The sequence below is a fragment of the Xyrauchen texanus genome, chromosome 35 (assembly GCF_025860055.1).
Source record: "Xyrauchen texanus isolate HMW12.3.18 chromosome 35, RBS_HiC_50CHRs, whole genome shotgun sequence".
In the NCBI taxonomy this organism is placed as follows: Eukaryota; Metazoa; Chordata; class Actinopteri; order Cypriniformes; family Catostomidae; genus Xyrauchen; species Xyrauchen texanus.
This window is the reverse complement of record NC_068310.1, coordinates 3,342,115-3,482,499: the sequence shown is the minus strand read 5'-3', so window position 1 is coordinate 3,482,499 and position 140,385 is coordinate 3,342,115. Positions and strand designations below refer to the sequence as shown.

The following is a 140,385-nucleotide window of genomic DNA, read 5'->3' as shown; positions in this document are numbered from 1 at the left end:
CATCTTCTGATTGGCATCACCAGCAGGTGGGTGTGTCTTTAAGACCCTTGTCTTTAATGTGTCCAATATAATCAATGTAAAATCTTAAATTGCATAAGGCACACTCTTGCATCATTAGATGTAGACTTCCCATGCTCCCTCCTCCAGAGAAGTTGAAGCTCCGTCCCCCAGACTCTGAATTAACAAGGTTTAATACACTGATGCCTCATGGCCTTTTCCAAATGCAGTAATCACCACTTCCAGAGTATCTGCCGCTTTAGGGGGGTGTACGCTACCCCAAAATAGTAGAGCAGGTTGTGCAGCTGTAATTACCTAAAGAACTGAGATCTGGGAATCAAAAATGTTGAACCATATTTTCAAAAGATCAACACTCCACTCCTATAGGTCACAGAGTGTATTAACCTCCCTCACAGTACACTCTGACCAGCAAAAAGGGGACTTAATGAAAAAGTAATTTTGTAATTTCTTGATGGCTCTCAGTGAGGACCATGTGGAGAGACAAAATTGTGGTAGTAATTGTGGATTCTGTTCTTAATGGAATTCATTCTTCCTTTGGTGCAAGTCCCAAACCAGGCAGTGATGCAGCTGCTCAGGATGCTCTCAATAGTCCCTCTGTAGAATGTAGTGAGGATTGGGGGGGGGGGGGATTTGCTTTTCTCAGCCTTCAAAGAAAGTAGAGATGCTGCTGGGCTTTCTTGGTAATAGAGCTGGTGTTGAGGGACCAGGTGAGGTTCTCCGCCAGGTGAACACAAAGAAATTTGGTGCTCTTGACAATCTCCACAGAGAAGCCATCAATGTTCAGCGGAGAGTGGTCACTCTGTGCTCTCCTAAAGTCAACAACCATCTCTTTTGTTTTGTCCACATTCCGCTGCACCTCTTCTCTGTATGCTGACTCGTCATTCTTGCTGATGAGACCCACCATGGTCGTGTCATCGGCAAACTTGATGATGTGGTTGGAGCTGTGCATTGCTGCACAGTCATGAGTCAGCAGAGTGAACAGCAGTGGAGCACACAGCCCTGGGGGCCCCAGTGCTCAGTGTGGTGGTGGTGGAGATGCTGTTCCCGATCTGGACAGCCTGAGGTCTCCCAGTCAGGAAGTCCAGGATCCAGTTGCAGAGGGAGGTGTCCATGCCCAGTAAGTTCAGCTTTCCAATCAGGTTTTTCATCCTCACTACATTCTATAGAGGGACTATTGAGAGCATCCTGAGCAGCTGCATCACTGCCTGGTTTGGGACTTGCACCGTTTCGGACCGCAAAGCCCTGCAGAGGATAGTGAGGACAGCTGAGAAGATCATTGGGGTCTCTCTTCCCTCCATCAAAGACATTTACAAAAAACACTGTATCCGCAAAGCAACCAGCATTGTGGACGACCCCACACACCCCTCACACAAACTCTTTACCCTCCTCCCGTCTGGCAAGAGGTACCGAAGCATTCGGGCCCTCACGGCCAGACTGTGTAACAGCTTCTTCCCCAAGCCATCAGACTTCTCAATACTCAGAGACTGGTTTGACACACACGTGTCCCTGAGTTGCACTTTAATTACTGTCACTTTATAACTGTCTGCTACCTCAATAACTGCTATGTGCATAGAACATTATCTCATAGTATGTTATGTTTACATTTTTAGAAACTGTCATCTTTTTGCACTACTGAGTACTGGTCGGCCCTGCACTGTCTATTGTCCTGTTCATTGTCAGTAATTTGTTGTACTGTCCTGTACTTTTTGCACATGTTTGCACGCACTTTATATAGTATATTATATATATATATATATATATATATATATAGGTAGTTTATATAGGTATTTTATTTTGTTGTGTAGTCTCATGTGGTCCTATGTTGGTCCTTTGTTGTTTTTATGTAGCACCATGGTCCTGGAGGAACGTTGTCTCGTTTTGCTGTGTACTGTACTAACTGTATATGGTTGAAACGACAATAAAAACCACTTGACTTGACTTGACTTGAGGTGCTGAGGAATGATTGTGTTGAATGCTGAGCTGAAGTCTATGAACCGAATTCAAACGTATGAATCCTTTTTATCTAGGTGGGTGAGGGCCAGATGGAGGGTGGTGGTGATGGCGTCATCTGTTGAACTGTTGGGACGATACATAAACTGCAGTGGGTCTAGTGAGGGGGCAGCTGGGTCTTAATGTGCCTCATGACAAGCCTCTCGAAGCACTTCATGATGGGTGCGAGTGCGACGGGACCGTAGTCATTGAGGCAGGACACTGAAGACTTCTTTGGCAACGATGGTGGTGGCCTTGAAGCAGGTTGGAACGACGGCGCTGCTCAGAGAGATGTTAAAGATGTCAGTAAGAACATCTGCCAGCTGGTCTGCATATCCTCCGAGCACTCTGCCAGGAATGTTGTCTGGTCCAGCAGCCTTCTGTGGTTGACTCTACGTAGGGTTTGCCTCACATCAGCCGTGGTAAGACGGAGCACCTGGTCGTTGGGAGGAGGGGTGGTCTTCCTCACAACCACGTTGTTCTGTGCCTCAAACCGTGCGTAGAAGTCATTCAGCAGATCTGGATGAGAGGCAACTCTCACAGGCAACTGATGTTGTCCTGTAGTTAGTGATGGCCTGGATGCCCTGCCACATGCGCCACATGTCACTGCTGTCCTGGAAGTTACTGTGGATTCTCTGGGCGTGTGCACGCTTTGCCTCTCTGATGGCCCAGGACAGTTTGGCCCTCGCTGTTCTTTGGGTCACCTTGTTGCCTGCTCTGAAGATGGAGTCTCGGGTCCTCAGCAGCGCACGTCCGCAGTCATCCACGGCTTCTGCTTTGAGCGTGTGGTGATGGTCTTGGAGAAAGTGACATCATCAATTAACTTGCTGATGTAGCCGATCACTGATGCAGTGTATACCTCCAAGTTGGTCGCCACATGCTGCAGCCTCCCTGAACATGTGCCAAGATCAAGCGTGTTCGCCCCTCTCGTTGCAAAGTCCACATACTGATGAAATTTAGGGAGCACTGTCTTGAGATTTACATGATTTAAATCTCTGGCGACAATAAAGTCCGTCAGGGTTAGCGTTCTGCAGTTCGCTAATAGCCCCATACAGTTCTCAGAGCGCTTCCTTAACATTAGCGCTGGGGGGAATGTAAACTCCTGTTATGATGACAGTGGTGAATTAGGTCTGCATCTAACGGTCACAAGCTCCACCAGCGATGAGCAGTAGCTAGAGACTAGCATAGAGTTCTTGCACCATTCAGTGTTGATGTAAACACACAAGCCGCCACCACCGCAAGTCTTCCCGCACAGAGCTGCATTTCTTTTTTGTCAAGTTAGTTTTATTGGAAGACAATTATTTTTTATAAAAACAGATTCATTTACATTCTTACATATGTCTCTCTACCAATAATATAAAAAAAAATTATAATAAAAATATATAAACAAACCATCCCATACCCGACCTGTTTACACTGACCTGAAAAGGTATGATGAAAGAATGTTAAAACGTTATATTAACAAAACGATTCATTAATCCACATGGTTTCCATCCAGATAACAGCTGAAAGGGTTCCAGATTTTGTCAAACTGCTCAGATTTTCCCTTCAAACAGTATCTAATTTGTTCCAAATGTAAAGTAGAAGACATCTCTCCAAGCCATAAATTGACATTAGGAGCCTCTTTTTTCTTCCAGAACAACAGGAGTAACTTCTTGGCCATAATTAAACTAGTTGCAAGCAGTTTGTGCTGTGCTCCTGACAATGGATACATATGATCAGAAAGTCCCAGAATGATGAGTGCCGGGTCCGGCTGCATTTGCACCCTAAAGATTTCTGAAAGCATATCAAAAATTCCACTCCATTAACTCTGTATCTTGGAACAAAAAACAAAACTATGGGCTAAATCAGCATCTACTGATCTACATTTGTCACAAAGAGGCGAAACACTTTGGATAATTCTATGCAGTTTCTTTTTTGAATAATGCAGTCTGTGAATGACCTTAAACTGAATAAGGCAGTGTCTGGAGTTGATAGAATGTTCATTAATCTCTTTTAAACTCTTCTGCCAAGTTTCCTCAGAAATTTCCACTCATAGTTCTTTCTCCCAGTCCTCCTTAAGAGATCTTGTAGAGGGAGAATTAAAAGATTGCAGCAAGTTATATATAATTGATAATTACTTTTTACTTCCTTTACACTGATCAAGACATTTATCAATAATTGAGGGTGATGTGGTATCCAATGAAGATGTATGAGTATGTATATAATTCCTAATCTGCAGAAATCTAAAAAAATTACTCTGTGGGAGTTTATATTTTTGTTGCAGTTGACTAAAGGATGCCAGAACCCCATTAAAGAAAAGATCTCCTATAGTACGTATACCCAATTCTTTCCATTGCTTAAAGGTCCCATCTAATCTTGATTGTGTAAATGATGGATTCCTAGTAATAGGAGTTAGAAATGAGAGGGACTTCATCTTGAAATGTTCTTTTATCTGTTTCCAGATCCGACGTATATTCCCAATTATTATATTACTATTAAATATAAAGTGATTCAGAGTTACAGGAGAGAGAATCACTGCTCCCGGATTATAGGGATAACACTGATCCCAAATTATTTGGAGCCAATCTGGAGGAACACTATGATCATCCAACCACATTGAAATTTGTCTGATGTGAGAAGCCCAGTAATAAAGACGAAAGTCTGGGAGTGCCAGACCTCCCTCTTGTTTAGGTTTACAGAGATGTGCCTTTAACTCTGTGACTTTTGTATCCCCACAAAAATGGAAGAATAATTGAATCCAGCTGTCTAAAGAAGGATTTAGGCAGAAAGATTGGAACATTCTGGAAAAGATATAATATCTGTGGTAAAAATATCATTTTAATTGCGTTTATTCTGCCGAACAGAGAAATCGGAAGTGCTCTCCAAAATTGAATATTCGCTTGCAATTTGGAAATTAAAGGGGTAAAATTGGCCTTTAAGAGCGAAGAATATTTAATGGTAACAACAATTCCAAGTAAATTTTTCCATCGAAACTTTAAATGGAGACGATTGTATCGCAGACAAATCTTTTAGTCCAATAGGCATAAGCTCACTTTTATTTAGGTTAATTTTAAACCCCGAAAAACTCCCGAAAACATTTATAGTGTCCAACTGGCATAACTGGCAGACTCAAATGGGGTTTGGTAATATATAGCAGAATATCATCTGCATATAAAGATATTTTATTGGCTGCCTTTAAGGTGTTAAAGCCGTGAATAGAAGGGTCAGAACGAATGGATTGAGCAAGAGGTTCCACAGTCAACGCAAATAAAACAGGAGAAAGGGGGCAACCTTGCCTGGTCCCTCTTTGAAGATTAAAGGGACCAGACAAAATATTATTGGTTAATACCTGTGCTGTAGGACTTTTATACAAAATCTTAATCCAATCTATAAATGTATCACCTATATCAAATTTTTCTAACACTGCGAAAAGATAGTGCCATTCCACTCGGTCAAAGGCTTTCTCAGTATCGAGAGAGACTATCACCAGATTGTCTTGAATAGTTTTAGGGTGGTGCATTATATTAAAAAGACGCCTAGTATTTTGTGAGACATTTCTGCCTGGAATAAAACCGTTCTGATCGGGATGAATTAGACCACTGATTAATCTACCAAGTCTATTTGCGAGGGTTTTGGACAGTATTTTCTGATCGACATTAAGAAGAGAAATCGGTCTGTATCCTTCAACCTCCTCTGTATTTTTACCTTTTTTGGGAATAACAGTTATGATTGCTTCATTGAATCTCGATGGCAGTCCATTCACTGAAGCATCCTCAAATGTTCTGAGCAGGTAAGAGGAGAGGGAATCACTACATTTTTTATATAATTCAGAGGGCAAGCCATCCGGGCCTGGAGTTTTACCACTCTTTAAGGAATTTATTGTGCCTTTTAACTCTCCTAAAGATATATCCTTATTAAGGGAATCACGCTCATCCTGAGTAAGAGAGGGAAGGTTACATTTATTTAGAAACTTATCCATAGCTTGTAAGTCAATACAAGGGTCTGAGGAATATAGAATTGAATAGAATTCCTTAAAGCAGTTGTTTATATCCTTGGATGAAGTACATTGTGCTCCATGCCTTGTCTTGATCTTATGAATTGTCTTATCACTTTCTAATTTACGTAACTGCCTCGCAAGCAATTTATGTGGCTTTTCCCCGAATACAAAATATTTCTGTTTAATGAAGAGGAATGATTTACTTAATTTATCTGAAACTATTTTATTGTACTCATATCTTAACTGTAGAATTTTTTTGTAAGTTTCTAATGAGGGATTTTGTGCATTTTCCTTATCTAATTGATGAATTTGTTTCCCTAACTCTAAAAGTTTTGCTTTATACAGTTTATTTCTGGACCCCTGATATGAGATAACACATCCTCTTAAAAAGGCTTTCAGTGTTTCCCAAAGTAGTCCTGATGAAACTTCGGGGGTGTCATTTTTCTCAAAAAATATTTCCAATTGTGTAAGCATGAACTTGTAAAATTTAGGATCATTGACAAGTCGAGGATCCATTCTCCATACAAGACGTGAAGATGTTAGATTATTAAGGAGAAGTTCAAATGTGACAGGAGCATGATCTGAAATTAGTATATCATGGATCTTATTATTCAAGACATTGGAAATTAATTTAGTGGATATATGGAGACTTTTTCACCCCAACGAGAGAGATTATACCTTTCACTCACAAGTTCATAATGTATATACACGCATTGATTACTTTCTGGTAGAAAACAAATTAGAGTTATTAATAAATGCATTTAAAAAGTTCCTTGAATTAGAGTGAGGGGCTCTTTTAGAAGATGACCTGTCCAAATACATATCTAGGGCACAATTAAAGTCCCCCCCTATGATGAGATTAGTTTGAGTATTTGGGATAAGAGCCAACACTTTCTTGAAAAAATCTGGGTCATCATAATTTGGGGCATAGACATTCACTAAAGTAATAGGAAAGGAATGTATTTCACCAGACAAGATAATACACCGACCCTCTTTATCTGTTTTTAGGGTTTCAAGTTTAAATGGCACACCCTTTCGTATTAGAATAGCTACCCCACGAGCTTTAACAGAAAAATTGGACGGATATATATTTCCTATCCACCTGCATTTCAACTTATCCTTGGAATCCGGTTTTAAGTGAGTTTCCTGCAAAAATATTATATCCGCAGAGAGTGATTTCAAGTGTGGTACCTTACTTCTTTTAACAGGGTGATTTAGACCTTTCACATTCCATGAAGCAAAAACAAGCCCTTGTCTGTTACCTGATGTTACAGCATTACTCTGCATCATTAGGGACCTAATATATCGTTATCACCACACATATTAACACTTTGAAGTATCTTAAACAGGTCCCCACCCCGCCCACCCACCAACTTAAATAACAACCCCGTCATCTGACCGACAATTAGAACCAGCGGCGCGAGACCAGGTAAATTGAAAATTAACAAATTAGTATCAGAACAGCGATGAGAAAAATTAAATTTCTAGAAAACACCTAACATAAATATCTTATTCTTTGACCTTCAAACTATAAATCAACACAGCTCCACAGTAGAGAATTTCAGAAGAACATCTCAGAACATATAGAAAAATCAAAAGAAAAGAAAGGAACAGATACGTAACGGGTACGTGGTTATGAAAATTTTACACTTATCATAACAAAATAATTACACTCAGAGAGTGTTGTATTGTTGGCATTGTATTGTATATCTCAGATGCGTGACATCTTTAAAACAATCACCCGGATCCAAAGCAGTTTTCTGCGAACTTGACTGCCTTATCTGGATCCGTGAAATAATGTTCCTTGCCGTTTAATGAGATCCTTAATTTTGCTGGGTACTGTAGACCATACTTGACACCAGGTTTGTCCCTCAGCAGTTCCCTTGCTCGTTTGAACAGCGCGCGGCGTTTTACAATTGCTGGAAGGTAATCCGGGAAGCTGTTGATTCTTTGCCCCTTGAAAGTGACTTGCTGCATCTTGGCCACCTTCTGCAAATTTCTTCCATTTCGTGAGTGTAGTGTAGCCGAAGAACGAAAGCTTGCGGTGGTTCATCATCCCCGGGCCGATTTCGCAAAGCGTGATGAGCACGATCAACAAGTGGCATTTTATCTAGCGATAAAGCCTCCATCAGAAGTTGCGCGGTAAAGTCTCTTGGGTTCATTCCGGACTCGGCCCCTTCCTTGACGTGTAGTATGCGGATGTTCTGTCTTCTACTACGTCCTTCAAGGTCAGTGCATTTGTCCGAAAGCTGCTCTACCACCTGCTTTAAATGCCCCACCTCTTGTTCAAGCTTGGTTGCTGTATCCGAAGAAGTGGAAGCGTTCGTTTCCAAGCTTGCAAGTTTTGAAGCATGCTCATCCACCATGATTTTAACAGCCGAAATCGCAGAGCTGGCCTCATGTTGGATGTTGGAATGCCGTTATCTCTCCTCGTATAGAGACAGCTGTTCAATCTTGGAATCTATTATCTCCCCGATATCCGATTTGATTGAGCGTATTTCACAGCGGAGAGAAGAGATTGCACTAAGAATCGCTGCGTTACCAGCGTCCTGAGTACTTTCATCTTCTGTATCTTCTATCTTCTGTAGCAGAGTCCGGGGCGGACACGGCCTGATCCGCTACTTTACGAGGTTTGGCTGGCATATTTAACTACGAATATCCCAGATCAACAATACTGAAAAATCAATTATAATCAAAACTCTGTTCTTTTCCTAACAATAAAGATTATTAAAAGATGTTCTGACTTTAATACTATTTGGATTTAATGCGGAGCTGTCGTAGAATGCGTGCTACCCGCTCATGTTGAAACCGGAAGTCCAGAGCTGCATTTCTGTCGGCATGAAACGAGGCCAGCCCGTCTAGCTGAATGGCGGAACTCTGTCGCTGAGCCACGTCTCCGTGAAAACAAAGACGCAGCAGACTCTAAACTCACGCTGCGTAGTCTGCTGGAGTCGGATGTAGTCCAGTTTATTGTCCAGGGAGCAAACATTTGAGGGCAGGATAGACAGGAGAGCCGGCCAGCTAGGGTTTGTTTTTAGCTTAGCATGGACCTCCGCCCTCTTGCCACACTTCCGCTTCCTTGCACACCGCTTACGACGTCCTCTCCCCCAGCCACCGGCATCAGGCGACGCCTAGGACTGGAGGACTGGTCTCCGCAGCAAGCAGAGGTCGCGTAGCTTCTCCTGCAGATCATCATGCAGCTTGGTTGTTGCAACAGTCTTATATTTGAGCAGTGCTTGGTGATGGTAACATGAACACCGGTTGCTCCGAAGTCCATGTGCCGTAAAAGTCAGGCTATGTAACAAAAATAGCACCATTTTGGATCCGGAGTGGCCTCTGCGTGCTACCGCGCTGCCATCTTGGATCATTCCATCTTGTAAGACCAGGGACTTACAACGATTATTAACGTTAACATATCTTGGTAGCTAGCTAATGCTTGCATACAATATGAACTTGATATTCTAGATAACATGCAAACTTTGTTTGGTGTGAAATGGGTGAGTAGTGTGACATTTGCACCAGAGCGACATATTAAGAGTGGGTTTTAGGGCTTGCACTGTCATGATAGTGGAAAAGCGGCTACTGCTACCTCTAATGATGGTGCACGGCTCTCCTCAGAGACTGGTCTCTAGCCTCCCCTGTGCATGCACTCTTGCAGGTCCAGGAATGGAGTGGGTAGATGGGTCGCTGGACCCGCTCCAGGTTTAGATAAATCGCCAGGGAGGACCACACACATCATGGCTGACATGCCCTTGCACACCAGGAGCACAAGAAAAGAGCCGCTATGAAAAACCTGCCAGCTCTCGCACCGGGACAAAAGGACAGCAGCATGTGCGGCCGTCGGATCCTGCCCCATTATACCTGGATCTTACCCCATCTTCACTTCCCATCCTCCCTATAGTCCCATTGTATTGAGAAGATGCCAATCTCCCTATTATTTTAGACACTTAACGCCCCAGATTCGTTCTTCACTTGGAGCCAAAAAGTAGTCAAAACAGGGGAGCAACAACAATGTTCGCAAACATTCAGACACCGGCCACACTGCTATCGTTTAGGCATTTAAAAGATCATTTAAATAGGAGGACATGCTCAAGACTACTTGAAAAACATGTAAAAAAAAAATTGTTTTAATTACTCGATGATTTAAATTAAAAAAAGCTGTATATAATGTGCAATTTGTCATGTTGACGTTCTGCATTCATTGCGCTTATGTGCCAACGCTATATGTGGCCATAGTGTGTGCTTACAGATTACGTTGTTATTGTAATTTACGATGAAACTGATACTACTGCAAAGAGGGGTTGTGACAAGGTTCTTGTAATCTCTCGAGGAGGTAGCAGGGGCCAGGTGAACAGTTCTCATCATTATTTTTGATACTGTTTATTGTACAAACACTAATTCCTTTTCAGCACTGCCAATCACACACACACAAAAATCAGGCTCTCTCTCTTGCTCTCCCCCCCTTTAAATTCCTCTCTGATCTCACTGCAAACACAAAACAGCAGTTACAGGTGATTTCCCACAGGTTTCAATCCTTACTGTACTCACTCTCTCAGCCTCATTCTCCACAGACATCGCTCGGCCCCGCCCTATCACAAAAGTGTTGTATAAAAGAATGTTAATAGGGAGAATAATGCAGACAAAAGAATGATAATTATAGGCATGCCTTAATTTGGGCAGATGTGTGAATGGCTTTCGGCTGCAGATGACACTCGAGTTAATGGGCACTTAAAAGAATATTTGAGAATTCCTTACTCCATTCAATGCTAGTGAATGGTGATTAGACCTTTGTAGCTCGAAACATTACAAAGAAAAAATCTAGAAGACTTCAGTGGTTAAATGCATGTCTTCAGAAGCAATTATAATAGGTGTTGTTGAGAACAGATAAAAATGTAAGTAATTTTTTTACTATAAATCTCCACTTTCACCGTTACATCTGAAAGTCACACGTGGTGCCTTTTTAGTTTCACTTTAACTTTCAGGTGTGAGTGTAAAAAGATCTTAAATATTGTTTTGTTTTTCACCCACACCTATAATATCACTTCTGAAGATATGTATTTAAACACTGGAGTTGTATGGATTACATTTACATTTTATGCATTTGGCAGACGCTTACGACTTACAGTGCACTTATTACAGGGTCAATCCCCCCGGAACAACCTGGAGTTAAGTGCCTTGCTCAAGGGCCCAACAGTGGCATCTTGGTGGTGCTGGGGCTTGAACCCCCGACCTTCTGGTCAGTAACCCTGAGCCTCAACCACTGAGCCACCACTATTACTTGTATGGTTTCCTTTATGTGATTTTGGGAGCTACAAAATGTCTGATAACCATTAACTTGCATTGTGAGGACCTAGAGAGCTGAAATATTCTTCCAAAAAAAAATAAAAATTGTGCATTTTGAAGCTATCCACAATGAGATTTAAATAAAAATACAATTCAATACGGCTTCAAAATTAATGTTTTAGGTAATAGAACAAAACGTTAAGTAATGTTTACCACAGACCTTATTTTACTCACTCAATGTAAAACTCCCATTATAAATCCCCATAGGAAAATCCAGAGAAAACCCATGGCAAATTCTCTTACAGGTTTGTGGACTACAAACTGAACAGCTATATACATTAGAATTTGTTTATACCATATACATGTTGGATGCTTGATTCTGATTGGTTGACGGACATTCTAAGGTGTGCATTTATTTTCCAGTAAACGCACAGCTATGAAGTAGTTCCAGGTCTTGACCGCATAACGGTTCCATATCACTTCTCCAAATTATTTCATTTATTTCAAAGAGCCCTACAGGCTACCACAAAAAAAATAACCACTTAAAACAAAGACATTGTTTAAGTACATGGGATAAAAATGTCAGCGCAACCTGCGTTGCAGTAGGGCTGAAAACAGTTAAGGTTTACCTTACTTAAGGCATGGGAAGTTTCAGTTGGTACCTGCAACAGAACATCAACTAGCATGGCTGCTGAATCAGGATAGTTTGACGTTTCCTCTTTTTCTCCACCCGGTTGTAGTACAGTTCAGAGTTGGAGAAATTGCCAATTCTCTTGGACAGTCAGGTAAGCAAATAGGTAGATTTTTCAGTTGGAACTACTTTTTCATATTGTAACTAAATAAAATATATGATAACTTGAGGCGATTAAAAACACACAATATATTCTGAAATGCATAATATATGATCATGCATTTGTTTTCGTATCTCGTAACACTTCTCGCGTGTACACTGTTGAGAAACGTAATTTGGAGGCAGAGTCACCGGGATTTGTCAGTAGTGAAATGTCTTGTAATGTGTTCACCCCTGTTTCAATTTCAAAATGGTATGACTTCAGTGACAAGACAGACAGTTTTTTAATATGAACAGTACCACGACCCGATGTCTTTGAAAGTTGTGTAGTGTGTAGGAGCCATAACAGAAATGGAATAATGTCCCCCTGAATGTCCCTGAACAATAAAAAAAAAGTAACCGTCAGTATCTGGTGTGGCCATCAGCTGCATTAAATACTGCAGTGCATTTCCTCCTCATGGACAGCAAAAGATTTGCCAGTTCTTGCTGTGAGATGTTACCCCACTCTTTCACTAAGGCACTTGCAAGTTCAAGCAGATTTCTGGGGGGAATGGCCCTAGCCCTCACCCTCCGATCCAACAGGTCCCAGACATGCTTAATGGGATTGACATCCGGGCTCTTCGCTGGCCATGGCAGAACACAGACATCCTGTCTTGCAGTATGGCTGGTGGCACTGTCATGCCGGAGTGTCATGTCAGGATGAGCCTGCAAGAAGGTTACCACATGAGGGAGGAGGATGTCTTTCCTGTAACGCACAGTGTTGAGATTGCAGGCAATGACAACAAGCACAGGCCGATGATGCCGAGACACACCGCCCCAGACCGTGACTGAAACGATCCTGCTTCAGAGTACAGGCCTCGGTGTAACCGAGTCCGACCATCACCCCTGGTGAGACAAAACAGTGACTCATCAGTGAAGAGCACTTTTTGCCAGTCCTGTCTGGTCCAGTGAAGGTGGGTTCTGGGAGTCTGGGGCAAAATTACATTTGAGTGTCCAATACGTCACACATACAAATCTGAACCCTCAACCAAAATTCTTGGATCTTCACACACACCACCACCAAAAAAAACATGGGTTGTGTCCCCATCTTCAGATTGGCATCGCCAGTAGGTGGCTGTGTCTTTCAGACCAAGCCTATACAATCTAGAGGGGGTCCAATACAGTCAATGTAAAATCTTAAATTGCACACTTGCATCTATAGATGTAAACCCATACTCCCTCCTGCAATACCAAATTTAGATCTTTCTCCCATAATCTCTTGAGAGAAGCCAAAGCTCCATCCCCCAGACTCTGAATTAGCAGGGAGTAATACACTGATGACTTTTTCCAAAGGCAGTTATCACCACATCCAGTGTCCATACAGATTGCAAATGTGAGATAACTGGGTGTAACTTTGATAGAAAGGCTTTGCAATGGCGAAATAGGGTCAATAACTTCCTGTTCAATACAAAACCAGGGAGGGGCTGTCTCAGGTGGATGTGACCAATGAGCCAAATGTTTGAGACTGAATGCATAATAATAAAACAAAATCTTGGGTAGGTCTAGTCCACCTTTGTCAATCGGCCTATGCAATTTACTGAAACGTAATCTAGGATGTTTACCATTCCAAATGAAGGATTTTGATATGCTATCAAATTGCTTGAAATAAGAGAGGGGGACATCTATAGGGAGAGATTGTAGCAGGAAGTTGAATTTTGGAATACAATTAATTTTAATAACATTAACCTTCCCAATCATAGATAAATGTAATGAAGCCCACCTCCCCAAATTGCTCAAAAAACGTATTATTAAAAGGGTCAAAATTAACTTAACTAAATCACACAAATTTGCTGAGGATAAAATACCCAAATTCCCTGTTTGGGCCATTGGATGACACCTGGCTGAAAAGCTGTTATTGGGCAGTACGCTGTCAGAGCCAAAGCTTTGGATTTAGGCCAATTAACTCTGTATCCTGAGAACTTAGATAAGGAATGAATAATTTTGTGGAGGCAAGGCATAGATCTAGTGAGGTTGGAGATTAATAATAAAATACCATCTGCGAAAAGCAAAAGCTTATGAGCCATACCTCCCTCACACAATCCCTGGAAAATCATCCTTCATTCTTATCACAGCTGCTAATTTTTCCGGAGCAAGACAGAACATGAATTAGGATAGGTGACCCTATCCTTAGTAATATGATCTAAAATTAATCCATTTGTTTGTACTACCGCTACCGGGTGTCTATAAAGTAACTTAATCCAATAAAATTATTCCAGAACCTGTACATTTCCAAAATGTTTAAAAGATAATCCCATTCTTTCATATCAAATGCCTTTTCAGCTTCAAGTGAGATGGCAGCGACCGGAGTCTGATCATTCGCCACTGAACACATGATGTTGAAGAAACACCTAATGTTATCAGAAGTGCTACAGTCCCAAATTTTAACATCTAGCTGGATCAAGGAAATTGTACGGTAACTCTAACACTCACTTGGATCTTTGTCCAGAATCAGTCTGATCGGGGCATGTGTCATGGTTGGCTGAAGCTTTCCATTCTTTAACGATTCCGTATAAACTTCTTATGCTACAGAACTGGCTCCACTTTTGCTAGATCTAAAAAAATTTAGTGGCAAGACCTTAATTACCTCACCAAGCTCCTCCAAGGTTTTCTCAGAATCAAGATAATTATTTTACACAGTCGTCAGTTTAGGAAGTTCTAATGGTTCTAATTCACCACCAGCAGATTTCACAGAGGGAATGGTAGATAAAGACTCTCCATTTTATTCATCTAACTAGAAGCTTCCCTGCCTTATCCCCAAACTCAAAATATGACTGTCTTGCTCTGAATAGCCAAAACTCCACCTTCTGCAACAAAATATTATTATAGCTGTATTTCAATCGGGTCAATTCCCTGAGGCCATTAGATGATATTCAGCACTTTTAATATTCCCTTCCAGTTCCACGAGTTCTTGTGCTTTGGATTTTTTGGTGAAAGAGGCATACTGTATGATCCGGCCCCTAAGAAACAACTTAAGTCCCAAATCACACCCACAGAGGATACGGAGGACCAGTTGGTCTCCATATAGACATTGATTTCAGCCTTTATTAATTTGTTGGAATTCAGGATTTTGCAAAAGGGATGCATTAAAGCACCAAATATAAGATTTCCCTCTCTCCATATGTGGCAACACCTCTATACCAACTTCCTTGCACCTTCCCTTCAAGATCTATAAAAAAAGCTCCGACCATCAATGTTAGGTGCATAAATATTGGTCAAAGTAAGACTTTGTCCCTGAACATCAGCCAAAACAATGACTCTTCCCAATTCATCTTGAATCTGTTTTAGACATTTACTTAAGTGTAATGACTCCCTTGCTCTTAAGCCAGAACTGCAGAATACGTGCCCACCCCATATCAAATTTTTCAGCTTCCTACAGAGAAAAACATTTATTCCACAATTTGGAATGCCCAGTTCCCAATGCGCTCTAAGTCCTTGTGGTGGCGTAGTGACTCGTCTCAATCTGGGTGGCGGAGAATGAATCGCAGTTGCTTCCACGTCTGAGACGTGGCTTGATCGCGTTTCCGCGGAGACTTAGCATGTGTGGAGGATTCACGCTATCACGCACATCTCACCCATGCACCCAACCGAGAGAGAGAGAACAACATTATGGCAACCACGAGGAGGTTAACCCAAAGTGACCACTAACCCTAGCAACCAGGCCAATTGGTTGCTTAAGAAGCCTGTCAGGAGTCACTCAGCATGCCCTAGATTCCAACTTGCGATGCCAGGTGTGGTATGAATGAATGAATGTTACATTTATATAGTGCATTACACTCAATGTGCTTAATAGAGAACAGGGGACTCTCCTCAACCTCCACCAGTGTGCAGCATCCACCTGGATGATGCGACATCAGCCACAGTGCGCTCAGCACACCACAAGCTATTGGTGGAGACATGAGAGTGGAGTGATAGAGCCAATTAAATGGATGGGGATTATTAGGAAGCCATGATTGATAAGCGCCAATGGGGGGGGGGGGGTTATCCAGGACACCGGGGTTACACCCCCTACTCTTTGTGGTCATTTAAAAACACAGGACACTTCTCAGAGTCAGAACCTCGGTTTAACGTCTCATTCCCATCACTACACTGGGGCATTAGGACCTACACAGTCCGCAGGGTGAGCACCTGAACTCCCTAATGCCTCATCCAGCAGCAACCATAGCTTTCCCAGGAGGTCTCCCATCCAGGTACTGACCAGGCTCAGCTCTGCTTAGTTTCAGTAGGCAACCAGTCTTGAACTACAGGGCATACCTGTCAAGTTTTGGATTTGAAAATAAGGGAAATTTTCCAGCGCCCACCGCAAGCAGTCCCACCACCCCAACCAAGCTCCAGTATCCCTTACATTTTAAGACAGGCGTTATAGCCTAAATGAAAACACAAAAGGGTATATATGAAGAGCATTTATTTAAAGGCTTATTTGCATATTTTCTGTTCATTTAACATTGCTTGTCTTTACATTTACATTTTATTTTCATTCCACACATTCTTTTCATTTCATATTGCTTTTATTTTACAGTTTTTCTTTTCATTTCACATAACTTTTCTTTACTCTTTTAGTGAGTTATTGTACAAATTTGTTGCAGACTTTGCATTCTTTAAGACTGTTTTGGAAGGAGTGTATTTGTGGGCTGGGCCAGAGTGGTTAATTTTACATGAGAGTCTGTTGTCTTACCTCATCCTATTCTCTGTAACAATCTTTCGTACCATGCTAAACACACTTTCTGAACTTGCATTGCTATGGGGAAGGCATAGTAAAGCCTTCATAAGTTTTGGCAGCTCACTGAACCTCATGTCCTTTCCTACCAGACCCCAGAATCTGTCGATTCTGTCCTTTCCTACCAGACCCCAGAATCTGTCGATTCTGTCTTCTTGGGGGGAGTTGCTTACTATCTGTCACCTGATAGTCTGTGAATTCCCCTCTCATCTTTCAGCCCCAACTGAGGGAACAGGGCCCCTAGCCTTTCCACTGTAAAGTAAAACAAGTGTTTGAACATTGCAGATCTAAACAAGTGCCAATTATTTGTTTGGTTATCAATGGGGAACTGTCCCCAGAGGATGTTTTTATGATGCGATGTAAAGCCCTTCGAGACAAATTGTTTGTAAAAATGGGCTATACAAATAAAATTGCCTTGCCTAACATCAATAGGCTTTATGCACAGCTGCACTACCTCCTGAACTTAAGCCAGCTCCTTTATTTCCTGTCTTACATTATTGGACAAACTGATTAATCCAGGTGTGTCTGACCATTGCTAGGGTGGTTGCTAGGATAAGTAGTGGAGCTGGGCATAAAGCCTATTGGAAATGGTTTCTATTATCTACCTGTCCCTGGAGTTATGTTAAGACGAGCTGCAGGGTCCAGCACTTTCAGGTCCCTCAGGAGTGGATGGTCGAGGGGAAAAGAGGAGAACATCTTAAGAACTGCCTCATAGAAGCTTCTCACAGTTGAAAAAAATGCATCAGTGGTAATATTTTTAGGCACACTACAGCCTATACTCTCATACTGTCAAAAGATGATATCATAATATAACTACTGGATAATATACTCACTGAAAGATTTTCTTCTCGGCTGACACGGGGAGCTCAGCGCGTCTCATGAATTTCTTTGTGTCTGCTCCGAGAAAGAGATCTTCATCAGCCAACTGATGTCCATCTCCATACTCCCTGAGAGGTACACCCACGATTGCCCTGGCTGGTATGAGGTAGCCCAGGATCCTCTTCATCAGCCTGCACATCTCCTCTTCAAGTCTGTGAATTTGTACTCCCTCTGACTGCAGATAATATCAATGGTCACAACAAAATAACAGTGAAATAAGAATGCTACAATAAGCACAAACATTTAATTATATACTGTTATTCACTCATTCATTCAATATCATTGACACCCACCTGGAAGGCAATGTTAAATTCAGATAAAGGCTTAAGAGCAGCACTCAGGAACAAGAAGTAGGTCTTCACGAGTGGATCATGCAGATGGCTTGCCAGATCACGCACTTTAACACTCCTCTCCACCTCTTCATGACAGTTAAAGTAGGCCTAGAGTACATAGAGATACAGGGTGGCAATACATGGTTAAAATGGAAATACAGCATAGTAAACTGTGTAGAGATCTGCCGAGTGGGGTTACTATCCTACCTGTAGTGCATCCCACTGGTTCAGCACCCTCTGGATGCAGGTTAACAGACTCAGCCATCTGGTGCTGCAGTACCTGAGGAGCTTCAGGTGGTCTGAATCAGTGAAGTCTACAAACTCTTTGTAGACTTCACATCTTTTTGCACTGAGAGATAGAAAATTACTCTGTTAGTGGTTGGAATTGTGAGTGAGTGTGTGTGTGAGTGTGAGTGTAAAGAATATGAACTGCAGGCCTACTAGGCTACCTTGTTCATGAGTTAGCCACATGCAATGTTGTTACATTGTAACACACACACAACATTAGGCGAGAGAAATAGCAGGCCTATATGTATGCATTTACCTTTTATCAAAGTGGGTGTATATCCCCACCAGGATGTCTTCCACTGGTACCTGGGTTGCTCTGATGCCACAGCCAGTGGCCAGCTGTACCAGGTGGCAGATGCAGCCAAGGTCCTGGACGTGGGGCTGGCTGGTCTTCAGTCTGCTGATTACCGAGTTATGGCGGCCTTTCATAACACTCGCATTATCAGAGTTAAAGGCAATCAGGTTATCCCATGGGATGCCGCTTTCTATTGGAAACAGGGAAAAAATGCCACAAAACGTCTCAGACAAAATGTAAGGTTGTAATTAAATGCAATCTACTAAACATGTCAACAACACAGTGCAGTTCCCCTTACCTTAATGCTTCACTAAGCTTTTCATACAGATTTTCTGCATTTCCTACATTACATATAGGCATCTCCAGGAATCTTGTAGCGACCTGCAGAGTGGCCTCATCGTAGAGTCTAGTCAGGATGATGAATTCTTTTGTCTGTTTTTATGTTGTTTGATTCGTCGCACATCAGTGAAAAGGGCTGAGATCGGCATGTTTTGACCAACTTGTCCTCTAGTTCTGCTGCTATGGCACCTGTTGAGTGTCCAGTAATTAGCTAGTAAGTTAGCCTACAACATGCATGCCATGGGTTAATGCTCAAATGTTAGAATATTCAAACACATTTCAGACCCATTTTATACAGTTTTAGCAAACGTACAGTAGCCCAGCAGTAAGAAAGATAGGTAGCTATATGGCTAGCTAACCTACCTTTGATGATTTGAGTAGCATTAGTTTTTCCCGTTGAGTATTTTCGTACAATAGCAGAGTCCGGGAACATGTCAACTACACACTTGAAGCCGTCGTGGAAGGAGAAAGGAATGTTGTTTTTGGCACACAGCATTGCCATTTTACCTCTGCACATGTGACCTGGTCTGCCTCGGTGGCATTCCTCGTCACGAATGCTGACATCGCCTGGGCATGTTTTTGTGCCTCTAGCCCGTGCTTGTGCTTGGCGGATTTCTCGTGCTGACATACATCATTCCTTCCCCAGTGTGAGATGCTAAAGTCGCAGTTACAAAACGCGTGACTGTCCCCCACCCTGCTCCTCTTCAGAAAATTAAATTCGCTGTCCCATTGATCGCGGTATTTACATGAGGTTTGGAATGACTTCCGTCTCTGTCGTAGCGTCCATCATCAGTCTCTGTTTTTTTTCTCTTTTTATGATATAGTGAAGGCACACTATATCATATTTCTTAAGCTTTAGGAGAGAAATAACCTTAATTTTATGGGGTGCCCCGATCCATTCACATTCCACATGGAAAGAGACAATCCACTCATTAACATTTGAGTTAAGAAAAAAATAGATTGCGTAGTCAAAAACAAGATGATTATAAAAGATCGCATTCCAACATTAGTGCAACAATCAAACCTGAACATCCCCCAGAACAAAACAAACCAAATCCACCTTGGTCACTCTCCGATGACTCCAGATAATCAATCCGTTTCGCGACATCCCTCACTATTGTAACCACATCAGAGAACTTCACCTCCATGGCAGTGATCAATCGATGTTTCACAGGAAGATCCTCCAAGTCAGCAATGACCTTCATCAGCATTGCAGAAATATTCAGCATCTCTCGCACCTCCCCGACTAAGTTGATTCCCAGGCTGGCAGCCTGCTCAGGGGCATCAGCTTGGGCACGTAAGGATTATGTCAATAAAAGTATTCAAACTAGCGAAGTGCGCAGAGCTCGCAGTTCACACGTCCGATCCTCGCATGGTGCCACGTGATTCCCCTTTTGACAGAATGATAAGTTCAGCAGAATGCCAAGGATGACTGAAATAATACTGCGTGTGCGCAGACAACATTTGACTATAAAAGGTCTCCATTGCATACACACACATATACATACATATACACACACACACCCCTCTCATTTCCAGTGAATGGAAAGAGAAACTGTGTCAAGCTGACGCCATGGGACACTTATCATGGTCATGATTTCTGATGCCCTATAAAATCAAGCCAATTTATTGGCTAATAGCGCTTAAGTGACACCCAATAAGGAGCTACCTAATGGATTCCTTAAGCGCTCACAGCCATCCTATTAGATTTTCTGCAAAAAGCACAAGCCTGTGCAGTAGATAGGGAGTATTGCCAGCTATGAATAAGCGGTCCATCACATTAAACCAATCAGGTCAGAGTAAACTGGTCAATGAAAACCAAATATGATAGTTACTGGTAGACATGCCTTCCCCCTTGCTTGCAAGACTGAGACAGTTGTGCCAAAAAAGTGTGAGATCAACAAAAGGGAAGATGTACATTGTATCATTTCTTGAAAATATTTTTCACTGTAAAAGGCATATACACTTTTTCAATAGGTTATTTATTTTTTTACACATACAAAGTGGCCAGTCCATTTAGCGGTCATGACACCCTTTCTTTGCTTTAATATTGCTAATTGCAAGTTTGCAATGTTTTTGGCCATGTTTAGGCAAAGTCAAAAGTTTAAGCATTTAAAAAAAAAAAAAAAAAAAAAACAACAACAGATCAAATAAAATAATTGTGTTGATTTGTTAAATGATTTATGAAAAGCAATAAAATACTGCAAAACAATTTTCTTCCTCTTGCACCTTGACTTAAATTTTACACAACATTCTATGCACATGCAAAACATTTCAGCTTGCAAATGTATTTACACGTTCACAAATCTTACTCTTGAGCATGCATCTTTTTGCCATTAAATTCTTTACATGGAATGGTTTATCTATGATTTAATGAATAGGCTCCATTGTGTGAATATAAAGGTTTGACCTCTAAATGTGCAAAGTAAACAAAGGCTCAGAAAAGTGAAATGCTTTTGTCTGGTGTGACCTGAAAAAAAGTTCAGAAATGAACCCCATTGAACACCTTTGGGATGAACAGATATGCGGACAGTGAGCCAGACCTAAATCACCCAACATCACCTCAATGCTGGTGCATCTGAATGGGATAATCAAAGCAATGTTCCAACATCAAGTGGAAACCTGAACAAAAAGAGTGAAAGCTCTTATAGCAGCAAATGGTGCACCAATACTCCATACAAAATTTCATAAATTACATGCACAGCAAGCACAATTGGTTTGTGATGTTTGGCCAATTAATATATTCTACTTCTAATCTCCTCCTGTTTGAATATACTTGAATATTTTGTTACCGTTTTCAAAACATTTGGAGACCATTTTGGATATTCCGCGTAGGGATCTTCCTTTAAACATTTACTAAGTAATTACTTATGGCACTCCATTTAGATCCAAGTGAACAGCATTTACAAGAGATTTTCTTTTAATAAAAATGTTCAGCACATTTATTTAATAATTCAAGTTCATAATTTAAAATCTTAAAATTGACTTGCAGAACGGTGAAAACCAAAAACGTGTTTAGAACGAACATAATGCCAGATTATGAACAACCAACCCAACAATCAAAAAAACATACACAACTGATAAATATATGAATACATTAACAAAAAGAGAGATGAAAATACTGGGTGATCATATCTCCTGCGAGTCTTTGATGGGACAGGTGGACAGTACTGAGTCGCATGTCTTTATTAAGATCTTCTGGCAGCCCACACAGATGTCCTGACTGTACCAGTCTCTCATAGCAAGACTGTGCACAGACTTTGAGTTAGACCCGCAAGACACCAGAACCAGAGGAATCCTGCGGCATAAAATACATGTATTATATTGTCCAAGAGGCCATTTTACAACATGTTTAATTTGTGTCGTCTACTTACCAGGCTGAGTCCCAGGACCAGCGTTCATTCCAGAAGTTTCTCTGGCTTTGCTCACCATCTTTCATTACAATTTGCTTGAAGAAGCTCAGCGGAAGGTTTACGCAGCACTTGGAGGGCAAACGCATCTTTGTTGTAGAGATCAGAGGCAAATTAAAATCAACAAACATCATCTACGACAAGGCATAGGTTCAAGAAACTCAAAACGTACCTCTACACAACAGCCAGGACAAATAACCCTGGGGGGGGAGAAAGAAAGAGAAAAAGAAAGAGAGAGAGAGAGAGAGAGAGAGAGAAGAGCAAACAGCATAATGTTAAATGCTAGCAAGTTAAATCATTAACAGACTCAAATAAATAAATGATCTCACCTTCTACACAGAGAGCAGATGTTATGCCATGTGAAATAAAGGCTTCTCGCCGCACAACATGAACAAACCTATAAAAAAAAAAAAAAAAAGTAAAAAAAAAAATTTAGGCTACAATTTGGGCAATGTAATTCATGGATTTGAGAAATGTGCCAGTTCTCACCCGACAGTCGCTATATACATCACATGACATGTCCTTCGCATCTCCTTCGTAAGAACTGTTCTTTTTCATGACGTCAACAATCGTGGTAAGAACAGACCCTTTCTTGGTGCTCTTAACCATTGAACGGAAAAGGTTAAATCGTAGAAGATTCAGATGTAAAAGGTGCACCATGTATTTTTGGGTTTAGAATAATGTCCAAAACGACTGTCATATCGGCCATTAAAACAGAGTCTTCATCCAGTGCAAGTGTACAACATTTCAAACATTTGTCAAATCCTACACATTGTTTAGGGGTACATTTAGCAAGAGATATTACTTGGTGCAACTTTAAACTTGATCATCATGAAAACATAATTCCCCATAAAACATCTGCAGAACGTCATGACGCACCACTTTAAAGAGATCCTTGTTGCTAGCAAACGATCTGGTCCGACGCTTGCCTGTGCAGACACTGAAGTCTAAAGGGATTTTAATGAACAAAATCATTTTAAGAAATATTCATTTGGATGAATCTCACAATTTTTCAAAATCATTTCATAAAAACAGAAAATCTTTTAGGACCATTCAGACTCGTCGCATTGAGACATTAACATTTTCCCTGCAAATAATCAATGCACCTGGATGTTTTACTTGCAAAGTGAGAATCACCTTTTGAGAATAAAATAAAAAAAACTTTGAAAGTTAAAATATGAATTCATTTAATATTGCAAAAACAATTTGAATAAAAGTGGTGGTTCCATCCATTCAGAAATTGGTGCAAAATAGAAATGAAGGAAGCTGAAGCCACTAGTCATGTTTCATCCAAGTTACAAATTAAATTTATGCACAAAAGTGAAATGACAAAAAATTTTTGCTGTATAAAGTGGCATTTCCATCCAATGTTTTTGGAGAACGCAGCTGGGAACATTGGTGCAAAATAGAAATGGAAACATGACAAGTGGCTTCAGTTTCCAAAGTAACAAATTTAATTTATCTGCAATATCGAAATATGACAAAACAATTTGCGAATAAAGCGCAGTTTCAATCCAATGTGGTTAATGGAACAAAATTGGCAAAATTGTAGCAAAGTTGAAGCCACTGTGACTAACTTATTGCAATTAATTGTGGTTTAGTGCACACAGAAAAACTTTGCTAATGTTGCTTGTTTCCTCATGACTGGGAGTGAAAGCATCTACAATTATTTTGATGACCGGCTCCATGTCTGGCGTTTCAGAATAACCAGTGCTTTTCTCATTTGATTTTGAGATGAAATGTGACGCATTCTTTTCAGGTTTTGTGAGATTCACCAATTTAAAAGTAGTTAAAGCAGCAATACATACATTTCATATCTGTAGTGTCATTCATCTTGCCTGTTAAGCTGGCATCTTGCCGAGGAATTCCTGAACCTTCAGTTTCCTGCACAATGGGAAAAAGGCTTGCTTTATGAAACTATAAATTGCAAGTCTGTAATTGTATGTGTGCTGCAACAAATGTAGAGAATGCATACTTCAGAAGGCATCCTGTGCTCAACTGACTTCGGATGAAAACAATCTTCAGTTCCTTCAGTATTGGTCAAACTGTCTGCTGTGTTTTGATATCAGGATTGTTAGCGATTATTCAAGGGACACAAATTTATTTAGCAAAAGTTAAAAATTGGACCAGAGTTTTGTACAAAAAGGCTTCTGTACATTTACCGGTTGGCCCCCTGTTGTGTGACGAAAGTCGTTTGCAGTGGTTGGTCGAGCGAATCTCCTGCATTAGCAGCTCGTGCGGACAGCTCTGCTCTTTGGGCTTTAGTCCCATTTTACGCTCCGACACCTGAGGACCCAGAGGTAAAGAATTAAACTTTATATTAAAAGCAATGTTCTTTAAGATATCTGTTTGCACCATGCCCTAACAAGTGATAAGCAATCTGTTGGTCCATGTGAAAATGCGGCAGGTTAATGCAATCTCAGCCAATCAGTACATAATTAGCATTTAAATGTACTGTTATGTGTAGCAGGATTTTGGACCAATGAGATCTCAATTGGCAGGGCTACCCAGCACAACACTGCAGAAATGGAGCACAACAGTCTGGTTCAAGTATAATATATATATAAATAAAAATCCCATTCAATTTCTCCATCGGTGTACTGATTTTTAACAATAGTTTATAAACTTCTAAACTATAATGGTATCATGAGCTCAGAGGATGTCAAATCAAAAAGGTATGTGCTTCACAACAGAGCTCTGCAGCAACCACCTGCTTCCATGATGCAATCCAGTCGCTCTCCCTACATTCTTAAAATATTTCTGTATATGTACATTTATAATAAACCTAAAATATCTTTCTATATACATTTTTTTTATTCGATTACATAATTCACATTGTTTTATGCCATTTATGCCATTCATTCCCTCATTAAAGGGAAAGGTCTTTGATTTACGTCCAAATTTCAAATACAGTTTTGTTTCAGATTTATGTTTGTAGTGCGATTCACAAAGCTGGTTGGTTTGGCTTACAGCTCTTATGAAGTCCTAAATGAAATTCCAATTGAAAAAAATGGGTAAAAATATTTAACGAATAATGTGAACCAAAACAGAAGTAGAAACGGAATAGAAACCAAGCAATAGACAAACTATGTTGTCACTCGTCATAGTTTGTTGGGACAAAAAAAAACAAATGTACATGGCAAAGATCGCTTTTACAGTATGGTTTATCGTTTTACACTTTAATTGGTTAGGACACACTGTTAATTGTCTGATCTGCTCAAATTTCTCTTAGACCCAAAACATAATAGTACATAAAAATCGAGCAGCTGAAGCGTTTAAGTTAAACTGTCATCTTAAAGCAAGATACCTCAATCAACTGGTTTTAATGAAACCAACATTTAAAAAGGCAACTATAAATCACCCCCCTTGAGATTTGTTACAGCCAAAGTAATGCAACACTGCACACTTGTAATTCATTTGTTGAGTATGTGTGTAAAGCACAGTATTTTTCTGGTCTTCAAGTCAACATAAAATGGCATAAGCAACCCCTTTTACTTGTAGAATTTTAAGAAAAAAAAAAAAAAAAAAACACAGCGGGGACTTCATCCATTAGGAATAGTGTCATGAATTGAACTATGATGAACATGAGTTCCTCTCACTGGTCGTAGTTTCGGACGCGAGCGGATATATTCTAGTAGAGTCTGGTGAGGGTCTTGTGTTCTTTGCTCATTTCTAGTGGCCTGTTAACATAAGACAATGGCTGAAATTAAATTAAACTTCTGTCCAAGTATTTACAATCTTAAAATATGACCACAGATTATACTGCATTGAAATGAAAAGCACTGATATTTAAAATGAGGAAACACACAGTATAACTGAATACACACCTGAACATTACGCAATGTGTATCGCCTACACTTAATGTCCTGCAGAAGCTGGTTAAATGGAGGAGTGTCCATTGGCAGTGGACCTTTATTTGCATTTGGGCTCTTTCCTGATGGCCGCAACACTACACCCCTGCTCAACTCCTTCACTAAATCTTGCCATGGAGATACCTAGAATCTCATCAAAACAAAGCAGGTAAATCAAGTGATTTTTTTAAAGCAATTAATTTAACAATGAGCAAAAAAAAAAAAAAAAAAAAAGAAAAACCACCCTTCGTGAAAATATCAATGCAAAATAATCTTCATTACAAGTTTAACATGATTTATTCAAACTATACATTTTATTCCTTTTGAGGTGTTTTTAATAAAAATAAAATAAGCCAGTCATTTCTTTGAGACAGTGCATTCATAAAGTATTCAGCCCCTTCTTTTCACTTTTTTTGTTACAGCCTAATGAGAAATGTAATTTAATTCCCCCCCCACATCAATCGACACTCCATACCCCATAATGACAAAGCAAACCAGATTTCTATTGAAAAGAAAAAAAAAAAATTGCACATTGACATAAGTATTCACACCCTTTGCTATGACACTTGAAATTTAGATCAGGTACATGCCATTTCTCTGGATTATCTTTGAGATGTTTCTACACTTTGATTGGAGTCCACCTGTGGCAAATTCAATTTATTGTACATGACTTGGAAAGGCGCACATGCACACGTCTATATAAAAAAAAGGTCTCACAGCTAAAAATGGATTTCAGAGCAAAAACCAAGCCATGAGGTCAAAAGGAACCGCCTGCAGACTTCAGAGACAGGATTGTTTCAAGGCTACACATTTTGTTTGGGCTGCATTGAAGAGTCCCACAGTGGCTTCCATAATTCTTGAATGGAAGAACCAGGAATCAGCAATAAGGGGATAAGGGCCTTGGTAAGAGAGGTGAAAGAACCTGATGGTCATTCTGGTTGAGCTCCAGAGATCATGTGTGAAAATGGGAGAAACTTGCAGAAGGACAACCATCACTGCAACACTCCACTGATCTGGGCTTTTTGGCAGAGTGGCCAGACGGAAGCCTTTCCTCAGTGCAAGACACACGAAACATGGAATTTGCAAAAAAGCACCTGAAGGACTCCGACTGTGAGAAACAAGATTCTCTTGTCTGATGAAACGAAGATTGAACCTCAATTCCAAGAATCATGTCCGGAGGAACCCAGGCACTGCTCATCACCTATGCAATACCATCCCAACAGTAAAGCATGGTGGTTGTAGCATCATCCAGCCAACAGCCAAGACAATGCAAGAGTTGCTTAGGGACAACTCTGTGAATGTCCTCGACTGGCCCTGCCAAAGCCCGGACATGAACACAATCAAACATCTCTGGAGAGACCTGAAAATGGATGTCCACCGACAGTCCCCATCCAACCTGACAGAGCTTGAGAGGATCGGCACAAAATCCCCAAATCCAGGTGTGCAAAGCTGTTCACATCATACCCAAAAAGACTTGAGGCTGTAATCACTGCCAAAGGTGCTTCAATGAAGTATGGAGTTAAGGATCTGAATACTTGCAGTGCATCCAGAAAGTATTCACAGCACTTCACTTTTTCCACATTTTGTTGTTATAGCCTTATTCCAAAATTGATTAAATTCATTATTTTCCTCAATTCTACAAACAATACCCCATAATGACAACTTGAAAGAAGTTTGTTTGACATCTTTGCAAATTCATAAAAAATAAATAAAAAAACATGTACATAAGTATTCACAGCCTCAATATTGAGCTCAGCTGGATCCTGTTTCCACTGACCATCCTTGATGTTGCTACAACTTGATTGGAGTCCACCTGTGGTAAATTCAGTTGATTGGACATGATTTGGAAGGACCTTAGTCAGGGAGGTGACCAAGAACCCGATGGTCTCTGACAGAGCTCCAGCGTTTCTCTGAGGAGAAACTTCCAGAAGAACAATTATCTTCAGCACTCCACCAATCAGGCCTGTATGGTAGAGTGGCCAGATGGAAGCCACTCCTCAGTAAAAGGCACATGACAGCTGGTCTGATGAAACAAAGATTGAACTCTTTGGACTGAATGGCAAGTGTCATGTCTGGAGGAAACCAGGCACCGCTCATCACCTGGCAAATACCATCCTTGCAGTGAAGCATGATGGTGGCAGCATCATGCTGTGGGGATGTTTTTCAGTGGCAGGATCGAGGGAAAGATGAATGCAGCAAAGTACAGAGACATCCTTGATGAAAACCTGCTCCCGAGCGCTCTGGACCTCAGACTGGGGTGAAGGTTCATCTTCCAACAGGACAACGCCCCCAAGCACACAGCCAAGATAACAAAGGAGTGGCTACGGGACAACTCTGTGAATGTCCTCGAGTGGCCCTGCCAAAGCCCGGACATGAACACAATCAAACAGCTTGAGAGGTCCTGCAAAGAAGAACGGGAGAAACTGCCCAAAAAAAAAAGGTGTGCCAAGCTTGTAGCATCATACAAAGACTTGAGGCTGTAATTGGTGCCAAAGGTGCTTAAAAAAAAAAAAAAAAGATTTCAAACAAAACTTTTCACGTTGTCATTATGGGGTATTGGTTGTAAAATATTTAGGAAAATAATGAATTTAAACAATTTTGGAACAAGGCTGTAACATAAAATGTGGAAAAAGTGAAGCACTGTGAATACTTTCTGGATGCACTGCATGTCAGTGTGATTTCAGTTTTTACTTTAATAAATTTGCAATGATCAAAAATCTGTTTTTTGATCGGTCATTATGGGGTATGGAGTGTAGATTGATGTGAAAAATTATTTCAAGCATTTTAACATAAGGTTGCAAAATAACAAAATGTGAAATATTAAGGAGTCAGAATACTTTCTGAATGCACTGTATATTAACCAATTTTACTTTAAGTGATGCTTACCCAATTTTTTGTCACTGCTGCAACCAGTTTGGTCTCCGATTCCAATATGAGTTTCTGCAGACTCTGAGATATTTTCATATACAGTTGATATAAAAAGTCACACCCTTATGAACTTGCAGGTTTTTAAAATGTAAAAAGACAGAAATAACAATGTAAATCTCAGTCTTTTTCCAATGTGATCTTCAGAGAAATGAAAATCCAGAGGTTTTTTTTTGCGCATAAGATTGCATAAGTCTCCACACCCTTTTATCATGGGGTCTCTAGCTATTTCACAGTTAACCAAATCACATTCTAAATCATGCCTGTAGGTAAATAGCATACACCTGCCATCAATGAAAGTGATTGATTCAACCCAGATTAATGTCAGCTGTTGCGATAAGATTTGATTGAATGCTTGGGGATGCATCCTACTGGGAGAGCCATGGTCCACAAAAAGTTGCCAAAGAAACAGAGCTAATTGTTGAAAAGTACCAATCGAAGTCCCTGGATGTACATTCTGCACATGTCTAGGCTATGGGGTGGCAAAACAGAAACCTCTTACAGAAAGGAACATCCAAGCCTGTCTATATTATGCCAAATGTTTCATTCAGTCACCCCAAACCATGTGGGAAAATGTGCTATACTTGTCAGCCTAAATTGTAAAAGATATGTTTGTTGCAAAACCAATAAAGCTCATCATCCAAGGAACACCATACCCACTTTGAAGCATGGTGGTAGCAATCACACTACCATGAGAACCTAGCGCATTGAGATTCCAAATTACAGATGTAAAGTCTGACATTTTTGCGATTACTTCAGTCTTTCGATTTGAAAAAAATAAATAAAAATGCAAATACTACAGAGCCCCTTAAAAAGGACAGGGAGTGCTTTTTTTGAAATGGTTTCACCACAAATACCAGGCTAAACAGGGTACTTGTAGAAAAACCATGGTAACCACGAGTCCCTTTCAAGTCGGTCACTTCAACTCAGTGTCCATATCTGACACTATGGGGAGCTCCTCGTAGGAATGACAATCACTGAACACTCTTAAAAGAATCAGGCCAATCTCATTGGCAGATTGTGCTTGGTGCTCCACCCCTTACGTGCAAGTCATCGCTGGCATATAAACCAGGGTCATGAGATCTCGTCTCCGAACCAAATACAGCATGCCTAGTCTTTTGTACTTGTACAATTCCCTCCATTTCTAAAACTCCCTGCCAGAAACATGGTTTCCTTTTATTTTCATTGAAAAATGCACACAATAGAACAAGAGTTGTTGCTTAACAGTTTTCCAAATGGAGTTTTGCTGGTGTTTTCCACCATGCAAGTGATATATCCCTCTGATATTGCCTCACTACGGATTTATCGCTGTTAAGGAACCGAAAGATGTACTCACCTCTCTGAGTTGCGGGGAGGAGAGCCAAGTGAGAACAGCCTCTGAAGCCAAAATGCAGGTTCTGGCCCAGGGTGGTCAAGAAACTACAGATCGAATGGCCCACTTTTGATGAGCAGAGCATTCTTAACTCAACGTGCGGTTCATATGGAGCAGGTGCAACTGTGTCCTGCCGTCTGGTGCCATTCTTTCCCAAGCTGCATGACCAGCTGCTCAAGACATGGCATGCTCCCTACTCCGTGAGAATGCATGTCTCTGGTGCAGCGGCCTTTACGACAGTTGACCACACCATGCTTGAGACTTTCGAAGAGACAGTTGTGGCCCACTTGTGCCCCTCCTCTTCTACACTGGAATGAAAATCTAAGCAGTTATGCTACAGCCTTATTCCAAAATTGATTAAATTAATAAATTTTCCTCAATTCTACAAACAATACCCCATAACGACAACATGAAATAAGTTTGTTTGAAATCTTTGCAAATTTATTAAAAATCACATGTACATAAGTATTCACAGCCTTGGCTCCAATTACAGCCTCAAGTGTTTGAGTATGATGCTACAAGCTAGACACACCTATTTTTGGGCAGTTTCTCCCATTCTTCTTTGCAAGACCTCTCAAGCTCCATCAGGTTGGATGGGGAGCGTCGGTGCACAGCCATTTTCAGATCTCTCCAGAGATGTTCAATGGGGTTCAAGTCTGGGCTCTGGCTGGGCCACTAAAGGACATTCATAGAGTGGTCCCGTAGCCACTCCTTTGTTATCTTGGCTGTGTGCTTGGGGTCGTTCTCCTGTTGGAAGATGAACCTTTGCCCCAGTCTGAGGTCCAGAGCGCTCTGGAGCAGGTTTTCATCAAGGATGTCTCTGTACATTGCTGCACTCATCTTTTCCTCGATCCTGACTAGTCTCACAGTTCCTCCTGAAAAACATACCCACAGCATGATGCTGCCACCACCATGCTTCACTGTAGGGATGGTATTGGCAAAGTGAGGAGCAGTGCCTGGTTTCCTCTAGACATGACGCTTGCCATTCAGGCCGAAGGGTTCAATATTATTTTTTTTCCATCAGACCAGAGAATTTAGTTTCTCATCGTCCGAGAGTCCTTCAGGTGCCTTTTGGCAAACTCCAGGCAGGGCAGTCATGTGCCTTTTACTGAGGAGTGGCTTACGTCTGGCCACTCTACCATATAGGCCTGATTGTTGGAGTGCTGCAGAGATGGTTGTTCTTCTGGAAGGTTCTCCTCGCTCCACAGAGAAACGCTGAAGCTCAGTCAGAGTGACCATCGGGTTCTTGGTCACCTCCCTGACTAAGGCCCTTCACCCCCGATCAATCAGTTTGGCCGGGCGGCCAGCTTTAGAAAGAGTCCTGGTGGTTCCCAACTTCTATTTATATATGGAGGCCTCTGTACTCATTGAGACCTTCAATGCTGCAGACATTTTTCTGTACCCTTCCCCAGATCTGTGCCTCGATACAATCCAATCTCGGAGGTCTACAGACAATTCCTTTGATGTCATGGCTTGATTTGTGCTCTGACATGCACTGTTAACTGTGGGACCTTATATAGACAGGTGTGTGTCTTTCCAAATCATGTCCAATCAACTGAATTTACCACAGGTGGACTCCAATCAAGTTGTAGAAACATCAAGGATGATCAGTGGAAACAGGATGCAGCTGAGCTCAATTTTGAGTGTCATGGCAAAGGCTGTGAATACTTTAAAAAAAAAAATAAAATGTACATTTGTAATGAATTTGCAAAGATTTCAAAACAAACTTCTTTCAAGTTGTCATTATGAATTTAATCCATTTTGGAATAAGGCCATAACATAACAAAATGTGGAAAAAGTGAAGCTTTGAGAATACTTTCCGGATGCACTGTATATGTCTGCTTTCGCGAATAAGGCTTAAGCTGCAGCTGGCCTGGCTGGTTCGGCTTTGCAAGCATGTTAGTTAATTTCCTTATTGGGGACCAAACTCTACTTGTGAGTGTTGACCGACAAACACTCACAAGCTAGTGTCCAGTGTTTGACAAGCCTCAAGCCGGGTATAGCCTTTGCAACAACTGCAATAGTTTCTGCTGGGATTGGGGTTTATGGCTGCGGTGTCCGCTCTGGGTTTGCTGTGAATGAAGCCTCTCCAATGCTAGGTCAACGAGAGTCCCTTCAAACATTAGCCTAGAGTCCAGTTTTAAAGTTGTCACTACAGATATGCCCAACACAGGCTGGGAATTGTTGTCCAGCCATCAGCTGGACAGGTACATGAACCACGTGGCATATAAATCATTGAGAACTGCTTGCAGTCCTTATAGCTTGTGGAGGTTCAGGCAGACACACAGGGCTTTCCTGTTCTGATCCTCATGGATAACACTGCACCAATGCTGAACCTGGTGTGGCAAATTCTCCTATGAAGGGAGTCTCATCTCCTCTTGATACATGTGTTGCACAGTCCTGGCCACATGAACAGCTGAGTGGATCTACTCCAGTACTCCATGACACAAGCTCTGCTGGTCCGCTTTGTGCAAGATTTGACAGGAAAAGGAAACCAGTTTCTGAAGCTGGCAGAGATGTTAGATGCTCCTTTATGGGAAATTGTACCAAGGAAGGATCTGCTCTCACAAGCTCGAGGCACAATCGGACATCCCCAGCCGGAGCTTTGGAGGCTTTGTTTGGCCCCTGAACGGGTCTCATCTGACATAGTAGGGCTGTCGCAACCAGTGCTAGACAATATACTACAGGAAGCGGTTGTATGGAGGGTTAATGAATTTATCATTTCACAATCCTGTTGGCTAGTGGAATGGTATTACTTCTACAGTCCCTTCCCTTCCTACTGGGTGAAACATTGCACAAAGCTCTACACTGCACAAACCAGGATGACCAGTGTCATTGTTTTACTATTGCCATTTTTGGTTACTTGTGCCCCTCTGCCTTCCTATTTTTAAATAAGAAAGGGATGTTCATTACATTATGCTTTTCAGTATCAGTGCAATCCGATTGAGTAATTAGTAATATGGGTTAGGGTAGGTTTACCTGTGGATTTATTTTAAGGCCTACCTTCAAATTCAGTGCCTCTCTGCTTGACATCATGTGAAAATCAAAAGAAATCAGCCTAGACCTCCACAAGTCTGGTTCATCCTTAGGAGCAATTTCCAAATGTCTGATGGTACCACGTTCATAGGTTCAAACAATAGTACGCAAGTATAAACACCATGGGACTACACAGACATCATACTGTTCCGGAAGGAGACACATTATATCTCCTAGATATGAACGTAGTTTGGTGTGAAAAGTGCAAATCATTCCCGAACAACAGCAAAGAACCTTGTGAAGATGCTGTAAGAAGCTGGTAGACAAGTATCCATATCAAAACAAGTCCTATATTGAAATAATCTGAAAGGCTGCTCAGCAAGTAAGAAGCCACTTCTCCAAAACCACCATAAAAAAGCCAGACTACAGTTTGCAAGTGCACATTGGGGGGGGAAAAATATATTTTTGAAGAAATTTCCTCTGGTCTAATGAAACAAAAATGTAACCATTTGGAAAAAGGGCGAGTGCTTTGCTGCAGCAGGGACTGGTACAATTCACAAAATAGAGGGCATCATGAAGGAAAATGATGTGGATATAACGAAGCAACATCAAGACAACAGCCAGGAAGTTAAAGCTCGGTCACAAATGGGTCTTCCAAATGGACAATGACCCCAAGCATACCTCCAAAGTTGTGGCAAAATGCCTTAAGGCCAGTCAAGGTATTGCCGTTACCTCAATCCGATAGAAAATTTGTGGGCAGAACAGAAGTGTGCAAGCAAGGAGGCCTAAACACTAGACCTGTCTGGATGAATGGACCAAAATTTCAGCAACTTATTGTTAGAACCTTGTGGAAGGCTACCCAAAATGTTTGACCCAAGTTAAACAATTTAAAGGCAATGCTACAAATAATAACAAAGTGTATGTAAAATTCTGGCCCACTGGGAATGTGATGAAAAATAAAAGCTGAAATTATATTATTCTGACATTTCACATTCTTAAAATAGTGATCCTAACTGACCTAAGACAGGGAATGTTTTCTACGATGAAATGTAAGGAATTTAAATGTATTTGGCAAAGGTGCATGTAAACTGACTTCCATCCTTTCAAGGATTTAAGGTTACAGTTGAACGAGATGCATACACTCGCCACGCTACAGATTTATCACGGTTAAGGGACCGAAAGAAGTGTTCTTTCTTCAGACGAAAATGTATGATGAATTGGCAACACGCTCCAGTATATCGCCCGCGATGATGAGCACATAAGGGGCGGAGTGCCAAATGCCATCTACCAATGAGATTGGCCTGATTCTAAAAGGGTTCAGTGATGGCAAAACTGCAAGTATTCCCTCCTTTCTGTGAATCAAGGTTACATCCCTAATTGATATGCTACTACATTACAGTATAGTAAAACCATGGACGTGTCTACAAAACAATGGTGTCACGTCAAGATTCTCGTCTTTGTTACCAATTTCAAAAAGCTTTTTTGTTGATATTATTATATTATAATAATTGAATTATTATTTGACATATTTCTATTTAAGGCCCTGTTTAAATAAATTCCCAAAATATAGGGCTCTCATTGTGGCTCTATGTTAGATGGTACACATTTTCAATGTTAGAAAATCAAATGTAGGATACATGGTATGAGGCCAATTTACAACAAGACCAAGAACGTGTATTAAGCGTTAATAGAAGTCAGATATTCTCACCTCTCTGGATTGTTGAACGATCTGCATATAATGACACAACTCAATGGTGTGCAAGAACAGAGTGGAGCACACACTCTTGTAATGCTGAGCAGCCTGGCTTGGATCATATAGGCGTTCTTTACAAACCTATAAAACAAAAACAATTGACAAGTCAGGTTCAGGCCACATGTTAATTAAAAGCAAACTCATGTTTTCATAAGTTTAATCCAAATGTACATTAACTTCTAGTGACCAACTGTTTCAGTAATTAGACAAAGAATTTTAAATAAGTGATGATTTCAGTACCTGGAGTACATCAGACAGGCTGCAGATGGATTGAAAGCAATTACCAGCAGTATGACTGAGGTTCACTTTGGTCATCTGGCACACCAGGATCTCCAACATCTCATTTAATTCACGCTCGACCTGTGTCTCCAGACCCCAGTCCAGACAGGAGTAGACAAAACGGCCCACAAACTCGACAGCCTATTGACACATTACGGTGGTTGACGCATAGCATATCCATCAACATTGGTGTTAAAATATATGGGTTAGTGCATAGTGTAGGTTTTCACTAGATCATTGCAGATTTTAAATACATGCATTTTAAATGGATTATAGAATGTCACATCACAAGACATGACATTTTCCCAAACGTATTTGATGTGAGCTACCCATTGACAGCTCTGTAGTACAGCCGTGGCCAAAAGTATTGGCAGTGACAAATTTTTCAGCTTCAGTTGTTGGTGCTGATTCAGTTTCTAGATTATTGTGCAGAGTGATCAGATGCATTTTAAATAAATTGCAAAAAGCTTTTAGACGACAAAAAAAATAAAAATAAATAAAAAGACCAGCCAACATCCTTGCACTAATCATATCAGCAGCACCTGGGAAAGTGTGAATGAGTACTAGTCAGGTGAAATCACTCTATCATTCTGATTGGATTAGAAGAGCAGACTGCTTGCTATAAAAGGAGAAGTGCTTCCAATCATGGTGTTCTTGTTAGCAATGGTTACCTCTAAAGAAAGATGTGCAGCCATCATCGCTTTGCATCAAAATTGCTGCAAAAAATATTGCACATGAAAGAACCATTTACCGGATCATCAAGAACTTCAAGGAGAGAGGTTCACCTGCAGTGAAGGCTTCAGGACATCCCAGAGTGTTCAGCAAGCACCAGGACCATCTCCTCCTGAAGAGTCAGCTACAGAATTGTGTCACCACCAGTGCAGAGCTTGCTCAATATTGGCAGCAGGTTGTGTGAGTGCATCTGCATGCACAGTGAGGCAAAGACTTTGACAATGGCCTGGTGTCAAGAAGGGCAGCAAAGAAGCCACTTCTCTCCAAGAAAAACAAGGACAGACCGAAATTCTGCAGGAAGTACAAGGATTGGACAAAAGACATATAGAAAATTGATAGTCCGGAGAAGAAAAGGTGAACACTACCATGAGTCATGTGCCAAAAGTGAAGCATCCTCAGACCATCCATGTGTGGGGTTGCTTTTCATCCAAGGGAGTGAGCTCTCAAAATTCTGCATAAAATCACTGCCATGAATAAATAATGGTATCAAAACATCCTGCAAGAGCAACTTCTCCCAATGATCCAGGAGCAATTTGGTGATGAGCCGTGCATTTTCCACCATGATGAAGCACCATGTCACAAGGCAAGAGTGATAATGAAGTGGGTCGGAGATAAATACATTTAAATTTTGGATCTGTGGCCAGGCAAATCCCCGGATCTTAAATCCCATAGAGAACCTGTAGTCAATCCTCAAAAGGTGAGTGGACAAACAGAAGCCCACAAATTGTGATCAAATCTGAGCACTAATAAGTCAATAATGGACCACCATCAGTCAGGATTGGGCCCAGAAGCTGATATCCAGCATGCCAGAGCGAATTGCAGAGGTTATGAAGAACAAGGGTCAACACTGTAAATATTGACTCTTTGCATAAATTGAGTGTTTTTGCCAATAAAAGCAGTTAAAACTTATGAAACGCTTATTTTTTCCCAGTATACCATAGAAACGTGTGAAAAAAATAAAAAAAATATATAAAAAATACAAATACTGCAGCAGCAAACTTGGCAAAACACAATTTATCACTGCCAATTCTTTTGGCCATGGCTGTATGTGCATGCATACAGTGCAAAAATATTTGCCCCATCCTGATTTCGTCTGTTTGTGTATTTTTCATACCAAATTGTATTAGATCTTCAAACGATATAACAAAAGGTAAATGGAGTAAACTAAATAGTTTACAAATACTTGTCAAACATCTATAAATCACCCATTTGAAAAACTAACAGCCCCCTACAAATTAATACTTGGTTTTGCCAGCTTTAGCGGCAACAACTGCAACCAAATGATACGAATAACTGGAGGTCAGTCTTCACAACGCTGTGGTGGAGTTTTGTCTCACTCTTCTTTGCAGAACTGCTTTAGTTCAGCCACATTGGAGGGTTTGAGCACTGCCCGTTTAAGGTCTTGCCACAGCATCTCAATCAGGTTCAAGTCAAGACTTTGTCTAGGCCACTCCAAAACTTAAATTTAGCTTCTTTTAAGCCACTTAAGGTGGACTTACTCCTATGCTTTGGATCGCTGTCTTGCTGTATAATCCAATTGCACTTAAGCTTCAACTCATGGACTGATGACCGGAATATCTCCCTCAATTATTGTAAGTCACCCTGGACCTAAAGCATCGAATCATCCCCACACCATCACACTACCACCACCACCACCACCCTTGACCATAGGTCTGTTTGATACACGATAGTTGTAGATAATCAAGATGAGGATCATCAAGGTGTGTTTTGTCAATTCAGATGAGCCTTAATGTTCTTCTATGTTAGCAATGGTTTTAGCCTCGCCACTTTTCCATGGATGGCATTTTTTGCCAGTGTCTTTCTGATAGTGGCGTGATGAACAGTGACCTTAATTGATGCAAGAGGCCTGCAGTTCCTTGGATGTTGTCCTTTGCTTTTTGTGACCTCCTGGATGAGTAGTCACTGTGCTCTTAGAAGTTTAGAAGGTCGGACACTTCTGGGAAGGTTCACTACCGTGTCAAGTTCTCCATTTGGAGATAATGGCTCAATGTGGTTCTTTGGAGACCCAGAGCCTTTGAAATGCATCAGTCTGGGAAAGGTTACAAAACTAAAAAAAAAAACACACACAACATACCCTTTTCCTTATTTCAGGAATGGCATAGTGTTCTACAGAGTGACCTTTTAGCCAACTTCATGCAGCTGAAAAAGTTCCATTTAGGTGTTGATTTGATTTAAGAGGGCTGGCAGTAATCTGGCCTGTGTGTGTCTAGTCCGGCTGAACCCCCATTATGAATGCAGTTTCATAGATTTGGGGATTTAGTAATTAAGGGTCAAATACTTTCACACAGGCCCAGTTGGTATTGGATAACTTTCACTTCAATAAATAACATTATCATTTAAAAACTGTATTTTATGTTTTCACAGATTGCCTTTGTTTTATGTTACATTTTAGAAACAATTTAGTATGAGATATATACAAAACAGAAATCAGGATGGGGCAAATCCCTTTCCACAGCACTGTATATGAATAATGCAACATTTTTGATCACGCGTAAAATGAAGTGTTAATTTTGCATGTAAAAATACATTCTAAATATAAAGCTATCCGTTGGTTAATTTCCCAGGAATACTATAAACACCATGTCTCTGTGGCACTACAAAAGTGACTGTTTTGAGACCCATCCAGCAAACACAACAATGACTCAACCAATGGTGTAATATGGGGATGAGACGACAGAAGATGGGGTGTGTATTCAGAAGGCTTTTTGAAAACAAGGTTTATTTTTACAATTCTTTTGGGTAGGGATAGTGGCATAGAAATTACACACTTGTGCTTCAAGACAATAATATCATTGCCTACCTGTTCCTCCGTCTCGATCACAAAACTTTTACCTACAAAAAAAAAAAAAAAAAAAATAAAGTGTAATATATATTATATATATAGCATCCGGAAATTATTCACAGCGCTTTCACTTGTTTCAGCCTTATTCCAAAATTGATTAAATTAATTATATTCCTCAATTGTACAAACAATACCCCAATAATCTGAAATAATTTTTTTTAAATCTTTGCAAATTTATATATACACTCACCTAAAGGATTATTAAGAACACCTGTTCAATTTCTCATTAATGCAATTATCTAATCAACCAATCACATGGCAGTTGCTTCAATGCATTTAGGGGTGTGGTCCTGGTCAAGACAATCTCCTGAACTCCAAACTGAATGTCAGAATGGGAAAGAAAGGTGATTTAAGCAATTTGGAGCGTGGCATGGTTGTTGGTGCCAGACGGGCCGGTCTGAGTATTTCACAATCTGCTCAGTTACTGGGATTTTCACGCACAACCATTTCTAGGGTTTACAAAGAATGGTGTGAAAAGGGAAAAACATCCAGTATCCAGTAAACTTTCAGCACCTTGTTGAATCAATGCCACGTAGAATTAAGGCAGTTCTGAAGGCGAAAGGGGGTCAAACACAGTATTAGTATGGTGTTCCTAATAATCCTTTAGGTGAGTGTATATATAGAAGAAAAAACATGTACAGAAGTATTCACAGCCTTTGCTCAATACTTGAAGCATCTTTAGCACCAATTACAGCCTCAAGTCTTTGATCTTACAAGCTAGGCACACCTATTTTTGGGCAGTTTCTCCCATTTTTCTTTTTTCTCAAGCTCCATCAGGTTTGATGGGAGCATCGGTGCACAGCCATTTTCAGATCTCTCCAGAGAGGTTTAATCAGGTTCAAGTCTGGGCTCTGGCTGGGCCACTCAAGGACATTCACAGAGTTGTCCTGTAGCCACTTTGTTATCTTGGCTGTGTGCTTGGGGTCGTTGTCCTGTTGGAAGATGAACCTTCACCCCAGTCTGAGGTCCAGAGCACTCTGGAGCAGGTTTTCATCAAGGATGTCTCTGTACATTGCTGCATTCAGCTTTCCCTCGATCCTAGTCTCCCAGTTCCTCCTGCTGAAAAACATCCCCACAGCATGATGCTGCTACCACCATGCTTCACTGTAGGGATGGCATTGGCCAGGTGATGAGGTTTCCTCCAGACATGACGCTTGCCATTCAGGCTAAAGAGATCAATATTGGTTTCATCAGACCAGAGAATTGTTTCTCATGGTCTGAGAGTCCTTCAGGTGCCTATTGGCAAACTCCAGGCGGCCTGTCACGTGCCTTTTACAGAGGAGTGGCTTACGTCTGGCCACTCTACCATACAGGCCTGATTGGTGGAGTTCTGCAGAGATGGTTGATCTTCTGGAAGTTTCTCCTCTCTCCACAGAGAAATGCTGGAGCTCTGTCAGAGTGACCATCGGGTTCTTGGTCACCTCCCTGACTAAGGCCCTTCTCCCCTGATCTCCCAGCTCTAGGAAGAGTCCTGGTGGTTCCAAACTTCTTCCATTTACGGATGATGAAGGCCACTGTGCTCATTGGGACCTTCAATGCTGCAGACATTTCTGTACCTCAATACAATCCTGTCTTGGAGGTCTACAGACAATTCCTTGGACTCATGGTTTGGTTTGTGCTCTGACATGCACTGTTAACTGTGGGACCTTATATAGACCGGTGTGTGCCTTTCCATATCATGTCCAATCAACTGAATTTACCACAGGTGGACTCCTATCAAGTTGTAGAAACATCAAGGATGATCAGTGGAAACAGGATGTTTCGTTTTTTTTTTTATTTTTAATAAATTTGCAAAGATTTCAAACAAACTTCTTTCACGTAGTCATTATGGGGTATTGTTAGTAGAAACATGCGTGCGATCGATATATATATATATATATATGCACTTTCATGAAGTTTATTATATTCATGATGACATGGAACATAGACACTAGTTGGCATACCAAATGTAAAATGAAGCACATTACAAAAATAAGCCTTGATTTAAAAATATTCTTTTTCAAATTATTATTGGTAATTGACTGGGCTGTCTGAGGTGATAAATATGGGAAATATTTTAAAAATCTAGCTTAGCAAGATTTTTCTGATGTCAAGTTTGTAGAAATCTTTGTGTCAATGTTGGCTTCACAAATTTGAGAAGTTTAGCTTTTTCCTACATAAATTTTTTTTTTGATTGAATGACTTTACAAATTTTATGTAGTAGATACAAGTATTTTTTTTATTTTATTTTTGCAGATCACATGAATGAGTCACGAATATCAAGTTCTCGGTGTTCCTCTACAGGTGAAACTCGAAAAATTTGAATATCGTGCAAAAGTTCATTAATTTCAGTAATTCAACTAAAAGGTGAAACTAAAAAAAAGGTGGCTGGTGTTGGTCCACTGTGCTTTATTAAGTCTAGAGTCAACGCAGCCGTCTACCAGGACATTTTAGAGCACTTCATGCTTCCTTCAGCAGACAAGCTTTATGGAGATGCTGACTTCATTTTCTAGCAGGACTTGGCACCTGCCCACACTGCCAAAAGTACCAAAACCTGGTTCAATGACCATGGTATTACTGTGCTTGATTGGCCAGCAAACTCGCCTGACCTGAACCCCATAGAGAATCTATGGGGCATTACTAGAGAAAGATGAGAGACATGAGACCAAACAATGCAGAAGAGCTGAAGGCCGCTATTGAAGCATCTTGGTCTTCCATAACACCTCAGCAGTGCCACAGGCTGATAGCATCCATGCCACGCAGCATTGAGGCAGTAATTAATGCAAAGGGGCCCAAACCAAGTACTGAGTACATATGCATGATTATACTTTCAGAGGGCCGACATTTCTGTATTTAAAATCCTTTTTTTTATTGATTTCATGTAATATTCTAATTTTCTGAGATTCTGAATTTGGGGTTTTCATATGCTGTAAGCCATAATCATCAAAATTATATCAAATAAAGGCTTGAAATATCTTACTTTGCTTGTAATGAGTCTATATAATATATTAGTTTCACCTTTTAAGTTGAATTACTGAAATTAATGAACTTTTGCACGATATTCAAATTTTTCGAGTTTCACCTGTATTTGACCTGAACAGAATGTACCATTTCATAAGTGAAAATATTTCACATTTAATGACATGACAATGTTCGATTTTTTTTTCTTCACTTCACTCAGTCATGAGGGTCTAACGGGTCTTCCGTTTGTCATGCGACAACATACATGTTGGTTACATCACAAGACTTTCATTTGGTGGACAGAAGTTTTTTTTTTTTTTTTTAAGTTACCAATTTTTAAAAACAAAATGTTTCACTGCTTATCTTTTAAGAGATGGGGTCCAACGGGGCCAAAAGCACACATTAAGGTAAATACGCGGTTTTTCTGGTCACAAAAAGTATAAAAAAACCAGAACATTTCATTTTATTGACGGATAAAAAAATAAAATAAAAATAGTGAAAAGAAATCATAGAAGGTTGTTTTGATTAAACTCAAGTTTATAAAACAGGTGGCCTTTTAACCCCCACTTAGGTTATATAGTGATATTTATGGGAAAAGTTAAAATTTACATTTGTCAGCAAATGCAAATACTTTTGAGACAGCAATATGCTTTTATGAGCAACAAAAGAAGATGGTTATTTTAAATAACCATTTCAGAAAAGGGTACACCATTTCCTGTTAATTCATTAAATCTTAAGTATTCTAACAAATGAATCTCCATTGTGATCAGATCAGTCAATGCGGACCCACTCTGAACATAAATCCATTCACACACACTTAAGAAAAACAATGTTTTACAAGGGTCTTTAGCCTCTGCAACGGGGCTTTTCACCCCAAATACTATTCTTACACTTATTGGCAGTTATTGAAAAACTCTTATCACCTTCAATAAAACTGAAAAAGTATTGTCAAAAATGATAATTTCAAGAGATAATCAAAAACCAAATAAATTTGCAACATTTAAAAAAAGTTTAGGCACCACATGCAAAGATCTTATGGATCAGAAATATTTTGTGGTGCATATATAGTGACAAACAGGCATTTAGGGAAGTACTTTGGTAGTTTTTAATGCCATTTAGTGTTTTGGGAGAACCCTGTGGAGCCTTTAGCCCCATCACATAATTATATAAAAGATTATTCTGCACTGCTCAGAATGACATTTCTTTTTTCAAGAGCTTTAATTAGACTGATATTAATTTTACGGTCACTGGATGGTTACTTAAAGGTTTTCAAACTGGGCTCTTGGGACCCCTAGGAGGTGCTAGGGTCCGCAGAGAGAGAGAGAGAAAAAGACCCAATTTAACAATATTATTCTTTCATTAAGCATTTTAAAGAGTATAAATACATTTCAATTCAATAAAAAATAAAATAATTCAGGTTTGTACATCTAATATTACTCGAACAGTTGGTATAAAAGATGTGCTCAACTTAATACAAAGTGATATTTTCAAATTGATTTAATATATTTTAATCATTTCATTTTCTTAATTCTCTTTATTAAAAAATAAGTGCCACTTATTTAATTTTACAAACCACACGTTTTTATAATATAACGCTCTCTCACGCAGTATAAAAGGGAATTTATATCTAAAATATAAAGCCCCTTATATATTTTTGAAAAGGGGCCCCTCGTAAGGGGATCATCATTTTTGGGGGTGCTTGGGATCAAAAGTTTGAAAACCCCAGTGACACCACATGACATTTTTGATTAAGTCCCAGAAAAAAATAAATATCAAAATGACTTTGAAATCAAGCATTGAAAAACGTGTTAAATAACAGATGATGGGTTTTCAATTGTTTTGTGTAAACTGAATTTTGAAATGCATTTTTGAATCATTAATAGCTCTGGGTAAAAATGTAGCATAATGTCATTGGCCAGAACTCATTTATGGTTTAGTATGTATTTTAAATACTACTATCAAATAGGAACATTCTGCATTCGATTCAAGTCAACCTCTTTCGTGTCGGGATCCACAGAAACAATTTCGTTCCCGCGGTTGAGAAAAGTAGCCTACATTTCGTGCTCATTTTTAATCCACAGCAAGCACTGCTCCATGATGAAAAGTAAAATACACATTGATCTGGAAGAGTATGCCATTAGATCCTCTGAAATGTATTGTCCCATTAAGTGCACTGTAAAATATAAAGACTTATTTTGTAATCAGGGAGAGTCACAATTATTAGTGTGGTCATGGCAGCTAATTGCTTTGAACCCAGAACATCCTTTAAAAAAAAAAAAAATCTTAAATATTTGGGTCTAAAATGTTAAATCGACATATAACGTTTTTGTAATGCGCTTTATTTACATCAAATGTGCTCCATAATATTCCTACCGAACTTTGTGTTGTTGATCATCCGGAGAGAGATGCTGCCGTCCCTGGAGAACAAAACACCATCGGCCGCAGGTATCACGACAGTTTTCCATTGTTTCTCACTGGAGTGAAGTGATAGTATAGAGCAGAGCTGATAACACAGAGCCCATGCCTGCTCCTCACTCACAGGCTGATCCTGAACCTGCAGTATTTCACTCAAAGACATCTGACCTGAGCTCATCTCCACCATCGCTTCAAAAGCACATGTGCAAATTCAGCCTTTCAAGTCTGTTTAGAGTCAAACACTAAAAGTATATCAAATCCGTCTTGTATAAAAGATTACTTCCACATTGATCAAATACAAATCCCTCCTTCTTTAGTTTTTCCCGTTCCTCTCCGTGATGACGATAATGAAGTGCACCTGAGAACTGGTTCAATTAGATGACGCTGTGTTCTCCTCCACCACTCTAGCGTTGAACAGTCCGAGCATTTTATTTGTCATTTGTGTAATGACTTTAATGGTTAAATTTACTGCTATGTTTTAGATTCATTTTGATTAGTAATATAAAATGTGCAAAATTGTGTGCTATACCCAATGGCATAGCCAAATGAATGAATGACCCACCCTGAATATGACAGATTACTCTTTGACTACAAATCTACATTTATAAAAGCAAACAAATGCATAAATTCTGATTTCTGAAAGAACTGTTTGAAAATATATATAAAAGAAAATTGGGCCCATACATTTTTTATTGAGGCCCACCCAGAATAATTTCCTGGCTACACCCTTGGCTATACCAACATCCACGTCACGATTTTATTCCCAGAATTAAGTCCTTGGCTATGTTCAGAGTACCATACATGCCTACTACTGTTTGAAATGTTTGTCCTCCCATTTTCTACAGTTTCACATACTTTTTCCAAAAAATAGTGTGCATAGTATAATAGTATGCTAGCCCAGAGCGCTAACGTTCATCACCAAAATGTACGTTTTAGATCTTTTCATCTAGAATGCATTCTAAATAAAATCTGCTAAACATCTTAAAACGACCAGATTTACAAATGTTCTAAATCATAAACATTTCAAAGACAGTTGCTGAATGTCTTACCAACATGAGAGGAAATATCTATAGACCTATTGTAGATGATCAAACAACCTAAAAAAAAAATGTACACCAAGATGTAAATGCACATTTAATACGTCTGGGTGAAATATGGGTGCTAAAATTCAGTATTCCTTTCCGGACGCCCTTTTCAGTCAAAATCTTTGCTCTTATTAGTGGATATACAAAAAGGCAAGTCAAACATACACTTGTTAAAAAAGAAAAAAAAAGTTTAATGCATGTGATCCGGGGTCTAAAAGGGTTAACGCAGGTGTTGACAGTGCACAAGATAATTAATGATTTACGTTATGATTTATGTAAAAATTCTGATCCTGTCACAATATTATAAAGTTATGCTACAGACATGATTCTATTCTTAGTCTGCATCACATGATTAACCCAGAATTTATCAATATTATTAACAATAATAATATTAAAGTCACACCAAAACAATGACATACAAACAAATCATACACAATTCTAAACATGATTTCATCTAGTAGCCAGGGACAAAATACAGTATCTTGATTTAAAAAAAAAAAAAAAACTGTACATGGTTATCTTGCTCAAAACATAAGTAAAAACAGCAGATAAAACAAGTTCAGAGAACAAAAAAAACCCCAAATAAATTCACAGGTTTATTCAGATTCAGGATCACTTTGACTTCCTCCGTTTTGCCTGGGTGGGACTGGCTCCAGTGTTTGATTCTTCAAAACCAAAAGGAAAAGCTTAGTTAGCCATCAAAAATGTTACCTTAGCATTTGTTAGTTTTATTTCCACAACATTCAACATAAGCCTATTACTGCATATAGTCCACAGCTATCCATGTAATTCCTTTTACCAATCTATATGACGTAGACTCAGGGGCTCTTCACACATGACACGCACCTTTAAGGTAAGACTAGAATTCTAATAGCTAGAAATAAACTTTGTTCTATCGTGTGCCGTTGCAAGTTCGCAAGGTCAAGCGCTCAGCCAAGGATATGCTTTCAACTGTAGGACCACATGGACATGTTTGATGCATTTGCTTTATGACAGTCTTTAATAAAGTCAATGGCAGATGCACAAAGACAGTGCACATATACTGTGCTGATGATGAAATTTGTGTCAAGCCCACTGTCCATAAGATATAGGGCCATGCAGAAAACTAGAACAAAAAGTATACTAAGGCCTTAACCTGCACCTTTTCCTGTGTTAGAAGAGGCTGACCCTGGCCTTGCAGATCTCTTTCTCAGGCTATTGTCGGATGCTTCCTCTTCAGGTTCCTTGTCTGTTCGTGAACTCCGTCGACTAGGACCTTTTGCCTTCTCAGCAGTGGCCCTTGTATCCCTAGAAAAACGGAGGGGTAATGGGGATGACAAATGAAGCAGAAATTATCTTAAGAGAGCAATCATACAATCAGTTTGTATCCTATGCATGCTAATACCTAAATGGCACATTCTACTTTTCCTTGGGTTTGATACTGAAGTAAATTACCACATCTGGCCCCTGTACTACTGAGGAATTCCAAATTGCTGTTTTTCCTCATCTACCACAGATAACGTCCGTCTTGTTCATGACCATATTTACTAAGACGGTCGCGCTGCCCCATGCACGTACATGTGCAGGGAATCTACAGGTTTGGTAAATACATACCTTGGGGCTAAGTTGATGGGCGTCTTTCTTTTCTTTGCCCATCTGTTATAGAAGTGGAAAAACAGCGGTAAACTGCTTTGATGCTGAACAACAATATTTTTTTCTCCTTCCCCAAATTTGAGTAAAAGAATGATTTCATTAATCATTCCATGATTATTAATGTCTTCATGTGGTGAGCTCATTCAGTTAAGCCAATTTTTTTTTTTTTACGTAAACACTGAATCAACAATGAACCAAGCATATTCAAGTTAAGATTTGGTTAAATATAATTTGCAGCACATAAAACATTGATGTAAAAAAAATTGGGTTCAGACAGTCTCCACAACTGATGTTAGTAGCATATTGATAAAGTAACAGTGTTGCATCCTGCCTTACCCTTGTTCTGTTGCGGTGGTAACCCCTTGTCCTGTAAACACAGAAACAATTTAAATGACACTGTTACAAGTTTACACATGATAAAGGATAAATACTGCTTGTGCATCATCTTTCATTGTGCTTTTTTCACTTTGTCAACTTCAGACTACATTCCTCAGAGTTGGTCTGGCAAAATTTTAAAGGGCACCTATTATGCCTCTTTTCACAATATGTAATTTAAATCTTTGGTGTCCCCAGAATGTGTCTGAAGTTTCAGCTCAAAATACCCAACAGATCATTTATTATACCATGTTGAAAATGCCAATTTATGGGTGGGAATAAAAATGAGCTGTTTTTGTGTCTTTAAATGAAAATGAGCTGGTACTCCCCGCCCCATATCCAGAACAGGGCAGAGTTTTGACATCTCTGCTTCGGATAACTAGACATCAAAAGCAATATGACTGACAGCGAAAATAGTGGCGTTCAGCCCTATGTGTTTGAACCAGAGTCAGGCACTGATGAGGGAGAGACTCAGAAGTAATAACTATGAGAATGAACCAGGAAGTTTCTGAATGGTTATTTGATAAATGTATTTATTTGTTGTAGAGTTTTTTCAGCAGTTTTGCAATGATGGATGAGCAACACACACTCACAAATAGCGTCACAACGTTTGCTATCCGCTATATAATGAAACAACACACACAAACAAACGTCCGTCGGTCATGGGCAGGGCCTGTACAAAGTGACGTCACTTCGTACAGAATCTGCGAACGGCTTGTTCTGAGACAGCGCTTATGATTAATGGGAATTTTAAAAAAGGACTGCGTGGATCTTTATCATTATAGGGTGGTTGTGTACACACACTGCTAATACACATCTATGTTCAAACACCATGTAAAAGTGAATTTTGCACAATAGATCCCCTTTAAAGCTAAGCCAAAAGGGTTGGTTCGGCAGTCTGCATACGACCTCTATGACTCTTCTATTTTTATGGGGAAAAGAATCTTTTTTATTATTATTATTACAAGATTAAGCATTTACCAGCTTGATCACTTGAAGGTTGGTCTCCTTGTGCAGTTTCAGGTTGAGCTGTAGGGATATGAAAAAGAAAATGACAACTAAAAAACTATTCATCTTGGAAACACATTATCAATATGTCTATGTAACAACTAGTGAAATGGAATTTTTATCATCAAAAAATAATAACCTGTGAGGCTAGGAGCATCAATAATGGCTTCCTTTGTTTCGGCAGAGTCCGGTAGACTTGTCTCCACCAATGAAGAAGGCTGCTGTTCCAAAGAGAGTTGTTGGAATGTTGCTGTGGAGGAGTTAGAAGTGGTAGTGGGAGTTCCTAGAGGAATGGCAGGTGGAGCAACTGAACTTGCAGGCAAAATAGAGGGTGGTGAAGAATTAGTAACAGGACTAGACAGGTGAAGTATGTTAGAGGAAGAGGCTGGGGGAGGCAGATTAACTGTTGGCATGGAAGTGGGGACTGGAAAAGGAGTAGGCACAGATACAGGAGAAGAGACTTTTGAAGGAAGCACGGACTGCTGAGATGCTACTTGAACAGTTGTAACCGTTGCTGAAGCAGAAGGCCGGAGTGAAGATACCATTACAGATGTGACCACAGAAGAGGCATAAGGTGTGGCAACATCCACAGTTTTTCCTATCTGAGTGATGGGATTTTGCTCTTTTTGACAATCACTGTTTGAAGAGATGCTGGGTGCAGTATTTTTGCTTACAACAGTCAGGATTGGACTGCCTATGGCTAATGTTGTTATTGGAGACAAGGGACTATTGCGAGCAACAGCTGTAGCCCCTGGGATAGAGCAAGCAGGTGAAGAGGCTAAAAGATGCTGAAAGGGTGATGATTGCATGTTAGAGTGTAAGGAGGACTGACCAACAGAACTAGGTTTTGAGCCAGTGGCATCAGAGACACTTTCCTGTTTTGCAACACCTGGGCTTGGCTGTTGAGGCTGTGGTGCTACGATTACAGGGGAAGCCTGACTTGCAGGTACTTGAACTTGAAGCTGCCCAAGGACAGTGCGGCCTTGCTGACTAGAAGCTATGCTGACAGCTGGCGAGTTTGTTACCAAAGGTGTCGATGCTGGTGCAGAGGGTGGTGATGTAGATGACACTGGGGTAGGGTTAAGTTGGATGTTTGCAGAGACTATGGGACCAACCATGGTGACAGGTTGAGACATGACACTGGTACTTGATGGTACAGATGTAGCTTGAAATATTGAATACACAGGTCCAGTGATGAATTGTGGACGTGTTTGGGTAGGGTTTTGTTGACGAATATCTGGGGGTCTTATATTTTTATTGGGAACTGCAAGCACCTTGGAAACAACAGCTGGAGGAACTACAGAAGCAGTGTTGGTTGCAGAGCTAATAGGATTGGAGGTTACAAATACTGTTATCTGGTTTTGTGGAGTTGATGCTGATGAGATTGGTCTTTGCAAGACTGTTTGAGATGTATTTGTTATGGGTATAAGGTTATGACTTGAATTTACTGAAGGGTTGGAAATTGAAGTGAGGCTTAAAAGAACAGTTTGATTTGAACTACCACTTGATACAGCACTGATGGACTGCATATTTTGACTGCTACTGGGGACAATGTTTGGGCTTGATACTGAATTAGATTTAGGTTTCTGGTCAGTTTCACCTGTTGACAAAGCGGGGCCCCTATCTGTGCTCTGCAAGACAACACGATTAAATTGGCTTGATTGATCTAACAGAGTGCGAGGGCTCTCTTTCTGCATATGATCTCCACCTAAATGGTGATTATTTTGAGATTTCATTGACAGTGGTGGGGTGCCTGTATTGTCCAATAGTTGATTGAGAGAGGTTGGAGCATCTTTAAAACCTGGTGATATAGAAGAGCCAAGCTCTTGTTGTGGTGTTGTCTGAGAGTGGTGCTTATCTTCAGCACGCTGTTCAACCAAATTTTTAGGTTCTTGACTTTTTGGCTCCAGAGATGGCACCCGAGGATTTGTCATTTTAGGAGCAGGCTGCTCTCTTAATTTAACTGTCTGATGCTGCTCTAACTGTGGAGCATGTCCCTGGCCATCTCTAACTGTATCGGTGCTACCAGGTAGCGATTGCAGAGCATTTGAATTCTGTTGTGATTCTCCAGGTCCTACTGATGGCAGACATGCAGTGGTAGCTGTGAGCACTGAGGTGGGACTAACCATCATGGTCTGTGGACCTTGCATTTGCTGCTGGTGTGGAGGTGATGTCAGTACATTTTTGGCCCCCTTTTGTCTTCCTGGGCTTGGAGTGGTAGCTTTTCTATTAGAAGCAGGGCTTGATCGTCGACTGTTACTGGGACTAGCCCGTTTAGCTTGCCCAACTCCAGGCTGTTTATCTTGTTTACCTCCAGAGCTTACCATGCCACTACCTGACGGATAAGTCTGTGGGCCGTTATTGTTGCCACTGGTGTTATTGTTGACAGGGAGAGTTGCTAGACTTGGTGGAGCCTGGCCAATGGCTTTAAGGGTGGTTGGGTTTAGACCCTGCTGGTCAAAGCCTCGATTAAGGTTTGGCTGCCGTGGTGGCAGAGGAATGTTAATTTTAGGAGGGAAAAGACCAGCAATAGAAGCATTCAGTCTCTCAGGGGATAGATTTATTTCAGAGGGTTCAGTACTAGGTGGACGGTTGGTTGGAGTTAGAGGGTGGTGATATGGTCGGGGACTAGCCCTGTTAGGGGTTTTGGGGCGGGAGCTTTGGGAAGTTGAAGGAGCACTGGGAAAGTGAATATTATGTGACCCAACCATTGCTGACACTTGCTGTGACTGCTGTTGGGGGCTTGCTCCAGGCTGGTGGGCAACTGATAAAGGCACAGACTTCATTAAATGAGTATTAGGACCTTGGTTGGGAATCATTTGTTGATTTCCATTTCCTGACTGGGGACCGATTTCAAGGGATCCCTTGTCCTGCAAGCTGTGTGTTCCAGGGGTTTCCTCTGGTGTCGATTGTCCAACCTCTGGAAGGGGTGTCCTTCTCGCTGGTCCAGAGATAGATGTATTCACCATAAGTGGCATCCCTCTGGCTTTATCTGGAGAAGGTGGAACACCTCCATGCCCTTGAAGATCAATCATTACAGGTATGTTGCCCTGTTTTGATACAGGCATCCTCTGAGCAGGATCAGTAGGATTAACAAGACCCTTTGGCATGTGGCCACCTTGTTGTAATGGCATTCGATTCTTAGCTTCCTGTTGCATTTTAAGCATCATCATCATTTGTTGTTGCTGCTGTTGTTGTTGTTGCTGCACCTGTTGTGATTGTGGCTGTGATTGCGGTTGTTGTTGTGGTTGCTGCTGCTGTTGTTGAATCGGCATTGATTGTTGTGAATTAATCTGAGACAGGACATGATGAGGTCCTTGTGATATTCCAGGTTGACCAAGAGGACCTTGCATACTCTGCATTTGCATCTGTTGCTGTTGCATTTGCTGTTGTTGCATCTGCTGCTGCTGCTGTTGTTGCTGCTGTTGTAGCTGTTGTTGTTGCTGCTGCTGTTGTAGCTGCTGCTGTTGTAGCTGTTGTTGCTGCTGCTGTTGCTGTTGTAACTGTTGTTGCTGCTGCTGTTGTAACTGTTGTTGCTGCTGCTGTTGTAACTGTTGTTGCTGCTGCTGTTGTAACTGTTGTTGCTGAATTTGCTGAATCTGTTGTTGCTGTTGGGTGGGCATAAACTGCATTGACATTTGCTGCAATACCCGTTGATCTCCAGATTGACCAGGCACACCTAAATTAAAATACAATTTAATTGTAATTAAAAATAATTCTTTCACAATGTAAAACAAGTTATCATGTGGAATAATCCATTATCAACCAAGAGACATACTATTTCAATCTCTTACCTTGCCGGTTAGAGTCAGTACCAGCCCCTTGATCACAACCCAACCCTTGAATCTCTGCTTCCTCCAATCCATGAGGCACTGAATCCAGACTACTATATAAAGAGAGATAACAACAAACTATAAATAGATTTATATATTAAAACTGTGCATAATGTTATTTACTTGATTTTAGTGTACAATGTATAGCTTAAAAAGCACTTACCAAAGACCTTCAGCTGATTGTTGTCCTTCACCTAATTTGGGTTTTTTCTTACGAGGTGGTTTCTTCTTTTTAGGCTTGGCCTGGTTAGTGCCAGTCCCAGCTGTTCCCTGCTTCCCACCAGGTCCAAACTGGCTAGCAGAAATATCACTTTGGAGAAGGTTAACTAATAAGGGACTGGTTAATGTCACATCTTTATTTATTGGAAATCCACCTGCCTGTCCACAGGGTCCTCCCATTGGCATCTGACCAGCAAACTGAGGATTGAATGACATGCCATGACCAGGAAAATGGCCATTCCCCACCTGCAAGTGTTGAGAACCTCCCAACATACCCTGTTGATGTTGCTGATTCTGCATGTCTGGAACCATCTGTTGGCTCATATCAGCTGAGCTTCCACCTCCCTCTCCTAGCTGATGTGGAAGTTGCTGGCCAGCCTGTTGCTGCTGCAGCATCACCTGCTGTTGCTGTTGTTTTTGCTGAAGCTGTTGTTGAACTAAATGGTGACTTCCTGGAAGTCGCATTTGAGCCCCATGCATTCCTAATGCTTGGTTGGGGTTGCCATTCATTGGAATTTGTTGTGACTGTTGTTGTACAATCTGCTGATGTGGCTGCTGTAGCTGTTGCTGTAATTGCTGCTGTTGTGGCTGTTGGTGTTGCAGTTGTTGTAGCTGCTGCTGTTGTTGTTGTAAATGCTGTTGCTGTAATTGCTGCTGTTGTTGCAGATGAGCCATTTGTTGCTGTTGCTGAGCCATCTGTTGCTGACCAATCTGAGACTGGAACTGTGGCAAGTTACCTTGCATATTGGGTGAAGGGCCTTTCATCATATGGCCTTGAATGACCCCAGGCTGACCATTGGGGCCAAAGGCCTGCTTGTTACTCTGCATCTGACCAGCTACCATGTGTTCCATCATTGCATTTTGTTGTTGCTGCTGTTGCTGTTGTTGAAGTAATAATGCCTGATGTCCCTGTTGGTTTTGGCTCTGCATTATCCCTTGACCCTGTGGTGGCATCAATTGCTTGGGAGGCGTCATCCCTCGCTGCCCTGTATTCACTGGCCTAGACAGGACAGTCTGGCCCCCTGTTTGGCTTTGTACCATTTGACTTTGAGAGGAGGCTACTGTCTGTGTTTGATGCTGTGACTGCTGTATACCAATCATTTGAGTCTGAAGTCCTTGCTGAGGCTGCCCCATACTTCCTCCTGAGGTGGTTCCTGGGGTTTGAACCGGCATGCCAGTGTGATGGCTCATTCCACCACCTTGAAGGGGATTAGACTGCATGTGGTTTGGTCCTGAGGTTGAAGACTGGACACCTTTAATAAGATTTTCAGAGGGTGTAAATTCATGCTTTATCCTTAGAGTATGGTCATATTTATACAAACATATGCAAAACCAAATTAAAACAATCATCTTTTCATGCACATATTACCAGTGTTTGCCATGCTCTGACTGTTTTGTAGTTGAGGTGTACTACCTGCTCCACTGGTAGTAACCTGACCTTGTGCAAAGTTCTGATTTACAGGAGCATTTGGGAACCCCATGGGCATCCTTTTGGGAATACCTGCAATTAAAAATGTTCATTAAAGCATATAAATGCCAACCAAATTAGAAATACTCTTTACATTAAATGGCTGAAACTTACCTCCCATACCACCTTGAGGAATCTGACCATGTTGGGGAATACCTATAAAGCCTGGCTGAATGTTTCCTTGCTGGCCCATTGCAGCTCTTCCTGGTGATCCAACACCCTGTGGAAATCCCTGTGGGGTTGTGGGACGTGGACAGAGTTGCCCCTGCCCCATCATTGGTGGAGTTCCAGGTGATCCCTGTTGAAAAGGAGAAGATGAAGAACCAGGGGACTTAGCTGCAAGATTCCCCTGCGGGGCAGAGGAAGGAGGCAGGGGAGGAGGTGCCCTTGAGCTGACCACTCCTGGTGCTCCATGGGGGCCTTTGGGCTGAGGGGTTGCAAACTGGTTTGCCCCAGCCTGCTGCTGTTGTAACTGGTGCTGTGCCATCGTATTGAAAACCTGACCAGCCTGCTGGCTGCCAAATGGATATGGTGGTGGGGGATGACTGGGCGTCTGAACAGAAGCCAAGGAGGGTTGACGTTGCCCCATTTGTGGTTGTGGAGGGGCTTTCCTCCAACCTGGTCCCATAGGACCCTGGACAGGAGGTGGCTGGAGAATACCAGAGGGCAATTGGTTCCAACCAGGAGGAACAGGCATCTGGTTTGAGGGGTTGAAAGGACCCCGTGAACCACTTATTTGAGCTAGCTGAACCTGCTGCTGTTGTTGTTGTTGCTGCTGCTGCTGCTGAAGTTGCTGAAGGGCTGCTGGGTTTAACTGTCGATTTGCTTGCATGGCTTGCATGTGATGGCCCTGGGGGCCCAAGGTGCCAAGTGGACCATGTCCCACTTGTGGATGATGGAGCTGTTGTTGCTGTAAGGCCAGCCCTGGCAGCATAGGATCAATTGTGTCTGAAAAGAAATGTGAATAGAAATGTGAGGACTTTTGAGGGAAAGTAAGGCTCACTCAAACCAGGCTGACTGTGAACTTCACCTTTAAGTGATGCGAAGTGTCAAGTATGTAATTTCTGTGCCATCAGGCCACTAATATCACCAAACACAATTGTAAAAATGTTAACTTTAAAACAGTTTTTTTGTGTGTGTGTATGCATGAGCAAATTCTGACATTCTGTCTCAAATGTAGACAATGTGGTGGCACCCTGTGAAATCTAGTATGCTGTATGTGCTCTGACACCAAAAACAAATACAGATGTACAAATATCATTGTGTAAACATTCAGTGGAAGATTTTAATCACAATATGTCCTAATGTATTATTTATACCGCAAAGGCTGCGATTTAATCAAATTAATTTATAATCTGCATGTGCAGCATGCTTCAAAGTGAATGTGTGAAGCTGACAGCTCATACACTGAAAACAGCTCATACACTGAAAACAGCTCATACACTGAAAACAGCTCATACACTGAAAACACCACATCATCAGAATTAGCTTTATTGCCAGGTCTGCTTACACATACAAGGAATTTGTCTAGGTGACAGGAGCTTCCAGTGCACAACAATACAATACAGCAACAAGACAGAGATAATAATAGAAAATAATAATAAAAATATATATATATATTTTTTATACAAAATAAAGTAAATATAGTACACACAATAAGAGATATACAGTCAGGTCTATAAATATTGGGACATCGACACAATTCTAATCCTTTTGGCTCTATACACCACCACAATGGATTTGAAATGAAACGGACAAGATGTGCTTTAACTGCAGACTTTCAGCTTTAATTTGAGGGTATTTACATCCAAATCAGGTGAACGGTGTAGGAATTACAACAGTTTGTATATGTGCCTCCCACTTTTTAAGGGACCAAAAGTAATTGGACAGATTAACAATCATAAATCAAACTTTCACTTTTTAATACTTGGTTGCAAATCCTTTGCAGTCAATTACAGCCTGAAGTCTGGAACACATAGACATCACCAGACGCTGGGTTTCATCCCTGGTGATGCTCTGCCAGGCCTCTACTCCAAATGTCTTCAGTTCCTGCATGTTCTTGGGGGATTTTCCCTTCAGTTTTGTCTTCAGCAAGTGAAATGCATGCTCAATCGGATTCAGGTCAGGTGACTGACTTGGCCATTGCATAACATTCCACTTCTTTCCCTTAAAAAACTCTCTGGTTGCTTTCGCAGTATGCTTTGGGTCATTGTCCATCTGTACTGTGAAGCGCCGTCCAATGAGTTCTGAAGCATTTGGCTGAATATGAGCAGATAATATTGCCCGAAACACTTCAGAATTCATCCTGCTGCTTTTGTCAGCAGTCACATCATCAATAAATACAGGAGAACCAGTTCCATTGGCAGCCATACATGCCCACGCCATGACACTACCACCACCATGCATGATGAGGTGGTATGCTTTGGATCATGAGCAGTTCCTTTCCTTCTCCATACTCTTCTCTTCAAATCACTCTGGTACAAGTTGATCTTTGTCTCATCTGTCCATAGGATGTTGTTCCAGAACTGTGAAGGCTTTTTTAGATGTTGTTTGGCAAACTCTAATCTGGCCTTCCTGTTGTTGAGGCTCACCAATGGTTTACATCTTGTGGTGAACCCTCTGTATTCACTCTGGTGAAGTCTTCTCTTGATTGTTGACTTTGACACACATACACCTACCTCCTGGAGAGTGTTCTTGATCTGGCCAACTGTTGTGAAGGGTGTTTTCTTCACCAGGGAAAGAATTCTTCGGTCATCCACCATAGTTGTTTTCTTTCTTTCTTTTTAAGAATGTTCCAAACAGTTGATTTGGCCACACCTAATGTTTTTGCTATCTCTCTGATGGGTTTGTTTTGATTTTTCAGCCTAATGATGGCTTGCTTCACTGATAGTGACAGCTCTTTGGATCTCATATTGAGAGTTGACAGCAACAGATTCCAAGTGCAAATAGTACACTTGAAATGAACTCTGGACCTTTTATCTGCTCCTTGTAAATGGGATAATGAGGGAATAACACACACCTGGCCATGGAACAGCTGAGCAGTCAATTGTCCCATTACTTTTGGTCCCTTAAAAAGTGGGAGGCACATATACAAACTGTTGTAATTCCTACACCGTTCACCTGATTTGGATGTAAATACCCTCAAATTAAAGACGAAAGTCTGCAGTTAAAGCACATCTTGTTCGTTTCATTTCAAATCCATTGTGGTGGTGTATAGAGCCAAAAAGATTAGAATTGTGTCGATGTCCCAATATCTATATATTAGGGCTGTCGATTTAACGCATTAATAATGTGCGATTAATTTGACAAAAAATAACACGTTAAACAAATTAATGCAATTCATTGCAATGCTTTCCTGAGAAATTCAAGCTTGTAGTACCACCTGTTTACTCCAGAGGGCAGTAAGTGAAATTTCAGCTGTGTGAGCAACGCGCAGTTTATACAGTGAACAAAACATTAACAACCCTTCAGCGGACACACAACATACACATGCGTTACGTTCTTGCGTTCAAAACACTTGAATGAGCGCAAATGCAAACTAAGGGATCTCAAGATGTGTTTAAAGATTGAGTATTAAACTATATTTAACTTGATACAGTGACCTAAACATTTAATTTTTATGACGCAACACACCAGAGACGTGACACAAGCATGTCTGACGCAGGTCGTACGGTCTTTACAAATATTGAATTATCAACAAGGTTAAGGAGGTGTCCTTTAAACTGTTACACCATATTTACCCAGTCAATCTTTATTTAAGAAACATGCTCCCTGAAATAGATCCACTTTGCTCCTTCTGTAATGCTGTAGATGAATCTGCCCCTCACCTTTTTCGGGAATGTGTCCACGCTGTATTATTGGAGAAAATGTTGTTTGTACGTACATCCATTTTAACTAGTTTTTCTTTGCTTTATAAAGACGTTTTATTTGGTTTTCACAGTTTTGATAACTTCAGGTAATATTTTCTGATTGATCTGTTTATTTTTCTTGCCAAGTTTTTTTTATACATATGTGTACATTTGTCTATAAAGCCCCTATTTGCATTTTTTTGTAAAGACTTGAAATATTATTTAAATACTCTTTGTACCTCCAACAACTCCAAAGCATTGAAAACCATTGCACTATGTAATGAATATAATGTCTTGGCATTATTGTAAATATATATATATATATAATGTCTGACGCAGTTGTACATTGAAGGGTCCCCTCAAAATAAATCTCCAACTGATTGACAAATTCACTTGTGAAATGGACTACCTCATGATTGGATTATGATCAATAATAAGGTAGTAAACAATACATTGTATTCTAAAGCCGCTTTTTGAATGGTCTTATCAATGATTAACTCTTCCGCCACAAGAATTATATATATAATTTTTTAATATTTAAAGACAACTATGTACAATTATTTCATCATTATATATTGAATTATTGTTATATGAGGGGCTTTCTCAGCAAATATTTGTATCGATTGACAGCCCTAATATATATATATATATATATATATATATATATATATATATATATATATATATATATATATATACACATACATACATACACACACGCACACATATACACACACACGCACACTTAACAAAAGAGGTTGATTTATCAAAAACTCAGATTTTATGGGTGCAAATATATGTGAACCCCTTCAGTTAATAGGGTATTGCACCTCCTTTCGCTGCAATTACCACAACCAAATTGTTTCTGTAGTGACTAATCAGTCTCTCACATCTGTTTTGGGGGATTTTTGCCCACTCCTCCTTGCAGAACGCAGCCAGTCAAGTGAGGTTGGATGGGCGTCCGGCATGAACTGCCTGCTTCAGGTCCTGCCACAGCATTTCAATTGGAGTCAGGTCCTAACTTTGACTGGGCCAAACCAAAACACAAATCTTATTCTTCCCCTGGAATGCTTCGGTCATTATCATGTTGCATGATCCATTTTTGGCCAAGCTTCACAACTGATGCCTTGAGGATATTTTCCAGGATTTTACAATATTCCTCAGAATTCATGATTCTCTGGACTGTGGAGTTGTCCAGGTTCCAAGGACGAAAAGCAGGCCAAGATCTTAATGTTCCCACCACCATGCTTCACTGTTGGGGGAAGGTTCTTATGGTGGTATGCAGTGTTGACTTTTTGTTTTGGTTGTGACCAAACAGTTCAATTTTGGACTCATCAGACAACAGAATGGATTTCCAGAAAGCTTCAGGTTTATCCAGGTACACTCTGGCAAAGTTAAGATGGGCAGCATTGTTCATTTTTGAGAGCAGAGGCTTCTTCCAAGCAACCCTCCCATGAAAGATATGTTGACGGAAGTTTCTTCTTATTGTGGAAGCATGCAAATTTGTCCCAGATGCAGCAAGAGAGGTCTGCAAATCCCTAGATGTTATGTTTGGGTTGGCTTTTACCTGAATTATCACTTTTCTTGTGGCTCTTGTGGATATTTTAGAAGGTCATCCACTTCTAGGCAGTAATTTGTAGTAATTTTCAGTGCTCTCCATTTGTAGATGATCTGCCTCAGGGTGGACCGAAGGAGCTCAAATGTTTTTTTAGATTAATTTAGAGCTTTCCCCAGACAAATGTGCTGTCACTACCCTCTTCCTGAGGTCCTCTGAGATGTATTTTCCTTTGGGCATGATTGACCTGTATGGGTTCACTTTGATAAGGCTAAACTGAACTGATTGATCTCTGTTTCAATCAGTGCTGCCCAATTTCTTCCCTAAAGAGCTCTCATCATCACCAATTTTGTCCCACTTAATTGTATTTACCTGCTCGTTTTAAGCAATGCAGCTCAGGGTTGACTAATTTTGCACCTACAAAAGTTTACATAAAAATAGGTTTAATTGAGTTTTGACTACACATTGATTTCCTTAAAAAAAAAAAAAAAAAGGATATGGAATTGATACACACCTGTTATTTCATATATATATATAAAAAAAATGTGGGTTCTGACTAAATAAAGAAATAATGGTAAAACAATAGGAAAATAATTAAAAATGCTCAAGAGGTTCACATCAAGCAGCACTCCATCCATCCATCCATCCATCCATCCGCACACGCACACGCAAGGGAATTTAATGGCAGAAGAGGTAGGATGTGTTGGATAAATATAAAAAGACTAAACTGTGACTTGCACATACAGTGAGGAAAATAAGTATTTGAACACCCTGCTATTTTGCAAGTTCTCCCACTTAGAAATCATGGAGGGGTCTGAAATTGTCATCGTAGGTGCATGTCCACTGTGAGAGACATAATCTAAAAAAAAAAATCCAGAAATCACAATGTATGATTTTTTAACTATTTATTTGTATGATACAGCTGCAAATAAGTATTTGAACACCTGAGAAAATCCATGTTAATATTTGGTACAGTAGCCTTTGTTTGCAGTTACAGAGGTCAAACGTTTGCACACACTGCAGGAGGGATTTTGGCCCACTCCTCCACACAGATCTTCTCTAGATCAGTCAGGTTTCTGGGCTGTCGCTGAGAAACACATAGTTTGAGCTCCCTCCAAAGATTCTCTATTGGGTTTAGGTCTGGAGACTGGCTAGGCCATGCCAGAACCTTGATATGCTTCTTACAGAGCCACTCCTTGGTTATCCTGGCTGTGTGCTTCGGGTCATTGTCATGTTGGAAGACCTAGCCTCGACCCATCTTCAATGCTCTAACTGAGGGAAGGAGGTTGTTCCCCAAAATCTCGCAATACATGGCCCCGGTCATCCTCTCCTTAATACAGTGCAGTCAGCCCTGTCCCATGTGCAGAAAAACACCCCCAAAGCATGATGCTACCACCCCCATGCTTCACAGTAGGGATGGTGTTCTTCGGATGGTACTCATCATTCTTCTTCCTCCAAACACGGTTAGTGGAATTATGACCAAAAAGTTCTATTTTGGTCTCATCTGACCACATGACTTTCTCCCATGACTCATCTGGATCATCCAAATGGTCATTGGCAAACTTAAGACGGGCCTTGACATGTGCTGGTTTAAGCAGGGGAAACTTCCGTGCCATGCATGATTTCAAACCATGACGTCTTAGTGTATTACCAACAGTAACCTTGGAAACAGTGGTCCCAGCTCTTTTCAGGTCATTGACCAGCTCCTCCCATGTAGTTCTGGGCTGATTTCTCACCTTTCTTAGGATCATTGAGACCCCACGAGGTGAGATCTTGCATGGAGCCCCAGTCCAAGGGAGATTGACAGTCATGTTTAGCTTCTTCCATTTTCTAATGATTGCTCCAACAGTGGACCTTTTTTCACCAAGCTGCTTGGCAATTTCCCCGTAGCCCTTTCCAGCCTTGTGGAGGTGTACAATTTTGTCTCTAGTGTCTTTGGACAGCTCTTTGGTCTTGGCCATGTTAGTAGTTGGATTCTTACTGATTGTATGGGGTGGACAGGTGTCTTTATGCAGCTAACGACCTCAAACAGGTGCATCTAATTTAGGATAATAAATGGAGTGGAGGTGGACATTTTAAAGGCAGACTAACAGGTCTTTGAGGTTCAGAATTCTAGCTGATAGACAGGTGTTCAAATACTTATTTGCAGCTGAATCATACAAATAAATAGTTAAAAAATCATACATTGTGATTTCTGGATTTTTTTTTATAGATTATGTCTCTCACTGTGGACATGCACCTACGATGACAATTTCAGACCCCTTCATGATTTCCAAGTGGGAGAACTTGCAAAATAGCAGGGTGTTCAAATACTTATTTTCCTCACTGTAATTATTGCTCAATGGTGCAGTTTAAACTGTTCATTAGATGGATGGCCTGAGGGAAAAAACTGTTCCTGTGTCTGACTGTTCTGGTGCCCAGAGCTCTGAAGTGTCGGCCAGAAGGCAACAGTTCAAAAAGGTAGTGGGCAGGGTGAGTGGGGTCCATAGTGATTGTTCTAGTCTTTTTCCTCACTCTGGAAGTGTACAGTTCTTGAAGGGAAGGCAGGGGGCCATCAATAATGCTCTCAGCAGTCCAAACTCTCCTTTGTAGTCTTCTGATATCCGATTTCATAGCTGAACCATACCAGACAGTTATTGAAGTGCAGAGGAGAGACTCAATGACTGCTGAGTAGAATTGTATCAGCAGCACCTGTGGCAGGTTGGACTTCCTCAACTGACGAAGGAAGTACAACCTCTGCTGGGGCTTTTCCACAATGGAGTCAATGGGTATCCCCACAATGGAATCAATGGGGTCTCCCACTTCAGGTCCCGTGAGATGGTAGTGCCCAGGAACCTGAATGACTCCACTGCTGCCACAGTGCTGTTTAGAATGGTGAGGGGGGGGTCAGTGTTGGGGTGTTCCTCCTAAACTCCATGATCATCTCCACCATTTTGAGCGTGTTCAGCTCCAGGTTGTTTTGACTGCACCAGACAGCCAGCTGTTTAACCTCCCTTCTGTATGCAGACTCATCTTCATCTTGGATGAGGCTGATGACAGTGGTGTTGTCTGCAAACTTCAGGAGCTTGACAGAGGTGTCCTTGACAATGCAATCATTTGTGAACACGGAGAAGAGTAGTGGGGAGAGCACACATCCCTGGGGGCACCTGTGCTGATTGTACAGGTGCTGGAAGTTAATTTCTCCTGTTTCACTAGCTGCTGCATGTCCGTCAGTAAGCTGGTAATCCACTGACAGATAGACGTGGGAACAGAGAGTTGGTGTAATTTAGTCTGGAGAATAGCTGGGATGATGGTGTTGAAAGCCGAACTGAAGTCCACAAAAAGGATTCATGCATATGTCCCTGGTCTGTCCAGATGTTATATCATGCAATACCATGCTGACACAGACCTGTTGTAGTAGTAGTAGTCCTTTATTGTCACATAGTCACAAGTACCACTGAAATTGGCCAGTACCAGTGAAATTGGCCTGGTTGTTTGGTCTACCTAGCAAATTGAAGGGGATCTAGAAAGGGTCCAGTGATGTCCTTCAGGTGGGACAACACCAGTCTCTCAAATGATTTCAGGGTGACAGGTCTGTAGTCATTAAGTGATTTTTGGTTTCTTTGGGACAGGAATGATGATTGAGCGTTTGAAGCAGCATGTGCTTTCACACTGCTCCAGTGATCTATTGAAGATCAGAGTGAAGATGGGGGCCAGCTTGTTAGCACAGGATCTAAGACAAGCAGGTGAAACACTGTCTGGGCCCTGTGCTTTCTTTGTCGTTTGTTTTTCGGAAGACACGGCACACCGCTTCTTCACAGATGTTCAGTGCAGGTTGAGTAGCAGGAGGGGGGTTACAGGAGGTGATGGTGTTTGTGTGAAGTGAAGGTCAGAGTGGGTGTGGGGTGCGAGATTGTGCCTTTAAAATCTACTGTAGAACACAATCAAGTCATCAGCCAGTTGTTGGTTCCCTACAGTGTTGGAGGAAGGTCCCTTGAAGTTAGTAATGTCTTTCAGGCCACTCCACACTGATGCAGGGTAGGTAGCTGAAAATTGTTTTCATTATTAGTTTTATAAATCACACTGGATCATGTTACGACCTGCTTTTTCTGCGGTGTGAAGCTGTTGTCAAAACACTAAAAGGGCTTAACTCAATAAATAAAATGTAATAAAAGCTTGATTTAAATGGAAAGAAATATGGCATAAATAAATAACTGTCTAGTTATATTCACTGTAGTAATAACAATAATAAATCAATAATAATTGTATAATATGTAGGCAATATCTCACATCAGTGATGCTCTGTTGTGCAGCGCTTTGTTTGACAAATTATATTGGATTGTGCTCTGAGGATCTGTACAAAAGTACTTTTTATAACAAAAATAATGCAAGTTGAAAATTATTTGCTCTATTTTCATTTGAGAATGTTTTTTTATACATTTATTTATTTACACTCCCTTTTGATGATAAAATTCATTTAAAGGAATATTTCATCCAAAAAAATAATAATTCTCTCATCATTTACTTGCCCTTATGTTGTCTCATATGACTTTCTTTTCTGCAGAACACGAACAAAAAGATATTTTAATGGGTATATGTGGTTTTGTTGTCTGTTTAACACCTTAAACAGGTGTTTAATCCAATTAGTGATACAATCAGCTTTTGGTGAGAAGAGAACAGACCAAAATATAACTTGACATCACCAGTCTCCTTGGGCAATTATGATTTCAAGCTTGATTACACTTACTAGCATCATCTAGTTCTCTGTGCAGGCTTCAAGCACTTGGAAGTGTAATTGAGCTTGAAATCAAGGTTGTGCCAAGAGACTGCGATGGCAAGATTTACAGTGAAAAAGGAGATACACTTTTGGTCTGTTCATTCCTAAAATTGATTAGATCGCTTCAAAAGACATGGATTTATAAGACTGGCACCAGGATGACTACGCAACTCTGCGAGAACCAAGTCTTATAAACTGTCACACAGAAGAACATCTCCACATGAAAAAAAACCACACCCTACTGAGCAAGGACCATAAAATGCAATTCTCACCCACATCTGCCCCACCCTTTTACATACCTCACTTCAGGTAATTTTAGAGTCACCTAAAACTAAGTAATGACTTATCCTTTTCTGTAATGCAAGAGGTTTTTTGATCATAAATGTTTGGTATCATTCAAAAGGTCTGGTACTATGGTCTCATCCCCACATCCGATAATATCTGGTAATACAGTTTTAACAATGTAAACAAATACTGGCAATTGCTTAGGGGTGTGTTTACCTCATGGGTCTTTAATCTAAATTACCTCCAGTATGCAGATAATGTATGACCCCAGGACTTCCAAACCTAACCACTCCCAAAATGGTCCAAAATTTAAGGAAATGCGGAAATTGTTCAGGGAGTCTTTAGTCCGATTATCCCACACAATTGATGTGCGTAGTTTTAATATAGGTCTCTGTAGCCAGAAAAGATTGTGTGTAGTTCCCCTACCAGGTAAATACAATTTGAATGTATTGTGTTTTGTAAATGTTTGAATGGAATGCAACTTTAATTATATTATTATGCTTGGTTCATTGATAGCTTTTAGTTTGATTTATTATTTTAATTGGATTGTTCGAACGTATTACTATTACCTGGTAAAATAAATGGTTACTTTTTGATTCATTCTGAAAGACTGTTTTCTAGTATATTTCTTATTAACTACAAATCTATGGTCAGAGTTGGCTTAACTAAGCTACTTCAGAAGTATCCCATTAGTTAAGTATGTATTAAAGGCTAAACAGCGAACCGAGACTCTATAAGGATTTAGCCAAGTAGAATTAAATGGGAATACTAAGAGTAGGACTGAGAATCTGTAAAACAGAATTTAATTGACTGGGGCTAAACGGTGAGTCAAGAATCTATATGAAATTAGCCAAATAAGACTAAACAGATAAAGCCGAGAACCTATAAGAACTTAGTCTAAAACTTACTAATATCTGAAACTGATGAGTTTTGTAGTTAAAGGACCCATGTCCGGCCAGCACAGGACCTGAATAACATTGAAATAACAAATGCAGTCTAGAAGAGAGAATTACTAAAAATAAGATACAAAACTTCAATTCAGAGCATTGACACATCAATGAGGTTTTTCATAATTGGAGTCAGATGAAATAAAGAAAAGAATAAATGATAAGATTAATAAAACCTGTAACTGAAATCAAATAATCAAAGTATCATTTAAATGCACACGTAAAGACAGAACACGCAGGAGACCTTCAGCCACACCATTGGGCCAATATGTGGACCTTACAGATTAAACCACTGGAGTCTTATGGATTACCTTTGTGCTGCTATTACGTCTTTTTAGGAGCTTGAAATTTGGTCCCCATTCACTTGCACTGTAGCCATTAAGTGATTTTTGGTTTCTTTGGGACAGGAATGATGATTGAGCATTTGAAGGAGCATGTGATTTCACACTGCTCCAGTGATCTATTGAAGATCAGAGTGAAGATGGGGGGCCAGCTTGTTAGCACAGGGACATAATTTCTCCATTAAAATATCTTTGGTTGTGTTCTGTGGAATAAAGTTAGTAGTTTGAGATGACATAAATATACCATCTACGATCACGTAGGAGAAATAAGTCACTGGTATATATTATAAATATATTAAGCAAACAGTGAGTGGGCCCCTTCATATATATTCACAAAATATTTTGCTTTATGATTTTAATCACATTTTAAAATTGCAAAATTTCACATTCTATCAATTTATATGATGTCATGAAATAGCAAGTTTAATAATACAAGCTGTTGTCACGGTTTGAAATTTCGTACACATTTTTAACAAAACAATTCACAATGTAGGAACCTAATAATGAAATTTGGCTCACAATTAATGGTGATTATGACGATTGATTGCCTGTTTTAGGGCTATGATGATTAATTATCTGTTTTTTTGGTGTTTCACGAATATGAGGATTAATTACCATACAAACTCACTATGTGTGCTTCATGCACACAACAAAGTCAATTATACAAATTTATCTTGGGTCAAGTAATAAAATAACGGTATATGATTTTCAGGCTTCAAAAACGAATGAATGACAAAAGTATAACATAAAATAAAAATATTTTAATGCTCAAAACGTCTAAATAACTAAAATATATCTCTTATTTGTCCGATTTACTTTTGATCCATTGGACTTTTTCAATTTTTTGTTTTCTTTTGCTTCTTTTGTAATCCAGCCAACCTGTATAGTTATTATATTATATTATGCAATAGTAAAATATTTCTGCCTTAAATTCTTCACTTTCACCTATTATTTTAAGGCTCTCTGATTAACTCATAAGCCCGAGAAAGAAACCAGAAAGGGTCTCACTGCGTGTTATTAACACTGCGTGAATAAACCCACAACGACCATGGGCATTTGCCATTACATGACCGTTAAGAGAAACTGGAGCGCTTTGCGTTCACAAAATGAATACGCAAGCCTCTGTAGATGGCGTAGAGAGCATCTTCACATGCTCTCAAGAGAGCTGCTCTTGTGATGTCAGCGGTTCCCTGAGATGCTCGGAGTTCAACTGAGGCTACGTTTACAATAATCCGAATACATTTGAAAACAGCGTTTTTGCTCTCAGTCCGTTTTCAAGCGTTTTCCAAAAGTTGCTCGTCCACACTGAAACATATGAAAACCTTTAAATCATGTTACTGTGCAAGCGGAAAATCCCCATTGCATGTACAGTCTGAAACACAATTGTCCTCATGTTCCGTCGCCGGACACCAATTCCGAGCCTGAAAACGCAAACTTTTGAAAACGGGTTTCAAAGTTTTTGAAAACGATGACGTCATGAGCACGCGTATTTCATGTTCGGTCTATAGGCATGAACTTCGAGAACAGACCAACATGATATCACCAGTTGCAGTCCTTAAAAAGGTGGCATGCTTTATAGTCCAGGGTCAATTGTAGTAATAAAGCAACCTCATCATCCATCCAGACAAAATTGCTTGATGCTTTCACCATCTTCATTGTTTGTATTCACCGCTCTGTGAAAGAATGCTTATGCATGCAGGCACATAGTGCTTCATTACAAAGTGACATTGGCAACTACTGGCATGCATACAGCGTTTTTAGTCATTGTCATGGATCCATATGAACGGGGATCGTTTTCACAATGTTGTTGTCTGTACGTGAAACTTTTCAAAAACGCAAAGGAAAACGTTTTCCGTTTTTAGCATATCGTTGTAACTATATTAGTGTGGACAAGGCATGAATGAGACACAAGTGCTTAATCAACTGCTTTTTATTTAGTAAAAGGGCCTTGGTGCTTCAACACTACACAACTCTATCACTGGCGAGTGAAATGTTATTATTTACTTGCCAGTGGCTAATAACAGATGTTTTTTGGTTGCACAGTGTGAAACTTACTCGCAATGTAGAGGGCTTTCAAGTAAATGAAAATGATCATTTTTGGGTGAACTATTCTATTAAACTGTCAAATACAGAATTCAGAAGAACTAAAACAGAAAACAGAATGTGAAAGAGTAAAAAAAGAATTTGAAAAGTATAAATCAAATGGATTTCAAAGGGCCCTACATGTTAACACGCAGAGATGCTTCTGTTCATGAAAAAGAACCTGCCCCTTATATTTGCAAAAGAATACTTATTGATTTTGTGTGAAATTTTAGGTTTTTGACCAATGTGAGTGCTAAAAATGACTCTGTTTGATAGTGTCTTTTGATTAAATGAAACATTTCAGTTGCTGAAACACATTGTCCTCAAATCATCAGTCTCACAATATTGTAATAGGAAATGGCAATAGCTACAGGCAACAGGTACTGCATCAACAAGTAATGAAAAGGAAATATCGTATTCGTACCCCTTCTCCAAAAAATGGGATCCGGACAACCTAAATAATAATAATAATAATAGTAAAATAAATTACTTCAAATCATGTTAAAAAAGAAAATAATTTGGCATATTTAAAAACATTATCACATCAAAAAACCCAGGTCATAATTTTTGTAGCCATTTACAAGTAAATATAAAAAAATGTATAGACATTATTTAAGAGTTCTTCTAAACTGAGGAGTAGAATTGATTTTAAACTAATTTATTAATTAGAAGCATTGTTTTCTGATTTGAGATTCATAACAACACAGCATGGAGCATAAATGAGTCTGCCATTTCTGTGCAATAAAGATTAGCTTAGCTTGTGTGAAAAGGTTTAGACCCCCACCTGTCTGTGAAGGTGGTCTTGGTGCTCTTGGGTACATCTGTCCGGCACTATTCAGTACCATACCCTGTGCAGCCATATTAGCCACTGGGGGCATCATCGACACTGAAGGATTATTCATTCTCATTCCACCTGGAAAAGAACAGCATACATATTTCAGCATAAGTGTATTTCAGTGCACTAATGATTATAAAACATACACTCAGCACTGAAAACACATTATTTTCACATTATTAATATTTCAAGCTAGTTGATAGCAGTGAATCATATTAACATATTGCCCCTATAACTCCCATAAATCACTTAAAATATTTAACAACTCTTAGCCCTACTGTGACCATTGGTCTACAATAAATGTATTAATTGCTAGAAGCCTTTTATCAAGATTGACATTTGTGCATAATTACCCTGGCCCTGCTGCATCGGGAAGCCAACATCCATCCTCATCTGCCCAGGAGCAGCGAGTGGTCCATTGACCCTTATTTCTTGACCTCTGTTCTGACCAACAGCAACATTAATGGCTCCTTCACCTGTTACAGACCAATAAACACATTGGCGGATATAAAATTGGAGAGAAAAAAAAGGCTAAATTCAACATTATATTTAACAAAAGAAATTATAATTCATCTGACACAGGCTGTATTGAAAAAATAAAATGCTGAGGAGTCTATGCAATGTGATGGATATTTGCAAAAAGAATGCAGTTTGTGTCGAGTAACGTGACACTATGCGAAGGTTGGTCACTTAGAGGTCAGTTCTGCTAAAACGAATTGCTACAATTATCCTTTTAAGCAATATTAACCAGTGAGAACTGTAATAGTTTTGTTTGCTAACTGTGCTGGGAGGGCAGGATGTTGAAAAATTAGAAATCGTCAGCCTGTGGGGACAAATATTATTTATTTATATTTTTGATGCCATATCATCAGCAATGGCTATATTCTTGGCAAAGACAACAGTGTTCAAATTAAACAATGTTTACAATAGTTTGACAGCTACAAAAAAAAAGTTTCAGTTTAGTGAGTAATAGGAATTCTAAAAGTTTTCCTGGAGAGACCTTTTTTAAAAATATCCATCAATATATTTTCTGAATAAAAGCGTTTTCTAATCTCATATAGATATGGACATTCTATCAAAATAGGTTTTATACTCAAGAAATTCTTACATAGCCCTTTCAATAAGTATGAATGAGTGAGTCTTGAATGATCAATTCAACATCTCGTATATACAACCTGGTCATATCTATTTTCAAAGAGGAAATAATAAACTCCTTGATTTAGTACTGGGTTCACTTCATGTAGTTTGTTATATATACATTCATTCCATTCAATTTGTTGTGAATGTACATATTCAATATGGGTTTAACATCAGCTGCTGGTACATTACATACGGTCATGTCCAACTGAAGTGCTTCCTTAGCAGCTTTATCTGCCTGTTCATTGCCAGCCAATCCCATATGGCCTGGTATCCAACAAAAGACAATATTAAAATCTTGTATTTTTAAGGAGTCCACTTTTACTATTATGCTAATAATTGCAGGGTGTTCTGCTTTCATAGCATCGAGTGCTTGCAGGCAGGATTTAGAATCTGTACAAATTAGAAAGTGATGTTGATGTTCCTTTTCTATTTGTTCTAAAGATAGTAAAAATGTAACGTTGTCCAGGAATACACTTGCCAAAATGTTTTGGACCAATCACTACTTCTGCCGATACATGACTGTCTGACTTTGAACCGTCTGTGTACACTGGTACATGAGATGGTAAGCTACATCTTATATCCAGGAATTTCTCCTGCTAGACGTTTGGATAATTTATCTTTTGAGTATACTGAGCCAGGTTCATCATAATAGTTGTTTTTTTAATATTCCTGGGCGGTAGGCCACAGATGTGTCAATGTTAGGATATCCAGATTAATGTCCATGTTCTCTATGTGTGGTTTTATGCAAATTCCAAAAGGACTGATGTACCTGGGTCTGGCTTCATACAGGTGTGAATGTTGTGGATGAAAGACTGAAAGATATGCTGGGTTATTTTCATTAGCTTTTAGTTTAACTGCATAGTTAAGGGACAATTTCAGCCTTCTACTATATATAGTGATGGTTCTCTTGCTCCCGTATACAAGCTTTGGGTTGGAGAGGTCCTAAATGCTCCTAGTGCAAGTCTCAATCCTCTATCAACATTTTAATATACAGGTATGACTTCCTGACAGATTCATAAACTGTGCTCCCATAATCCATTTTTGATTGAACTGTGTCCTATAGAGTCTCAAAGAGTACTTCACAATCTGCACCCCATTAGATCCTTGCCAACACTTTTATAATATCTATTGTTTTGAAGCATCATTTTCCACAGCATTTTTAAATGAGGGATGAAAGATAGATCCTAGGATCCTTTCCTAGGAAAGTCCTAGGAATTTTGTCTCCTTTATGACTTTTATAGGTTCCCTTTCCAAAAAGAGGTGCATAGATCACAAAATACAAAAACGCATACAGTTTTTGATTTAGAAAATTTAAATCCATTTTGTACTGACCAGTCATATTATTTATACATATTTGTAGTTGTCTCTCAATTACGTTCATATTTTTTCCTTTATAACAAATGCACACATCATCTACATACAGGCTACGGAATATATTTGGACACTTTTGAACACTTACAATCCCATTCATTTTAATGCTAAAAAGAGGCACTCCTGATTCTTGTACGTGCAATTCAGATACCATGTTTCTGTCTTGAACACGAAAAATTCTATTAGATAAAAAATTGGAAATAAAAATGGGTAGATATCCCCTGAAACCCATACAAATATTTTAGAATGCCATACCTCCACGTACTATCAAAAGCTTTTTCTAAATAAAAAAATAATGCTACTACATGTTCTTTTTTAATAAAACCATCTCGTACAAAAGACTCTAATCTTCTTATAAGGTGATCAAGTACTTTTCCCTCGTCTAAATCCACATTGATATTTACCGATCTTTTGGTCTTTTTCCAAAATCCACACCAGCCGACCATTGATCATTCATTCCATGGTTTTAAATAGGCAGCTGGTTAAGGCTACTGGGCGATAATTGTTTGGGTCAGTATGATCTTTTCCTGGTTTAGGTACTGGTATAACGATTGCTTCTTTCCAGATAGCAGGTATTTTTCCTGATTTCCAAATGCTATTGAGTACTTTCAGTAGGATCAATATACATTTTGGGGTAGATGATTCAGGAACTGATAGTGAATTGTATCAGCAGTATATTGTATAGCAGTGTATAGCATTGCAATTGTATAGCAGTGTCGTTGGAGTTTTTAATAGCTTACAGAAGTTCTTCCATTGTAAAAGGCTGATTATACAGTTCGGTGTTATCTGAAGAGAAATTAAGTTTTTCCTGTTCCTGTTTTATTTGTATATCCTTAAACCTGGGAAAAGCGTTTTCTATTGACAAATTTCTCTCAAATGTCTCTGCCAGTTTATTATCAATACCCTGCTTCGATGTTAATAAAGTATCCTGATTTTTTATATATTGTATTTGTAGTCCTCCTTCCTTATTTTTCATCTTTCGTATCATATCCCATACTCTCTTTGTTTGTGTCAGTGATGTTAAACTTGATATGTATTTGTTCCAACTCTGCCTCTTTGTTTCATTAATAATGCTTCATGCTTGTGCTCTATACATTTTCAATCTGATGAGGTTTTCTGTTGTTGGAGGTTTATTAAAGGTTCTTTCTGCCTTCTTCCGATCAGCAATAGCCTTTTTACAGTCCCATGGGTGACTTTGTTACTGTTTTTGGCACAGTTTTTTCTGCCATTTCAATCAGTGAATTTCTTTATAGGATTGATATTCTTGATATTCTTGCCAGTCTATGTTAAACTTCTCATAACAAAGTTTTTATACCAATGAACTTTTTTCAATTGACATCTAGAAGTGTCTTGTTGTATATCTTCATCAGTAGATGTTATAATCAGTAGGTAATGATCACTTCCACAAAGATCCTTCCATACTTGCCATGAAAAGTAAATTATTATTTCAGGTTCACACAAAGTTAAATCAATAGCGGAGTATGATCCATATCCTGGATGCAAATATGTGCTTGGACCACCATATAGTAAGCACAAATCATTATTGTATATTAACTCCTCTATTCTTCTGCCTTTGGTATTTGTATGTGTGGCAGGGCGGAGGGCGGGGCCGGGTCGTGATCCTACACACCCGGTCCCGTATTAGGCTAATCAAGCCTCCGAGAGGGATAAAGGTCGACTGCAGAGGATCGTGCAGGAGAGAGAGATCGTTTACGGACATGTCCGTCATGTGTGTGTTTTTCTTTAAATTTATCATTAAAACTATTATTTATATTGTCAAGCCGGTTCTGTCAGAACCGCTGCCGGGGCGGGGGAGACCCCTTCTGTTCCCTGAGAACGCGGCAGGTCGTTCCGTCTGCCAGGGTCTGGAGGTCTGCCTCTGATCCACCCGGAGAGGTGTGGCTGTCGTCCGTTGGAGTGTGGAGGAGTGGCCGAGGAACAAGCTGTGGCGTATCGGAGAACTGGCGTGTTTTTTTCTTTTCTTTTTTTTAATCTCTCACTGCCGCTCTGCGTTGGCCTTTTCCCTCTTTTAAATTTTACAGTGTTTTGGGGGGGTACTACACTGTTACAGGAAGTAACCAAAAGTGTTATAGATATTATACTTTTTCAAAGTCAGTTTTCCATCTATTGTTAGATGGAAAACTTATTATTTATTTATTATTATTAGTTTGGGTTTCCTGGAGGCAGAATGCAATGGGATTCAAAACAGCTGCTAATTGCTGCAGTTCTGAAAAGTTTGCCTTAAATCCTCAACAGTTCCAATGAATTATATGATTCCTCATATTCATGTAGGCAAGACAAGTATCTGCCCTTTACCTTTGAATTTGAGACAAGCTTCGACTTTGGGAATTTGTAGTCTCTGTCATTTCAAAATCATTATTCTTGAAACATTGTTTTTTTGTGTTTTTCTTTCTTGATTCGCTTTTGTTGCCTGAGTTTTTGTATTTTGTTGTGTCTTTTTCCCTCTCGAGAACTGGTTGTGCTCATTTGATGATCTTTCGCCTTCAATGGCTTGGGTTTGATTTGGTCAAACACAGTATTAGTATGGTGTTCCTAATAATCCTTTAGGTGAGTGTATATATATATATATATATATATAAAATTTTGAAATATTCAAAAGATAACCATGTATAATTATTTCATCATTATATATTGAATTACGGTTATATGAGGGGCTTTCTCAGCAAATATTTGTATATGCGATTAATCACGATTAATTAATCGGGACACCATGTAATTAATTTGATTAAATATTGTAATCGATTGACAGCCCTAATATATATACATATACACTCACCTAAAGGATTATTAAGAACACCATACTAATACTGTGTTTGACCCCCTTTCGCCTTCAGAACTGCCTTAATTCTACGTGGCATTGATTCAACAAGGTGCTGAAAGCGTTCTTTAGAAATGTTGGCCCATATTGATAGGATAGCATCTTGCAGTTGATGGAGATTTGTGGGATGCACATCCAGGGCACGAAGCTCCTGTTCCACCACATCCCAAAGATGCTCTATTGGGTTGAGATCTGGTGAGTGTGGGGGCCATTTTAGTACAGTGAACTCATTGTCATGTTCAAGAAACCAATTTGAAATGATTCGAGCTTGAAATGATCTCTTCAAGTCACCTGATTCAATCTTCCACTAACTGCTCAATTGGGAATATTTTAGTTTCCGATCATGCTTTGGTGTAATAAGAGATGTTGCTTCTACAGTAGAGCTTTAATCGGGCCTTAAAAGTTAGGCACGACAAGGCCCGAGCCCGACGGAATTCGGCCCGAGCCCGACAAGTACAATTTGATTGACAGCTTTTTAAAAGCCCGAACCCGTTTACAGCCCGACATTATTCAAATGTGCGCACGCACACAGCTCTTTTGCCTTTTGTCAAGTCAAGTCAAGAATGAGTCATTTCATTTATACATTTTTAACATCATTTATTTATGACTAAGGTATAGGGAATTTGGAAGGAACAAAGAAATAAAATAAGTCCTCTGTAACATCTCAGGCTCAGCATATGCCTAGGCATACACACAGCCTATAAATAGGCCTACGAGCCTATAAAAATGAGTCTTTCTTAACAAATTAAATCAAGATAAATTCTGAACTAAGATTTGTACTTGGCAATAACGAAATAAAACGAAAAGTTTCATAAAATTGAGATTATGCCTAAGACAAACGAAAACGGGACATGCTTGAGGCCGCCTCTCTCCACAATCACCAATACGAATATAAATAGGCCAACGCGCCAATAAAGCGTCTTTATAGGAGACTTTCTTAACAAATTAAATTAAGATCAATTCTAAATTAAGATGCGTGTTTGGCAATAACAAAATTAAGATAAAGATGCAGGATTTGCTTCGTCACTTCTCTCCACGATCCGCGGCCACAAAAAAATGCGACGGTGAACAGCAGCTGAAATTTAATAAAAGAATAATGCCAACATTAGCCTGTAGCCTATACTCTGCTGTATGTATACATTATGCATTTAAGACTAAATTAATATTTAGTTATAATTTGAAAAACCTTTACTCACCAAGATTAGGCTACATGTTTTTGTGGAGGAAAATTATTGAATCCACTGTAGATGGCTTCAGCGCGGTCCTGCGCTCACTGATGGTGCGTCCAGCAGCACTGAACACCCTTTCACTGCTGCTGCTACTGGCCGGGATGCATAGTACTGATCTGGCTAATTTTGCAAGTTTTGGCCTTCCACCAGCCAAGAACATCCATTTCATTTACCATGACAGCAGCCATTTCAATGTAGCGAGTGACCTCGTCATCTTCCCAGTCAGCTTGCCTTACATTTTCCCACTCCGCAAAATTCGCCCTTTTTGCCGGAGGACTGTCACTGGGTTCGACTCCGGAGAGCTCTGGTTCTCGAATCTCCACATCTGGTGCACCTGCAGCCATGGCTTGCAGAAGAGTGCGGACATGAGCATGTACGGCATTCCTGTCTGAATGTGATAACATTCTCAGCTGATTAAATTTTGGCCAGAGGAATGTTGCGATCTTGTGGAGGTCCTGTATGATCACTTTACGCGCGAGCCAGTCTTCGTGCCGTTTACGCACGACAGCTTGCTGAGGGGAGTCCAGGACATTGGGCTCACAGTGGCGTTTCAGTTTCTCACTCCAGAGACACACACTATTAAGTGTTGGATACTTGTCTCCCTCAAGTTCCCGCTGTGCTTCATAGAATGGCTTCAGAAAGTTTATCAAAAAGTCCAGTGTGTCTGGTGCTATTTTCTCAATGCGCGCGCTCTCTCCTCGCGCCTCCAGCTTTTCATGGAGCTCATGATAAATGGCCTGTATAGAAGTCAGTGTGAGGTACACCGTACTGAACCGAGTGTCTCCCATTTGCAGCAATGTTGTTGACAGTTGTGCAGCCAACCCCGACTGTTTAACGTACCTCACTAATGATTTAGCAGCAGAAATGGTATCTCCTATGTCCGGAGCACCGTCGGCTTTGGATAACTCGGCAATGTCGAGTCCATGGCGCAGTACCGTATTGATGAGATGGTCAATGCAGTCCAATCTCTGGTATGGCCGCAGAGCTAATTTAATGTTTGCCCCCTCATCGGTCACCCATACAATTTTGCTGAGAGAGGAAGCGTCAAGGCCAAACTTTGTCACCAGTAGTTTCAGTATCTCCCGTCTGATATTTTCTCCCGTCTTTGCCTCTTCCAAAGGGAACATTGAAGTTGTCAGGGTTTTATTCACCAGTTCCATATCCTCATTTATGAAATGGCATGTGATTGTCAAATAACTAATCTTCCGATAATCCTCTGTCCACATGTCCGTGGTCATTGCGACTGTGCCATCATTTAACAAAGTCTTAAGTTTCTGTACTAAAGCTTCCCTCTTTTCTTCTGCCATGTTAGTGCACCTCTTCGCAACTGTCACATGGCTGGGAATAACAGAATTTACGGGAACCCTCCCATACGCAGCCCCGACATTAATTAGTTCTTGCGCCAGCTCTTCAAACCCCTTGCCATTTACGATATTAAAAGGCCTAATGTCTTTACAGCAAAAGCTGACACACTTCTCCGTCACCGTTTGTTTCACCTTTGCAGGGATGGGTTTTGATGCTGTAACAAACGACGTGATTGTAGTTTGATCCTGGGCACTGGCAGGTGTTGAACAGCTTCGATCAACATGCCTTTTCAGCGACGAATTCCCTGTCGTTTTGCTGTCGTACTTTAACAGAATGTCGCATCTTTTGCATTTCACATATCCCACTGTCTCATTGTTCTCATTATGCACAAAGTCAAAATTTTTCCACACCTCAGACTTTGCTTTCTTTGTCTGTGCAACCAAAACATAATCGCCAGAGGCCAACCTCCGTTTCACCTCCTCAGCATCCATTTTCGCGCTAATCGAAACGCATCACCTGACCATTCATTTACCGCGCAATCCGGTGCGCAAGCCCGAGCCCGGCCCGAGCCCGCGTAAAATGATCGAAATTCAGACCGAACCCGTCGGGTCCCGTCGGGTTCGGGCAAAGATCTTCAGCTCTATTCTACAGGGCCAAGCATTTCAACAAATGTTAAAGACAGAAGTCAGTGTTTATGTAGAAACCAACTGGTCCTCAGTGTCCTCTATGGGTGTGGCATGGGAGGCACTTAAGCAGTTTTTAAGGGGGCGGATCATACAATATGCTTCATTCATTGACATGATCAAAGCACAAGTATTCACAGAATTGTAAAAGAGTATATAAAGTGCTGAAACGCCAAATGTCATCCAATGATCTTAGAGAGTTGACCCTGCTAAAATATAGGTACAATACTATTGTCTCAGTAGGTTGAGTTTTGGTTATTCAGGGCAAGAGAGTTTAGTCGACCAAGTTTTAATTGGTCGGTTGGTCGCAGAAAAAACCAAAACAACTCTGCAGGAAACCGTCGAACACTGGTATTAGCGCTGGTTGGACACTAGGTGATAATATGGGAAATTTTCGTTAAGCAGGGTTAGGGTTAAGCCTACACAATAAAGCAAGAGGCCTTGATTTCAAACTTTGAACTTCATTTTTTATTTATTTTAACAAAAAATTCAAATGAAACTGGAAAAAAATAAGTGCATTTAAAATGTGTATTGAAATATGGCTTTACAACAGTTGTTACCATTTCTCTGGCAAATAACCTACTTCATCACTGCATTATCTACCGGTCCGGTATTTCATTGTCTGAGAAAATACATCATGTGTGTGAATAAATTCATTTTGCTCCCTCCTTCAGGATATATATAAAGATCCAATTACATCAGCAACCCCTGGGCTAAGGGATCGGTGAATATACCCCTTAGTGCCAATTGGGCATCGTTTAAATGCCGCGGCCTACCTGAGCATTGTTTCTGACCATGTCCATCCCTTTATGGCCACCATGTACCCATCCTCTGATGGCTACTTCCAGCAGGATACTGCACCATGTCACAAAGCTTGAATCATTTCAAATTGGTTTCTTGAACATGACAATGAGTTCACTGTACTAAAATGGCCCCCACAGTCACCAGATCTCAACTGCAAGATGCTATCCTATCAATATGGGCCAACATTTCTAAAGAATGCCTTCAGCACCTTGTTGAATCAATGCCACGTAGAATTAAGGCAGTTCTGAATGCGAAAGGGGGTCAAACACAGTATTAGTATGGTGTTCCTAATAATCCTTTAGGTGAGTGTATTTGTTTAAAATTATCATCTGAATTATCCACTGCCGACACCAATAATAACAACTTTTTTTCAGTTGCCTACAAATAATATATCGGCCACCGATATATTGTGCACCTGTAGCTGTAACAGCAGAAGTGAATGGTTTGTCTGAGCAAAATTCCAAACATTCATACCTTCAATCTGCACAGAGAGGATGCCCAGATCTCGCAGCTGCTGTTGGTTGTTTTGAGCCAGCACACGCAGTCGCTCGGCCGCCTCTCTGGGGATGTTGAAAGTGACTCGTACACTGTTCCACGGCTCCACTCGCTCGGGTTCAAGCCTCTTAGTACCTACATTAGACACAGAGTGGAACACAAGAGCAATAACAGAAATTAATAGAAAGTACAGCCTCCATCCTAAACAGAGCAAAGACTAGGGATGAGAATTATAAGGAACTAAATAATCCTAAAACAGCAATTAAATCCTAAAAACTTATTTTCTCCATTTCCAATCTATCATTGCTGTCCAAGCACATTAACATTATTCATGGGTCCACAGCAAAGCCTGACCTAGTAGTAGCATATCTAGCATCCCGTTTAAGACAGCATCCAGCTTCTCCTGAAAGTCCTCATCACTCATGTTCCCTTTGAAAGCTACATAGATGATAGAGTATTCCACAGGAAGGGGAGGGCTGCTGGGACTGTCATCTCCATCTTCCACTCCGGAGTCATGATCCATGAGCGAGATGGCTCGAGGGGACTGAGCATCCCATGAGAGCTCACACGAGCCGTGCTGATGCGCCATAGCCCTTCAGTAAAGAGCTGCGTTGAGCCTGTTCCACCGCTGCAAACAAAAAACAAGGTATCGCATGAAAAACCATGTTAGCCTTATGGTTTACCCGAGAGTAACAAGTAATAATGTTCATATAAAAAAAAAACATTTTGTAATTATATAACATATGCTGCATTAGCTTCCTTGCAAATAAGACATAACTGGAACGAAAGGAATATTTCTAGACTTCAGGAGTTCAAGAACACAAAAGTGTTCTTGAACTGTTGATATGTTACTGCCAACTTCAAGAAAAAACGCGACAAACGCGATAGGCGACATGACGTTCGGCTACTTTGGATATTGATAGCGTAGTTGAAGTAGCATTATCACAGCAGAAGGGTTGCTATCATGTCACAATAAGTACAGACAGTGAATCTGAGACTTTTATTTGTTCTGTTTGTCTTATATTTGAGAGGGTTGTCACTCAATGCAGAGAGTTACGTAATAAAAAAGATACAAATGCACTATAGGCTATTGAAGGACTGGCTTTGTTAAGCTCGGACGTTATCGGTTCTGCTGTCGGTACTGGAGAAATTAAGAAAATACATTTATTATTGCTATAAAGAGAAAGTTCTTTTATCTCGCCAGCCATTTCTATGTATAATAATATGAAACCATTTGTCTGTGATGCAATTTAGCTATTCGCAGTCAGAGAGAGAGAGAGAGAGAGAGAGAGAGAGAGAGAGATCTCGCTCACGCGGTGCCACAGCGAGCACAACACGAGCCCCGCTTAATGAGTGACAGAACGAAACATTCAAACGTAGCCTGGTGGTTTACACATTAGATCTGTGATATTAGTCTGATTTTATTTTAGATTTCGCCTTCCAAAGATTATAAAAATTATATTTATTCATAAGCCGCATTCTGTCTAGCACAACTTCCTTCCCTTCACAGTGGTGCACTGACATTTCTCCCTAAAACGGGTGATTGTTGTAAAATGCAGTCTAGCTACTGTTGCTAAATTGCGGGACGCGTTTAATAATAAAAAGAGCGCAAGATGGCGCTCTTGATCCAAGATGGCGGCGCGGTAGCACCCAGCGGCCACTCCGGATCCACAATGGTGCTATTTTTGTTAAAAAAGCCCGACTTTTGCAACACATGGACATCGGAGCAACCGGTGTTCGTGTCTACCATCGCCAGACACTACTGAAATATAAGACTCATGCAAAAACCAAGCTGCATGATGACCTGCAGGAGGCGCTACGCGTACTCGGCTTGCTGCGGAGACCAGGCCTCCAGCCCTCGGCGTCGCCTGATGCCGGTGGCCGGGGGAGAGGACGTCGTAAGCGGAAGCGCGGAAAGAGGGCGGGGGTCCATGCAAGGCTAAAAACAAACCCTAGCCGGCCGGCTCTCCCGTCTATCCTGCTCTCAAATGTTTGCTCCCTGGACAATAAACTGGACTATATCCGACTCCAGCAGGCTACGCAGCGTGAGTTTAGAGACTGCTGCGTCTTTGTTTTCACGGAGACGTGGCTCAGCGACAGAGTTCGGATGCCGCCATTCAGCTAGACGGGCTCGCCTCGTTTCGTGCCGACAGAAATACAGCTCTCTGCGGTAAGACTCGCGGTGGTGGCTTGTGTGTTTACATCAACACGGAATGGTGCAAGAACTCTATGCTAGTCTCTAGTTACTGTTCATCGCTGTTGGAGCTTGTGACTGTTAGATGCAGACCTTTTTATCTACCACGGGAATTCACCACTGTTTGCATAACCGGAGTTTACATTCCCCCCAGCGCTAACGCTAAGGAAGCGCTCTGTGAACTGTATGAGGCTATGAGCGAACTGCAGAACGCTCACCCCGACGGACTGTTTATTGTCGCCAGAGATTTCAACCATGCAAATCTCAAGACAGTGCTCCCTAAATTCCATCAGTATGTGGACTTTGCAACGAGAGGGGCTGAACACGCTTGATCTTGTTTACACAAACATCCCAGGCGCTGCCGGGCGGAGCCCCGCCCCCACCTCGGCTACTCAGACCACATCTCTGTTATGTTAATTCCAGCATACAGACCGCTCGTCAGACGCACAAAACCGCTTCAGAAGCAGGTGAAAACCTGGCCAGCAGGAGCCATCTCTGCTCTTCAGGACTGTTTTGAGTGTACTGACTGGCACATGTTCAGGGAGGCTGCAACATATGGCGATTCTACCAACTTGGAGGAATACACAGCATCAGTGACCAGCTACATCAGCAAGTGCATTGATGATGTCACTTTCTCCAAGACCATCACCACACGCTCCAACCAGAAGCCGTGGATGACTGCGGAGGTGCGCACGCTGCTGAGGTCCCGAGACTCCGCCTTCAGAGCAGGCGATAAGGCAGCCCTAAGAACAGCTAGGGCCAAACTGTCACGGGCAATCAGAGAGGCAAAGCGCGCACACGCCCAGAGAATCCACAGTCACTTCCAGGACAGCGGTGACACGCGGCGCATGTGGCAGGGCATCCAGGCCATCACCAACTACAGGACAACATCAGTTGCCTGTGACAAAGATGCCTCCCTCCCAGATGCGCTGAACGACTTCTACGCTCGGTTTGAAGTGCAGAACGACGTGATGGCGAGGAAGTCCACCCCTCCTCCCAACGACCAGGTGCTCTGTCTTACCACGGCAGATGTGAGGAAAACTCTACGTCGAGTCAACCCACGGAAGGCTGCTGGACCAGACAACATTCCTGGCAGAGTGCTCAGAGGATGTGTAGACCAGCTAGCAGATGTTCTTACCGACATCTTCAACATCTCTCTGAGCAGCGCCGTCGTTCAAACGTGCTTCAAGGCCACCACCATCATCCCCATGCCAAAGAAGTCTTCAGTGTCCTGCCTCAACGACTACCGTCCCGTCGCACTTACACCCATCATCATGAAGTGCTTCGAGAGGCTCGTCATGAGGCAGATTAAGACCCAGCTGCCCCCTCACTAGACCCACTGCAGTTTGCGTATCGTTCAAACCGTTCAACGGACGATGCCATCACCACAACCCTCCATCTGGCCCTCACCCACCTAGACAATAAGGACTCATACGTTCGAATGCTGTTCATAGATTTCAGCTCAGCATTCAACACAATCATTCCCCAGCACCTGATTTGAAAGCTGAACCTGCTGGGCCTGGACACCTCCCTCTGCAACTGGATCCTGGACTTCCTGACTGGGAGACCTCAGTCAGTCCAGATCGGGAACAGCATCTCCACCACCACCACACTGAGCACTGGGGCCCCCCAGGGGTGTGTGCTCAGTCCACTGCTGTTCACTCTGCTGACTCACGACTGTGCAGCAATGCACAGCTCGAATCACATCATCAAGTTCGCCGATGACACGACCGTGGTGGGTCTCATCAGCAAGAATGACGAGTCAGCATACAGAGAGGAGGTGCAGCGGCTGACGAACTGGTGTAGAGCCAACAACCTGTCCCTGAATGTCGACAAAACAAAAGAGATGGTTGTTGACTTTAGGAGAGCACAAGGTGAACACACTCCACTGAACATCGACGGCTCCTCTGTGGAGATCGTCAAAAGCACCAAATTCCTTGGTGTTCACTTGGCGGAGAACCTCACCTGGTCCCTCAACACCAGCTCTATCACCAAGAAAGCCCAGCAGCGTCTCTACTTTCTTCGAAGGCTGAGGAAAGCACATCTCCCAACCCCCATCCTCACTACATTCTATAGAGGGACTATTGAGAGCATCCTGAGCAGCTGCATCACTGCCTGGTTTGGGACTTGCACCGTTTCGGACCGCAAAGCCCTGCAGAGGATAGTGAGGACAGCTGAGAAGATCATTGGGGTCTCTCTTCCCTCCATCAAAGACATTTACAAAAAACACTGCATCCGCAAAGCAACCAGCATTGTGGACGACCCCACACACCCCTCACACAAACTCTTTACCCTCCTCCCGTCTGGCAAGAGGTACCGAAGCATTCGGGCCCTCACGGCCAGACTGTGTAACAGCTTCTTCCCCCAAGCCATCAGACTTCTCAATACTCAGAGACTGGTTTGACACACAGATGTCCTGAGTTGCACTTTAATTACTGTCACTTTATAACTGTCTGCTACCTCAATAACTGCTATGTGCATAGAACATTATCTCATAGTATGTTATGTTTACATTTTTAGAAACTGTCATCTTTTTGCACTACTGAGTACTGGTCGGCGCTGCACTGTCTATTGTCTTGTTCACTGTCAGAAATTTGTTGTACTGTCCTGTACTTTTTGCACATGTTTGCACGTGCACTTTATATAGGTATATGTAGGTTTTTTTATATAGGTATTTTATTTCGTTGTGTTGTCTCATGTGGTCCTGTGTTGGTCCTTTGTTGTTTTTATGTAGCACCATGGTCCTGGAGGAACGTTGTCTCGTTTTGCTGTGTACTGTACTAACTGTATATGGTTGAAACGACAATAAAAACCACTTGACTTGACTTGACTTGACTTGAAGAGATACCGTTCCCAAGGCGGCGCGTGCTCCGAAACAGACCGCAAAGAGATGTATAGGCTACTTTGGGTTTCATGTGCGCGTCTAAACGATCAACTATACACAAAAATGTCAAAACGACCGGCTTGGAGATTCACTTAAACACAGTTTATGTCTTAAATGAACGTAGTTATGGAAATAGTTGGGAGAAAATATGCTGCATCAGGAGCCCATTAGACTCGGTCTTAAAGGGGAAGCGGTCTAATGAACATGTGACGATTGAGCCATTACTGCGAATCAAACAACAAAAGGCAAAGAGAAAATCACTTACAGCTCTTGAATGAATAACTTCTGCATTAATCTATCTATGATAAACTATGCAGTGTTATTTTACAATTGATTACTTTATTAGATTTCTTTTTAGACCACACCTGAACAGTAATGTTAGTAGACCTTCCTGAAATTAAATCACTGTGCCTATATAACGTTTATATTTGTGTATATATATATATATATATATATATATATATATATATATATATATATATATATATATATATATATATATAACAAAAAGAACCATTAAGAATACAGTTGAAGTACCGGATCGATAAGCAGTATCGGTAAGAGTAGTAATACCATTAAAACCTTAACGATACCCATCCCTAGTTATGCCTGTGCTTCTCTTGGATGCTCTGAATATTGGATTACGTGTCTGGATTGCCCCTTAATTAAAGCTGCATTTGGATCTCAACCTTCGTGTCTCGGAGCAGTTCGTAACACCTGCTTTGTTTATTTAATATATATTTGTTATACATTATTTATACAATATGTTTTTACATTATACATTTTTAATTTTAAGTGTACAAGTGCAGATTGGTCAAGTGTTCAATAAATGTATTTGTTGAGAAATTTTGTCTATCTTAAGTAATTATTTGTGTTACATTTTATCTTTCAAATAAGAGGTTAAAAACAAGCACATATCAGCCAAATATCGGCCAAAATAAATCGGCACCATTAATCGGCCAACCCGGATTTCAAAAGATCGGCATCGGCCTGAAAAAAAAAAACAATATCGGTCACCTCTAATTCTGATGCATTGCGATTTTCATTTGAACAATCTCTATATTGATTCTTTAATCACAAGATCGATCTTTTACTCTGTGAAGCAACCCTCTACTTTTCAATGAACTCAATGAATTTGCGCAATGTGACTAAAATGTACATATTTGGCAACTGGCTGGTAAATGTTCAGATTTCACTAACCAGTAATTTTGTAGAAGTTAGAACAGTGGTTAAGTATTCAAAAATGAGATCCTTTCACTGCGTGTTGAGAGTAAAAGTTGTTCTGTGTAATATGTGTCCAAAGATGAGATCCATGTGACCCATTTGTCATAGAATAATGTCTCTTTTAATACATTTTCTGTTCTTTATAGTCAGTTGTTAAGCAAAAACAACAACAAAAACATTTAATTTTAATCATGCATAGCACAGATGAGGTAAAGCCATTTGAGTGTCTCTCATTAACATGTGCTCATTTACAGACTCTTTACAGAACTGCTGGTTTTCTTAAAGAGACAGTGGCAGTTTTTACTTTTAGCACATCTTACACAAATCACTGTAAATACTTTTTAATTTATAAGTAAATACAAATGATGCAATAAATGTTTTTTTTGAATATGCAATATAATTTTATATTTATGGAATACATGGAAATTTACATTTTTAAAATGCTAAAATGTGACCAAAACGATGAAAAACTAATAAAATCCAATAAGTACATTTTATATTTTCATAATGTTAGATGGTACTCTGTATAATTAACAGCATAATCTGGCAGATATTTTTTTAGATGCATCCATATAAATCGAAACATTATAAATCGAAGTGAAATGGAATCAATAGCTTGCGAGTCAGAATGGAATCGGAAATCTGTATCAATATCCAGCCGTACATATGACTACGCTTTATATTTTAAGTCTTCTGAAGCCATGTAATAACGTTGCACAAGGATTAGATCAAAATAATAAATAATTATTCAATGATAATCTTCACCTCCACTACAGCTCTAAAATCAATTAAGGCACCATTGGCTAAATCAGTGAATAACGACTTAAATTCCAGTCCTGACTCGTTATCAATACATCAAGAAGAAAAAAAAAGTGAGCAGAATATTCTTTAAAAATCCACCTTTTGAGTACCATGGATGAACGTCACACAGGTTTGAAATGTATGAGGGTAAATAAATGATGACTGAATCTTAATTTTTTGGCTTTAAAACAAAGATTACAAACATGCAAAAATCACCATTCACCAAACATATCCTGTCAACATTGTCAATCACATAATGTAAGGCATGTTCTGCTTAAGCTTTAAGATTGCAAAAGAGCTTTAGAAAACATTTAATAAACTTGCAATAGTGAAAAATAAGAGGAAATGGAGAGTGGTCCTCAGAGAAAATGTCACATTAGGAGAAAATTTACATAATAAGCACACTTTAAATAAAGTACTGGGGCGGGACAATAATGGTATACCACGGTACTGAATGATTAGCATATTTATATACCATGGAATTTGCATGGTACTCCAAAGGTACAACAAAGAATCCCACAGTATGATCACGGTACATGTTTAAAAAAACATGGTAATACGTTTAATACGTTTTTTTTTTTTTTTTGCTAGTGCACCAAAGACTACGTAAGTTAAATACGATGCCAATAACCTCAAACACAATGACAACATATCTTCCCAAGAGTACTCTCATGATATTATCCTGCTTTAAATAACGAGATGTCAAATTACAGAATAAAGTCAATACGGTTAACAGCACACTGGACACGTTTAAACAGACACATCTGTTATAAGACACATCAGACCTTGAATATTATAATCCTCCCACTCAAATTAGAGATTTATGAATGATTTCAAATGAATTCAGAGATCTTCAGGTGGGTTTATTTCACTAGCATTAGCATTAGCCAGATCAAAACAAAGACAAATAAAAGAATTTCAGCTTAAGACAAACAATTAAATATTACAATGTCTTTACTGCTCATATCTGCTACAAGCATTCCTAACAATATCATAACATTATAAGGAATCATTTAATAATTATAATTAGTAGAATTCACTCCAGCTAGTGTATTAGCTACACAAACTGTGAATTCGCATCAGTGGCCATTTTCACACAAATAAAACGCTTTTAATGTTATGCAGTTTGCGCAGTTAATTAGTACTCGTGTTTGCATAAGGTAATAGTGTAGTAACATCTCACCGTTTTCAGTCCATCAGGAGGTTTTTTACTGCAGTTAACAGATATAGGCCAACAGACGCTAACAGCGCGTTCTCGTGACGGCTGTTCGCGTCAGAACGGAGCTGTGCGCGACCCCGCGCTGCATTAGTGAACACGGGCACGCGAGTCAGTGTCCGCTCTACTGTGTACACACAAGCGAGAGCGCGTTCAGATCGCTGAAATAAACTGGCAGAAAAAACATTAGCACAAAGCGGATTCATCTACAGGGGCGGGGCCTAAATGACCGGAAGCAAAGGCATATAAAAGACCAATGTCAAAACAGTGCATTCAAGAAACGGGTTCCGTTTCTTGAATGAGGTTATAAAATGTATTTGTTTTTACATAAATATTTTGAAGACTGACCCGCCATGTTTTTAGCTCCATTTTCAATAGATAATATTTTAGACATATGAACACGTCTCGTTCTTTACCCATTTGTCTGTTATTTGAAATTTCTCATAAATATCAACTTTATCAAGAATTCAAACAATGACACATTTCTAAATCATTTTGACCCTGTTTTACTCTGCAATGTCCACATCTGTTTAGTGTTCACGACCAACCAGTTAAACGTATTTGACTGAAACTCCATTAGTTGGACAAGACGCAAGGAAACTACAGTTAAATAGTTATTATTGTTCCCAAAACTGCTACATACAAGAGATGCTGTTACAGTGCAATATCAGGCAACAGTGTTCAAATGGCATACAATATAGTAAATGCCCATTATAACTTTATAAGTCAACTGATTGTCAATCAGAAGAAAAGCATGTGCATAACCTATTATTAAAACATTAATTTCACTGTTGCACACATAAAAACCAAAAAGTTATATAATTTTTTGTCTTTTAACAAGTATTAGTGATGATCCAGTAGACATGTAACAATCTGGAATGTATGTTAAATCACATTAGCAAAATTACATTGGAAATACATAATAATAAACAAAACACATCTGTACAGAAGCAAATAACAATTATACCATTTATTCAATTGCATGTAAAGATGTATGCAGTGTAATTGTAAGCAAATCCATCTTATTTGCTATATATTTTACACCTGATACTGATGTTTGTACATTTGCTCAACTACTTTTCCTTTGATAATTTCCTTAGCTAATGCTTGAAGTCTTTATTAGCTAATAATAAGAATATATCGCTACCAACGAAAGATGTATGAAATATGTCTTTCAATAAAATAATATGCAACATAATGCATGCTTGTAAATGGGAGCATTTACTCTTGTTGTCACTGTAGAATAATTAATCAGAAATATCCTTCATGTAGCTTCACCTTCATTCAACATTAATCTTACATTTTCTACCATTTCTGAAAATACGCCCTTCTTTAAGTCATCTCATTTAAGATATGAATACTTCGAACCCTTGACTGACCAATATGCTTCCCTACACAGTCCTCAAGGTACAAGTATTTATTTTAATAAAAAGAAATACACTTCAAATCAAAAGTTTGAACACACTTGACTGAATTTGTTTCACTGGCCTTCAAGGAATGTCCCAGGGTAAATACAAGTTTAGCTCAATCAACATTTGTGGCATAATGTTGGTTCCCACAAAAACTAATCTTGACTCTTACTCTTTGCACTTACAATGGAAGTTACAACATTGAATACGCACTGTTTCCAAAGTACAGCCACAAGATATAAGCATTATACCGTACATGCTAATATGGTGTTAGAGTAATCTACTTGTGGCTATACTTTTGAAACCATGTTTTTTATTGTTTACTTATTGGCCCATTCAGTTCCATTGCAAGCACTCTACTGAAAGTAACCTAGATTTTCTCTTTTTTTTAAATAAACATGGGACAAGTCTAAATTATTTTTGTAGTAATCAACATTATGCAACTAATGTTGTCGATTGAGTTTAACTTTTTTATTGTAACATTCCTTTTAAGACCTTTTGATCTAAAGGCTTATGCTTAATGCTTGAAATTATTTTTGTAGACAAAAATAAATTGTCCTCATGTATGAAAATCTTCACAAAACCACTTTTTTTTGTGCTGTATTTGAGCTGGATAGTGAAGGAAAAGCAGCCAAGAAGTGTCTTTTAATATTAAGGATATTAAGGATTGGATGAACTTGAATTTTCTCAAACAAAACTCAACTAAGGCTGAAATAATGCTTATTGGACATTAAACTCTAATTTACAATTACTCTTATGTCTTCATAGACATTGATGGAGATCTTGTTAAATCTGCAAAGACTGTCTGTAACCTGGGCGTTACAACTGACACCTTTGTCAATCATGTTGAGCTCTAAGGCATGGACATGGACAGTGCCGATGCATCAGCACTTAGTGGGTCCTTCACACCTATGATCAGGCCATTGGCTCTCCTGGTTCCTTCCACCAGTGAGATGACGTCAACCTTTTGCACCTTGTGGCCCTTCAATAAGAGAAATTCCACATCTGCCTCAAGAAACTTAGCTAGACAGATAAAAAGAGAGAATTAAAGAAGTCCTCCACACAAAATTCACACATCAAAAATCATCATGGTCACCATTAAACAAGAGCATATTGGTGGTATATCACTTTCCACGAAAAGGGTACAAAACAGCTAGAAAAAGACTCTTTAAAAGGTATTTCAAATTTTAATTTGTCGCCTTCTAAAAATGAAAACAAGTAAACTTTCAACAGATAGGGTAGCAAGAAACTTTCTGCATTTTTATATTTAAAAAAAAAAATGTGTTTAGTATTTTTAAGTGATTTTAATTATGGGGACACTGGAAATGTCCTCAAACCACATTTATAACAAAATACCCTTGTAATTACCAGTTTGTAACCTAAAGAAATGTCTTTGTAAACCACCCAAACATACACATATATATATTTGGGGGGCCAAACAAGAAATCATTTAATAAAATGTTTAGATGTAAATTGTAAATTGAAAATAGAATTGTAAATATGAATATATAGTATAAATCCAAATGGTTATAAATCTGAATATATAGTTGTAAATTCTGTGAGTCACGATTATATATTCAGTTTAATAATAATATTTTTTAATTACATTTTTATACATTATTACATATTCAGGATTTAAAGCTATATTGTCAAATGTACAATTATAGCCTATATTCAGATTTATAACTATATTTATAGTTACAAATATATTCAGATTTATAACTATATATATATTCAGCTGTACAAGTTTATATTCGGATTAATAACTATATTCTATTATGCATTAATAAGTCCCTTATTGCTGGTCAGAGTGGATTTTGAGGGGGGTTACTACACTCGGTGACCTATATGAGAGTGGAGTGTTGAGATCTTTTAAAAATGTGGTTCAACATTTTCTCAGTTCTTCAAGTATTTACAGCTGTGCCACCTGCTCTGTACTGTTTTTGGGAGTAGCCCCCCCCCACTAAAGCAGCAGATACTATGGAAGTGGTGATTACTGCTTTTGGAAAAGGTCATGAGGCATCAGTGTATTACTCCCTGTTAATTCAGAGTCTGGGGAACGGAGCTTTGGCTTCTCTTAAGAGATTATGGGAGAAAGATTTAAACTTGGTATCAGAGGAAGGAGAGTGGGCAAGAATTCTAAAAAACATCAAGTCTGCATATAGAGATGCAAGGGTGTGTCTTATGCAATTCAAGATTTAACACCGATTCTATTGGACCCATCTAGATTGTATAGGCTTGGACTTAAAAGACACACCCACCTACTGGCGATGCAGAATAGAAGTTGGAGACACAACCTATGTTTTTTTTGTGATGTGTTAAGATCCAAGAATTTTGGTTGAAGGTTCAGAGTTTTATTTGTGACGTTTTGGGCACTCAAATTTCATTTTGTCCCAGACTCTGTATTTTTTTTGGCGATGGGGCGTTCATCAATATGGGGGATAAACACATAAAAATTGGGTTCTGACCAGTGTGATGATTGCAGACAGATTATTTTAAGGGGATCAAAGAAAATGGGGTAGTTATTTAATATTTTTGGGGGACTCTCAGGGAGAGGCTGTGGAGAGAGTAGTATAGTTTTAATTATGTATAATTATTATATTTTCTTTTTTGTGAGTGTGTGTGTGTGTGTGTGTGTATTCTTATATGTGACCACAGGGGTGTTCATTGGGGGTCAGGGTGGGGGTTAAATGTTGATTCAATGTATGTATGTATATATGTTTTTCTTTGTTATATATCTACGAATCAATAAAAAAATTAATTGAAAACGATATATTCTGATCTATAGTTATATATTCAGATTCACAACTATATAAATCAGATTTATAACTATATATATATATATAGTAATTTATAATCATTTATTCAGAATTCATAAACATATATTACAAATTAACTTAATTAATTTCTGTTTGGCACCTCTATATACAGTATATACACAGTCTATACACTACTTATTCATGTGATTATCTAAATCAGCCAATTGTGTGTCAGCAGTGCAATTCATAACATCACGCAGATACGGCAGATAAATTTAGACTGTGGCATGATTTTCACGCTCAACAGAGTTGAGAGTGTTTTGTTTTCTCTTCTAATTTGTATCAATTAATTAATACAAAATGTATATTGTTAAAATAACATGGACTGATGCTTTAAACTGAAGCATATACATTGATGACCAACCTCCGACTTCACAGTAAGGTCTGTCTTTAAAGGTTTAAAAGTTTGTCAAAACTAAATTTGTACTTCTATGCAGAGCTCAAAAATAGTTTAGGATATGTGCAGCAAGTAGTAGTGAAGTGTGTCTGTTTTGTAATGTTTGATGCTGGGTCTGTGCATACCGGATTGAATGGGGCTTTGCCAAGGGCTTTATTTGGCCAAGAGAAGTCCACAATCTGACTGTTCAAGAGAATCCCAGAGGGCGTCGCAATACCACTTCCAAAGGGCTGATTCAGTGAGCTAGGAATACAATTATTTAGCATTGAGGTTCACTAATCAGATACACTTTATTACAGTAGTATATTGTTACCCACCTCATAACAGATTCAAATCAAGTCATCGGTGCCCAAGATCATGACCTGGCTGGCAACACCGCCCTCCTGCAGCTCATATGACGACGTGTAGTGTTCAGCATCAGAAGCCTGTGAATAACTGATCATTTGACAGAACAGACCAGCCTGTGTTTTACTGACAAAACCAATGCAAAACAAATTAGCAACACTCATTGCTGCCTTTGAAGGGATAGTTCACCCAAAAATTTAAAAGTTTCAAAATGTATTCCCTCATGTTGTTCCAAACCTAAACCTCTTTCTTTCTACACAACAGGTGTATTTTTGAAGACTATCCTGGCCACTCATTTTCACAGAAGATATTCATACAGTTTAGGAATGGCATGAGGATGAGTAAATGATAGAATGTTAATTTTGTTAACGTCTTGTACATTGTTTTAACTATTAACAAGAAATATGTTGATTGTAATTATTGTTGGTTCATAGGTATTTGTTTCAGTTTTCACTGTTAGTTTGTGAACACCTGAGCATTTGAGCCAGCACCTCAGAGACAGATGATGCGTACATGGCATCTCCCAATCCAGTCACCTGAGACAAGGCGATTTGCAGAGACTACATGTTGAAATACAAAAGCATACATGGGAACTCCTTCAGTAACACCTAAAAAACAAAAGCGTCCAAGGTCCCATTTTTGGTCACTACATAATTCAAATACTTCCACTTGTGTTATATTATGATTTAATAACTTTATTTCTGTAAAAAGAGTTAGTAATTTTAATCCCTTACACCCTAAAGATATTTTCACTGATTTTCACCAAAACCGCATACCCAAAATTAAGAGCATATAACTCTAAAAAAAAAAAGTCAAAGAAAGTCAATTGCATAGTATACATTTTTAGAAAACCTTTCAAAGTTTAAGAAAATGTATTTGGATCCTGCTCAGTGTAACATTTGGTGCCCAAGGAATGGAAGAGAGGAGATGCAGGAGTATAACCTTAGAATTTATTAATTATAAACACTGGAGTAGAACATTCTCAGGAGTGGAAACAAACACATTCACAAACATAATCAATCAAAGAATGGCAAATACTAGACAAAACTAGAGGGTATATATACACTTGGAAACTAATGAGGAAATGGAATACAGGTGGGGATGGCAATGAACATATGAAGTGATTAGGGCAGTAGACTCTGGGAAACGTAGTGCTGGGGAAAACTTCAAAATAAGAGTCCTTGAACACAGTGGAGATCAACTGTGACACTCAGGAGACACTTATGCTACAATACTGCTGACAAAAACATTGCTTTTTTTTCCCAGTTTATATTAAGTTTGACATTATACCTTTTAGACCTCATGCGATGGTCAAAAAATGTACTTTGGTGTTGTTCTCCAACATGTCAACTATACCAGATTTTTTGTTTGTTGATGGGACAAAGCAATTCAAAGTTATCGCATATTGAAACATTCTTCTCATAGTGGACTTTTATTGAACAAAGTGTCCAAAAAATCTCTCCAAACCATAATTAATAATAATAAAACAGAATAACTGAAAACTATGAATGCAGAAATCTAAAAAAAATTCTAATCTAAAAATACTTAAACTAGTCAAAAATTATAAATATCAGAGCACTTTGGCTTCTTTTCCCATCACTTCAGAAACGCCCTTTTTTGCGCATTCTTGACCCCACACTGAACATGTGACATGTGAATTGTCCAAATATGGAATCTGACACTCTCTTGAGATCCAACGAGAATGATCTGACACATCTATGACGTGAAAAATCATGTTTCAGTAAGATGATCTCAGAGAACACCGCTGCTATAGTGATCAACATTAACCTAACCAGAGATTTCTCTGGGTTTGCAAATCTGTTTGTGATAATTTAATGAATTAAGATTTCACACGCATATACTCACTTCAGTTTGGTTACTGAATGAAAGAAGTTTGGTCTTATTATTCTACAAAACCTTTCCAAATATGTACAACATATGGCTCTGTGCTTTTTAGATGATTCTTGTGATCATAAATTTGAGAAATTGTAAAAATAGAACAGTTCTAATTTATCAGAACATTTAAAAGCAATATTTTAGAAACAGACAGATTAGCTAGATTCGTGGTAAAGATAAGAGTCTACATTTTAAAACGAAACCTAATTTGCGCAGATCAAGCAAGTGGTTGTTGAGTAATATCATAATATTTTCTGTGATCAGCGCCCCCTAGAGCGCCTGGTACCAGGTCGCTCCGGGTTTAAGACATTAAAGGGCAAAGCATTTAAATGCTACAATAAAAACTGTTTATTAATTAACCATGTATGGTGATAAATATTATTTAACGTAAGACAATACATGTAATTTTATGATAAAATATTGTGTAAAAATTTTTATAGAATGAAAAAGTATGAATTAACATATAGGTAACTGTGAAAATGTATTTGATGTTTATAGTTATAGTTTTGGCAAGTTGTTTAGGACATCTACTTACAACACAAGTAATCTTTCCAACAATTGTTTCCAGACAGATTGTTTCACTTTTAATAGACTATAGCACAATTCCAGTGGGTCAGAAGTTTACATACACTAAGATATCTGTGCCTTTAAGTAGCTTGGAAATTTCCAGAAAATTATATCAAGCCTTTAGGCAGTTAGCTTCTGATAGGCTACTTGGTCAATTGGAGTCATTTGGAGGTCATATCACTCAGGAAGGAGACACATTCTGTCTCCTAGAGATAAACGTAGTTTGGGGTGAAAAGTGCAAATCAATCCCACAACAACAGCAAAGGACCTTGTGAAGATGCTGGAGGAAACAGGTAGACACGTATCTATATCCACAGTAAAACAAGTCATATATCAACATAACCTGAAAGGCTGCTCAACCAGGAAGAAGCCATTGCTCCAAAACTGACATAAAAAGCCAGACTACAGTTTGCAAATGTCCTCTGGTCTGATGAAACAAAAATGTAACTGTTTGGTCATAATGACCATCGTTGTGTTAGGAGGCAAAAGGTGAGGTTGGCAAGCTGAAGAACACCATCCCAACCGTGAAGCATGTGGGTGGCAGCATCATGTTGTGGGGGTGCTTTGCTGCAGGAGGGCTCGCGCACTTCAAAAAATATTTGGCATCATGAGGAAGGAAAATTATGTGGATAAATTGAAGCAATATCTCAAGACATTAGCCAGAAAGTTAAAGCTCGGTCGCAGATGGGTCTTCCAAATGGACAATGACCCCAAGCATACCTCCAAAGTTGTGGCAAAATGGCTTAAGGACAACAAAGTCAAGGTATTGGAGTGACCTTCACAAAGCCCTGACCTCAATCCAATAGAAAATGTGTGGGCAGAATTGAAAAGGCATGTGCGAACAAGAAGGCAAACCTGACTCTACCAGTTCTGTCTGGAGGAATGGGCCAAAATACCAGCAACATATTGTGAGAAGCTTGTGGAAGGCTACTCAAAATGTTTTACCCAAGTTAAAAAATGTAAAGGCAATGCTACCAAATACTAACAAAGTGTATGTAAACCTATGACCAACTGAGAATATGATGAAAGAAATAAAAGCTGAAATATGTAAATCATCCTCTCTACTATTATTCTGACATTTCACATACTTTTTTATGATTAAAATGTTTATCCAAACACAGAAAAGCAAAACTTAAATACACGGAATCAACTTTTAACACCGACTCGGTTATCAGACGCACAATCAGCCTATAAAACGTATTAAAATGTAATGTAGGACGCTTACAATTCCAAATGAAGGTCTTCGCTATGCTATCAAATTGCTTGAAATAAGAGAGGGGGACATCTACAGGGAGAGATTGTAGAAGGTAGTTAAAGTTTAGAATACAATTCATTTTAATACAATTTTAATGTTTTTATTTAAAATGTTATTTTAATAACCTTCCCAAACATAGATAAATGTAATGAAGCCACCTGCCCACATAATTTGAAAACCTTTTTTATTAATAATTTAGAAAAGGAATTGATAATTCTGTGGAGGCAAGGCATAGATCTATTGGGGTCGGAAACGAATAATAAAATATCATCTGCATGAAGCAAAAGTTTATGCACCACACCTCCCGCCACCATCCTTTGAAAATCATCTTCCCTTCTTATCGTGGCTGCTCATGTTTCCAGGGCAAGACTGATCAACAATGGGGAAAGAGGGCAACCCTAAAATAATCTGAAATTAATCTATTTGTTTTTACCACCGCTACCGGGTGTCTATAAAGAGTTAAGTGCCTTGCTCAAGGACACAATGGTGGTGGCTGTGGGGATCGAACCAGCGTCCTTCTGATTAACAGTTATGTGCTTTAGCCCACTACACCACCACCACTCCCTATTTCAATCGGGTCAATTCTCTGAGGACATCAGATGACATTCTGTGCTTCAGCTCTGCCTCAGCACTTTTAATATTCCCTAACTCCACAAGTTCTCGCGCTTTAGATTTTTAGGCATACTGTATGATCCAACCTCTAAGAACCGCCTTAAGTGCCTCCCAAGCCACGCCCACAGAGGATACTGGGAACTAGTTGGTCTCCATATAAACATTGATTTCAGCCTTTAACATTTGTTGGAAATCAGGATTTTGCAAAAGGGATACATTAAAGAGCCATCTATATTATTTATTTTTCTCCATATTTGGAAACACCTCTATTCTCACCAGGGAAAGATGTTTCCAATTGAGCTATCAACAACAGATGAAATGAGGGACTTGGATATATCAAAAAAATATATATTCTAGTATAAATCTTATGGACTGATGAAAAAGGATGTATAGTCCCTACCAGATGGGTTCAAAAGTCTCCAAATATCTGCAAGACCAAGATTTTTACACATCCTGTGAAGGTGAGTCCATCAACAGATTAAAGTCTCCTCCCAATATTATATCATGAGGGGTGCCAGCGGCTTGCAACATACCTTCAAGATCTATAAAAAAGCCCTGATCATCAGCGTTAGGTCCGTAAATATTAGCCAAAATCAACCTTTGATAATAAGTCTTCCTATTCCTATTCATCTTTAATCTTGAGACATTTGAATTGTAGATGCTTACTTATCTATGCAATGACTCCCCTGCTCTTACTTGAGCCAGCACTATTGAAAACACAATCAGCTTCCTGCTGAAAAACCTCTGCCTTTTTCTCCCCAATTTGGAATGTCCAATTTCCAATGCGCTCTTAGGTCCTTGTGGTGGCATAGTGACTCGCCTCATTCCAGGTGGCAGAAGATGAATCTCAGTTGCCTCCGTGTCTGAGACAATTAATCCACACATTTTATCACTTAGATCTCGTTGATCACGTTAGAAACGTAGTACATGTGGAGGCTCCAGGCTTTTCCCGCTGCATCCATGCACAACTCACCACGTGCCCCATGACCACGAGGAGGTTATACCATGTGACTCTACCCTCCCTAGCAACTGGGCCAATTTGGTTACTTAGGAGACCTGGCTGGAGTCACTCAGCATGCCCTGGATTCAAACTCATGACTCCATGGGTGGTAGAAAAGATGTGTTTCTTGAAGAAGCACTATATCAAATTTCTTTCGTTTAAGAAAATAAATAACCTTCTTTTTATGGGGTGCCCCAACACATTCACATTCCACGTGGAGAGAGACAATCCAATTTTATTTAATTTTTTTATTTTCTCCACATTTAGGAATGCCCAATCCCCAATTTACTCTAAGTCCTCATGGAAGCTTAGTGACTCGCCTAAATCTGGATGGTAGAGGAAGAATCTCAACTGCATCCACGTCTGAGACTGTCAATCCACGCATCTTATCATGTGGCTTGTTGTGTGCATAGCCGCGGAGACAGTGCATCCGCAGCATCCATGCACAACTCACCATGCGCCCCACCGAGCGCGAACCACATTATAGTGACCATGATGAGGTTACACCATGTGACTCTACCCTCCCTAGCAACCAGGCCAATTTGGGTGCTTAGGAGACCTGGCTGAAGTCACACAGCATGCCCTGGGATTTTAACTCAGACTCCAGGGGGTGGTAGTCAGCGTTTTTACTCACTGAGCTACCCAGCCCCCCAACAATCCACTCATATTAGCATTTTACATTTTAACATATGAGAAAAAATAGATTGTTTGTCAAAAATAAAATTATAAAGACCACATTCCAACATTAGGGCAACAGTCAAACCCCAAACTTCCCCTCGTACCAAACAAACAGATAAAAGAAAAACGTGCACATTAACCCCGTGCACAACAGTGCCAACCGGTGTCGATCCTTCTAAACTCAAACAGTTGATGTACACCTACGAGAGCCCCCGCGACAACTTTGCCATTGGATTACTCAAGTCTGGTTTTTCTATACAAATTTTGTGAGACAGAATTACATAACAGAAAATAATATATAAAACAAACTCCAGCCAATAGACAGAATAAACACAAATAATGTGTAGATTAATTCACAAAACAAGCTCCAGCCGCTAGAGGAACCAGCACAAAACAAAAATAAATTGTTCAATTTCCTAAGACAGTCAAACGAATGCTCAGTGAGCCGGCTGTTCATGAGTGCAGGAGATTACCTATTCCTTCCAATGTCCTGCAAAAAATACTCCACAAAACAAACTCCAGTCAATAGGATGTATAAACGCAAGTAACATGCAGATTCATCCACAACTGTCCAGAAGGAGTGATATTCCACAAAACAAACTCCAGCCACTATGTGGAACCAGCACCAAAAGAAACACTAGGCTGCAAAGTGAGCGCTACACAATGACTCACTCATAGACCCTATGAAGGATATCGGATGTTGGGGACAAGTAAGCACTCTATGGCAATCCTTAGCAACTATTCTCACCCTGGCCAGGAACTTCAGTGCAAGCGACCTTCCGTCGATGCAAAGATTTCTTGAAGGAATGTTATTCAACAAAACAGACTCCAGTCGCTAGGTGGAACCAGCACAAAAAGAAACAAAAAGGCACCTAGCTTCATCAGAGGGTCAAGTGAATGTGCGAAACACACCATGACTTCCTCAGTCCATTGATTTTATGAAAGACATCACTTGTTGTGGGCATGTAAATATATTCTTATCAATACCATCCTATAAATATAATACCATCCTTAGTATCTATTCTCAATTTGGCCAGGAACATCAGTGCAAATGCAACCTTCCATTTATGTAAGAGTTTCTTGCATACCTTGAATCAATAGCATTCTTTCTTGTCGAAAAAGAAAATACTGTGGTTTTTCCAAAAAAGCCTTCCTTTACCCCTCGGCTCACGTAACACGTGATCTTTATTGGACGATATCAGAAATTTTTACAGAATTTATCGGGGCCTGTCTCCCTCAGCGGATCCCCGAGCCGTGACTCTGTGAGCTCACTCAATTTCCAGCTTATGGCCTGTTATGTCAAGCAGACTGGGGAAGAGCTTGTCTAGGAATTTCACCATATCTCTGCCTTCTTTCTTCTCATGAATTCCAACAATTCGGATGTTGTTCCGCCAATTACGATTCTCAAGGTCTTCTAGTTTTTCCCAAAAGCATTCCAAATCTTCTTTGGTCACTTGCGGATTAGCAGCTAATTCTCTCTCCGATGACCCCAGATAATCGATCCGTTTCTCGAAGACCCCCATTCTTGTAACCAACTCAGTAAATTTCATGGAAATTATTGATCGACATATTACAGCTACGTCTTACGTCAATTAAGTCTGCTACGACCTTCGCCAGCATTGCCGACATACTCGACAGCTGATGCAGTATTTCTCCCAACCCACTGTTCAAACCGAATCCCTGGTCTGCAGCCTTGTCAGAGGTGTCAGCATGAGCATGTAAGTGTCTTTTAGATTTAATTATATTCAACTTTATTGTCATTGTGCAAAATACAAGTACAGAGCCAATGAAATGCAGTTAGCATCTAACCAGAAGTGCAAATAGCAATATACAGTATATATATATATATATATATATATATATATATATATATATATATATATATATATATATATATATAGAGTATATACAATATGGGTTTTTCTTTTTTTAGAGTGCAAAGTTATGAGGTAGAGAACAGAGACCAGCTCAATGCAAATGTCTATGAATACAGTACAAGGTGCAAATGAAGAAGTATAAAACTGAAGGTACATTGTACATGAAGTATAAATATGTAAATATATTTATATGGCCAGTGACCATAACAGTACAAGGGTCATCAGGAGATAGAAGTTATGTGCAAAGAAATGTGCAAGGGAATGTGCACATTTTTTTTATAATAATATATAAAAATAAATATGTAGTCCGAGTGGGATGTAGTTTTCAGCGCCTGAGTTTAGAGTTCAGTAGGCTGACAGCTGATGGAAAGAAACTATTCCTGAGTCTGCTGGTGCAAAAGTGAAGACTCCTATAGCGTCTCCCAGTTGGGAGAGGAGTAAACAGACCATGGTTGGGGTGAGAGGTGTCTTTGATAATGCTTCTCACCTTCCTTAGGCAGCGTTTGTTGTGAATGTCTTTGATGGAGGGTAGCTGAACACCAGTGATGTATCGAACAGTTTTCACCACCCGCTGGGGTGCCTTCTGGTCTGAGACAGTGCAGTTGCCATACCACACTGTGATGCAGTGTATTAGGATACTTTCAATAGTGCAGCAGTAAATGTGGGGGGACAGGTGAGCTTTCCTTAGCTTCCTAAGGAAGTTCCTACTCTGCCGGTAGTCCACAATCAGTCTTCTGGGTGTTGAGTGTGAGATTGTTGTTGAAACACCACACTGCCAGGTGCTGTACCTCTTTCCTGTAGGCCGTCTCATCATCGCCGCTGATTAGGCCTACCACCATGGTGTCATCTGCAAACTTGATTATGGAGTTGGAGCCATGCTCAGGTATGCAGTCGAGGGTGAAGAGGGAGTAGAGGATTGGACTCAGCACACAGCCCTGTGGTGCACCAGTGTTGAAAGTGAGGGTGGAGGATTTGTGGTTGCTGATTCTAACAGAAGGTCCAGTTGCAGAGGGAGGGGCTGATGCCAAGATCAGTGAGCTTGGAGATCAGCTTGGATGGGATCACAGTATTAAATCAGAACTGAAATCAATGAATAGCATCCTGACATATGTGTTGTTTTTGTCCAAGTGAGTCAGGACGGGATGAAGAGCTGAGGCGATAGCATCCTCAGTTGACCTGTTGGGTTTGTAGGTGAACTGATATGGGTCCAGTGTTGGGGGCAGGCATGTTTTCAGGTGGGAGAGGACCAGCCTCTCAAAACACTTTGCTATGATGGGAGTAAGAGCAACGGGGAAGATGTTGTTGAGGGCCACTGCAGCAGCATGTTTTGGTACTGGTACTGGTGGCTGTTTTGAAGCAGGTGGGGACAATGGCTTGGGCCAAGGAGAGGTTGAAAATGTTGGTGAAGACGTCAGCCAGCTGTTCTGCGCAGGCCTTGAACACTCGGCCCGGGATGACATCAGGGCCAGCAGCTTTATGTGCATTCACTCTGCTCAGGGTGGAGCATAAGTCATTGGAGGAAAATGTGAGCGGCAGATCATCAGGTGGGAGCTCAGCTTTTAAGGGTGGTTCTGTGTTTCCACGATCAAAGCGAGCATAAAAGGTGTTCAGTTCATCTGGCAGGGTGGCATTACTGGGGGGTGCTGTTCACTGGTTTGTAGTCTGTGAGGGCATGGATGCCTGTCCTCATACGTCGGGGGTCGTTGTTCGTAAAATTGTCCTCAATCCGCAGTTTCTACTTGTGTTTGGCTACTTAAATTCCCCTCTTCAGATTGGCCCTGGATAATGTGTAGGCTTCCCGGTCGATTGATCTGAAAGCAGCATCACGTGCCTTCACCAGGAGTCAGACTTACTTGTTCATCCAGGGTTTCTGATTGTGTGTTATAATTGTTTTATGGGTGGTTACCTTGTCACACCTGTTAATGTGTTGCAGAACAGAATTTGTGTAGCTATTGATGTTGGTTTGGGAGTCTAGGTTGGCCTGAAAAGCAAACACATTCCAGTCTGTGTTCTGGAACTCATGCTGTAGTGAAGAGTCTGCTCCTTCCAGCCACACTTTTACAGTCCTCACTGTGGGTTTCAAATGTTTGATGATTGTGGTGTATTTGGGGAATAGGAACAGGGATAAGTGATCATATTGTTCAACATGCCGGAGGGGGGTGGCTTTGTAGGCATCAGAGATGTTTGTATAAACATGATAAAGAGTGTTGTCTACTCTTTGGAGTGCTGTCCTCAAATTGACATGATTGAAATCCCCAGCAATAATAAAAGCTCCATCCGGATGCGTTGTTTTCAGTTTACTAACAACAGAAGAGAGTTCCTTCATGGCTAGCTTAGCATTAGCATCCGAGGTACATATACTAAAGCGATTATGGTAGATGTAAATTCACGGGGCAGGTAAAAGGGTCTGCACTTGATAAAGAGGTACTCAATATCAGCAGAACAGTGGGATTCGGTCATAACATCATTGGTGCACCAAGTTCTGTTTACATAGATGCAAACACCCCCACCTTTGCTTTTACTAGAGTCCACAGCCGTTCTGTCAGCTCTATGGATATTGCGACCCTCTAGCTAAATCGCGCTGGTTGGAATGGTGCTACTGAGCCAAGTTTCCGTGAAAACCATAACGTTGCAGTCCAAAAACATTCGCTGAGTAATCCGGAGCTGTAGTTCGTCGTTCTTATTTGCCAGAGACGTACATTAGCAAGAAAGATGCTCGGTAGCGCTGGGCAATGTGGGTTTAGCTTTAGCTTTTCCCGCAGGCCGCCCCGCTTACCACGTCTTTGTTTATGCTCACGCCGCTGGCGACGGGCACTTTCTGCTGGACTGGCTGACTCAATCGAGTCTGGGGACAGGAGTAACTCTGGGGGTAGCAGATGGAGGTCTGATTTTGTATCCACTGTGGTGTTTGTGCAGCGAAGTTTGATGTTCAATAGTGTGTGGTGGCTGAATGAATTTAGTGCAAAGTTTGACGAACAACTGAGCTGAAAATAACTAGGTAAATAATAACTAATTTGCAAAAACTGGAGAGACGCTGAGCCTCGCGTTGTGCACGCGCCGCCATTAAGCAATTTTAATGTCTCCAGAGCTCGAGGATTTTGAATTCTTTGAATTCTTTGACATATTGACCTCACAGAACAGTTATGGAATAGGGTGTATTGAATCTCACTAGCTTATGGCACAAAAAGAATGAAAAACTAGCAAAGTGCGCAGAGCTCATTCATGCGACTCTCCAACATTTCACATTCTTAAAATAAAATTGTGATCCTAACTGACCTAAGACAGGTGATTGATTAAATGTCAGGAATTGTAAAAAAATTTTTTTTAAGGTATTTGGTTAAGGTGTATGTAAACTTTTGTAACTGAAGTTATCAGTAAAAATGTATGTTACTTTTAACAAGACAATGCATGTACTTTTACGGTAAACTATTGAAAAACATATGGTGAAAAACAATAATCGGGCGTGACCAGAAAACCCATCACATTTGATTACATTTTATTGAAATATTTATTACTCAAATTTTTTATATACATTGGGGTGTTTTATGTTACAATCACTGATCTATATATATAACAGATCAGTGGTTACAATACAGTTACCCTTTTATGTTACTGTTGGTATATTAACAATATATCATTTAATGATATAAACGGTAGTGAATTGTAAAACACCAAAATGACATAAAGTTTTGCCTGGCCAGAGTATTTTTACAGTACATTCTGGCAACCTCAGTTTTCAGTTTTTTGTATAATATAGTAATAATAAAGGAAAAGCATACATTATATAGACTTCAATTTGTGCTCTGTTTGAAGGAAAGCATTGGGCAAGATGTTGAATAACAAGCTATTTAAAAAATTAATAATTAAAAAACAATATATATATATTTTTTTTCCTTGATTAATAGATTATCAAAATAGTTGTAAGTTGCAGCCATAATAAAACTAGCATTTACATGGCAAGCTGTTGGAAGGAGCTTATCCATCTGTCTAATAAAATACAGGATATTGCCCAATAAGCAAGCAAAGCTATCCTCATTACAAGGCAGAAAATCATGACTATTGTGATTTTATGAAAGGCCATAAATCAAACAACACCTGCCATGAGTTGTGCTGGTTAATGCTCAGCAGTACCTCAGATATCCAGTGGTAAAGTCTGTTAATCGGCACCTAGTTTGTGATGTTAAACCCCTCCAGGATGTTAAGAGTGGAGAGAAGGACAGCTCCCGCTGGAGGGGTGGAGGAGCAGCAAAAACCTGGTGACCTGTAAATGAAACGCAAGGCAAAGCACTGGTGAACCTTTCAATTAAAATACTGCTGCGAGAGCAAGCTGCTGATCCTTCAAGGAAACTAAAGGATCATTTGCTTAAAGGCAAAGTCAGTAGTTTTTTAAAACAGATGACAATAAAATCACAAGTGTAATGTTAACCCAAGCTAATGTATCTCTGTCTACAATGGTGCTCTAATATGTTGTTTCCAACAAAGCATATTCTTCCATAGTTCAACATTTGAGAACTACCAAATAAGACAGAAAGAGTCCTTCTGACTGATATCTAAAGAGCCAAATCATAGTTTACTTTGTTTTTACTTGCCATTTCGGGCGGGTTCATCTTATGCTCCTAAATTGTGGAATTCACTTTTAGTTGATATTAGAGAAGCACATACTTCAGACATCTTTATATCTTATCTAAAATCAAACTACTTCAGGTTAGCTTTTACTTGATTATTTTAGTTTTGTTTTCTGATTTATTATTTCATTAATCTTTATTCTTAAATGTTTTGTTTTTACTGTGTAAAGAAGCTACTTTTAAAGGCGCAATATAAAATAAAGTTTATTATTATTCAAATAGATCACACCACATAAAACTGTGTAAAATTTTTTAATTATAGCATCACAATTGGGTCTGAACAGACTGATTGCACAGTGAATTCGGTGAAAGGAGTTTGAATGTTTTGCTGCTGAAATCAGTCTGTGCTTACAGAAATTTGAATCACTGCCCCCAGTGGCCAAAGTTGAAAGTGTAGAGGCTAAATGTCCACAGGGTGGCGCCAAAAGCGAGTTGTATTTTTAGTTGTAAATGATGTAAGTCAGTCAACAGAAATGCATTTTTTATTAACCATACGCAGTAACCCAAACCCCCAACAGTCAGTGGAGTAAAATTTTGATTTTAGAGCAAAAATGCAACCACACTAACCATAATTTATGTGAACGCAATTACTTCCTGGTTTCCATGGGACCACAACTCGTGTCTCTGGGGTTGTTTCAGTTGCACCACATGAAAAGGTGAACAGGTTTGAACTGATGCAAAAATGTCTGATGGGGGATGCCACTTGTCAATAATTCGATAGAATGGGGTTGATTTCAGGGTACATGAACATTCAGAAAAAATTTTGTGATTTCCGTGTAAGCAAATTGATCTGAATAGTAGCTTTATCAACCTTATACTAGCAATTTTTGTCTTGCCAGTTTTCATATATCAAAATTCTGAATGTTTTTTTTTATATATACCCTTCTCTTGTTCTTATTAAACATGCTATATGTACTTTTTATATGTTATTGCTATATGTACTTGCTTATTTCTTTAATATTCTGTTCAGTGCTTCCTAATACACTCATATGAACACCTCCTTAAAACTTGATTTCTTCCAGTTTCAACCAAATTACTTTTTTTTTATTTTGTCAATGATAACAAAGACTAGACAAAAAAGACGTCATGGTGATAGTCAAAAAGTTTCAATTAAAACATTCTGTTGATGAAAATATGATGAGAAAAATTATATTGTAAGACAAAACATTTTTAATTAGTTGTTTATTTATTTTTCATAACAAATTGATTCAAATAATCTGCTCATAGTATACTGGGAATTCTCTGTTCAATTAACTTTACTAACAGCTTAATTACCTCACTCAAACACATCTTTTATATATGTGGGTTTATTCGCTATATGCGCAAAAACATGATATTACAAATGACATCAGCAGAGACATTGAAGCCAATAAACAGATGACCTTGAACTAAGTTATGTGCTAGTCAGAATACATATGTTGTGTTGTGAATATGCAGTTTCCTTAAAAATGCACTTCACGTAATGCAATATCCTAAACTGTCTAAATGTGAGGAACTGACCAAGTAAAGTAGCTAATACTTCAGTGTATCATCATTATATGCGTTTAATTCAGGAGCTCAGGTTTATTAGAACAGTTTTCTCATGTTATTTAATCTTACACATTAAACATGAATCTTTAATATTTGATAAATTGTAAATAAATACATGTAATTTATACATTATTAAAAATATTTGGTAAAGTTTGGTCTGTTACAGTTTGATAGATTTTTGCACATCGTCAACTAAAATATGTTATTTTTATCAACTAAAACTATATTGCATTAATTGCCTAAAATTAATGAGTATGACATGATGAAATGTTAACTAAATTTAAAGGCCATTTTTGTTAAAAAAAAAATAATAATAGTAATAGGACTACAATAAATACAATTTAGTTCCTGGGCAACTGATGGAAACTGATGAAGGGCTGTTACACGGTTGCAGATGAACTGTTCAAAAGAAAATCATGTGCTCTGGTCGCAGGCTAAAGCAGAAGCTTTTTTACTCTAGTATTTAGCTTCTGCTTCATGAATGCAGACGTGTGATAAAGATCTATAGACTAATACATCTGAAGTCAGAAGTTGACATACACCTTAGCCAAATACATTTAAACTCAATTTTTCACAATTCCTGACATTTAATCTTAGAAAACTTTCACTGTCTTAGGTCAGTTAGGATCACTTTATTCAAGAATGTGAAATGTCAGAATAATAGAGAGATTTATATATTTCAGATTTTTTTCATCACATTCCCAGTGGTCAGAAGATTACATACACTTTGTTAATATTTGAAGGCATTGCCTTTAAATTGTTTAACTTGGATCATACATTTTGTGTAGCCTTCCACAACTCACAAAAAGTTGCTGGATTTTTGTCCCATTCCTCCAGACAGAACTGGTGTAACTGAGTCAGGTTTGTAGGCCTCCTTGCTCGCACAAGCTTTTTCAATTCTGCCCACAAATGTTCTTTGTTGTCCTTAAGCCATTTTGCCACAATTTTGGGGGTATACTTTGGGTCATAGTCCATTTGGAAGACCCATTTACGAATGAGCTTTAACTTCCTGGCTGATGTCTTGAGATGTTGCTTCAATATATCCATATAATTTTCCTTCCTCATGATGTCATCAATTTTGTAAGTGCACCAGTACCTCCTGCAGCAAAGCACCCCCACAACACGATGCTGCCACCCCCATGCTTCATGGTTGGGATGATTTTCTTTGGCTTGCAAGCCTCACTCTTTTTCCTCCAAACATAAAGATGATAATTTTGGCCAAAACGTAAAAAAAATTTCATCAGACCAGAGGAAATTTCTCCAAAGAGTACAATGTCCCCACAATGCACCATGTGTCTGGATTTTTTAAGGCATTTTTGGAGCAATGGCTTCTTCCTGGCTGAGCAGCCTTTCAGGTTATGTTGATATATGACTCGTTTTACTGTGGATATAGATACACCAAACTACGTTCATCTCTTGGAGACAGAATGTGTCTCCTTCCTGAGCGGTATGATGGCTATGTGGTCCCATGGTGTTTATACTTGCGTACTATTGTTCCCTTACGACTTCAGTCCACTTGACATTGCGTTACTAAAGCATATGGGGAGTGCCTTCATACACAACCTATTTGAAACCTCTCTACAATAACGCCAATATTCTAATATTGGCTATGGTGTTTGAGCCAGCCTGTTTTGGCGCGAAACTGACCGCTCTTTTCGGCGCGAACTGACCGCTATAAAACAGGTGCAGAGACACCATTTCCTCAGAATTTCTTCCTTCAAGACAGCGATTACCTCTTGTCTCGAAGCCCTCTACCTTCGCCGTCAATTCACAATAGTCAGCGGACGGAATCTTCACAGCAGCGAGAAGACTCTCCGCTCCCCTGCAGTGCTCCGGCGAACATCACTCCGCCTCGCCGCTTGAAGCTTCGCTGGTGAACGGACCTCAGCATCCTGATTCTCCGCAGCGCGTCGGCAGGTGTAGAGTGTCCTTTTAAAGCAAAATTGTACTTGTGTGTATAAATGTAAGTTATATAAGTTATATAAATATAAATCTATATTTATATTTATATATCTAGAAGAGCCACTTACGTGTTCACGTCTTTTTCAAGATGTTGTTCCGTAAGTGTTCCTTGTGCGAGAGACACATCCCGCCGTCAGACAAGCATGAGAGCTGCGTTTTCTGTCTGGGCCGCGCCCACGCAGAGTCAGCTCTCATGGAGACAGACTGTCTTCACTGTGAGGACATGAGTCTCAAGTCGCTTCGCTCACGAATCGCCCTCCCACCAGCCTCTTCTGTGATTCCCGAGGGTTCACACGAGGAGGCACGGCGGGGCCGCGAGGCCGAGCAGGACGAACTTGAGGTGGATTTCGTGCCGGCACATGCCCCACGAGCCCCTCAATCTCCACGAAGCGCATATATCCCCATACGCTATGTGCGAGACGAGCTCCGGCCCTCTGATGAGCGTGCAGCCTCGTCTCGTTTGGTGGCTCTGACGCTGGGGATGATGACGATGTCATGTCTCTCGCCACATCAAATGTGGTCAGTGGATAATGCTGCCGCCCCTCCCCCAGCGAGGGCGAGGAACGTGCACGCGCCACTGACAGGGAGATGCTCCGCGTCCTTACAAGGGCAGTCAAAGAGCTTCACCCTGACTGGTCTTTCCCAGAGGAACCGTCTCGCCTCGATGAATGGTTCCAGCAGTGCGGGCGTTAAATGGCAGCATCCCGCACATTTCTGCCCCGAAGTTCACAATGAAAACTATTCAAGTCCTGGCGCGCGACCTTATATGGCGCGCTCGCGCAGTGACGCCATCCTCTTTTATGTGGATAATTTCTTTGGGAAAGAAAACGGTTATATGCCCAATTACCCCCTGTGGAGGAGGCGGTAGCGGCACACCTCTGCCCAGCGAGTAACATGTACATCCTTCCAAACCGTGTCGACAAACATCCGCACTGGCGGGAAAAGCTTACTCAGCAGCAGAACAAGCTGGATCAGCACTCCACACACAATGGCGGTGCTCCAGGGCAGAAATGAGTGATAAAGAAAAAGCCACTCTTTTAGATGCTCTTGTGTCTCCAGCCGGCCTTTTTGGCGGCTCTATGAATAAGTTTGCTGAGCGTTATGTCGCGATTCAGCAGCAGTCACAGGCTATGAGACACTTTATGCCCACATGGAGTATATCACAGCCGGTTCGCCCTCGCTCTGTTTCGAGTCAGCGCGCGACTAAAAGCCTCACAGGCACCTGCGTATCATTACGCGCAGCATTTGACGGGCAATAGCATTTGAAGCGGAAAGCAGAGCCCGCGATTCCCTCTGGGTCTGCTTCAAAAAAGGCTCGATTGGAGAGACACAAAACCCTGTTCCCCATCTCCCCACTTTTGTTGGTCGGGAAAGGGATATTGTTATTCAAAATGTTGTTTCTGTGTCTTGCACTCAAATAAATGCAAAAATAAAAATGCAATAAGTGCAAAAAAGAATACAGCATTCGTTGCTAATGCACGAGATGCTCACACATTCTCAATAAAGAGCCCCCTTTTCCTCTTCAAAGCACACACATTATGCGCAACCGCTTCCCTAGAGTGAGCGTCGCATCATATCATACAGTGAGCAAACCAAACTGCCCTCTGTCCCACTATGCGGATGCGTGGCGATCCCTAACGGGTATTTCAGAATGGGTGCAAAAACGATCGAACAAGGATATACGATCCTTATTTGCACACCGGCCACCCCGTTTCAACAGCGTTCTGTCTTCCACGGTTTCGTCCGATGATACACCTCTCATCGTGAAAAATGCGATCGAGATTGTGCCAAATTGTTAAGCACAAAATGGTTTTACAGCCTTTATTTTCTTGTTCCAAAGAAAGACGGCGGGCTTCGGCCAATCCTGCATCTGAGACATTTTAATCGCGCATTTGTAAGCGCCTATTCAAAACGATTATTGAGAAAAGGATCTTATCGCATGTACGCCCACATGATTGGTTTGCGTTGATAGATCTGAAGGATGCGTACTATCATATCCAAATTGTACGACATCACAGGATGTTTTTGAGATTCGCGTTCGAGGGAACAGCGTATCAATTCATAGTCCTGCCCTTCGGACAGTCTTTGGCTCCTCGCACATTCACAAAGTGCACTGATGCAGTTGTCGCCCCTCTGAGACTGAGCGGCATGCATCCTAAACTACCTTGACAATTGGCTGTTACTGCCACAATCAGAGGTTTTTATATGCCAGAACAGTTTTACTGCTTCAGCCATTTTACAGTGTCCATCTCAGTTAAAACTGGGGAGAACATTTCCACTGAAACTTGTTTCAGAAAGCACTGGGATTTGTGGCGGCGGCATCCGCCATCATTCCATTAGTTCTCTTACACATGAGACCTCTTGAGTGCTGGCTGAAGCGCCATGTGGCGCGACGTGCTTAGCACCGATGACGCATGCGCATCACTATATCCAGCCTCTGTTCAGCACCACGGACAGATCCTCTTGCGTTTTACCAGCGAGGTGTCGCGCTGGGGCAAGTGTCACGCGGTGCCTAAAGCCATCGGCTGTATTCCTAGCCTTAAAGGCTTTCAGTCAGAAATATCAAACTGTCATGTCCTGGTTAGCTCAGACAACATGACAGTTGTGGCATATATAAACCGCCAAGGCAGAATTCAGGAGACTTCACCCTCAAACTGTATTGAGGATTTGGGAAATATCTGGCAAAGCAGAAATCTATCTATTTGCCTCAGTGGAGAATACTCACTGTCCCCTCTGGTACTCGAAGTCCCAAGTTGTCAGGCGAAAAGAGGTGATCACGGATGCTTCCAACACAGGTTGGGGGGCGGTGTGCAATGGACACCCAACTTTTGGCACCTGGACAGGTGTGAGGAGGGTGTGGCACATCAACTACTTAGAGCTATTGGTTGTAATTCTAGCCTTAAAGGCTTTCAGTCTGAAATAGTGAGCTGTCATGTCCTGGTTTGCTCAGTCAACATGACAGTTGTGGTATATACAAACAGCCAAGGCAGAATTCATTCACCGCCACTGTCGAGAATGACGCGTCACCCCCTCCTATGGAGCGAGCATCATCTCTCCCTGAGAGTGACATGTCCCAGGCTGCCTGAATTACTGTGCACGTCTACTGTTACGCTAAGGGGCGATACCGGGTGAATGGAGACTTCATCCTCAAACTATACTGAGGATTTGGAAAAATATTCAGCAAAGCAGAAATCAATCTATTTGCCTCAGTGAAGAATGCCCACTATCCCCTCTGTTCTTCGAAGTCCCAAGCCCCGTTGGGAAGGGATGCAATGGCACACAAATGGCCGGTGAAAAACAAATATGCGTTTCCTCCAGTATACCTGATCCACTCTGCCATATGCAAAGTCTGAGAGGACAAGGAAACGTTCTATTAGTTGCACCGAAATGGCCAACCAGCCATGGTTTCTGGAAATGATGGAGATGCTGTACAGCTCACCATAGGAAATACCACTGAGGAGGGATCTCCTCTCTCAGGCACACAATTTGGCATCCCCAGCCCCAGCTGTGGAACCTGCATGTGTGGCTCCTGAATGGAGCATACTAAATGCACCAGAACTGACGTGTTCAGTCATAAACACCATTTTACAAGCCAGAGCACCGTCCACTAGACGCCTCTATGCACTAAAATGGAAGGTGTTCGCTGATTGGTGTCTCTCACACAGCAAGGACCCGGTAAACTGCCCCATACATGAAATTGTAATATTTCTTCAAGAGCGATTAGATGCAGGACTCACCCCGTCAAAGCTCAAAGTGTATGTGGCAACTAGATCTGCGTATCACGCACATGAAACCGGTGCTTCTATAGGCAAGTATGATTTAATCATAAAGTTCCTTAAAGGAGCAAGACGATTCAACCCATCTCGGCAGGCTACAGTCCCGACTTGGGATTTAACTTTAGTCCTAAATGCTTGGATTCTGTTGATTTGCGTATGCTCTATATTAAGACCACACTACTGCTGGTTCTGTACTCAGAAAAACGGGTCGTTGACCTACATGCATTATCAGTTGACAATTCATGTCTGGAGTTTGGCCTGGTCTTTTAAGAGCCACTGTCAAACCCAGGAAAGGCTATTTACCCAAGGTCCTGACCACACCCTTCAAAGCGCAGGTGGTCATCTTCAGGCCTTCTCCCCTCCTCCATTTAATTCAGATGAGGAAAAATCATTGCATTTGTTATGCCCTGTGCGGGCGCTACATACATACGTTGAGCATACTTGCCAGTGCAGACTGTCTGATCAGATCTTTGTATGCTATGGAGGATGTGCAAAAGGGATGTCCTTCTCCAAGCAAAGACTTTCTTACCCTGGCTTATGAATCGCAGGTTCAGACTTGTCCAATTGGTGTTAAGCACACTCAAATAGAGGCATGGCCTCCTCATGGGCATGGGCGAATGGTGTGTCCTTACAAGACATATGTTTTGCAGCAGGATGGTCCTCGCAAAACACGTTCGCAAGGTTTTACAACCTAGAAGTAACATCTCTTCCTTCACAAGTCCTTGCTATTCATTGGCCATATACATATATATATATATATATATATATATATATATATATATATATATATATATATATATATATATATATATATATACTTATGCCCCTTTTAAGTACGGGCTCCACATCATTTACACAACCGCCTGCATTCAGGCTGTTATAATGCCATAAATCGCAAGCACTTCATTATAAATAAACTCCCTTCCCGGCCGGGTTCATAAAGAGTAATTCATACTATATGGCTATAGCTCATATATTCATTATGAGTGCTCTCCTCCTGGCCATCATGAGGATCACTCACTGCAGCATACACATGTCGGTCGCCATCCCATAAGACTGCGCCACCATGTTTCCTCTCTAGGAAGTTATGTCGTGTAGTGTGGCGTGATGGAATTTTGTTCCCCATATGCGTTAGTAACGCAATGTCATGTGGACTGAAGTCGTAAGGGAACGTCTCGGTTACGTACGTGACCTCGGTTCCCTGAGACGAAGGGAACGAGACATTGCGAACGCTAACCGCACCACAAGACTCAGAGTTCTTGAGGCACGAGCAATGCGCTCCTTGTTCTCAGTCAGAAATTCTGAGGAAATGGTGTCTGTGCACCTGTTTTATAGCGGTCAGTTCGCGCCGAAAAGAGCGGTCAGTTTCGCGCCAAAACAGGCTGGCTCAAACACCATAGCCAATATTAGAATATTGGCGTTATTGTAGAGAGGTTTCAAATAGGTCGTGAATGAAGGCACTCCCCATATGCGTTAGTAACGCAAAGTCTCGTTCCCTTCGTCTCAGGGAACCGAGGTTACGTACGTAACCGAGACGTTTTTGCAGATGAATGTGGTACCTTCAGGCATTTGGAAATTGCTCCAAAGGATGAACCAGAATTGTGGAGGTGGTTTCTGTGGTCTTGGCTGATTTCCTTTGATTTTCCCATGGTGTCAAGCAAAGAGGCACTGAGTTTGAAGGTAGGCCTTAAAATACATCAACAGGTACACCTCCAGTTGGCCAATTAGCCTTTAACTCTTTCCCCGCCAAACACGGAATTTTCCGGGTATCCGTGTTTTAGGTGGTATACGGTAAGGAAGACCCGCGCGCATGTTTTGAAAGAGTACGCAACTCTTTGATCAAAGAAACAGACTGCGATCGTCTCAAACGTGAAGTGGAACACCATACTAATACTAAAGCACTTGTTTGATAAAAATGCCTTTTTCTCAGCTTTTTGTCCGAAATGTTGTTTTTGACAAAACCTACCTCTGTTCAAGTGGCAATAAAAAAAGAACAAATGAAGATAAAATAAAATCGGTGTTTTTTTTTGCCTAAAAGCAGAGGCTCAGATCTTTATTTTGATATATAGCATCTTCATATATTCATGGAAGAAAATATTCTGCGGGCTATTAAAGTTTAGCGAAAATCGTCAAAAACCCTGGCGGTGGCTGGCAACTTTTTTTTAAAAACGTTGGCGGGGAAAGAGTTAAGAATCTAATTGCCTAAAGGCTTGACATCATTTTCTGGAATTTTTCAAACTACTTAAAAGCACAGTTAACTTAATGTAAACTTGTGACCCACTGGAATTGTGATATAGTCAATTAAAAGTGAAACAATCTGTTTGTAAACAATTGTTGGAAAAATTACTCATGTCATGCACAAAGTAGATGTCCAAAGTGACTTGCAAAAACTATAGTTTTCTAATAAGATATCTGTGGATCGGTTAAAAATTTTTTTAATGACTTACCTAAGTTTTTTTAATGCAAACTTTGTGATATTGCATAAAAAATGGTGGATAGAAACACCAAGATGCAAATTATATTTCTAAAATGTGCATAAAATGCACCTTTATCGGCAAACTGTTTTTGCAATATTACACGCAAATTAAAATATGCACATAAATTAAACTTGTAACTGATAAAAATATGTTAGTTTGTATGAACTTGTTCTAAATATTGTTCTCGGACATACCACTGAATTTCCTGAGTAAGATTCCCATTGTAGAACTCTGAGATCCCATTGGCTGTAATCCGATCCAAAATGGCAGTTAAATCCATGCGCCTGCTAAAAAGCCCAGCGAGTGGAGCCTGACGCCGGTTTCACACTGCACGCGTTAGCAGCGCGTAGCAGGAGCTATGGAATATGGCAAGCCGAAGTGTTCACAAACGCCTGGCCAGGCGTCCGATTGCACATTGACACGTCATAAGCGTGCGTTCGACAGCCAAACGCGCCTCAAAAGCGTGCTATTGCTGCTGCATATGCGTAAAACGCTTTGTGCACACGGAAAACGCGCGTCAGAAACGCGCGGTTTTTGCATCAAAGCGCGCGACAGGAACGCGCGTTTGGCTGTCAAAACGCACGCTTTTGACGTGCGCTTTGGGGGTCACCGAAAACGCACGCTTTTGACGCGCGTTTATCATAACAAAAATGGCCGTCGAAAACGTGTGTTTCGAGTAGGACGTTATGAACGTGTAAACAGCTAAACCACACAGGCAGTGCCAGCGTGTGTGAAGTGTTCATACAGGCGAAAAGAACGTGCTCGTTCATTTAGTGTTCTCGGAATCGCACGTCGAAAGCGTGTGAGGTCTTATGTCCCGGTTTCTTGTATTGTCATTAAACCCAAGTTAAACAGCATGGCATTATCGATGGCACATTTGACAGAGGAGAGGATTATAATTGGTGAGTTATTATAATCCAGTATAGTTATCATTTAGGTAAAAAAGAAAACTGCACTTCTACAACATTTTTTGATTTTTGCTCATGTTAATTTCAACGTTTACTAATGATTATTAAAATAAATAGTTGTATTTGTTAACATTACTTACGCACTGCGAACTATCAGGGTACTAAAAGGGTACACGTCTCAGATTATTAAATAAGTAAAACAAAGTTGTAAAAGTAAAGTTTAAAAAGGTTATAGAAATCTATGAAAATTTTAAAAAATATATATAAAATACATATTGTTGTATTATATAATATATATATAATACATTTTCAACTCTAAAACTTCAAGAAAACCAATGCTAAATATCTGAACAAGTTCTGGGCCAGATTTTAGGCTGATGTCTCAATAAATGAACTTTAGGGAAAAAATATTTGTGTGTACAGTACCAATCTTTTCCACTAGATGACATCCAGACTCCACCCATGACTCTTCGATTTCCATATATGTTTTTAGTTCTGAACCTTATATTTCCATACTATTCCAAATATTTATGAAGTAGATATCCTATTCAGAAATAGTTAGGCAGTAATGTTAATATTTGATTTATTTGAATTCAATCTTTAAAACACATAAAAATGAACGGAAATAATCAAAGCGCGTGTTATAGTTTGACTGCACATCACAAATGAAGAATCTATTGTTATTTATCTTTTGCTGTCATTTCTTTTGATAATTAGTCTTCAAATATGAATAACAGAGTCTGATATGTAGTCAAGATTACTTTGGTTTAGACTAAGATATAATTGTTATAAATGTAGAATGACAAGTGTCCCACGGGGACAATTCTTTGAATTGTGTGAAAAGTATTGCTATTAAAAGTTAATTATTTTTTACATTTTATGTTTAATTTTTTTTTTTTTAATACAGTGTGATTTTTGGGGAATTGTATTGAATCCAATTAGGATGCAAACTCTACACACAATTCCCGAAACTGCACACACAAAATGCAAAATGACTCGCATCTCCTTCAAAATGCAACACTGCATTCAAAATGCCATAAACACAAGTCAGAATGAAGCATTTGCATCAATTGACAAACACTTCTTTCATAATAATACATTTTTGGATATATCATGTAAACACTGTTGCTCTAAATCTAAAGCTCTTTGGTATTTCATAGACTTATATCTACATTTCAATACAATGTTCTACAGTGAAAATACAGTACTCTGCTGAGAGGTATGTTACAAGTACACTGTTGTTGTAATGTTGTAAACAAACATTACTGTTGTTGTACAGTAGCATACAACAAAACCATAAACATATATAAACCAAAAGTATATTCTTTAGAATACAGTAAAGAACACAATTGTGTGTGGGGGGGAGGGGGGTCCCGGGGGGTCCCAGGAATCCATTGTTCAAAACTGGTAATCTGACCTTTGACCTATTTATAGGCCTATATTACAGTAAAGCAGTGATTGGTTAGTGATCAGTGAAGCAATTAGTGTTTGCACATGTGAGGAGTGTGTGTGTGACCTGATGAATAAGTGTAGCATTTTGATTGGTTGTGTTTGTAAAAGGAAAGCAAGTCACTTCCTGTAAGATGTTTGTGTTTTAGGTAGATAATTGTGTGTAGTGTTTTGAAAAAAGTGTTTTATGCAATTGAAAACTGAGTCAAAGGCTGACAAATAGCTGATGGTTTTGGAGATTTGGTATGTAGTTTTGCACTTTGAGTGAGAGGTTTAAATAATCGTGTCACATGAAAAGATTTTGATGTGTAAGCAGTTGGAAAAAACTGTAACTGACATCAGTTTCTTCCACACACAGTGGAGTGATCAGGTCGGCACGGCAGAGGTAGTCACAGATGATGAAGCAGGAGATGTGTAAAATACAAAGCTTCATATTGTTAGCATTCTAACTGAGTTTTAAATTTTTATCCTCTGTAAGATTTTTTTATTATTATTGCAAATGTTAACAAACAGAAGATACAAAAACGGATTTTCACACAATAAACAAGTTATGGGTCAATAGTTAACCAGATCAATTTCAGATGAGATTGCTGGGTTTTCTCAGAGAGCTATGTTAGAAATGGGTTCATCTTGAACATAATCAGAATTCAGCTAATCTATCTATAAATTACAGAAACGTCTGTGTGTGTGTCTGTGTGTGCGTGTGTGTGTGTGTGTGTGTGTGTCTGTGTGTGAATGTGAGTGTGTGTGTGTGTGTGTGTGTGTGTGTGTGGGGAGTGGCCACTCAGTGTGCAGTGTGTAGCAAAGCCCTCCTGCTCTTGTTCTATATTATATACAGTTGTTTTTCACTTCTATGCTGCAAGACTGAGCTCCACAGAGAAAGCTTGTTTCTGTTCCTAATTCTGTACTAATGCAAACAAGACAAAAATGTTTGATGAGTCACAAAATAAAACAACTAAATTGTGTTAAACAACAAAACATCCCTTATGTACAGTTTATAATGTACAGTTTATAATTGGTGTGTGTGTGTGTGTGTGTGTGTGTGTGTGTGTGTGTGTGTGTGTGTGTGTGTGTGATATTTGAGATCGAAAAACTCAAACGCGCGCTTTTATGGCAAAAACGCACGCTTTTGACGCGCGTTTGGCTGTCGAACGCACGCTGTTGACGTGTCAATGTGCAATCGGCGTTTGTGAACACTTCGGCTTGCCATAGCATACAACGTGTTGTTGACGTGTTGTCTACGCGTTGTCTACGTGTTAACTTTTCACGCGTTGTTTACGTGTTGTTTACGCGTTGTCTACGTGTTAAAATTCGCGTATATTTGAACTGCCTGGCGTTCCATAGCTATGGCTCCTGCTACGCGCTGCCGCGCCGCCTCTGCGTGCGATGTGAATGCTCTAATCTGTTAACATGGGCGCCGGAAAAAATACGCGCTGCTAAACCACGCGGTTTTCACACTGCACGATCGTTTCGGCGTCCTTTCTATTTTTGCCGCGCGGCTTATGCTGAATTAAAGTGACAATGCATTTGATCATGGCAAAAATACACAGCAGTTACCAAAAGCGCATTGATGATATCTATTGTGTTTTAAACAGTCAATCAAATGATCTTCATCAATTTAAAAAGAAAACAAATGTCCAAAAACAAACTTGTTACCCAAACTACAAAAACAAGTTTAAATAATTTATACTGCCAGTTTAGTTTAAGTTAGATTAATTTAATGTATAAATGTATATACACATAACTAATATATATATAGTTGACAATATATATATACTGTCATAAGGATGCCATGCTGATATCATGCTGACAATCATAAACAAAAGCACGTGGTGTCACAGCCAGCATGGTCGAGTCGGAGTTTGACGACAAGATGGTAATATGCGCCATATTCTCTCCTTCGTCGGTTCATGGAGTGAACCCAAAGTAATAGCAAATACAGCGCAATGGCCTTCCTTCTATCAACAACTCGCACTACACGGTCAACAAAAACAAAGATGAACCAAAAGTTATATAATATTATATTAATATTATTATAATAATATAATATAAATGTATTTGAAAACGAAATAAAGCAATGCCAACTTACTCATAGCCTACTTTGTCTGTAAACACGCCGCGCGCGTCAAACGCTGCCAGTATGAAAGCAAAACGCGCCGTACGCACTGCTCCTGCGCTGCTTACGCTCTGCTAACGCGTGCAGTGTGAAACCGGCGTGACAGTTAGGCAGGAACAGATCTCTGAATGCATCAGACACATTCTGGTCCTTCACTTTAGTCAACATATCTGCTGTGGAGAGACCAGGAAATGTTGAAGTTTAAGCAGTACTTCGTGTGGGTGAAATCATTTAATTAGCCTGATTTTAACCCTATAACGCTGTGTGTATCAAATATGATTCACAACGTCTGATGGCTCGTTTCATGTTTCAAGCTGATGAGCCAAACAACCTATGGTATGTAAGTTTTACATGTTTATGGCACCATCTAGTGGTTATTCGTGAAAAAAAGTTTGTTTATATCGATCTATTTCAAATGCTGGCAGACTTCCGTAAAAAATTACATTGAGATAAATGACAGCTTATTTTAATAAAGTAAAAGTGACAGTAATGATTATATTGTTACTGATATTTTAAAATGAGTATTTGCTGAATATAAGCAACTTATGCTTGGTTAAAATGTTGTATATTATTTAATAAAAAAAAAAGCCTGTTGAAATCAATATGTATCAAATATGATACAACAGGCTTTTGAGGTATATTTCTCAATCACCAATACATTCATGCACACTATAAAAAAGAGCTTTGAAAATTCTGTCATATTTTTATAAGATATATTGAAAGTGTGAACTAATATTTCTGTGTATTTTCATATATGCAGCCTGCTCTTAAAAAGAACTCATTTCTAATAGCAATAGTGGACGCTATTGCTGCTGCATACGCGTCAAAAGACCTGCCATGCCCGTTGGGCATTAGGGCTCAATCCACTAGAGGCATGGCATCCTCGTGGGCATGGCCCAGCGGGATTTCCATTCACGACATATGTGTGGCAGCGGGATGGACTTCCCCCTCCACCTTTGTCAGATTTTACAATATGGAAGTGCCCGCTCTGCAGGCAAAACTACTAGCAGTTTAATACGCTACAGCTCCCCTGGTGAGCTGCACTGATGGGACACATTCCACACAGACCGGCACCGCCGCTCTGTCGTTCCCTTCCCACTATGTGCTTATGTATTACACAATCAATGACCCGCATTCTTGCCGGCCAAATATTATTTCCCCACTCATAAGGGCTCCCCGGGTCCCCCTTAATTCCCTGGGGCTCATACAGTGGATGCTTGGCGCGACGGCGTTGACAATGGGTTCCCGTGAGCGTAAGCTAGCTTACGCAATACGAGAGAACCTCTCGTAAGAGAACGTATCGGTTACCTAACGTAACCTCGGTTCTCTCTAGATGAGGAACGAGTATTGCGTAGCCGGCCGTGCTTCGCGCCACGAGCGACTTTTCGCTTCAGTCAATGAAAACCAGGGTTCCAGCCTACTGAACTACGCTTATATGCACTCTAGTCACGCCCATTTTGGCGGGCTTTGTTGCAGTGAGCGCGCGGACGCCTCTCATTGGATCGCGAGTTCGCCCAAGCTCGTCTATAGGCTGCAGCAGTTGCCGCAGAGCAACCTATGAGCTCGCTAGCTAGCCCGCTCAAGGTCTGCAGCTGCCGCACTGCGTTGACAATGGATACAAAAATTAAGGATAATTTTTTGGCTTCAATATCTCAGAAAAGATGAATCTTTCCCGTAGCGTCAGCTAGCTTACGCAATACTCGTTCCCTCATCTAGAGAGAACCGAGGTTACGTTAGGTAACCGATACGTTTTCTATCTCTTTCATAACCAAAACTTTTGTTGTGGGTGCTTTTTATTCTTTTACTCATCCAAATTCAAGTCAAGTCCATTTCTCTCTTTCAGTCTTTGCAGTAGGCCTACTTTCTCAATATTCATTTTTTTTTACCTATTCATAGTAGTCTATTATTGTCGTTAATATCTGTTATTTCTCAACAGTTCTGCAAGTTTCTGATGTGGACGTGACTCACTACATGCTTGACATGAGCTGTCCGTCTTTAATCCACCTTTTCACAGAAGCTGTATCTGCAGCTGCATAAATGGTATTTACACAGCAACAATCAAGGGAAACAATGTAAAATGCGTGCAAATGTTCTGTTTGTGGAAATAACGTAGAATGTAATGATACTGCTGCACAGCTGAAAGCACACTGATGTGCCGGTGTGGTTGCCAGATATTAAATCTGGGAAAAATTATACATAAGTATGACTTTGCATTTCCATTTTTAGTGTCTATAACCAGACCTTTTGGTAACCGTGGTCCATTTGTAAAGTATCCCAAAATCACAACCTGCGATTCATTGATTTTAACCCGCTATTGTGTTTTCAAATGAGCCCAATTTGGCATGAAACTTTGGCAATGCTGCAGTCACATGCTGCTGCTGATCTGGGGAAGAGAGAGCGAGAGGACGCATTTGCAGCACACGTCAACGCAGTTCAAAAACATTCTTCAGAAAAACAAAAAAAACCTTTCTCAATTGATAGACAATAATTTTTCTCTTTCTGCCTTATTTTGTCATCATGAGTATTCTACCAAAATGTTATAAAGTAACTGTATTCTGAATACAAAAGCTTGAAAATGTAACGGGGGCAGAAAACAGTTACTTCATTTTTGTTTCTGAATACTTAACGCCGTTGCATGTATTTCATTACAGCCCAACATTGCGGGTATGTGTGTGAATAATGAGTGGATAAGGATGTTTCGATATTTTACCAGAAAATAAGACTAAAATATTCTGATTACTATGACTGTTTGCAGTGTTGTGCCTGGATACTTAAATGTTTTAAACACCACATGAAAAAACATCAGTTAGTCACTTGGTCAATGTGGACCAGACTTCATCCCAATAGTCAAAAGTCTGGCTTTGCTAAACTCTACCTTCCATACAGATGATGAGCTTGATGAAACCCACTGAGCATACCTGGGACAGCCACTAACAGACCTGACTAAACAAGACAAAGACACAAACAAATCACTATTAACATAATTCGATACTCTGTAAAACTAAAACAATGCAGAAGTAATATTTGTTTAAACACTTACACTTATTTATTTGCCTTGGATTTTGTCTGCAGTCATATGACTCATTCTGAGATTAAAACAAAATAAACCATTACCTTTTGATTAACATTTAACAACAAGTCCTGGAAAATGGCGGAAGGTGCGATCTTGCGGATGTCAATGACGTGGCTCTCGTTCTTACGGATGTCATGGACGAGCATCATGCCACCCCTGAGAAGAAAGCAAAAAGTTACTTATATTTTTTTTATTTAACTTCCATAAATAAAAATAATGCTCTCTTTATTATCTGACACTTAATACATATTGGAAGCACAGAACAGCACCAGCTACAGCAACATATCCACAAATACGACTTGCTCCATCATTTGAGAGAGAAGTAGATTTATGAGAAACGTGATTTTAGCTTTCAATTTGTCACTTTTATCATGGAATTCAAACAAATGTTTTATTCATGCTCTTTAATGCAGTGTGTGCAGATTGCAGTAGAAATTCAAACAGAACAGGGCAGAATTCTATCACTCTCCAATGTCCAGCATGAAAAAAAAAAAAAAAAAATGAACATCAGAGGTTATGTTGAAAGACACAGTACAACTTAATGAAATAGGTCTTCTCTCATGTAATCACCCAATCTGTTAATGTTGAATGACAATGGAGAAAATGAATGGGGAAAATCTCGAGCCCTGAAACGCTCACGGGATCAGCACATGTGCACACTGCACGCACACACAGTCGCGTGCCCAATCAATTCTTTGCTATCTGCGAAGTATAATTCTGTTATCGCAAGCCTTTGCAATATGCATATCACGATATGTACATATGCAATATTTCTATAAATTCATTATATCGTGCAGCCCTACTGCACATATTGGGCTTGAATTATGGGTGAACTATCCCTTTAACAACAATACTCTTACTTTTATAACAACAAAAGGTCAAATGTGCATGTTAATTTCTCATTGGCTACTTCTTAGTATCAATACTATGGATATACCATAACATAGGCCTACTGGGAGAGCTGAAATATGAATGTTTTTGAATGCTGTGCATGCTACAAGAATTCAGACCAGTCTCTTTTGCAGATCTCATGGGGAGTGGAAATTTCAAATGGCACTCAAAATCGAATCAGACATTTAAACATCATATTTACCGATGTCCTGCTCACTGAGGAAGTTATCATCAACTTTGCATTATTTGAAGGTGTTGTCTAAAGAGAGCACATCATCTTCTGGTAATCTATGGAAGCTGGTGATGCTCATGTAGTCCACAGGTGAGTATGCGCTGCTAAAAGTGGCATCCTTCTCCACGACTGTCACACCTGCCTCGGCCGCCGGAGTATACATGATTTACCTGAAATCACATTTCAACACACAACTGGGGATAAACCAATATGAAATTTCTGGGCTGATACGATAACTCACAGCTCATTGTGGCTGATACCGAAAACTGATATATATATTTATATAAGGTTTTAATTTTTTATTCTTCAATCTGGAACTGCTTGCTAATTCATTAAAAGCTTCTCATTTTAGGGGGCCTGGGTAGCTCAGCAAGTATTGATGCTGACTACCACCCCTGGAGTCACGAGTTCAAATCCAGGGTGTGCTGAGTGACTCCAGCCAGGTCTCCTAAGCAACCAAATTAGCCCAGTTGGTAGGGAGGGTAGAGTCACATGGGGTAATCTCCTCATGGTCGCGATTATTGTTTCTGTCTCTCAATGGGGCACGTGGTAAGTTGTGCGTGGATCCTGGAGAGCCTCTGCGGTGTCATGCACAACGAGCCACATGATAAGATGTGCAGATTGACGGTCTCAGAAGCGGAGGCAACTGAGACTTGTCCTCTGCCACCCAGACTGAGGGGAATAACCGCGCCACCACGAAAATTGGGAATTCCAAATTGGGAGAATAGGGGATAAGAAAATACATATATATATAAATGTGCCTATATTACAAATGTATGCTGGGAAATAAATAATAAAGCACCTGCATAAATTATGGTGCTCACTTATATAGGCGTCTACAGTAATCCTGTTGATTCGCACAAAGAGAGAGAATAATGAACTTCTAACAGCTGCAATACTGCATTAAACCACAATGAGGCGATAAATTACATATAACGAATATTAAACAACAAAACAAACCCTAATCTCTGTACATGGTGTATTATTAGTGCCAGTCTTCATGTCGAACTCTGTTTGCCCATCAGGATCTGTTTCCCCCCAGCAGAGCTATATGGGGGGAACAGTATCTGACAGTAACATTCTCCTCTGTCAGAATGCGTTCCCTCATGCACAAACTTAACCCTAACCCCACCCTAACCCTAACCTACCTTGGCCCTAACCTACACTACCCTAACCCTACCCATAACCCCATACCCTATCGGGCTAGGGGGAAACAGATTCCGACTGGGGCACAATTCAATACAACACTGGCATCCGAACCGCAAATGCAGCGGTGTTATGAATGTTCGTGCTTGTGCTTATCTGCGACTCATTCACAGACACTTGCTACAGCGTTCAACTTATTAAATGTACCATTTTAGGTTGTGCTTGGACTTGTTTTAATCACAATGCTTCGATGTAAGTAACAATGTGCTTTTTCCCACATTCTGTTTATGTTTCATGAATAAGCAAAAACGTTAGCCCCCATGTAACATACAGTCACGTTTTGTTTATTGCCTCATGAAACAGAATATGGGAAATGCCATCCTTACTTAGAGCAGATGATTAAAACCAGCCCCAAAACAATGTAACAAGGTGCCCCAGACCCAGAACAATGAACTTTGCATCCCGAGAACCCAGAAAATGAACCAACAATTCCGTGGAGGTAAGGCACAGATCCAGCGGGGTCAGAGACGTACAACAATACACCATCTGCGCAAAGCAAAAGCCCATGTGGCCCATGTGCCACACCTCCCATCACCACCCCCAGAACCCCTCTCCCCCACCGCGGCTGCCAACGACCCTAGGGCAAGACAGAACAACAACAGGGAAAGAGGGCAACCCCGCTGGGCACCCCCATCCAGAGCAAAAAATCTGAAATCAATCCACCCATCTGCACCATCGCACCGGGTGTCCACACAGCAACCCAATCATCCAACAAAATAATTCCTGAACCCGCACACCTCCAAAATCCTAAAAAGACAACCCCATTCCATCAAACATTGCCCCGGCGCCAAGTGAGATGGCAGTGACTGGAGCCCGACCACCTGCCACCAACCACATCACACCGACGAAACGCCCAATGCCACCAGAAGAACAACAGCCCGAACAAACCCCACCCAATCCACATGCACAAAAGTTGCACAATTCCACTCAATCGGCCAGCCAAAACCCCCGACAATACTTCAATGCCCGGCTGGATCAGGGAAACCAGACAGCAGCCCCCATACTTGCCCGTATCCCTGTCCCTTCCAAGAACAAGACTGATCCGGGCTTGAGCCATGGCCGGCAGAAGCCCCACAATCCCCAATGACTCAGTACAAACTTCCAGCAAAATTGGAGCCAGCTTTGCAACACACAACTAAAAAAATCTCAGCAGCAAAGCTGTCCGGCCCAAACCAAAACAGAACTCCCCAAAAACACTACTAACCATGGCCGAGGCAAATACCCCACCACCAGCAGACCTCACCAAGGGAATGGCAGAAAAAAACCCCCGCTCTATACACCCAGCCAGAAGCTCTCCCGCCCCGCCGCCCAACCAAAGGCATAACCTCCCCACCCCGAACAGCCAAAACCCATGAAAAAACATCACCACATCTGTATTTCAATCAGGCCAATCCTCCAAGACCACCAGACTTCACCCAGCGCAAAGTATTCAGAGCGCTTCACTTTTTCCACATTTTGTTATGTTACAGCCTTATTCCAAAATTGATTAAATTCACAATGACAACTTATAAGAAGTTTGTTTGAAATCTTTGCAAATTTATTAAAAATAAAAAACAAAAAAAAAAAAAATCACATGTACATGAGTATCCATGACACTCAAAATTGAGCTCAGGTGCATCCTGTTTCCACTGATCATCCTTGAGATGTTTTGTACAACTTGATTGGAGTCCACCTGTGGTAAAGTCAGTTGATTGGACAACGATTTGGAAAGGCATATCAGAGCACAAACCGAGCCATGAAGTCCAAGGAATTGTCTGTAGACCTCTGAGACAGGATTGTATCGAGGTACAGATCTGGGGAAGGGTACAGAAAAATTTCTGCAGCATTGAAGGTCCCAATGAGCACAGTGGCCTCCATCATCCGTAAATGGAAGAAGTTTGGAACCACCGGGACTCTTCCTAGAGCTGGCCGCCTGGCCAAACTGAGCAATCGGGGGAGAAGGACATTAGTCAGGGAGGTGACCAAGAACCTGATGGTCACTCTGACAGAGCTCCAGCATTTCTCTGTGGAGAGAGGAGAACCTTCCAGAAGAACAACCATCTCTGCAGCACTCCACCAATCAGGCCTGTATGGTAGAGTGGCCAGACGGAAGACACTCCTCAGTAAAAGGCACATGACAGCCCACCTGGAGTTTGCCAAAAGGCACCTGAAGGACTCTCAGACCATGAGAAACTAAATTCTCTGGTCTGATGAAACAAATAGTGATCTCTTTGGCCTGAACGGCAAGCGTCATGTATGGAGGAAATCTTATTACCTGGCCAATACCATCCCTACAGTGAAGCATGGTGGTGGCAGCATCATACTGTGGGGATGTTTTTCAGCGGCAGGAACTGGGAGACTAGTCAGGATTGAGAGAAAGATGAATGCAGCAATGTACAGAGACATCCTTGATGAAAACCTGCTTCAGAGCGCTCTGGACCTCAGACTGGGGTGAAGGTTCATCTCCAACAGGACAATGACCCTAAGCACACAGCCAAGATAACAAAGAAGTGGCTACAGGACAACTCTGTGAATGTCCTTGAGTGGCCCAGCCAGAGCACAGACTTGAACCCAATTGAATATCTCTGGAGAGATCTGAAAATGGCTGTGCACCAATGATCCCCATCCAACCTGATGGAGCTTGAGAGGTCCTGCAAAGAAGAATGGGAGAAACTGCCCAAAAATAGGAGTGCCAAAGCTTGTAGCATCATACACAAAAAGACTTGAGGCTGTAATTGGTGCCAAAGGTGCTTCAACAAAGTATTGAGCAAAGGCTGTGAATACTTATGTACATGTGATTTTTTTTTCTTTATATAAATGTGCATAGATTTCAAACAAACTTCTTTCACTTTGTCATTATTGGGTATTGTGTGTAGAATTTTGAGGAAAATAATCAATAGAATCCATTTTGGAATAAGGCTGTAACATAACAAAATGTGGAAAAAGTGAAGTGCTGTGAATACTTCCCGGATGCACTGTATATCATAAAAGTGTGTATGGCACCCAAACCCATTCTTATTAGAATTTTATGGCAGAGATGCCATGAACATTCAGTATTTCCCTTGAAGATCAATCAAAGCAGACTAGCACACCAAATATGCCATTATTTTGTCTTATGCTGCTAGAAAGAACGAAAAAATAAGTATTTTTAGTGCATACCATACACTAATTTTCCAGGTGCTCACATTATTATCATTATTCTATAGTGTATCAGAATCAGAATCAGAATCAGAAAAAGCTTTATTGCCAAGAATGTATTTTACACATACAAGGAATTTGTTGTGGTGTTCTAGGTGCATTCACACAGTCTCTAAATATATGAACAAGAATAAAAATAAAGAAATATAAATATAAATATGTCCACGCATTATCAATTAAAAGTAAGTATAAAATAAAAGAGAGCAGAGTAGTGCAGTGAAATGTAGAGCCAGAGGTGGAGTGTGGAGAGTGTCAGGGTGGGTTCCGGGCATTGTTGATAAGGCAAGTGGCGGATGGGAAGAAACTGTTCTTGTGGTGTGAGGTTTTTGTCCTGATGGACCTCATCCTTCTGCCAGAGGGGAGTGATTCAAAGAGATTGTGGCCAGGGTGGGAGAGATCAGCCACAATCTTTCCAGCACGCTTCAGGGTCTTTCCAGCATGCTTTCCAACAGGCAGCGGCAGATTGCAGCCAATCACCTTCTCTGCAGACCGGATGACACGCTGCAGTCTTCCCTTGTCCTTGGCAGTAGTAGCAGCGTACCAGATAGTGATGGAGGAAGTGAGGATGAACTCGATGATGGCTGTGTAGAAGTGCACCATCATTGACTTTGGCAGGTTGAATTTCTTCAGCTGCTGCAGGAAGTACATCCTCTGCTGTGCTTTCTTGATGAGGGCGCTGATGTTCAGCTCCCACTTGAGGTCCTGGGAGATGATAGTTCCCAGGAAGCGGAAAGACTCCACAGTGTCAATTGTGGAGTTGCAGAAGGTGATGGGGGCAGGTGCAGGTGAGGCTGAGTTCTTCCTGAAGTCCACAACCATCTCCACTGTTTTTAGAGCGTTGAGCTCTAGGTTGTTTTGGTTGCACCAGGTCACCAGGTGGTCGACCTCCCACCTGTAAGTGGACTCGTCACCATCAGAGATGAGTCTGATGAGGGAGGTGTCGTCCGCAAACTTCAGAAGCTTGACGGACTGGTGACTGGAGGTGCAACTGTTAGTGTACAGGGAGAAGAGCAGAGGAGAAAGAACGCTGCCCTGGGGGGATCCATTGCTAATGGACTGTGAGTCGGAGACGTGTTTCCCCAACCTCACATGCTGCTTCCTGTCAGACAGGAAGTCAGTGATCCACCTGCAGGTGGAGTCAGGCACACTTAGCTGGGAGAGCTTCTCCTGGAGCAGAGCCGGGATGATGGTGTTAAAGGCAGAGCTGAAATCAACAAACAGAATCATGGCGTAGGTTCCTGCGGAGTCCAGGTGCTGGAGGATGTAGTGGAGGGCCAAGTTGACTGCATCGTCTACAGACCTGTTGGCTCTGTATGCAAACTGCAGGGGGTCCAGGAGGGGGTCGGTGATGACTTTGAGGTGAGAAAGCACAAGGCGCTCAAAGGACTTCATCACCACAGAGGTCAGGGAGACGGGTCTGAAGTCGTTAAGTCCTGTGGTCCTTGACTTCTTGGGAACAGGGATAATAGTTGAAGACTTGAAGCAGGCTGGCACGTGACATGTCTCCAGTGAGGTGTTGAAAATATCTGTGAACACTGGAGACAGCTGATTACCGCAGTGCTTCAAGCTGGATGGGGAGACAGCATCCGGTCCAGCAGCTTTCGGTTGTTCTGTCTCCTGAAGAGTTTGTTGATGTCCCTTTCATGGATGGAAAGAGTTGTCACTGGGGTGGGTGGGGAGGTGGAGGGGGGTACCTTTAAGGTGGGCATTGGTGGGGGTGCCCCGGCCCCTGCTGAGGTGGGGGAGGTGGAGGTGATGCACTGTGGCTGGAGCTGTTGGGAGGTGTCATGGTGGATGGTTTCTGGACTGTCCCTTTGTCTTTCAAAGTGGCAATAGAACTCATTCAGGTTGTTGGCTAGGCGTCGGTCGTTGATGGCCTGGGGGGATGTAGGCTTGTAGTTGGTGATTTGCCTAAGCCCTTTCCAGACAGATGCAGAGTCGTTGGCTGAGAGCTGGTGTTGGAGCTTCTCAGAGTACCGTCGTTTAGCCTCTTTCACCGCCTTACTAAACTTGTACTTCGCCTCTTTAAATCTGTCTTTGTCCCTACTCCTGAAGGCCTCTTCCTTATCAAACCTTAACCTTCTGAGTTTGGCTGTAAACCAGGGTTTGTCGTTGTTGTAACTCACCCTGGTGCGTGATGGAATACAGCAGTCCTCGCAGAAGCTGATATATGACATCACAACCTCTGTGTACTCATCTAGACTGCTTGTGGCAGTCCTGAACACATCCCAGTCAGTGGTGTCAAAACATGTCTGGAGATCCTCCACAGCCTCACTGGTCCACTTCCTTGATGTCCTCACTACAGGTTTGCAGAGCTTTAGTTTCTGCCTGTACGCAGGAATCAGGTGGACCATGACGTGGTCAGAGTTTCCCAGTGCAGCACGGGGGACGGCATGATAAGCATTCCTGACTGTGGTGTAACAGTGATCCAGAATGTTCTCCTCGCTGGTCGGGCATTTAATAAACTGTCTTAATGTCTAATAGTATTAAATTATATTAAGTAGCCTAATTTAAAGTAATACTGAAGCTTTTCATTTCAATTTTTAAAATTTCAAATCAAGTAAAAAAAATCTAACTTTTAAAATGATAAGCCTGAATGTTCTTGATGTTAATCTATATAAAGTAACTTTCACATCAAAATATTATCTATTTTAATATTTTCATCATATTCCGATTTTTTCCATGTTCTAACAGCAGCAGCAATGATTTATCTTGCTGTGTAAATGCCTTTAAATTCTTTATCATTTACTAGTGATCCTGTGTTAATGTATTATAATTATTAATGATTTCATAGCGATTATTATTGTTGTGTAAATGTGTTATGATTGATCATATTTTTTACAGTCCTCTAGTGCCGTGTTATAACTGTTTACATTCTGATTAATGTATCATAATTTTCATAAACATTTTCAGTGGAGTAGTAAATCTTGCTGACTCTCTCGCGAGATGTGACTTGTGCTGTCTCGCATGCGATTGGCTGTTCGATTCATTCATGTGAATGTGCTCGTGAAGTAATCATAACCTCGGGATCAAACACTGAATTGATAAAGAAAGTTGGTAACAAGCAACTTGATACCACTTAACCCTAATGAAGCCAGATTGGATTTTGTGAGTTTTGTCAAACTAAAACCAATTGTAATGAAGACTCAGGCAAGTTGGGATCCATCTGTGGTGATTTATTATAAACAGAACACAAGTCATACAGGCAGGGTCAAAGGCAGGCAAACAGAGAATATAGTAGGCAGGCAGAAGAGTAACTAGAACAGGCAGAGGTCTGGGCAGGCAGCAAACAATCGTAGAACGGAACAGGCAAGTGATAAACAAGGCAGGCGGCAAACGAGCAAGGTCTAAACAACAGGCTGGAACGGTACACAGAATAACTAGAAGGGTAAACAGAGGGTAACTTGCTTGGTAATGTAGCCGGAGCAAACAAGACTTCGCAATGAATGAATGAACTGAGTGGCTTTAAATAGAGCATGGGAGACAGGGAACAGCTGTAGAGTAATCAGACCTAGGTATGCGGGTTTATGGGAAATGTAGTTCTAGCGATCAATACTCCTGTGAATCAGATCTCCGATGACTGGAGAGGGAGGCGCTCTCTGTGTTCGTGACAGAGCCCCCCCCCCTTTGAGCGGCTCCGGACGCGAGGACGCGACCTGCGTCGAGGTCTTCCCCGAGGTCGAGGGGCCGGTCTCTCCGGATAGATCTGGTGGAACTCGGTGATGAGGTTGGGGTCCAGGATGTCATTGGCGCTGACCCAGGATCTTTCTTCCGGGCCATACCCCTCCCAATCCACCAGGTATTGGATCTGACCTCGGTGACGCCTGGAGTCGAGCAAGGTGCGTACCAGGAAGGCCTCCTCACCGCCCACACTCCTCAGTCCTCGGAGCATCAGCCGGTTTGAGCAGGGAAACATGGAAAGTAGGAGAGATACGGTAATTAGCAGGGAGTTGTAAACGGAAAGAAACTGGATTGATTTGTCTAAGAATTTTGAAGGGGCCCACCTAACTAGGACTGAGTTTTTTGCATGGTAGATGCAAACGGATGTCTCGGGTTGAGAGCCAAACCCATTGGCCAGGGATGTAACTGGGACCGGACCGGCGGTGATGGTTGGCTTGCTCTCTGGAGTGATTCACCGCCCGCTGCAGGTGGACGTGGGCCTGGTCCCACACTGCCTCACTGCGCTGCAACCAACCGGACCACGGGAAGAGAGGGGGTTGGTAACCCAGAATACATTGAAATGGTGTCAGGTTGGTCGAGGGTTTGAGGAGGGAGTTCTGGGCATACTCGGCCCATGGAAGGTAGCGACTCCAATCCGCCTGATTGTGATGGCAGTACGTTCGGAGGAATCTTGTGATTTCTTGATTCAGGCGTTCCGTCGGACCGTTGGACTGCGGGTGATACCCGGAAGTGAGGCTGATGTTGACGTTCAGGCGGTGGAAGAAAGCTTTCCATACCCGGGACGTGAATTGTGGGCCCCGGTCGGAGACGATGTCCTCGGGAAGTCCGTAGTACCGAAAGACATACTGGAACAGGTGTTCGGCTGAAGAGAGTTTGCGGGAGTAGAAGGCGCAGGGAAACAGCTTAGGAGGGTTACCTTGGCGTTGGGAGAGGATCGCTCCAATGCCCGTGTTCGAGGCGTCCACCTCCACGACGAACAGTATGTCGGGGTCAGGGTGGTGCAGAATGGGTGCAGAGGTGAAGCGCTCCTTTAGCTGAGCGAAGGCCCGGAGGGAGTTGGGGGTCCAGTGGAGCTTGTGTTGATTCCCCTTTACCAGGTTGGAGAGAGGTGAGGCGACGGTGCTGAAGTTTCTGATGAATCTTCGGTAAAAGTTGGAGAATCCCAGAAAGCATTGGAGTTCTTTCACTGTGGAGGGTTGAGGCCAGTTTAGTACGGCTTGGACCTTATTATCGTCCATGGCCACCCCTTCAGGGCTGATGATGTACCCCAGGAAGGTAACAGACCTCAAGTGGAACTCACATTTCTCGACCTTGGCATACAATTGGTGCTGGATAAGACGCTTCAGGACAGCTCTCACCTGGATGATGTGCTCCTCGAGGAAATCAGAGTAAATTAGGATGTCATCGATGTACACAATAAGGCACATGTTGAGCATGTCCCTGAAGACGTCGTTCATGTAAGATTGGAACACTGAGGGGCTGTTGGACAGGCCGAACGGCATGACCCGATATTCATAATGGCCGCTGGTGGTGGAGAAGGCGGTCTTCCACTCGTCCCCCTCCCGGATGCGGATCAAATTGTAGGCACTTCGGAGGTCCAGCTTAGTATAGATCTTGGCCGACCTCAGTTGTTCCAGGGCTGAGGGAACCAGGGGCAGTGGGTATCGGAACTTCACTGTGACGTCGTTCAGGCCATGATAGTCGATACAGGGGCGTAACGAGCCATCTTTCTTGCCCACGAAGAAGAAGCCGGCTGCGGCTGGAGAGGTGGAGTGTCTGATAAACCCCTTGGCCAGTTCCTCCTCTATGTAGGACTTCATGGCGAGGGATTCAGGTTCTGACAGGGGATAGATTCTGCCACAGGGCGGTGAGGCTCCGGGGAGGAGCTCGATGGTGCAGTCGCTGGAGCGATGTGGTGGGAGTTGTGACGCCTTGGCCTTGCTGAAGTCCTCACTGAGGTCGGCGTATGCCGGAGGAATCGCGGGGACAGCGTCGGAGTTCCTTATGACGTGGGCAGCCCCCACGGGGGTAGGTCGGCTGGAGCGTAGGCATCTCATAAAACAGGTGGCCCCCCACCGCGTGAGCTGATTATCCCGCCAGGAAATTCGTGGGTTGTGTAGTCGGAGCCAGGGAAAGCCAAGAATTACAGGGTTGCGAGGAGATCGGATGACGTAGAAGCGAATAATTTCAGTATGAAGTGCCCCCACCTGCAGGAGGAGGTCACGGGTGGTGTAGCACACTCTGCCGGATCCCAGGGGACGACCATCTAGCGCCGCCACTGTCAAAGGAGGATTACACACCGTCAGGGGAATTTGATACTGTACACAGAACGACTCATCGATAAAATTCCCCGCTGCCCCCGAGTCAATCAAAGCTTGGGTGTTAGTACTGGTTGACCGGAAGGTTATTTTAATGGGCACCTCGAAACAGGTGCCTGGCAAAGTAGAGGAAACGAGCAGACTCACCCCAGGACGTGAAGCTTGTGAGGGACGCGTCGGGCAGTTGACGCGCTGATGTCCAGCTTGACCGCAATAGAGACAGAGGTGGTTGGCGTAACGGCGTTCCCTTTCCTCGGGGGAGATGTGTGACCGGTCGACCTGCATAGGTTCTGAAGTGTGGGTTGTCTGGGGCACCGGCGAGAGAGGAGTCGTCCACCAGGCTGGGCGTCTGGAACGGATAAGGTTGTCTATGCGGATAGCCAAGGTTATGAACTGCTCAAGAGAGATACCTTCGTCACGACAAGCCAGCTCGGACTGGAGTTCTGCATCAAGGCCCTGCCAGAAAAGGAGTTTGTGCGTGGAGTCGAGCCAGCTGGTTTGAGCTGCGAGTGTTCGAAAGGAGAGTGCGTAGTCCGCAGCTGTCCGCTTGCCTTGGCGGAGAGCCAGAAGTTGTTCGCCAGCATTCTTGCCGCCCTCAGGGTGATCAAAAACATCAATCAGACTTTGTCGGAAGGATTCGAAGGTAAATTGAGCAAATCCGTGGTTGGTCCACAATGCGGTCGCCCAGTCGAGCGCTCTGCCAGTGAGGACGGAGTTCATGAGCAGAATTTTGCTCTCGTCAGTGGGGTAAAGTGCCGGTTGCTGAGAGAGGAATAAGGAGCATTGCATGAAGAACCCCTTGCATTTCGACGGTGAGCCGTCAAACTTCTCGGGCAGCGCGAGTCGCGGACTCGCGGAGGTTACTAAGAGGGGCGTGGCGGTCGTCGCCAAGCTGGCTTGAGTTATAGCGGGTGCCGGTGCGGGTGCCGGCTGATGTAGTACCTGCATGGAGCGCATCATCTCCTCAACAGTTGCCGTAAGCCGAACGAGTTGTTGTTGTTGCGCTGACAGCTGATTAGCTTGGGCTGTGAGTTCTTCCGTCATGCGTGAAATCACCGCTGGATCATGGTGTGGCAAAGTCTTCTGTAATGAAGACTCAGGCAAGTTGGGATCCATCTGCGGTGATTTATTATAAACAGAACACAAGTCGTACAGGCAGGGTCAAAGGCAGGCAAACAGAGAATATAGTAGGCAGGCAGAAGAGTAACTAGAACAGGCAGAGGTCTGGGCAGGCAGCAAACAATCGTAGAACGGAATAGGCAAGAGATAAACAAGGCAGGCGGCAAACGAGCAAGGTCTAAACAACAGGCTGGAACGGTATACAGAATAACTAGAAGGGTAAACAGAGGGTAACTTGCTTGGTAATGTAGCCGGAGCAAACAAGACTTCGCAATGAATGAATGAACTGGGTGGCTTTAAATAGAGCGTGGGAGACAGCTGTAGAGTAATCAGACCTAGGTATGCGGGTGTATGGGAAATGTAGTTCTAGCGATCAATACTCCGGTGAGTCAGATCTCCAATGACTGGAGAGGGAGGCGCTCTCTGTGTTCGTGACACCAATCCTGGAATCCACAATTTGTTCAGCTTTTTCTGTGATACATGGCACTGAAATCACAATTCAACAAACAACAATCCAAAACATGAATATCTGAAACATAATTTTAAAATATCACTGATCTGAAATCACAAATCAACACATGACTGAACTGAAATCACAATTGAACACATGACTGATCTGAAATTACAATTCAAAATATCACTGATTTAACACACAATCAGTGACTAATTTGAAATCAGAATTTAACAAACAATACAAAACATGACTCATTTGAAATGTAATTTTAAAATGTCAATGATCTGAAATCACAATTGAACACATGACTGATCTGAAATTACAATTCAAAATATCACTAATCTTAACAACTAAATATATTACTGATCTGAAATCACAATTCAACAAACAATCAGAAACATGACTCATCTGAAATGTAACTTTCAAATTTAACTGATCTGAAATCACAATTAAACACTGACTGATCTGAAATTACTATTCAAAATATCACTGATCTTAAATCACAATTTAACACATTCAATGACTAATCTGAAATCACAATTCAACAAACAATCCAAAACATTACACATCTGAAATTAAATTTTAGAATGTCACTGATCTAAAATAAATTAACATATGACTGATCTGAAATTACAATTTAAAATGTCACTGATTTAACATACAATCAGTTACTAATCTGAAATCGCAATTCAACCAACAATACAAAACATGACTCATCTGATATTTTGTTTTAAATTGTCACTGATCTAAAATCACAAATCAACACATGACTGATCTGAAATCACAATCCAAACATGACTGATCTGAAATCACAATTCAACAAACAATCCAAACATGACTGATCTGAAATCACAATCCAACAAACAATCCAAACACGACTGATCTGAAATCACAATCCAACAAACAATCCAAACACGACTGATCTGAAATCACAATCCAACAAACAATCCAAACACGACTGATCTGACAAATGTAATTTTAAAATGTCACTGATCTAAAATCACATATCAACACATGACTGATCTGAAATCACATTTCAAGACATCACTGATAGGAAATCACAATTCAACACACATTCAATGACTGATCTGAAATGTGTAAAAATTGATTGTGGATTGTTGTTTGTTCAATTGAAATCAGAACCGTCAGTCACAGGAACAGTTTTTTCCCTCAGGCTATCCATTTCACGAACAGTTAAAATTGCCCCATTGAGCAATAATTATGTACAATACACAGTTTAGTCTTTTTTATATAAAAAAATAATGGCACTGTACATAACAAATTTGTATTTTGCACTGTACATAACAGATAAAAGATTTGTATTAGAATTGCACTATGTATGTGCGTATCTATGTATATGTGTGTCTGTGTGTGTATGTATATGTATGTACGTATGTGTATAATAATGTCTTGCTGCTGTTTTTGTATTATTTTTTGTATTGCCGTGCACTAGAAGCTCCTGTCACTGAGATAAATTCCTTGTATTTGTAAGCATACTTGGCAATAAAGCTGATTCTGATTCTGAAATCTTCTATTTTCTTATATTTCTAATGTGGCCAGTTCTTTAAAACACAATCAGCAATGGATCGAGGCCCGATGGCTGTTTGTTTATAGCATACCTGTCAACATTTGGATACCAAAATCCGGGAGACCTCTGAGCGGGAGGTGGTGCTGGTGGTGCTGAATGACAGGTGCAGGCTAAATATATAACTGTGGCCAAAATTATTGGCAGTGACATAAATTTTGTGTTTTGCAAAGTTTGCTGCTTTAGTAGCCTATATGTAGATTATTTTTTCACGTTTCTATGGCAAAAACACTCAATTTATGCAAAGAGTCAATATTTACAGTGTTGACCCTTGTTCTTCATAACCTCTGTATTTCACTCTGGCATGCTGGATATCAGCTTCTGGGCCCAATCCTGAATGATGGCGATCCATTCTTTACTTAATAGTGCTCTAATTTAATCAACATTTTGGACTTCTGCTTGTCCACTCGCCTTTTGAGGATTGACCACAGGTTCTTTATGGGATTAAGATCTGGGGAGTTGCCTGGCCACGGATCCAAAATTTTAATGATTTCAAGTGGATCTCCAAACCACTTCATTATCAATCTTGCCTTGTGACATGGTGCTCAATCATGCTGGAAAATGCATGGATCATCACCAAATTGCTCCTGGATTGTTGGAAGAAGTTGCTCTTGCAGGATATTTTGATACAATTCTTTATTCGTGGCAGTGTTTGCGCGAGAGCCCACTCCCTTGGATGAAAAGTAACCCCACACATTGATGGTCTCAGGATGCTTCAATGATGGCACTACACAGGACTCAGCGTTCAACTTTTCTTCTCCTGACTATCGATTTTCCAGATGTCCCAAACAGTCGGAAGGGAGCTTCATCAGAGAAAATATCTTTGCACCAGTCTTCTGCTGTCCAATCCTTGTACTTCATGCAGAATTTCAGTCTGTCATTGATGTTTTTCTTGGAGAGAATTGGCTTCTTTGCTGCCCTTATTGACACCAGGCCATTGTCCAAAAGTCTTTGCCTCACTGTGCATGCAGATGTATGTAAAGTTTATAGTTGACATCGACAGCATCACTGCATTATAGTAAACAACAGAAATATATTTGTTATGGAAATTATTCAGTAGTTTAAACAATCCATCATACCATACAGACAGGGATGTGCTGCACACTGCGAGACACGCGTTAAACGGCGGTTGACGCGTCGATAAATCTCCATTCATCTGCATTCATCAGTGAATGACCAGTGATCAAACGATAGCGTTTAAATCCATAGATCAACAAATATACACAATAATTTCACATTCACAGACATGGAGCACAAAACCTGAAGGATCAGCTTATGTCACCCATGCAATGTTAAAAACGCATGTCGGGCGTTCAGAGTGGTATGAGAATGAATCGTTCGTCTTACTGGGGGTGGTTTGCATTATATGAGCGTGAAGTGATCATCTGTGTTCCGCAACTGCTTTCGGGTCCTTGAATAATAGCGAGTAAGGGTAGCCGGTGGACTTTCTGGTGCCCTCCTAGGGTAAGATGGTGCCCCCCTAGGGAGTTGGTGCCCTACGCAGACTGCATAGTCTAAGGAGTGGCGGTACTGTGGGCAATTCAGTTGTCACCAGGGCTGGACTGGGAAGAGAAATCAGACCGGAACAAAAGTGGTCCGTTCTGCATAACATCATTTTAGCTTATCGCAGTCGACCCACCGGCCCACTTGTTTCTTCCGATGACCAGTCTGCACCTGATCGCCCCCAAAGTGCATCGGCCCACCGGGAAGTGCCCGGTATGCCAGATTACCAGTCCATCCCTGGCTGTCACATTCTAGTCCAGTACATTATTCATTAATTTAACAAATAAATCCAAATCTGCGTGTTGACGCCTGCATCACAGCTGTGAAGTGAACTGGATCTGATTACAGGGAGAAGCAGAACAGGTTCTTTAACCCACTGAAAAGTGTGTGTGAGTGTGTGTGTGTGTGTGTGTTAGAGAGAGAGAGACATGGGCAATGCCTGTGATCGGAGCAATTAGGGCCCAAGCCCTGAAAGTGCGGAGGCCCCTGTTCTTCTAAGGATTTTTAGAGCCCAAGCACTGAAAGTGCAGAGGAACTTTTGTTCTTCTAAATATTATAATTAGTATTATTATTAGGGCCCAAGCACTGAAAGTGTGGAGACACTATTGTTCTTTTAAGGATTTTTTTTATTAGGGCCCAAGCACTGAAAGTGTGGAGACCCAACTGTCCTTCTAAGGATTATTATCAGAGCCCAAGCACTGAAAGTGGGTCTTCTTTTTAAGGTTTTCAGTTCTTTTGGGGTACTTAACATAAAACTCTTTAAAGTTCGCACACCACCAGAGTCGTCAGCCTTTATGGCTGGGCAAAGTTGCAGGGGGACGTCCCACATCCCTTTTGAGCTAACGTTCCCAAACTTTGTACACATATAGATTGCATCAAGCCGGACAACTTTTGCATGACAGTCATTCATGTTACAGGTACCAAATCTGGGCGACATCATGCCAAGACATTGACGATGCTAAATTTAGAACAGATTTTTGATATATCAAATGGTGTTGCCATGGCGACGTGATAAAGTAACATCAACAAAAGGGAAAAAGAAAGTGTCTCATGTCTTCTGCATGCATCGTGTGATTTATTTCAAAATTGAGCTGTATGTTTGGCCTTGTGGGCTGGTCACATTGATGTGGCTATTGTGGATCACATTCGTAGCGCCACCAACTGGCAGAAGGAAGTGTGGCACTTTTAACAGACTTTGAAATATCCCTCTTATGAACCTGAATTGCTTAAAAAAATAGAATGATGTCAAGACAGTGCAGATTTAAAATTCTGAAAAGATTCTTGAAATCATAAATACTGTTGCCATGGCAAAGCATTAAATGTCATAATTCCTTTTTATGTATATTCACATGTTTTTGAGGAATTTGGCATGTTTGAAGTTTCATGATATTTTGCACACACTTGTTGGCCATCAGGCCTGGGCAAAAGTTAACTCATGGGCGTGTCTAGGGAGCTCTGTAGAACCACAGTTTGACAAAAGTGGTGGGGTCAGTTTCTTCTGCAGTCACCAAACTTGTTACATATATTGCTCTCATCAAGCCGGACAACTTTCAAAATTATAGACATTACCTCCAGGAAGTCAGGCAGAAGTCAGGAAGTCAGCCATTTTGGATGAAATTTGCTTTTTTATTTTAAATTGCAGGCCCTGAACATTTGAATGACAGTAAACTTATTATGCTATGACATTGAAGATGCTAAATTGCAAACAGATATTTGGATATATTGAACAGTGTTGCAACGCAATAAATAAGGGCACAAATGTGAAATAGGAAGTTTCTTATATCTCCTTTGTGCATTGTATTATTTTGATGAAAATTCAGCTGTATGTTTGGTTATGGAGCTGATCACATTTATGTGACTATTATGGGTCACGGTCATAGCGCAACCAACTGGCACCAGGAAGAAAGGCAATTTTAATCAGACTTTGAAAAAGCCCTCTTGAGTTTACATGAATTGATTCAAAAGGCACTGCTGATGTAAAATTTGATATCTTAAATACTGTTGCAATTGCAATTTATTGTGCAAGTGAAAGCTGTTTAAAGTGAAATAAAAAGCTATAGATGTCTAAGTTTACTGTAATGAAAATGTACTGCACAAACTTTTTATTTTTTATATAAATAACATATCATAAATATATCAACTGAACTGTAAAAATACAAGAAAATCAAAGTCAGTTCTGTTCCAAATTTTAGATCGAGTGGCAAAGTGCTCACGCAATATCCAAGAGAGGCCAGCCAAGCTCCATTGGTCAGAGGACAGCCAAGCTCCAAGTGGTCCTCACTGATGATGTACTGGATTAGATCCAATATGTACTGGATGTTGTAACACGCATGTGCCTGAGTGGATTGTGGTGATGTCATTTGTTTGAACACACATGCGCTAACTCTTTGGATGTGTTATGGATGTTAGAATACCCATGCGAAAAAAGATTAGTTAATATTTCATGATATATGAATGCTCAATGTTTGTGTTTGTTGTAGAGCTTCAATTATTTTTATCATGTGATCTTAGGTTTAAAAGCTAAATGGATTTT

The 140,385-nt window shown here is 40.7% G+C and overlaps 2 protein-coding genes and 1 pseudogene across 3 annotated transcripts; all 3 read right to left on the bottom strand.

Annotated features, from left to right (window-relative positions):
• Positions 1-22,074: 22,074 nt before the first annotated feature.
• Positions 22,075-44,648, bottom strand: zgc:114123 (uncharacterized protein LOC569174 homolog). Its single transcript, XM_052106464.1, has 14 exons — positions 44,420-44,648; positions 39,065-39,096; positions 35,473-35,652; positions 35,188-35,313; positions 29,093-29,155; positions 26,183-26,350; positions 25,955-26,035; positions 24,518-24,641; positions 23,223-23,302; positions 22,845-22,955; positions 22,685-22,752; positions 22,528-22,555; positions 22,320-22,444; positions 22,075-22,243 (listed from the first exon to the last, which is right to left on the bottom strand). Exons 1-14 carry the CDS (start codon positions 44,646-44,648, stop codon positions 22,075-22,077), a joined length of 1,584 nt encoding a protein of 527 aa, XP_051962424.1.
• Positions 44,649-45,599: 951 nt separating this feature from the next.
• Positions 45,600-86,998, bottom strand: LOC127628876 (nuclear receptor coactivator 6-like). 2 transcript variants are annotated; one of them, XM_052105827.1, is made up of 15 exons: positions 86,883-86,998; positions 78,951-79,224; positions 78,576-78,731; positions 69,084-69,206; positions 68,680-68,808; positions 54,196-55,029; positions 53,983-54,114; positions 52,558-53,866; positions 52,356-52,447; positions 48,701-52,240; positions 48,535-48,582; positions 47,515-47,545; positions 47,140-47,181; positions 46,688-46,833; positions 45,600-46,211 (listed from the first exon to the last, which is right to left on the bottom strand). In XM_052105827.1, exons 2-15 carry the CDS (start codon positions 79,183-79,185, stop codon positions 46,159-46,161), a joined length of 6,870 nt encoding a protein of 2,289 aa, XP_051961787.1. In that variant the 5' UTR covers positions 79,186-79,224; positions 86,883-86,998; the 3' UTR covers positions 45,600-46,158. The 2 variants fall into 2 exon arrangements, with proteins under 2 accessions (XP_051961787.1, XP_051961788.1); XM_052105828.1 differs by lacking the exon at positions 47,140-47,181.
• A 2,179-nt stretch (positions 86,999-89,177) lies between these two features.
• Positions 89,178-114,420, bottom strand: LOC127629305 (glutathione hydrolase 7-like; annotated as a pseudogene).
• Positions 114,421-140,385: the final 25,965 nt, after the last annotated feature.

Excerpts from the sequence above, each read along its gene's own strand:
- zgc:114123 (XM_052106464.1), bottom strand. The coding sequence starts at position 44,648 with ATGGTGGAGATGAGCTCAGGTCAGATGTCTTTGAGTGAAATACTGCAG. Across the intron at positions 35,314-35,472 it reads GCCTGTCTGATGTACTCCAG|GTTTGTAAAGAACGCCTATA; the intron begins GTACTGAAATCA and ends TTTGTTTTATAG. Across the intron at positions 22,753-22,844 it reads ATGTATATAGCGACTGTCGG|GTTTGTTCATGTTGTGCGGC; the intron begins GTGAGAACTGGC and ends TTTTTTTTATAG.
- LOC127628876 (XM_052105827.1), bottom strand. The coding sequence starts at position 79,185 with ATGGCGCATCAGCACGGCTCGTGTGAGCTCTCATGGGATGCTCAGTCC. Across the intron at positions 55,030-68,679 it reads AAGACCACCTTCACAGACAG|ACACAATTGATCCTATGCTG; the intron begins GTGGGGGTCTAA and ends ATTTCTTTTCAG. Across the intron at positions 52,241-52,355 it reads TACTGACTCTAACCGGCAAG|GTGTGCCTGGTCAATCTGGA; the intron begins GTAAGAGATTGA and ends ATTTTAATTTAG.